Here is a 144,179-nt window from a genome sequence, read left to right as displayed (position 1 = left end):
ACTATCAAATCAGATTAAACAGTCCAATAAGCAGTGATGAAAAGAAAAAGAAAACCAAAAGAAAGGTATATTAAGATGGAGTAGATAGGATAGAATGTCACACAAGCACATGTTAGTTGATACCATTTAATAGTGACACGTTAATTTTGTTGCCTTAGATTTCGCCTAGCAGTCAGCATAGACAGTAAAGTTTCTAGTTGTAAAGTGTCTACAAATGATGGATGCCTTATTTATTTCTTTTCAATATGCACATAAATGATTATTTTTGTCACCCTTTTAAACCAAATACAGTAAATGTCAATTTTTTTCTTTTGGCTACAAAATGAATAAATGTCACTATATGATTCAATTATATTTCATCTTTGTGTGGCCTGGCCCCCCTCTCCCTACCTTGTTTCACCTAGAATATACCCACCTTATGATAGACAATGGATACCAAGCAAATATCTTACACTATTTTAAATCACAATGCTTTTATTTTAGAATAATGAGATGATTCTTCGGTTTAAGATATAATTTTAAGTAGTTGGAATTGAAGAAGTGTGTAAAACTCTCTTTTGAAGTGCGTAGAATTAGAAATTGGATCAATTGCAATCAACAAAATAATGCATTTGCGACATTAGTGACCGTTCAATCTCCTTAAAAAATATGATAATTTATTTACTTATGATTACAAAATATTTAAATATGAATCGTCCAAACTCAATATAATGGATACCAATGTATTGAATGTGTGAATTCAACTTATTCGACTGTTGAGGAACTCGATTCGTAGAATTATCTCTTGATGTATATAGAACTATTCCTTAGAGCCTGTAATAAAAAACAAACAAGCAGGTGAAAAAAAAAAGGAAAAAAATACAAACAAACAAACAAGTGAAAAAAACATGGCACTTAACTCAAATATTCTCTCCTCCTCAATTCCTCCTAAAAGTTCACTATGACTTTCTCATTTACCAATACCCCGTTATTCAACACATGAAATTTTATTTATATTTATGAACACTAAAGGGAAAAGATTTATTGTTACCTCTTCGACCTTAATTATAAATAAATGTCACTTTTTAGATATATTGAATAACTAATGTATCTAGTCTACTTTTTAGATCAGATACATTAGTTATTCAATGTATTGAAATTTGCTTATAATTAAGGTCAGAGGAAGCATTTTTTAAATCCTTTTTAGGAATCAAAATTTTCCTTGGATGTATCTTTTAAAATGATTTTCTATCTAGCATTATTGGTGTGGGTCTAAAGGTCTAAACTTTGTTGAAAATTGAAAACATATTTCTTTTTGACATGGGCCCTAACTCTTCCATGCACAGTTGCTAAAGCCTAAAAGAATATCACATTTCTTCTCACATAGCTAGTCAGTTACTTAAATTATAGTAATAAAACACCAAGATTCCCATTGAATTTGGTAGTAAGTTACTTTTGAGAGTAAAGTTATTTATACATTCAGGTCCAAGAATTCAGGTTCTTGCTGCAATTACAATAACGCAATCTTTATTCTCCATGAATTCAGGTTCAAGAATCGAATCTTGTTGCAATTGCAAATTCTGGTGGCGATGATTGCTACTTACAAGTTACAATGGGTGTGAACAACTTGCAGCAGAGGAACTTGATCGCCGTTCTTAACCATTTGACTGCTATCAAACACCAATAAAACTGATCACCGTCTATGTTCACGCACCGGACAATTTGTTTCATTTTTCAGTCATTCACAACTTAGAAAAATGGAGATTTTTGCAGTCTACTGCAACAACGGAAGACCGAATCTTTTCGGGATTAATGTTGATGTTACATTGGATGATCTTAAGCACCAGCCGAACCAACTCAATGGTCGTCTTAACTGCTACGACGCAAGAAGGGTGACCGATGAGTGAGTATCGTCGTCCGTCGTTCTATTGAGACAGAAGCGTCTTGTTCACCAACATGAAACTTTAAAATGATGACATGTAAGAACCATGTTCTCTATTTTCTTTCCGTACATTACAAAGAAATAGAGCTAGACGCGACGCTGGTGAGATTCGAAATTAAAACAATTTGTCAAGTGTTTCAACTTCAAAATTAATATAACAACGAAGATGAATTGAATCTTCCTCCGAGGAAAATTAAACGAGATGAAAATTACATCAAATTTAATTAAATTAACAATAAAGACCATAAAGAAGAGTAGGTTCCTCCTGCCAACGTTTATCAACTTAATGGAGAAGAACATGCACCGTCGTATGCATGTTTGCACTTAGAATGCCCAAATTTTACTTTCGATCATGCTGCCTGTCACTTAGCTACTACCACCTACTATTTTAGTAACATACGACAATCCCATTTGTGTATGAAAAGTCCCCATTTGGGTGACACACTCATTTTAGTTATATTGTTTCCAATTCGGTCACAAATTTTTTTCATCGATTTTCATATTATTTTCAACCATGGTGACTAAAGAACACCGATAGAAATAATATGAGTGACCGACGATGAACTATATAGCCGTATACGTACGAAATTACAAAAACTAACAAAAATACACAAACTAAAATGAAAGAAAAAAAAATCAAAAGAAAAAAGAGAAGAGAAGTGAATGTCATGTCATGATCTTACAAATGGCCAATCAAAATTGATTACTTGATATAACTTTAATTAGTGCCGAAGATTTGACCACAAACCTCATCCGCTACTTAAATCGTAGACGGTGGTTTCAAATTTTTCTAAATTTTTCATTTTTATAACATTTACTACTTAAATAACAAAATGATAATATTAAAAATTAGGAGAATACAGGAGAAATATACTCCCTCTAGCCACAATTATAAGCAAAATTATATTTTTTAGATTCATTGAGCAATTGATGTATCTGGACTATAATACAAACCAAATACATCTGATATTCGATGAATCTAAAAAGTGCACTTTTACGAGTAGACATCAAAAGAACCTCATGTTTGGTACTGCAATAACCAGAATCAGTTCCCATGTAACGGGGTTGGTTACACAGTTACACCTGTGCCGACGCATAGACCCCAACGCGCAGAAATAGAGAGAGGGAATTATACGCGCCTACCACACCACACGAAATCCACACTCCATTTCCAGCTTTCAATTTGATGTCGCGTGTTTATTTAGAAAGAAAATAGGGAAATTGTATGCATGTGATGTGATTCATATTGCCAAGGTCAATAAAACCAACGGCTCAAGCATAGGTAGGTTAGTATTTTTTATTTTTTATTTTTATTTTGGCTTAAATGCACTTTTGGTCCTCCTATTTTCAAAAAAATGAAGTTTTGGTCCCCCAATTTTAAAAATCAGTTTTTTAGTCCCCCTATTTTCATTTTTTTTTAGTTTTGATCCCCCATCCTATTTTGGGGTTAATTTTGTTGATGTGGCCTTGTAACTAATGATGTGGCAACATTCATGTGGACAAATTTAATATCCATGTCATTATTATATATTTTTAAATTCAATAAAACTTTATTTATAAAATATTTTAATTATTAGAATTATATATTCAACTGAAATAATAATTGTTAAATCTTATAAAATATGAAATTTGAAACCTTAATTATCAAACCTTCAATTACTAGAATTTTATTCACCGCCAGAGAGAATCCTTCCTTATGGATTTCATCAATCCTATGGTTTCCGTTCAAACTCAACAATTTCTGGATTTTTAAAAACGAAAAGAAATTAGAGATGATTTTGTGTTTCAATAGAAATTACTCATACTCTTTAAACTATTTATGACTTTGGTCGGTTTGAATGAAAACCCAGAAATTGTTTTAAGTTTGAAGTTGAATTCTAGATTGGTTTTATATAAAGTTGGATGATGATATGTGTACCGGGCCATGGACCAGGGTGTGATTTGTTAAGGCCCAATACGAAAAAGCCCAATGGGAGCATCTAAAGGAGAAGTGTGAAAACAACCATGAAAAACACATGATAATCGTGATCCACCATGACTTGGAAAGGAAGGAAGAAACTTGGAGAAGAAGGAAGAAGCTTGGAGAAGAAGGAAGAAGCTTGGAGAAGAAGGAAAGTAACCGCCCACTACCCATGAATTCCTCTCCAAGCAAGGCGGTTATCAAGCAACAAGAGGGAGATGTTTTGCCTATAAATAGGATCTTCTTCAAGAGAACAGGAGGACTTTTTGACTGATTCTACATAGACTCACTCTCATCATGAGAAACCACCATATTTTCATTCTTGTAAAGAGAATCAATTTCTTCTCTGACATACTTGTATCAGTTATCAATCTTGAATAATACAAACCCCTATGTTCTGATCGAATTCTGACTTATAAAACTCCCAGGGTTGTTGGGATTGAACTGAGTGTAATCACACCATTTAATCAATAATACAAACCCCCTTGTTTTTTACCAGAACATTTTGGCGCCCACCGTGGGGCTGCGGTAAAAACATTTGTCCCAGCCTACCACATCAAACTAGACAAAAATTAAACATCTCCACATCGTATATCGCAAAGAAAGAAGGCCAATCTGAGAAATCAATCACGTTGACAAACACTTCCAGTTAAGAGTTGTCTGATTCGCTCTTCGATTTACCAAAAGGTTTATCCATCTGCGTTCGGTATGGTCGCCGCTAGCCAAGCTTCAGGCGACAACAATGAAGTCGCCGTCGCCGCCGTCATATTCGTGAAGAACCGCCGTGTCGGCACCATGATTATGTGGGAACTGGTCTAGTGACTGGGTTCAGAAAATATATGACGATCGAAGCAAATCAGCATGGAAGAGTCACCATATTCGGTAGCATAACCCAGTCTGTGGACAAAGTACTATTTGACTAAACTTGAAGTAAGAGAAGGTCAAATACAACTTCGAAGATCAGATCCGTCACGTTTGAATTGAAATGGTGTCGCCATAGTTGATGTGAATCTAAACTCTCCAACTCGCCGAACTGGCGCCACAGCGACTTACCGTCCAACGTCGTCATCTCGCCGTAGAATCGTTTTTGTTGCTAGGCGACTCCCGATCCAGGTGTTAACGTTCTTTTCCTCTAACTTACCATTTAATCATATAGTTCTCGCTCTCTCTATTGTGATAATATATTATTTGTGCATATATACGTTATCGGTTTTATTAACATGGTTAATTTATAGTTCATGAATCACATTCTATCACCATCTATAATAATAATAATAATAATAATAATAATAATAATAATAATAATAATAATAATAATAATAATAATAATAATAATAATAATAATAATCTCATCAATGAGTAAAAGAAAAGAACACTGGTACTTATGTATTTCAAGGTTAATCACTAGAATGAGACTTGTTTTTCTTTTAGTGGGCCACTTTACAAGATCTAAATTCAAGAATCGCTGTTCTGTTTGGTTCAAAACTGTTTGTGCTTATTTGATATGTGATATCTTTAACCCTGCTATAAATTATTCTAACACACGACAAAATATTTTGTGTGATTGTATGAACTAACTTTCTTAAGACCTCATGTAAACATTTCAAACATGAAAGAACTTTTGCATGAAAGAACTTCAACTCTGATAAGTAAGTCAACACTTTAAATTAAAATGACCAAGACAAATATAACCAACAGAGAAAGTATAAAAATTTTCATATGTTTCTACATTTTTTCGGTTAAGAACTAAATCAGTATTCTTCTTACAAAGTATTTTGCTTTTTACTTATAACTAACATGAATATGCTTTCTCTACGTATCACATTTTTATTTGTTTCGTTTATCGATTAATTAAAATTAATCATACATGCAAAACTAATGGAGTATATGAGACTTATTATTAACCGACCTGTTTTTAGTGCAGATACTTGAAACACTTGCTATAATGTCACCTTCTTTGAAATTTATTCTTTTGAAATCTTGATTAGGAAATTTAGTTTATTCATCTATGATTTCTATTTTGATTCATTGATGTTAATCATAGTGCAGGACAACGAACAAATGTGGAAAATTAACATGAAAATTCAATAATTATCACTCGGCGAGATAGAAGCCGCCAACTAATATTTCAGGTTGAAGCATATTCCGCGATGACTACCGCAATGGAACTCAGTCTCGCCACGCCAAAACATAATTGTTTTTTCTTGCTAGGCGAGGAGCGCCGCGACAAACCGCCCATGGCGGTATCATTTTCGTTTGTTTTATTTTTCATATATTATTATCGTTGAACCTCTAATGTATCAAAGCTTGTTTGCAATAATCATGATTAAGCTGCGGGCTCTGAACAAAAAATTATTCAAGATCAACTCATATGAAAGCTCTGAAGAAATTAAATCAAGGTTGAAAGGCCCTGGCGTCACCCGTAGGGGACGTCAAAAACAGAAATTAAACAAGGTTGCAAGGCCTTGGCGTTACCTGTAAGTCTTACGAGTTGGGTACGTCAGAAAAAGAAAAATTAAACAAGGTTGCAAGGCCTTGGCGTTACCTGTAAGTCTTACGAGTTGGGTACGTCAGAAAAAGAAAAATTAAACAAGGTTGCAAGGCATTGGCGTTACCTGTAAGTCTTACGAGTTGGGTACGTCAGAAAAAGAAAAATTAAACAAGGTTGAAAGACCTTGGCGTTACCTGTAAGTCTTACGAGTTGGGTACGTCAGAAAAAGCAAGGTTGCAAGACCTTGGCGTTACCTGTAAGTCTTACGAGTTGGGTACGTCAGAAAAAGAAAAATTAAACAAGGTTGAAAGACCTTGGCGTTACCTGTAAGTCTTACGAGTTGGGTACGTCAGAAAAAGAAAAATTAAACAAGGTTGCAAGGCCTTGGCGTTACCTGTAAGTCTTACGAGCTGGGTACGTCAGAAAAAGAAAAATTAAACAAGGTTGCAAGGCCTTGGCGTTACCTGTAAGTCTTACGAGTTGGGTACGTCAGAAAAAGAAAAATTAAACAAGGTTGCAAGGCCTTGGCGTTACCTGTAAGTCTTACGAGTTGGGTACGTCAGAAAAAGCAAAATTAAACAAGGTTGAAAGGCCTTGGCGTTACCTGTAAGTCTTACGAGTTGGGTACGTCAGAAAAAGAAAAATTAAACAAGGTTGAAAGGCCTTGGCGTTACCTGTAAGTCTTACGAGTTGGGTGCGTCACAAAAAGAAAAATTATACGAGGTTGCAAGGCCTTGGCGTTACCTGTAAGTCTTACGAGTTGGGTGCGTCAGAAAAAGATACATCAAAGAAAGGCGAGATTATCAACACCGCCAGAAGAAGCTTGCACGCAGTCAAAGCAAGGCGATTCATTATAACGCCAAATCATTTGCAACCACCAAAAGGCATAAGGTATAAAGTTATTCATAAATGATATATAATTATATTTAAAGTGCTAAAGACATTGCAGGTGCAAAGTTAAAAATTTCGAAGGCGAGATTATTTTCAACACCAAACACAAAGTACAGTGGAAGGGCGACTCCGAGCAGCGCCAATTCTTTCTAAATCTCCAAAGAAACAATAGTTACAAAATAAGGCGTGAAAGCCTGACAGTACGAAAATCAACTACAACAAAGAAGTGGCGAGACAGATTACGCTAGACTACTTACAATCCTCGAATATAGAGTGTCAAAGAAAATAAGAAACTCATGTTGAGTAGAAGAAGCAGAAGTACAGACCAACAAAGTTACTAGCCTCAAAATTTCAATTTCAAGAAGACAAGGAGGGACGAATCGCGAAAGATGAAGAGGCGAGATTGGTGACAACGCTAGCTTGAAAATGCAAATACAATGAAAAAAGAGGAAGGGCGACTTGCCAACTTGCTCAAAGTCGCCAAGAAACAATGACAACAATATTCAAAAGTCATAGAAGGGCGTACAAATTATCTAAGAAATATCAACAACAAAAGGAAGGACAAGGCGGCAAGCAAACAAATAGTATGAGTCAGCAACAAATGGGCGACATAGAACAACATCGAGGCATAATAATTGCCAAGTGACTTCATTCAAAAGCACTTCGCCTTCTTGAAGCCTCGTGCTTGGGGGGCTGTGTACCGGGCCATGGACCAGGGTGTGATTTGTTAAGGCCCAATACGAAAAAGCCCAATGGGAGCATCTAAAGGAGAAGTGTGAAAACAACCATGAAAAACACATGATAATCGTGATCCACCATGACTTGGAGAAGAAGGAAGAAGCTTGGAGAAGAAGGAAGAAGCTTGGAGAAGAAGGAAAGTAACCGCCCACTACCCATGAATTCCTCTCCAAGCAAGGCGGTTATCAAGCAACAAGAGGGAGATGTTTTGCCTATAAATAGGATCTTCTTCAAGAGAACAGGAGGACTTTTTGACTGATTCTACATAGACTCACTCTCATCATGAGAAACCACCATATTTTCATTCTTGTAAAGAGAATCAATTTCTTCTCTGACATACTTGTATCAGTTATCAATCTTGAATAATACAAACCCCTATGTTCTGATCGAATTCTGACTTATAAAACTCCCAGGGTTGTTGGGATTGAACTGAGTGTAATCACACCATTTAATCAATAATACAAACCCCCTTGTTTTTTACCAGAACAATATGCATTAGTGGCAATGCCACATCAACAAAATTAGCCTTAAAATGGAATGGGGGATCAAAACTCAAAAAAAATTAAAATTGGGGGACTAAAAAGTTGGTTTTTAAAATAGGGGGACCAAAACTTCATTTTTTTGAAAATAGGGGGATCAAAAGTGCATTTAAGCCTTTTATTTTTTATATTTCATTTGGCTTAATTATATATTAATGATCCGTTTGGATTAGCTTATTTTTAGCTTTTGCAAACAGCTTATGCAATATAAATTAGGTTATATGCTATTTTATAAGTTCACACTAGTGAAAATAGTATTTTTATAAGTTATTTTATCATAAACTACCTTGAGAAATTTATAATAACACATAAAAATTACATAGGCTATTTGCATAATTAAGCTAAAAAATAAATTAATCCAAACATGGCCTAAGTGTTTTTTTAGAAGGAATCCTCCCCTATTAATTTTTTTTTCCAATTGAATCTTAACTGTCTATTTTTTTTAGATTTAATTGCACTTTTGAATTCGAATTTTTTGGTTATCTATTTTTATATTTGTTGTAATTTTGGTTATAATTTAAGTTTTTTGTCCTAATAGTTGCGACTTTTGAAGTCAAAAAAATGTGAATTTTAGTTTCAAATATGATATTTCATCTTTAAAAGATAGATTAAATTAAATAAACCCACTTGGGTTGGTGCATTGGTATTGACTTGGGACCCGGGAGTGTGCTCCTCTTGAGGTCTGAGGTTCGATTCTCTCTGGCGCCAATTTGGGTGGAGTAATTTAGCTTCTTAAAAAAAAAAGATAGATTAAATATGTTTTTTGTCACTATAGTTTCTCAGCATTTTCATTTTAGTTTTTGAAATTTTTTTCACACTTTTTAATCCTTAAAGTTTTTTCGTCAATGTTTTTAGTCCTTACTTTTCAATCAACTCGTGCATTTTTTTTTACAAGTGGTTCAATCAATAAAAAAATTGAAGACAAATATAAACACTGGATTTTCTCCATCCTTCCCCATTCTTTTTACTCTACTCTCCTACTCTCTTACTACTTCCGTCCTTAAATATAACGCTCATAATTTTTTATCCCTCTTTATTTCTAAGATTTCTATTTAAATTTTCAACCACATTAATTATTTCTTTACTAATATATCCTAATTATTTTATCTCTTTTTCTACAATTTACAATAGATATTATGATAATAACAAAAATAAATTTTATCGCTTAATAAATAAAGGATATATAAACTTTGTGTAAAAAAAAGGATATATAAACTTGCAAAAACAACTTTCACCATCAATAAATTTATTATCACTTCCGACTTTCTTAATTTCTATGAATAGTCAATAAAGTCCTGTATTAATAGAGGGGTGTGAGTGATATTTTAATAGTATACTTCACGGGAGATAAAATGGACGGTTCAGATTTGTTGGAAATAAAATTGAGAGCGTTTACTCATTGTGACATGCAATCATTCCCCATCATCTTTCTCATTTATGTCCACGCTCTAACTCAAAATATGCAGGAAAATGATTTTTAACATCAAATTTCCAATCATCATGGATTTGACATTGAAAAAATTTCAAAACGAAACACAACTGAAAATTTAATATGAGGACAATAACTGCCAATAGTTTCAAAGTTTCAAAACACTTGTACCAGTAATATTGTCATGTTTTTATCTTCAATTTCATCATCAAATGTATAAAATTCTGATTAAAAAAAGAGTGGATGTAATAAAAAAGAAATTGCGAAGCACTTAAATGGTGAAATTGTTTTAGGGCTCTTATATCTCTTGGCATGAGAAATTGAAACAAGATTGAAGGTGTTAAAATGTGGAGTTTATCTCCCAAAATCCATTTCTTTCGAATCACAAAACTCCCTATTTACTTACTGATTTTCTAATGAACAAAGTCTGGTTGTGTTTGTGTGTTTTTCTTTTGGGTTTTAATCTCGGTTGAAGTTTCATGAATGTAAAGAAATGCTTTGATCCTGTGTGGTAATATCTAATTGTATAATATACACTTGACTAATCTAACTGTTAAGTTAAGTGGTACACCGTACACCGGTGAGAGACTTGATAGAGCCCTCACTCTAAAAGCCAAGAAAAAAATAAAAAGTAAACTTTCATCTATAGAAAATTCGTCAAGAAAAAAAACCTATAGAAATAAAATCAATGGAAGGAGAGAAACGCTTTGAAATTTTGAAAAGGAATTGGTCTTCTAAAAGGTACTTGTTTCTTTAATTATATGATAAAAAAGCTCATTTGACTTGGGGGAGAAGAGAAAATCTAGTGGGACTTGAGAAGATTCTTGCGTAATATTCTTATTTGGCCTTATGCATGGTGCAAGGGCCACACTGAAGATTAGTTTATTAGTACTACTTTATACATACATAAAAAAGATTAGTCTATTTCAAAACCAAAACCATCTTAACAATTAATTGAATAATTACTTGATTATCTTTTTCCCTACGGACTATAAATAAATACCAACAATTAGTTGGTTTAATGGTGATTGATGCTGAATTTGGTAGGAAGAACCACTGTTCGATCCTCACAATTGCGCTTGAGAGGGAGCTGAAACCACTTAATGTCAGAACTGACCTCCAGATCAAATTAGACGGTCTAGTGAGCCGGATACTATTAGTGAGAAAAATAATAAATATTCGGCTTAAATACAATTTTGATCCTCTATTTTCAATTTTTTGAAATTTTGATCTCCTTATTTTAAAAACCAATATTTTGGGCCCCCTATTTCAATTTTTCTTGAGTTTTGGTCCGTCACTTTAAATAACACAATAGTTTCACTTATATTTTAACAATAATATATAACCATTTTTTAAATATTGTGTATCACATTTTATAGACTATTTTTTTGAAGTCAAACTTTTTTGCCTTTATTTTTATATGTATTGTAATTTTGGTCTTAATTTATGCACTTTGCCATAAAAATTGCGACTTTTTACAACATTAAAAGCGAGTTCTAATCTCAAAAAAGATTTTTTTTATTGAATTCATTATTGGGGGCAATAAATCATTTTTTTTGGTACAAAACTACTATTTTTAGTTGGAAAAACATATGCTGGGATCAAATATAGACCAAGTATAAAAACAGAGCCAAAAATTTGAATAAAAAAAGGGACCATTTTTCGGAGTTTAATAAAATAGAGACCAAAAGAGAAATTAAGCCAATAATATAATATCGTAGTAGTATAAAAAGATATTCAAAAATATTTAAGGGGACCGTGGGCTATGTTGGTCCCCCTTCTAGCTTCGTCCCTGTCAACAACTATAATGATAAACAAAGATACAAATTTAAATTCGGAGCTTAAGATTCGAAATGTAAAAGAAAACAAAAATAATCTCACTTCGGAACCTACATTCCCACATTAATCGAGTTCGTATCCTATGTTCCAAAATGTCTTAGGGGTAATTTTGCAGTTTGAGGAGCCAAAAAGCAATATAAGGGGCCTAAAAAGAAATTTTCATAGAAGGGATAAGGACATGGAGGAGGAGGCCCATAAGGATTTTGTTGCCATTGTAGCCAAAGATGAGGTTATTGCCATTGGGGTTCTGAGCACTGCGTCCACCACTGTGTACAGCACTACGTCCACTACTCCTGCCTCTGTCGGAACCCCGACCTCTATTACGAAGATTGTTTCTCCGCTGTGATATTATTTTAGATTGAGCCTAACTCAACTTCACAAAATCGACTTGTTGTTTACCGTGAAATTTGATAAACAAGCGCTTGTTTAAATTTAATTACTTGAAGGATCAACTAGTGAATCCTGGAAAATATTTTGTGCATTGTTTTCTAGAAAGTTATTAATGTTCATCATTTTTACTCAAGAATTTATGATGTTCAAAGCATTAAGGGTGCGTTTGATTCGTAAAACAGCAAAAATTGGACAGAACGGTACAGAATAGAACAAGATAATACAGGACAGGACAAAACTGTAACGGAGAGATATAGGGCGATAATATTTTTATATTCGAAAATAAAATGAGTATTTTCGTATATTTTATAGTTGTACTGTGGACAAAAAGTTGTCCTGTGGTTCAGTGAGGGACAAAAAGTCTTGTTTTTGTCCTGTCCCTTGCTACCTAATTTGTCCAGTCTCATAACCAGTTTCAAATCAAACAGGATACAATAAAAGTTGTCCAGTCCAGTCCCCTATTTTTTAGCAGATTAAACACACACTAAATGCATGAAACTTGTCAAACAAGTAAGGTAAAAGATTCTTTTAAAAGTAAATTTGTAGAAAACTTAAATTAGCAAAGTTTAAAGGCTTGTAAATAAAAATACATGAATTACAAGCTCCATAAAAAGAAACTAATTATGCCCAAAATCACTATACAAGAAGTATTCCAAATATGTGCGTTTGATTTGTTAAAGGAAAAGTACTGGACAGAACAGCACAAGACAGAACAACACAGCACATGACAGAACAACACAGAACAAACTTTTATATATTGAACATTTTTTTTGTCTCAACACTGTTTGGTGAATAAAATGATATTTTGGTATTTTAGAAGAATTGTACTTGGGACAAAAATTTGTGCTGTGGTTTAGTTAGGGACAAAAATTTCTGTTTTTGTCCTGTCCTTGCCTCCCAGTTTGTCCAGTCCCCAAAACAGTTTTACGATCAAACACAATACAACTTGGGTTGTCCTGTCTAGTGCTTTATGTTTTAGGAGATCAAACAGTGTTGTCAAGTTCTGTCGGTTACTATTTGAAAAGGGCACATGTCATCGTGATATTTTGCAAGTTACTAGCAATAGTTTTTTGTCGGTCGTTAGCATGATTTTTTGTGTGTAATAATTTTGTGGTTAGACTCGCACGTTAAATAATTTGAAGTTCGAATCCATTTTGGGGAGTAGAATCTAACAGACATGGAAACACCATTGATAATTAAAAGCTTTAATTCAGAAAGTGATTATTTGGCAGTGAAAAGCTTGAAAGATGTTAAATATGTTTTGTGGAATGAAACAGTGAAGATATGGAAGATAGCACTTCCAGTGGCACTTTCTTTACTGTTTCAAAATCTCAACAACTCTTCAACTTCAATTTATGCTGGTCATCTTGGAGATATTGAACTCTCTTCTTTCTCTGTTTATCAAAGTGTCATCAATTCTATTTATTTCTCTATGCTGGTTAGTAATTAGTACGTACCTTGCTTATGTCACTTTTATTTATCCAAATTGATTTGTCTTTTCTATTGATTTTTCATTAAATTAAATTGTTAGTAATTGTACTATGTTTTTGTTGGAGGAAGGGAAAGTGTTTCTAAGTTATGTTTGGAATAACAGTGAGTAGTGAGTGATAGGATCATGAAGTGAGTTTGACAAGATCAGAGTGACACTGTGATTGTTGAGCTCTAGAATATAGTTTTTGTCAAAATTATGGCGATTAGATCATTATAGGTACATTTGGAAAATTCTAGAATTATTTGTAGGACCATTTAAAGTCTCACGTTAGATGGAAGAGTTGGTGTTGAACAATGTATAAGTGAGAGGATCCATAAACACAGTGCCTTAAGATTTTGAGTGAAGATGTGGTCACCAATCTCACTTGTATGTTTGTTTTTAGCTCCATGTGTCGATTTAATCTCTTTGGTGAAAATATGGCGTTCAACCTCACTTGCTTGGTTACTCTTAGCTCAATGTGTCAATCCAACCCAGTGTGCCCAGTGCATCTCAGTTACCTCAAAGAGATTGGTTTTCACAGTTGTGAATGGAGATACTTTTTTTTTTTTGGGAATACAAAGGGGCTAAAGCCCGAATGGAGATACTTTTTGTTTACCAAAAAAATATAGGTCTACTTAGTTCAATAGAGATGAGAAGAGAATAAAGGGATTATCAACCTTATAGAGTCCTGTCATTCATTTTTATGGCACAATTACATCTTCCTGTCATCCATTATAAACTAAATTTCACATGTAACATTGCAGTATGGCATGTCAAATGCACTAGCAACACTATGTGGTCAAGCTTATGGCGCAGGACAATTTCGAAATGCTGGAATTTATCTTCAAAGATCATGGATAGTACTCTTAACAACTTGCATACTCCTCTTGCCAATTCAACTATATGCAACTCCAATCTTAAAATTTTTTGGCCAAGAAAAAGAAATAGCCGATCTAGCAGGCAAATATGCTATTCTCGTAATTCCCTACATGTTTTCCTATGCTATCAATTTACCCCTTATGAAATTTCTTCAAGCACAAAGCAAAGTTAATGTGATTATGTACATATCAGTTGTGACATTGTTAATACAAAATGGTCTACTTTATATATTCATCAATGTATTTGATTTTGGAATAATTGGTTTAGCCATGGCAAGTAATATCTCAGGATGGATATTTTCTGTTGCATTAGTAATTTATGCAATTGGTTGGTGTAAAGAAGGTTGGAATGGATTATCTTTGAAGGCATTTAAGGAATTATGGGAATTTACTAAACTAAGTCTTGGTTTATCTGTAATGATATGTTTAGAACAATGGTATTCTGCTTGCATTATGCTTCTTGCTGGTCACCTTGATAATCCTGTCATTGCTGTTGGTTCCTTTTCAATTTGGTAAGATTAAGATGATAAATAATTTTTTCATATTTATTTGTCTCTGATACATTTAAATTTTCTTGGTTTCTTGATTTTTTTTTCTATTTTTATTTTTCATATTTTTTACTTTTATGTTTTTAGCCTTAATATTCAGGGTTGGAACTTGATGCTGCTTCTTGGAGTAAGTTCAGCAGTAAGGTGAGTGACTATAAACTGAACACATTATGGTTGAAGTTGTAGTTTGTTGGCAATGTTTTAAAAATCGGATAAGAGATTGAATCGGTGAGACCTTGGGATTAAGGTTCAATTGTAGTTGAATCTGGTTCCACCAGATTGTGGTATAATTTGGATCAAATCGTTCGATGAATTGGCCGATTCCCAATTCAATCGGTTCTGTCTGATTTTTGAAACATTGTCAACAAAGGTTTCTATTAGGTTTTTTATATTAATTAAGCCTAACTCATTGATGGGTGTGTGAGCGTGATTTTGTAATGAAACAGTAATGAAATGAATAATGATATGGATGTAAGCTCTTAGTTGTATTAATGGAAGAAAACAATTACAAAAGAGTAATGAAAATAAGGAAATAACAAACTAGCAGAGAGAAAGTCTACTAAGTGATCCCACAAATTTCAATCGAAATTCTAGCTAAATTATTCGGTCTTCATAAAACTCTTTATATAGTGGAGTAAGTCCTCATGCTCTCCATGCACCCATGCCACCTCATCGATGTTTTCTCTCCCCACCCCCCGTGATTCTTTTATACCCCCTGAATTTCCAATTTTACCCTTGCAAAAAACTTTGGTTTATAGAAACCGAAGTTTTTTTTGCCTTGAAAACCGAAATTTACTCTGAATTTGTACTAGAAAAAATTCGGTTTCTGCGAACCGAAATTTTTTGCAAGGACAAAATCGGAATATTGGGGGTATAAAAGAATCACGGGGGGTGGGGAGAGAAAACATCCACCTCATCATCCTTTCATTTCCTTTCGCTCTTCCTTTCCACACCTTAGTCTTGGGCCCAAAGTCAAAGCCCACTTTCACATTCAAGTCTCTATCACTCATCTTTACAAAATCGACTTGTAATAAGGTGACGACTTCTTCTACTTATAACACTTATGTTCAGACCATATCTCAATCAATGTAGGACGAGCATGACTTGAGTGACCCAATAACAAATACTTGATAGCATGTGGGCTAATGAATATTGGATAGACTCTAATATCATATTAGACTTTTATAAAAATCGGACAGAATAACAAAAATAGGACCAAAGTAAGATCCTTTGAGATTGACTTTATGGGTACTTGAAATTTGGTGAAATATTAGGTCAATATATATAGACTATTGTTTATTCAAAATACCAACAAAGGTTTGTCCCTAATAATCTTAGTTCCTATTTAAGCACTCATTAAATATTGAAGCTTGTCCTTTTTCTGGTGAACTCTAAGACTCAACTAAACTTTTATTCTCCAAAATATAATTTTTCTTTTAAAATGATTATATATTTTTGGCCAAATACATTCAGGGATCATTTAAGTTTCGCGTTTGTCATATATAGATCTTTAAGATTTTAGGTGACAAATAAGTCTTCTAAATTAAAAACTTAAAAAATTTAAAGAACATATTTGTTACCTAAAAGACTTACTGACATATCTATAAACACAAAACTTAAATGACCTCAGATGCATTTGACCTATATTTTTCTATATCTTTTTTCATTGTTTACATTGATTATTTGTTGACTTTAATGCCTTGCAAGTGTTCGTGTCTCAAATACACTTGGCATGTCACATCCAAGAGCAGCCAAATACTCTTTCTTGGTGACAATGTTTCAGTCTCTTCTCCTTGGAATCATTTTCATGACTGTAATTTTCTTGAGTAAACAAGAATTTCCTATGATCTTTACAAAGAGTGAGGATATGATACATGCTGCTAGTGAATTGGCATACCTTCTTGGTATAACCATGATTCTCAATAGTGTTGCACAAACTATATCAGGTGATTAATTACTTGCTTTGGTGACTGGAATTAAAAAGTTTAATTTATTTACATTTTAATAACTTTTTTTTTTTAAAATTTTTTGAGGACATTTATATAGGTGTGGTCATTGGTTGTGGATGGCAAGTTATGGTTGGTTACATAAACTTGGCATGTTATTACATTGTTGGACTCCCTATTGGAATTTTCCTTGGTTTCAACCAGCATTTAGGGGTCAAGGTATAAAATTTTCTTGATCTAGAAAATGTTTCTTCCCTAAATTATTCAATAGTTTTATTTTTTTGCATTATGTCTTTCTCATCTTATAAAATCGGTTAATAATGTGAAGAGTGTGACTATGTAAAACCTCTTTTAGATCTTTTCTATTTTCAATGTGATACTTGAATTTTCACTAATATTTACAACTAAACGCTACATACTATTACTCTATTAGGCATGCGTGAATAATATATGGTGGTTGACCCTGAATCAATATACTCTCAATACTATAATATATAGGATAGGATTTTGCATTAAACCTGACTCATTTTTTCAAAACTAGATTGTAATTAAGGTGAAGATATCGCTTACTCTTTTTAAATGTTGAAATTGTTTCTTTTTCAATGTGAGATTTGGATTTTTTTCAAAACCTACAAAAGAAACATTTAGATGAAATAAGACATATCACTTTCAGGAGTCTCGAATGAATATTAAGAATGTTGAGTTAAAACTTTAAGAAATTAATAATTTTGGTGTACAATATATATTTATGAATCGTTGCCAAGTAGGCATAAAAAAAAGTGCTTATGTTTAGAATTTTTACATTAAAGTTTGTCAATCTACCTTTACTTTGCTTTGGAATAAATAGTACTATAGCTTTGATGTCCAACTTATATCATGTTATGATTTCCCTTGAAAATTTACATCTTTGTGGCATTAGGGTCTCTGGGGAGGCACAATGTGTGGCAGTGTTCTTCAGATTTTAGTCCTTGCAGTCATTATTTATAAGACCAATTGGACTAAGGAGGTAATCATGTTTTGATCTTTTCTTAATTAATAAACACCAAAGTCCAAGTTTTATTTTTGGTATTAACCCATAGTTCTCCAGAGAGTGGTGGCTTGATGATTCAGACTTCGGCCACGAGATAAGTAAAATCTGGTCTAAAATTATTGAATGATTTGCATATAAATTATCCCAGCAGTGATTTTTATTAATTTTATATATCCCAGCAGTGATTTATATATTTTACCTGTCAACTCTGTAAAATTATTATTCTCTTTCTTTATAAAATTATTATTTTCTTTCTTTCATTTATAATTTCTTCTCTTTACAACAATGATCGTTTTAAGTTTTTTTTTTTGTTGAAGTATTTGCTAGCATTTTTTAGTGTAATTTCTGGAATATATATATATATATATATATATATATATATATATATATATATATATATATATATATGATTGTTGCAGGTAGAGCAAACTGCTGATCGCATGCGAACTTGGAGCACTAACAAGTAACAACGACCTTAAAACGGACGTGATTTATTGGTTGTCAGTATAAAACTATTTTACACAAATGATGTATGTCCATTAAACTCTAATACTTAATACACAAATGATATGAAATTAAGGAAGATGTTTTAAATGTGTGAAATACAAATAAATAAAATTTTATGTATTATTTATAAGCTTAAAAGTCAGTTTATGAAAATACAATTTATACAATATCTACTAATGAAAACTTCTAAATTAACGTAAAAATTTATTTATTTATATAAATTATTTTTTATAACCTCAAAAATAAGCTAAATTTTTATGCTAATGCTTGCTGAACTTTATGATATCTACTACATAGGATTCTCATTGGCTAAAGACATGGAAATCAATGAGCTTGTTTGCTACTTACAGTGTATAACCTCATCACTAGTTTCAATATCAAGTATAATGTCCACACAGTGTTGATCCATGATAAATGAGTTGTTTTCTCACAACAATGTATCTCTTTGTCACAGCCGTAGAGAGAGAAATTAATGCACAGATTTCTTCGCAAAACTTGGAGCCTCCTCAGATGCTGATATGTTTATTCATGCTTCTCCTCCAAAAAATATTCTTGATCTTCTAATTAAGAATCGACGCGGCTGAAACTTTTTTTCTTAAGGAATAATACTCTTCTTTTTTCTTTTTTCTTTTCTTTTGCCTATTTTTCTTTCTTTTTTGTTTAACTTTGTAACAAAAAAAATTGTACCTATATACCACTATAAATCTAAGACCACCGCACACGTTACACATTCAAAACTAGACATTTTGAAGTGTCACTTAAGAAACTTTTTTATCACATTACATATTCAAGTTATATTTATTAATAATTAATGTGAGACATCTCAAGAAATAATTGACAACAATATTCATGGCTAACATTCATGATCAAACTTATATGTGCAATGCAACGTATAATAAAGAACAAAACTTTATTAGTCCCACTTTGCCTTTATGATTCAAAACAGTCTTACACAATATATTACTACATGTCACATTTGTGTTTGATTCAGAAGTTCATAACAAATTTGTGTTTCCATATCAAATTTGTGTGTTTGATATGGAAACACAATTGTTGATCAAAAGCTTTAATTCAGAAAGTTATTATTTGGCAGTGAAAAATTTGAAGGATATTAAATATGTTATGTGTGGTGAGACAGTGAAGATATAGCATTTCCAGTGGCTTTGTGTTCACTGTTTCAGTATCTCAATAACTCTTCATCTTCAATCTATCCTGGCGTCATCTTGGAGACATTGAGCTTTCTACTTTCTCTGTTTATCAAAGTGTCATCAATTCTATCTATTTCTCCTTGCTGGTTAGTTAATACCTTTACTCATCCCTCTCATTCATTCAAAGCTTTTTGCACTATGTACATGTTGGAAAGTTTGCTCCCCTTCTATTTCATTCATTGTGATCCCTCCAACCAAACACTAAGTAAAGAAAATTAACAAGAAAGAGTAAATGTAGGCAGATGGTACGAGCCTCTAATAGCTTAATCAGAGGTCTTGGGTTAAAACTCTTAAGGAGATCTTTATTGTGTGTTATTTCATACATGCTTTGAGTGATTAGTCTATGTGCGCATGTTGTGGGCAAAATAATACAAAAGAGAGGTGACTCGTATACTTAATATAAGTTTTAGATGAAAAAATGTGGCGTCTCCCTTTCTTGTGACTCTGACCTATTATTGCTCCCAACATTCCCCAGACTCCCCAACAAGTGGTATTAGAGCCCCGGTTCGGCTTGGTCGGAGGGTGAGAGTAGCACCCTAGTATTTGGATTTAAGTATATAGGATATGTGAGCAGTTACTCTCACATCGGATATGAATAGGTAAAATGTTCGATATATAAGAGAAGTAACTTATGTACCTAATGTCTTAAGATTTTATAAGTTGAGATGTGGTTTTTCCCTCTCTGGTACAAGAGCATTGGCCTGTTATTAATTTTGGTTATCAAAAGTTTTCCTGGTGGTGTAACATATTTAAGGCTAAATAGATTTTTATCCCACGCAAAGTAGGCGAATTTTGGTTTACCCCTGCAAAAAAAAAATAAATAATAATATTGGATTACCCCCATGTAATGTGAAGATTCTATGATTTACCCCCTCATGGAAAATGTTGACTTAAGATTCTGTCCTTTTGCCCCCTGTAATGTTGGTGAGTTTTGGTTTACCCCCCGACTGACCATGTCACGTCATCATTTTTGTGGAATCTTAGTCAACATTTTCCATCAGGGGGTAAACAAGGAAATCTTCACATTACAGGGGGTAATCCAAGAAAACAAATTTGCACAGGTAAACCAAAGCTCGCATACTTTGCACGAGGTAAAAAACCTATTTACCCTTTTATTTTTTAGTGTGTACATGTGCGTGCGTGCGCTCCAGTGTGCGTGCGTGCATGCATGTGTTAAAATAAATAAATTAAATAATTATTATAACTAAATTTTAAAATATCTTTACTAAATTTAAGTCTGTTTAAGTAATACAGTATATCTATAGATGAAGAATGAAGAAAACTAATTGAATTAATCTAATGAATTTGAAGCATTTGATTGATAAATTTAACATTGTATCTTTACTCTTCACCGTATTTTTTTTTTACTAATTATTAGTAACATATTACTTTTGTTGTGTGTGTGTGTGTTAAATTATATTACAATATATTTTGAATTTATCAATTTAATATATGAAAATTATGATTAAAAAAATCACTGCAAATATATATTGCAGATCGACATTTATTAGAATATATAGAAGAAGAGCACAAAAAGCTTTCAGTCGCTACCTCCACCTGCTCAATGACAGGAACGTTGCCTATTAAATTCTCCCTGCCTCCTCTCAAATCCTCCTGGACAACAGTTCTCTCAACGTCGGTTTTCCTACCAGTCCGTGAATAGTAGTTGTACAAGAGAACCTGAATAGTTCCCAGTGCGATTCCGATCACATTGAGGAGCTGAGAAAAAAAAATTAATCAATATATATGTATTATAATTAATATATAAAGCAATTAGTTTAATTTATTTTATACTTACATTGATGTTCATATCTCCTGGCAAAATGGCGTAGAAAAACCATACCGTCACGCTCACTATAAGACAAATTGTAAGTGCATGTGGCATGGATCTTACACTCTTAGTTCGAATGACTTGGACCTAGACACATGTTATTAATGAATCATGCAACGAATTAACAATTAAAAAAAAAATAGTAATAGTAAAGTATAAAGGTAATTAACTTACCATAACGTTGAGAGGTGCTGCAAAAACGACAATGGACACAGAAGTACAAATCCATCCGAGTACCAAGACACGATATGTTCATTGCCATAAGCAATATGAGGGTTAATCACTGTAATTAAAAACAAATTAAAAACATCTTAATAATTTGTAACAAACTTAGAATACAAATAATTTTTAGATAAACTTAGAATACAAATAATTGAAGAGTCTAGCTTTGATTGCATATTATTTTCCTTTTTTCTAAGCTATAGTTGGTGTTATATGTCATCTTTCATTGCATTTAAAACTATCACCCCTATATTTTATTTCTAATATGTAACTCACAATTTGTTGGGACATTAATTAATGAATAGAATGCGTCAAAAAACAAAATTAATTAGAAATACATTTAACATCCACCGGGAGGATTCTGAAGGGTGTTCGAGAAGAGCGACGACATAGGGCATCAAAATTTGAGGGACACCAATTTTATTTTTTTACTTAATGTGTGTATGTGCGTGCGTGCACTCCCGTGTGCGTGCGTGCGTGTGTTAAAATAAATAAATTAAATAATTATTATAACTAAATTTTAAAAATTCCTTACTAAATTTAAGTATGTTTAAGTAATACATCTATAGATGAAGAACGAAAAAAACTAATTGAAGAAATCTAATAAATCTGAAGCATTTTATTGATAAATTTAACATTGTATCTTTACTCTTCACCGGTTATTTTTATTTTTTTTACTAATTATTAGTAACATATTACTTTCATTGTGTAAGGAATTTTATTTCTTTCGAAGTATTTTTGGCTCAATATAAGTAATTTTAATAATTATAATATATATGTTAAATTATATTACAATATATTTTGAATTTATCAATTTAATAAGAGTTTAATTGTTGTGCACCGTCAGTATAAAGATTTCTTACACATACATCCAATGATGCTTTGCGGCATCATTTAATGAATATGACACGTCATGTGTTTTTAAATATCATACATGATGTGTCGGTATATTATTGGACGCACGTGTAAAAAAATTTTACACTGACGGTGCATATAAATTAAATTCATTTAATATATGAACATTATAATAATAAAATTTGCTGCAAATATATATATTGCAGACCGACATTTATAAGAATATATGGAAGAAGGAGCACAAAAAGCTTACAGTCGCTACTGTACTTGGTAGCATTATTTTCATGTACGCTTTGGTTATATTACGGTTTTCTATTGACTGAAGGCGTTTAAATTAGTTCGATAAACGCCGTTGGATACGTCATTAAGATCTCTTATATCATTTTATACATTGCCTACGCTAGAGATGCTCAGGTAATTTCAAATTTATATATATATATATATATATATATATATAATTTAGGGTTTATTGTTTGGTCAAAACACTAAACAAAACTTAGAATAAAAAGAAAAATCCAACATGTGATTCATTCCTCATGTATAACATATATGTAATGAAAGCTAGACTCTTCATTTACACCACATTTTTTTTTAATTAATCATCCAACACTTATAAGTTATAAACCACCTCCCAATTAACGCACAAAAATGAAAAAAGTAACGGTCTAATTATCATTATCGAATAGAACCACTTTAGTTGCTTAGGCATGTGTAATAGACAAGAACTGCTCTGTTAAGCCAGTATAATTAACACAGTTAATTAACTCCAAGTGTCATCGGAAACTTCAAACTTCCCTACAAATGCAGGCAAATTAAATTTAACCCATATGTGTCTTGAAACTTCCCTATAAAGCCCTGCTGCTAACTTTATAAGTGTTGAACTGTTCATCGATAATTCCCGATGCTTTAATACCCCCACTTGGGTAACAGACTCGCGTAACCAAGTCCGGTATCTCAATATTCTCATCCCTCAAATATAAACACTCACACACTTTTCATGTTACTCGATGTGGTACTTATTTATTTCACTCTAATATCTTTTCTTAATTTATTAATCCAAATTAACGACAGATCATTTGATTGAATGAAAGGAACAAACAACGAGTTTGATATCATTGTTCTCAGTCCTATCCTGGTTATTTATTAATCCTTTCATTGTTCTGGAGAGTGAGAAGTCAGTGAGAGCGAAGAATACGGTGGCGCCAGAGTGAGAAGTTCTTAACTCTCGCGCCAATGTATTCTTCACTCTCGATGATGTTTCTTCAATTCTTCTTCCTCACCATTATCATCACCTTCCTCTAACAAGCTCTTTGTAGGAGGTCTATCATGTTTAGTTGATGAAAAATCTCTCAAAGATGCTTTCTCTTCCTTTGGAGATGTAACTGAAGGTCTTTTTTTCATTTCAGTCTTCTATGTGTTCGACGCTATGTCTCACTGAATTCTTATTCAGAAATTTTAACTGGGTCCTAGGAGAGACCCGTTCTCCCTAGGATTCCGTCTGGTTCGGGCGAGTGAAGCACGTGGATCCATGGGGCCTAAGCCGGCGCTAGCTGTTGGATGTTCACCTTGAGTCCATCTTTAAGGGTGCGGCCCAATTCTCAAGGTACTCGGCGGTCCCCTGGGCACTGGAAAATTCCCTCAGTACAATGTGATAAAATGGTCTACGATGGAGTTCCAGAGATCGATTTTTGCTGTTAACAAATTCTCTCGTCTTCAAACAAATTAACCAGTGTCATTGGTTTATAAAAAGCTATATAACTAACTAAATTTCAAATGTAAAATTGCAGTTTGGTAGGTCAAATGCACTAGCAACACTATGTGGCCAAGCTTATGGTTCAGGACAATTTCAAAATGCTGGTATTTATCTTCAAAGATCATGGATTATACTCTTCACCACTTGCATAATCCTTTTGCCTATTCATATATATGCAACTCCAATCTTAAAATTTCTTGGCCAAGAACAAGAAATAGCTGATCTAACTGGCAAATTTTCTATTATAATAATTCGCTACATGTTTTCCTATGCTATCAATTTACCCCTCAAGAAATTTCTTCAAGCACAAAGCAAAGTTAATGTTATTATGTACATATCAATGGTGGCATTGCTAATACAAAATGATCTACTTTACATCTTCATCAATGTATTTGATTTTGGTATAACTGGTTTAGCCATGACAAGTAATATCTCAGGATGGATATTTTCTGTTGCATTAGTGATTTATGCTATTGGTTGGTGCAAAGAAGGATGGAATGGATTATCTTGGAAGGCATTTAAGGAATTATGGGAATCTGGAGCACTAACAACAACCTTAAAACGGATGTGATTTAAAATGTTTGGAATTCGAATCATATATGAATTGTATATATGTTTGTTTATCCACATGTCAAATTATGTGTCCGCGATATTTTTCTTTATACATATTAGGTGATCGGAAGTACGGGTGAGCAAAACTTATTGATTACCTTAAATGTTACATCTCTTTACTTTTTTTGTAAAGTATTTACTAGAGTAGGAATTCATCATTTAAAAGAAAATATGCGGCGAATTACCATCAAATATTTTTTTTAAGAAGCTAAATTAGTTTGCCCAAATTGATATTAGAGAGAATCGAACCTGTGTCTTTAAGAAAGAACACACTCTCAGGTCCCAAGTCAATACCACCAAACCAACCCAAATGAATTATTACGGTCAAATGTTGTCAGCTCAAATCATACAATTGTGAATGTCAAGATAGTACGAAGTAGATAGAGTACAATGAGTAAACCTCACAATGGTTAGTTTTGCAACGACTCATAATAAATAGATCATTCACTAAATTTAGATAATTCCACATCATCTGTCCCTAAGTGAGATGAAGTGCTATCAACCACCACACCTAGGAGTGTGTTTGGATGAGAGATTCTAAAAATTCAATCGATTTTAAATACTAGGCAATTCAATTGATTCAATTGAATTCCCATGATTTTCAAATTCCAGTGTTTGGATAAAATGTTCAAATTCCATCAATTGTAAAATTCTTTGTTTGGGTAATGTAATTGGTTTTTTTTCATTTAATTTTAATTATTTTAATAAAATCGACCCTAAACCCCAAAAATTGGCCGAAAAACCGAAAAAATCGGCCGAAAAACCTAAAATCGCCCAAAACCATAAAACCGACAAAAAAAGCCTAAAATCGATTATCAACCATTAAATCGGCCGAAAAACCAAAAAAATCGGCAGAAAAACAAAAAATCGGTCAAAAACCATAAATCGGCTATAATCGACTAGAAACCATAAAATCGGCCGAAAACCAAAAATCGGCCAAAAATCATAAAATTGGCCGATTTTAGGGTTTAAAGTCAAATTTTGCGATTTTGGCCGATTTTTTGGGTTTATAGTCATTTTTTGGAATTTTGGCCGATTTTTGGTTTTTCTGCCGATTTTTAGGGTTTTCGGCCAATTTTAGGGTTTATAGTCGATTTTTTGGCTTTTGGCCGATTTTAGGTTTTTTCTGCCGATTTTTTGGATTTTCAGCCGATTTAGCGTTTATCGTTGATTTTAGGTTTTTTAGCTAATTTTAGGTTTTACGATCAATTATTATTTTTTAAAAATTTATAGAGAAGAAGGAATTTCAAATTCTTTGGTTTTAGGTGTCCTTTTGAAATTCTCTAAATTTAACTTGAACAAAATACTTCATAAATTTTTTTCATTTTAAAAATTCTTCAAATTATCATCCAAACAATGGAATTCACCTCAAATCATTTGAATTCCTTCAAAACATTACTTTACCTTAAAAAATTCCTCCATCCAAACACACTCTAGTCTAGAGCTTCAAAATGCACCAAAGATATGTACAATTGTAACCCACCTAATAACTGCAACAATTTAATTAGCAAGAACTTAAAATTATCATAAAAATTTATTTATTTATATAAACTATTTTTTATAACCTAAAAAATAAGTTAATTCATTTTTTTATCATTATATTGGCATAAAGTTTTCATCGCTATTAGCGTTGACTAATCTTCGTCTCAGAATCTGTGGGGCACACAAGGTGGGTTCTCCCCTTCCAACCGAATTTTCTCACTACGCATAAGTCAGAAATCAAACTTCTAACTACATGCTGAAGGAGATCAATATCTAACTTGATAAAATAAGTTAATTGAATTAGTAGATATCTCTATCCAATCAATCTAAGAATTCTCCGCACACGTTACACGTTCAAAACTAGACACTTTGAAGTGTCACTTAAATAAATTTTTTTTTTATCACATCACATATTCAAGTTATATTTATTAATTAATAAATTTATGTGGGACATCTCAAGAAATAAGACAATATATATGGCTAACATTCATGATCAAACTTATTACTATATATTTGCAATGCAACGTATATTAAAGAACAAGACTTTATTAGTCCCACTTTGCTTTTATGATTTTATCGGTGTGACAGCTATTATTAGCATAAGAACAAAACAAAGTCTTACACAATATACTACATGTCACATTTGTGTTTGATTTAGAAGTTCATAACAAATTTTTGTGTTTGATATGGAAACACCATTGTTGATCAAAAGCTTTAATTCAGAAAGTGATTACTTGGCAGTGAAAAATTTGAAGGATATTAAATATGTTTTGTGGAGTGAGACAGTGAAGATATGGAAGATAGCATTTCCAGTGGCTTTGTGTTCACTGTTTCAGTATCTAAATAACTCTTCATCTTCAATCTATGCTGGTCATCTTGGAGACATTGAGCTTTCTACTTTCTCTGTTTATCAAAGTGTCATCAATTCTATCTATTTCTCCTTGCTGGTTAGTTAACAACTTAACACCTTTACTCATCCCTAACATTCATCCAAAGCTTTTTGTACTATGTTTATGTTGGAAGAGGGAAGACTATAATTTTCATGATTCAAAATGTCAGGACATTTAGAGACCTCCAAATGCATTTGTCCTTATTAGGCCAAACACATTTAGAAATTCTTTAAGTTTCTCGTTTGTAACAGATTGATCTGTTAAGTGTTTTAGGCAACAAATATGTCCTTTAAGATTTTTAAGTAATAAATAGGTTTTTAAATTTCAAATTTATTGCACCGTTACCTTTCCAACCCCATTACAAAAGCGTTGACATAACCATTAACTTAGTGAGTTGGCACTGAATGCTGCTTCTTGTTATTTGGAAGCCACGAAGCCAAAATACAGTGTTCACTCCTACATCACTAAGTTACTTGAGCGTTTTTGTAACGGAGAATAACTTGAAAGGTAACAATGTAATAAATTATAAATTTAAAGGACCTATTTGTTGCCTACAAAACTTAAATCTGTTGCAAACAAAAATCTTAAATGACCTCTAAATATATTTGGCCTTATTATTACTAACCTATCTTCCTTGCCATTAATATTGAAACTGAGTTAAAATTGTCTCATGAGAAATTTTGATCCCCTTCTATTTCCTTCATTGTGATCCCTCCAACCAAACACTATGTAATGAAAATTAACAAGAAAGAGTAAATGTGTAGGCAGATGGTACGAGTCTCTTATCTTAATCAGAGGTCTTGGGTTCGAAACCAACTTAGAGATTGCAGCGGTATTTAAACTCTTAAGGGAGATCTTTACTGCGTGTTATGTTATACTCTACTTTGAGTGATTAATCTATGTGTGCACAGTGTGGGCAAAATATTGGATATGAAATATAGATGACTCATATACTTAATGTCTTAAAGTTTTAGATGGAAATGTGGTGTCTCCCTCTCTTATGCCTCTGGAGCAAATGTTGTTGCTCTCGACACTCTTCCAGAAACCCCAACAAGTGGTATCAGAGCCCCAATTCGGCTTGGTGGGAGTGAGAGTTGCATCCTAGTGTTTGAATTAAGTATAGAATACAGGAGATTCACACTTGTGGGTGAGATTGTTGGCTTCAAGTGAGCAGTTAGTCTCATCACATCGGGTATCAATAGGTAAAACGTTCGATATATAAGAGAAGTGACTTATTTACCTAATGTCTTAAGATTTTAAGTTGAGATGCGGTGTCCCCTTCTCGAGTGGTAAAAGAGCATTGGTTTGTTGTTAATTTTGGTTATCAAAAGTTTTCCTGGTGGTGTAATATATGTAATGTTTTAAGATGTTAGATAGAAATGTAGTGTCTTCCACCCTTGTAGTCTAGGAGTATTGATCCGTTGTTGCTCCAAGTGCTCCCCAGACTCCCCAACAATCAATAATATGTGATGAATTTGTCTATGAAGGAAGTCCAGAGTTCGATTTTTGTAGTTAACAAATTCTCTTGTCTTCAAACAAATTAACCAGTGTCATCGGTTTATAAAAAAGGTATATAACTAACTAAATTTCAAATGTAAAATTGCAGTTTGGTATGTCAAATGCACTAGCAACATTATGTGGCCAAGCCTATGGTGCAGGACAATTTCAAAATGCTGGTATTTATCTTCAAAGATCATGGATTATACTCTTCACCACTTGCATACTCCTTTTACCTATTCATATATATGCAACTCCAATCTTAAAATTTCTTGGCCAAGAAAAAGAAATAGCTGATCTAGCTGGCAAATTTTCTATACTAATAATTCCCTACATGTTTTCCTATGCTATCAATTTACCCATCAAGAAATTTCTTCAAGCACAAAGCAAAGTTAATGTTATTATGTACATATCAATGGTGGCATTGCTTATACAAAATGGTTTACTTTACATCTTCATCAATGTATTTCATTGGGGAATGACTGGCTTAGCCATGGCAAGTAATATCTCAGGATGGTTATATTCTATTGCATTAGTAATTTATGCCATTGGTTGGTGCAAAGAAGGATGGAATGGGTTATCTATGAAGGCATTTAAGGAATTATGGGAATTTACTAAACTAAGTCTTGGTTCATCTGTAATGATCTGTTTGGAACAATGGTATTCTGTTTGCATTATGCTTCTAGCTGGTCACCTTGATAATCCTGTCATTGCTCTTGGTTCCTATTCAATTTGGTAAGATCATGATGAATAAGTTTTTGGTTTATAAAAAATTTGGTATGGATACCTACAAATATACCAAATTTTCATTTTGAGTGCAGCACCAAATTAGTCCATGACTATGTAGGGCATTCTCAAATAACTTTATAAATATTTTTAAAAAGTATCTGATTTTGTTAAATTGTCAACTGCTAATTTAGTCTCTATCAGACTCTGAGATGGACTAATATACGTAAAAGTTGGCAGAATCATAAACTTTTTAAAATATTCATAAATTCAGGGATCTATTTGAGAGTGCCCTAGAAAGCCTGGGACAAATTTAGTGGTGTACTCTTTTCTTTTTAGCTCAAATGGTAAAAGGTTGCATGAACATTTAATATGTTGGGGCGCAGATTTGAATATGCAATTCTTTACTTCTCACCACTTTATGTGTGAGCTTTGCCGCTAGATACCTTTTTAAAATTATTTGAGTGCAGCACCAAATTAGTCCATGACTATGTAGGGCACTCTCAAATAACTTTTTAAATATATAATTTAAAAAGGTATCTGACTTTGTTAAACTGACAACTTGGTCTCTATATTTAACCACTTACTATCAAGTAATTAGTCTCTATATTTGTAACACCCCAACTAAATTGTCTAGAATATTTAGTCGAGATATTAATAATTGAATTTGAGTACATTAAAATTACAGAATAAATTGATTGAATTACAAGATATCACAAGAATAACGTGATAATTCGGTACAAATACAGCGGAAGAGAATTAAATTCTAACTTAACAGATTAACATAAAAACAAAGAAGAAGACGAAAGTCTTCTAATCCGATAATCCAAGCTCGGCCTCGATCATCAGTTCCTGCCTGGTCCTTGCTCCGGTTAACTTGTCTACCTAAAAAAAATTGAAAGGCGTGGGATGAGACTACTAAGCCTCAGTGACCAAGCAACCTGACATTGGTACTAATGACCAAGCATCTAGATAAATACTGATAAATAATTCATAATCCTGGTATCTAATCCTGAACCTGATTGTTTTCCTACCCAAAGAAAAGAAGACCTACCCGGGGCAATTCTAACTATCCTGAATATCATGATTCAATTCCTATGTCTACAAATTTTAATACATGTACGAAAGTTATGAAACCATGGAATCTAATTACTTTGAAAATATATAATTTGTATCAGTATGCATCAGTTCAAGAAGGCATGCACCGGTGTCTTTAAATCAAGATTTTAGCAGAAATAGGTACTGGTGCATACTACTCATGTATCAATGCATAACTATGTTCCTCGTGCATGAATTAGTTCGTGTAGGGCATGTATCGATTCATAGGGTCCCAGTTTTATAAAAACTGCATCCTGGAGCTTTATGCACAAATTCGCAGAATGTATGTACCTACTCATAAGGTTCCAGACGCGCATTTGTTCGAGCCAGGGAGGCCTATGCACCGATTCATACTCTTATGAACTGATTCATACACGAATTTCCTGCATAATTTGTAAAACAGAAACTTCCCAAAACAGGTTGTAAATAATGTATTTGCATTAGATTCCATGAACTTCTAACATTTCAGACATGTACGGAGTTAAATCAAATAGTCAATTAATCCAATTAACGATTAATTCCTAAAATCCTAATTTAAACCTATGTTGTCATGCAAAGATGGTAATTTGGGGAAACTAGTCTATCAAGTGAAAGTTTACTTAAAGGAACCCACCTGAACATGACGTTTGAAACGTGTTAACAACATCTTCGAAGCTTGCCGAATAACGGAATTTGCAGCCACAATGCTTCAAACCTGTGGCCCAAAATTCTACATCAGACCCTAAACTTCAGATGCGTCTCCTGAACTAAATACTGCTCCAAAATTCATGAAATTGGCTTCAAAACGACCGGAATTTCGTTAGCTAACCATAGAAACAAACCCCATACAAAACAGATGTACAAAGAGTGAGGGCCAGTCCTAAAATATGGGTTTGTTTGAAAACTGCTCCGCCCTTTTTAAAATATTCATAAAGTCATAAATCTATTTAAGAACGCCCTAGAAAGCCAAGGACTAATATGAGTAGTAAAAGTTGACAGAATTATCGACCTTTTCATACATACTTACACTTTTATTTAGCAATGCTACTTTTAAACTGTTCTGGAAGTTTTTGGTTTTCTTCATATATTTTAACTTTATAATTTATATGCATGTTTAGCCTTAATATTCAGGGTTGGAACATCATGCTTCTTCTTGGAACAAGTACAGCACTATGGTGAGTGACTATTAACTAAATCCATTACTCTATGAGGGAACTTGAAATTTGGTGAAATATTATCTCAATATATACATTTTAATTTGTTTATGAAGTGTCAGCTTATTAGAATTTGGTCTTATAATTTTAATAGACACTTTAAATTTCTTCAAAAACAGTTGTAAAATAATTATTATTGTTATTTTATTTCTTAATAATTCATCATTCCCAAATTTAAAAGTAAAAAATAAAAAAACCAGCATATGTACATATTACTTTTATTCAAAAAAAAAAAAATATTAGAAAATAATATATTTTACCATATATATATGTTTTCAATGCTGATTATTAATTGATATCTGATGCATTGCAAGTGTTCGAATCTCTAATACACTTGGCATGTCACATCCAAGAGCAGCCAAATACTCTTTCTTGGTGACAATATCTCAGACTCTTCTCCTTGGAATTATTTTCATGACTGTTATTTTCTTGAGTAAACAAGATTTTCCTATGATCTTTACCAAGAGTGAGGATATGATTCATGCTGCAAGTGAATTAGCATATCTTCTTGGTATAACCATGGTTCTCAATAGTGTTTCACAAACTATATCAGGTGATTTACACTTTAATCTCATTCTCATCATGAGTGCTACATTATTGAACCATTATTTCAATTTTAATTATAACTTCTAATTGTGAGGACATTCATATAGGTTTGGTAGTTGGATGTGGATGGCAAGTTATGGTTGGTTACATAAACTTGGCATGTTTTTACATTGTTGGACTCCCTATTGGACTTTTCCTTGGTTTCAACCAGCATTTAGGAGTTAAGGTATAAATATTATTATTGCTCTAGAAAATATATATTTCCTAAACTATTTTTATTCTGAGTTTGAATTCATCCTTATAAAATCGGGTTATTAGATAAGACGTGCCACATTTTAAAAACATTATTTTTATAATAGACTTTAGTTTTTTTCTTTTTAATATTTACATTTCCCCATACTTAGCACTATTTGTCACAGTTCATAAATAATATGGTGGCTGCCTCAAATAGATAGGTTTATTATTTTGGTTAGATAGCCTGGTGGCTATAAATTCCACCCTTGAGGTGGATAGGTGGAGTGTTTGGAGTTCGAATCCTCAATCTTGCGATGTCTCTACCGACTGAGCTAAGCTCATGGAGACAAGTTTTAATAGGTTACTGATTTGGCTGCTTAATTATAATTAGAATAGTTACATTTAAATTTGTCATTCTATCTTATCAATTTTCCTATCTTGAAAAATTACATCTTTGTGGCATTAGGGTCTCTGGGGAGGCACAATGTGTGGCAGTGTTCTTCAGATTTTAGTCCTTGTAGTCATTATTTATAAGACAAACTGGACCAAAGAGGTAATTATGTTTATTTTATTTTTTAATAAAAATCCAAGTCCAAGTTTTTGTAGTGAATGCTTTGTATATTTGCTAATTATCCTAGGAGTTTATTGATTTTTATTAATTCTATCCTACAAACCTGTTAATATTTCAACCCTTTGTAAAATTGTTGATGTTATATAAACTTTAGATCCACGTATTAAAGTTGTATAATAAAATTGACAAATTAATCACTTTAGTTTTTATTTTAATCAATAAATCAAATCACTTTAGTTGTGCAATGCTTAAGTATTTTTTAAGAAAAAATCAATGTTAAAGTATTTGTTAGAATTTTGTGTGTAATTTATGGAAAATGATTGCAGGTAGAACAAACAGCTGATCGCATGCGAAGAATATGGAGCTCTAACAACGTTAAAAAGGATGTGATTTAAAATGAAGTTCAGAATTCACTTTCAAGTTTCAAGACATGAAAATGAAGCATTCAAATACAACTCCTTTCTTTAAATTTCACAAATTTGAGCTGAAATTTATGAGTTTGTATTACTTAGACACACAAAATATGACATCGGGGTTGTGAAAGCATTCGAATACAACTCCCTTCTTTGAATTTCACAAATTTGAGCTGTCCATCAATTCCTTTCAAGCTTTATCCCACCCTTAGACTCGTTACGCTTAACGCCCACTTACTTAAAGACTCATTGGCTCCGCGCGTCCACCTAAAGTCGGTTGGAACATGGTTTGAGAACCTTCTCTCATAGATTCTTTTCACCAAGTCATAGCCAGCAATCAGCTCTTATCCCTTTCTGTGGTGTCAAAGGGCGTGAAATTTATGAGTTATGTTACTTAGACACAAAGAATACGACACCGGCATTCTACAAAATACTCGCTCAATCTATTTTGTTTTTCATGTAGGTGGGAGAAACTAATATTTAAAACATTCAAACGGTATACAAACCGTGAGCAATGCTAGAGACAAATCCTCTAAAAGACTCCTTCTAAAACACCCCTATCAACTGAAGCAAATATAACTTTAGTCTAATCACTTGCATTGGCAGCAAATATAAAAACCACTAGTTTATCGTTTAGAAGCAACGCATTCTAGGACAAAAACTTCTAAGTTATTGGCATGCCATATATTGGTAAATAGTGCATGCCTTCGCAAAAACAAGCTATTCAGCATCATTTTTCTTCGTAAGCATTCTGTATCCACCAACAACAAAAGCATGGTCCGTCTCAAATGGTTCAATAGTACCTTGCTCAAATGGCTTAAATTGATCTGCCCTCAACTTTTTCACTTCACTGTGGAACACTGCATCTGCAGGTATTGTCGAATCTAAGCAATTTGCCTATCATAAAACAAAATAAATCGAGTCAGCTTGATTTTAGATGAAAATCACACACAACTGTGTGAGGCCTAGAATTCGAATCCAATTGAAGGTGTCCAACCCAGTGTTCGATGGCAAATGGCGGAGAGCCTTAAATCCTGCTATCAATATCGGCCGAAATTCGCAATGGGAGAGAGCCAAAACCCGCCTCAATATCCACAACGGCAAATATTTGATAACACAGGTTCAGCCGTTCAGCCTAGCAATATCGACATTGCCAATAAGCTAAGCCTTATAGAAAATTCTAGTGTATTTATTTGAATATGATCTTTTTTATTGTATTTGAAATACATACGTAGAAGGAAAAAAATAGAAAAACAATTTTGTTTTCAATATTAATGTTTCCAATAGAAAACTATTGTAAACAAGAAACATGTTGAAAAGCGATATAGTTATGATAAAAGTCATCAAATTTGTGATAACTTTGGCAAAACTAAACAGCCACTAAGGAATTCTTCAGCTAATAAATTATTGTGATAAAAGTGATTTCAAATTTGGTTTCTGAACAAACCTTGATGGATATAACAAAATGCCCTCCAGCTTTAAGATAATAAGAAGCATTTAGCCCTAAAATTCTTGCCTGCAATACTCTTCTAATTAGTACAAACAAAACTGATACATCGAGGTTCAACCCACTACTATTTTGGTAGCAGTGTATTTTTCAAAACTTTTCTTCGGTATAAATAAAAAATAACAACACAATGTAGAAATATAGAAAAAGAAAAACAAACAAATTTTTTTATGTGCATCAGTATCTCGGGTCTACATCATTCATGAAGTCTTGAAGGGGAATCCGAGCAACTCATCATATGCACTGATATTGTAACATCCTCCTTTATGATAAATTAGCGAAAACTTAAACCAAACCTGATCAGGCTGAGCAACATCAGAAAATATGACATCTACAATGCCAACTAACTCTTTATACTTTTCTGGATGTCTAGCATCTTCAATAATGGGAATAACATTAGTAAGTTTCTTCGCCATATTTACCAAATCAAGTCCACTTTCGTGGGAGAATTCTACTGCATACACAACTCCAGTCTACATAAACAAACAGAATATTCCAATTAACCTAAGACGTTGCAAGATATGTTAAAACTTAAAACTACAAGATTCCATATAACTACAACTATACTCATATATAAGAAGTTCTAAATAAATTAAAACCATAAACTGCTAAAGAGAGGAGAAATAAAATTACGTGCACATTAACTCTCTTCTCATTGTAAACAGCTTCACCAGGAACAAGATTCTTAGTAACGAGAGCATCTCCTTTACTATCCCTAACAAGGAAAATACCTTCATGTCTATGAGGCTCAAGAACAACCTTGCTTCCTCCTTTCATTCCACCTTTGACACTACCATGACAACGATTCATTGGTCTTCCACGGGGTCCTCTTCCTCCTACACCTCTAACCTTACCACGAGGTTTAAAATCTCCTCCTCTTCCACAACCAAAGCCTCGACCTCCACCATTGCCTCGACCGCCTCTGTCACCTCCTCGTCCTCTGAACCCTCCACCAGTCCAGAACCACCGCGACCTGCACAAATCCAACAAGAAAAACCAGCTAGTGCACTACTATACACATTATTCAAACACTACACACTTCATTAAAAAACAGTAAAAATCATTCATTTGAGCCTATTACTATAAAAACATAGTCAATTAATTAATCCAAAACGAGGCATACATGCAGGGACAAAAATCATATTTAAGCCCTTGATTTTAAGGAGTGAAATACAACAAAAACATCATCAAAGAGTCCAAAATCCAAAATTTCTTTTGAATTAACTAATAATTTAACAAACTCAATTGATATATTGGAAAATAAACAAAAGGGTACTCTTGTATTCAAAATAAATAAACAAATAATTAAGAAGTGTGTATGATCAGAGAAAGGTTAGTAGAGTTTTGTGATACCTCGAGGAGGAGACATGTTGAAGAGATTCCAAAGAGATGGGAACTAACGGCGACAAAAAGGGTTTATAAAAGAAAAGTGAATTGACTAACAGTGACAAAAAGGGTTTATGCTGCAGAAAAAGGTATTTTATAGGTCAAAATAGGTTTTTTTTTTTGATAAAAGTCCATAAAAAAGTCCATTAATCAAAGAATTTAATTTTTTTGACCGTGGGTTTATTATTATTATTATTATTAATTTTTTTGACAGTGGATTTTCTGATGATGTATATTCTTTCAAAAGTACTCTTATTAATTGTTCTAATTTTTTGAACATTGTAAAGTTTCAATACAAATTAAAAAGTTATTTTAAAAATTTCAATAAAAATATTACATTAAATTAAAGAAAAATGCTAAACAGTGCCCCCGGGGCACTAGTTAAGGATGCAAAAATAGTAATTTGGCATTGGAATTTGTGCAGTCAACTTCTCGAAAGTTTAAAAAGTGTTATTTTCTTTTCAAAACTTTCTAATTTTGGTTTCCTTAACTAGTGCCCCTGGGGCACCGGTTAGCATGACCCTAAATTAAACCAAAAAAACTACTCCTAAATAAATATTGTGCAAAAGAGAATTTTGGAGGCGGGAGCGGGAGTATCTATCTACAGAGCCTAACTTTTCATCCCATTCTTGGAGAAAGTGAAAATCAAAATTAGATATAATCCAAAACTGAGTTGAAGCATAAACGTAAATCGCCTCCCATCCTTCACTCATCTCCTCCTTATCCGAAACTGAGTTGCACTATAAACCTGACTCGCTGCCAATCATTCATTCATTCATTTCCTTCTAATCCAAAACTGAGTTGATTTTGTTACAAAAAACCACAGTCTCGGCATCTCAACCGTTAGAATGTCATTTTCACTGTTAAGTAACCGTGCTGCTTCTGCTATCACTCTTTCTCCTTCCAACAATTTCAATCGTCGCCGATTTTACTCTCATGCTCATTCCAATTCCCAATTTCATCAAAATCACAATCTTGTTGATGCTGATTCTTCATTCAATAGAATTCTCGATGTCAACCCTATCCCATCATCCGTCTTCGAACTCGGTAAGATGTTAACTTCCCTTGTTAGAAACAAGCAGTTTCACACTGCTATTTCACTCTCTCATCAAATGGAGCTCAATGGAATTCAACCTAACTTTGTTACTTTGAACATCTTGCTCAATTGTTTCTGCCACCTTAGTCAACTCAATTTTGCATTTTCTGTATTAGCAAAAATTCTCAAGCTAGGTTATCAGCCTAATACGGTAACAATGACTACACTTATGAAAGGCATGTGTCTTAGTGGTCAGGTTAATAAAGCTTTGGATTTTCATGACGACGTTATATCAAAGGGATTTCAGCTTAATCAAGTTAGTTATGGAATCTTGATTGATGGCTTATGTAAAAAAGGAGAAACAACAGCTGCCCTCCGGTTGCTTAGAAAGATTGAAGCGTTAATAGTTAAACCGGACGTGGTAATGTACAACATAGTCATTCATAGACTTTCCAAGGATGAACTTGTGAGTGATGCCCTTCATTTATATTCTGAAATGATTGTCAAGAATATTTATCCTGATGTTGTCACTTACACTAATTTAATATACGGCCTTTGCATTGTGCGTCAATTCAAAGAAGCTATTGGTTTGTTAAATAAAATGTTGTTGAAAAACATCAGCCCAAATGTTCTTACTTTTAATATACTGATTGGTGGTTTATCTAAGGAAGGAGAGTTGAGAAAAGCTAAAAATGTCTTAGCTGTTATGATAAAACAAGGTGTGAAACCAGATGTTGTTACTTATACTTCTTTAATAGATGGGTATTTTTTGGTTAAAGAAGTGAACGAGGCCACATATGTATTCAACACTATTGCTCAAACGGAAGTGAAACCTAATATTTGTACCTACAATGTCATGATTAATGGATTATGCAAGAATAAAATGTTGGATGAAGCCATGAATCTCTTCAAAGAAATGTATTTAAAAAACATCTCTCCTGATACTATAACATACAGTTCGCTTATTGATGGGCTTTGCAAATCGGGGAGAATCTCTAATGTTTGGTATTTTCTTGATGAGATGCATGATAGAGGCCATCCTGCTAATGCGATCACTTACACTTCTATATTGGATGCATTGTGCAAAAACCATCAGTTTGACAAGGCAATTGAATTATTGGCGAAGATCAAAGACCAAGGAATTCAGCTAAATATGTATACATACACTATACTTGTCGATGCACTATGCAAAAATGGAAGACTTATGGATGCACTAGAGGTTTATCAAGATCTTTTGATTAAAGGCTACCATTTAGATGTGACAATGTATACTGTTATGATTGATGGGCTTTGTAAAGAGGGCTTTCTTGATGAAGCATTGTTCTTAATGTCAAAAATGGAAGATAACGGTTGCACCCCTAATGGCATAACTTACACAACTCTTATTCATGCTCTGTCAAAAAATGGCAAGAATGAGAAGGCGGTGAAACTTCATCGTGAAATGATTGTTAGAGGTCTTTCATATGAATAAAACTAGGTGAGATGCTTTCAAGCTACAATTTGTTATTTTGAATTAAAAAATGACCATCTAACTTTTATTTCTTTTCATATTTATAAAAGATGGTCGGTGCAATTGGCTCACTATTACATTTGTTTTAATTTTAATTAAAAGTTATACTTTGGTTGTTTCATTATGATATTTGTAACAACAATTGTGTTTGTAACTATCCTTTTCTTCCAAATTTTCTGTGAATCCGCATCATATTTTTCAAGGAGTTTTTTTCATTCATTGTCATTGTCAGAATTCAATTTATATTTAATAGAATGGATGAAATGAATGATGTTGTAACACTGTTATAATGCAGAATATGGAAGGGTAATTACAATGTATTAATAAAGTAGTAGAGCAGGCACACATGAAGCAATTTGTAGATAAAGCAGACCCTCTACTGTCGAGCAACTATGGTAGAGCTGTTGGATCTGGGTGCAAGGAAGTGTAGTTGGATCTACCATCTCTACAAATCCTACAGAGGATCAGAATAAACAATGGTTTGTGTTTAATAGGCTGCACCTTTAGCTAGTTGCGAGGTATTCGGTTCATTTTTTGTCTTCCAACATTAAGATTAGATACTGTGTTGTGAATTCGTCAATAAAATCACACCAATGAAAACTTGATGTGTGGAGCAATAGAACGGAAACCATAATTAAGCGGAATAAGTAATAATAATAACAACACCGATAAAGAAGATAAAGGAGAAGAAAGAACACAATGTTTGTTTACCCAGCTCAGTCCAACAATGACCTACTCTGGGGAAGATAGCAGTCCCTCCGTTCCACTATATCAAATAAGTAACTTTACAAAAAATTCTCAATTGGGTTACAAGAATTAATCCTAATTCTATCCAAAACCTGAATCTCTTCCCGTGGCCAAGAGACTCAATTTGATAAGTGTTTCCCAAGGTGAATTGAATAACCCTTTGCCCAACCCTAGAGTTATACCAAGAGACAACCCTCTTGTTTCTCCCTAAAACCCTAGCCTTGGTGTTGCGGCAAATCCTTATTCAGTAACTCCTCACATGGTGTTCTCTTATTTTTCTATGAATAAAGCACTCCCTATTTATAGAAAAATATATGCCAAAAAACTAGTAACAAATCTGTTTTAAAATAAAACAAATCCAAGTCAGAGTGCCCTCCAAGAAAATATATTTTCACAAAAAATCTGCATAACTGCATCACGCGTCTGCGCCTCGCGCAGCCCTCCCTGCGCCTCGTGCAGAGGCAGAACCTGACTTTTGAAGACAGAAAACAAATCTGCGGATTTCAACAGATACATTTAAACTCCAACTGATGGAGCAAGATTGCATACACCTGTTTTTCATTTTCCCGGACGGAAAGGGTTGCGGGACATAAATCAAGTCATTTTTCTGGTCGAAAAAGGTTGCTGAAGCAAGCTTCCATACACTCAACCCATTTCAAAACTTGAGGTTGTAACCGAGAGGAAAATTGTTGAAAGATGAAGCTAGAAAGCTGGTTTATTAAGACGTATGACCATACATTTCAATGAATTGTTGAAATTCATTGTCTTCTCCTTTGTGCCTTGCTAAAAATTTGTTATAGATTTGTGCTTAGTAGATTTCAGGGTATCCTAATTATTAAATTATGTGAATTCTGTGTGTTCAACCAGATCACACATTCTATGTATTTATAATGTAGATACAATAAATACAAGAAAGCCCAATTAGTTGGGGAGACTAGGACTATTAATAACTAAGGAAGCTCAGTTAGTTGGGGAGACTAGGACTATTAATAACTAATCTAGGAAGATGTAAAGTTCATAGAATATCTACATATTTTCTTTATTCTAACACTCCTCCTCAAGCTGAGCATACATGTCGTATGCACCAAGCTTGTTACAAATAGATTCAACCCGGGGTCCTCTAAGGGACTTAGTAAATATGTCAGCTAATTGATCATTTGAACCAACAAAATCAGTTACAATTTCTCCTGAAAGAACTTTATCTCGTACAAAGTGACAATCGATCTCTATATGTTTAGTTCTTTCATGAAAAACCGGGTTGGAGGCAATATGTAGTGCAGCTTGGTTGTCACAAATTAATTTCATTGTTTTGACATCTCCTAGTTTGAGTTGTTGGAGTAATTGTCTTAGCCACGTAAGTTCACAAGCTGCTGCAGCCATAGCACGATATTCTGCTTCTGCACTCGACCTTGCAACTATGTTTTGTTTCTTGCTCCGCCATGAGATCAAATTTCCTCCAATGAGGACACAATACCCTGAAGTAGATCTTCTGTCTGCTGGTGAACCTGCCCAATCAACATCAGAATAACCCACAACTTGGGTGTTGCCCTTGTTTTCATAAAGTAATCCCTTACCCGGTGCACTCTTTATATACTTGAGAATGCGAATCACAGCGTTCCAATGGTCATCACATGGAGCATTTAGAAACTGGCTAACCACACTGACAGCAAAAGTAATGTCCGGTCTTGTCACTGTGAGGTAATTAAGTTTCCCAACTAAACGTCGATATCTACCAGGGTCTTTCAATGGCTCCCCCTGACCTGGTAGTAGCTTAACATTGGGATCCATGGGAGTGTCGCTAGGACGACAATCAAGCAATCCAGTTTCCTCAAGTATATCAAGAGCATATTTTCACTGAGTAATAGCCACACCAGTTTTGGACTGAGCAACTTCAATCCCCAAAAAATATTTCAACGGTCCCAAGTCTTTAGTCTGAAAGTGTAAAGACAAATGTTGTTTCAACCGTTGGATTTCAGCCTCATCATTACCAGTGATGATGATATCATCGACATAAACAAGCAGGTAGAGGCAAGTAGTTGGGGAAGAATGCAAGAAGAAGACGGAGAAATCAGCTTCACATCTAGTCATGCCATACTCTTGGAGTACAGTACTAAACCTTCCAAACCAAGCTCGGGGAGATTGTTTCAAGCCATAAAGTGCTCGACGAAGCCGACAAACAAGGTGAGAAGCACCACTAACAGTGAATCCCGGTGGTTGTGCCATGTACACCTCCTCTTGTAATTCACCATGTAGGAAGGCATTTTTTATGTCCAATTGATGGAGTGGCCATTGATGCATAGCAGCTATGGCAAGAAAAAGGCGGACAGATGCAATCTTGGCAACGGGAGAGAAAGTATCTCCATAGTCAAGGCCGAAGATTTGTGTGTATCCTTTGGCTACGAGGCGAGCTTTTAAGCGGTCAATCTTTCCATTTGGCCCAACTTTAACTGTATAGACCCATCGACAACCCACTGTAGTTTTCCCACTGGGTAAGGGAACCAAATCCCAAGTACCATTGGAGTGCAAAGCAGCCATCTCATCAACCATAGCTTGTCGCCATCCAGGGTCAGACATAGCTTCACCTGTAGTTTTTGGAATAGACACAGAATCCAAAGAAACCACAAAAGCAGAATAGGATGGAGATAATCGATGATAATCTAAATGACAAGCATAAATAGGATTAGGATTCCAAGATGATCTGTTACCTTTACGAAGAGCAATGGGTAGTTCCTGTGTCGGATGCGGAGTATGAGAGTCCGACGGAGTAGAGGATGAGTCTTGAGAAGCGGGTGGTGCACGTGGCCTGCGTTGATAGACGCGAAGGGGAGGTGTAAGGATAGGGGCAGGTGTGGGGATAGAGACAGGGGTGGGTGCAATGGGAAGAGTAAGGATCTCTGGACTAGAATCATTGGGCTCCTTAGGAGTAGAAGGAAAGAAAGGACGAGTCTCAAAGAAACTAACATCAACAGAGACAATGTACCTCCGAAGATCTGGAGAATAAGATCGATAACCTTTGTAACACCCAAACCCATTATTTCAATATTTCTACCTTTAGTAAAATCTTTTTCAAAATACGCAACGGAAAGTAATGTTCGATATTATAAAAGTTGTGGTTCGAGTATTACATTCTTCAATCAAAATAATACTAATTTAGTTAATTAGTAAAAATACTTGTTTATACAAATGTTAAATCAACTAATGTATTTATTAGCTATACAAAACAACCTAGATAAGGAGACTCTATCTACATATAAAACCCCTTTTCCCGTGTCACAATCAGAGCAGAGCTTCACCGACGACTCGACATCGAATACCACAAAACCTGTAAATCTGGACCCCCAACGGTCCAGCACATAACACATAAAAGAGAGTTAGATAACATACTCAAAATATACAAGTGTAAGTAAATGGTACTTAAACACTTCTTCATAAAAACATGCATAATCATACATTATACATATACATCACCATCATTCATGCATATTCATATATCATGCATATACTTCATTTATCACCTAATCAATCATCCACAAAATACACCAAACATATAGTTTCACGTCGTCTCGGACAATACCAAAACATCAACAAATACATTGTTCAGATTATGGTCATGACGGACCCTGCGTTGTTCATTTTATAGTCATGACGGACTCTGCTACTCACATACGGATTAACAATCAACATTTACCAAGTATGTGTCAAACATCATTTATAATAAAATGCACACATAATCCCTAATGCAATCTAATGCTTCACATTCATGTTATGTCCTCTAGACACCTCTAATGCATGTGGTACCATCGTCTTTATCAGAGTATTTCACCTCCGATATCCGTCTTTATCAAACAAATATAGTTCGATATCCTTCTTTATTGGACAAGCCAATATCCCTAAATATTCATGATGCATGCACTCAAAACTCATGAATATATTCATCAACAATTTTGGCATATAGCCCGTCAACAATAACGTGGAACACTATCCAACGTCCGTCTTTATTAAGATAATCAATACCTTAATATCCGTCTTTATTAGAATAACATAATTCTAATATCCTTCTTTATTAAGTTGATTAACACCTTAATATTCTTCATTTATACTTCATACATGATTAACAATCGTTATAAGCATCAACAAGCATCAACAATCATCAACAATCATGTAAGAATAAGACACTGATTGAAAATACATGCAAAGGAAGATAGCAGATGAAAAATTGGTGAAATCTGCAGTATTTTCGCCTGAGGCGCAAAAGTTTACGTTTGAGGCGGAAGTTTTCGCCTGAGGCGCAAAAGTTTACGTTTGAGGCGCAGAAACATCTGAAAGGTTGGCTGCTCACTGCTCTTCCGTTTCAGGCGGAAATTATTGCGCCTGAGGCGGAAAAACATGCGTTTTCTACACAAAAACGCCCAAAACTCCCATTTTTCATGTTATAAATCCCAAAAGAGTTTGTATTCAAGCATAACAAACATGGATAGACACAAAAGGACAATCCATTTCTCAGATCTACATCATAAACATCGAAAAAGTAAGGATTGACACTTTTTCATCAAAACTCTCAAGAACACAAAGTTCTTGAGTTTAATCTGTTATAAAACTCGTTTTAACCATTATTTCCGTTCATTAACCATGTTACAAGCATGTTAAACATATCAAGAACCTTAGGAACGATTTCCATCAAGAAAATCCATTCCAAGCTAAAACGAAAATGGGGTGGAGGAAGTTCGGGTGAGGAGAAATCGACATTCTCCCCTTCCTCGAGTCACCCACGAATATGAAATCTACTCTCTTACCTGGATTCGAAGAAAACACGACGAAGCTCTCGAATCCCTAGCTCTCCCTTTGCCCTAGCTCCTCAAGCTCTCTCTCTTCTCCTCTCAAGAACACAAGAACCATGAGAAATGAAATGTTTCTCCCTTCCTTCATGGCCATATGGCGCCCCCTCACACACACAAGGCCCATTGGGCCTCAAGCCCAATTGGCTTGGCCCAATAACACGTTAACTCTCTCTCTACTCGCTTAATAACTAAAGTACTCGATAAATAATTCTAGTTATTAACTTAATTAAAATTCCACGTTAAATAAAATATTTTAACACATAAAAATAATAATATGAAAATTGGGTCGTTACAACCTTTCTGAAGACGAGAATAGCCGAGGAAAAGACACTTGGGATTTTGCAGCAAGTTTATCTTTTCCAGGAGTAAGGTCGTGAACAAAGCATGTACACCCGAAGACGCGGAGTGGCAGAGAGTAAAGGTGTTGTTGGGGGAACAAGATGGAGTGTGGCACCTGGTTTTTGAGGACAGAGGAGGGCATGCGGTTGATTAAGTAGCAGGCTGTGAGTATTGCATCTCCCTAAAAACGAGGAGGAACATTATTATGAAGGAGCATGGTACGAGCCGTTTCAACTAAGTGTCGGTTCTTTCTCTCAGCGACACCATTTTGTTGAGGTGTATGAGCACATGATGTCTGATGGAGGATACCATGTGAAGCCAAAAAGGATTGAAAAGACGTAGACAAATATTCACGAGCATTATCACTTTGCAAGATTTTAATGTGGGTACCAAATTGTGTAGTTATTTCGGAGCAAAATGTTTTAAATATTGAGAAGACATCGGAACGATTTTTCATTAAAAATATCCAAGTGCATCTGGAAAAGTCATCAATAAAGGTAACAAAATATTGATAGCCTAAACATATCAGTAGTAGTGGTTCTTTCTAGGACCTAGGATGTTACAGTAAACATATTATCCTTCCAACTGTGCTATAATAACCAGTTGGCCTTGTTTCAGTGTGACCCACCACTGTCCACCACCACATACCGCCGCGCAATTCTCCGGCGTCGACCACTGCAGGCCCCTCTCTGTCATATTACGAGGTGTTTTTTTTTTTTTTTTTTCCATCTTTTTGGAATTCTTTCTGCCAATTTTCTTCTCTCACATCACATATATCATCATGTCTGCATCTGGACCTACTGCTGCTTCCTCTTCTAGTCTCAGTTTCACTACCCCTCCTCTGATTCCTTGCGAAAAATTGGTAGGTGCTGCCAATTATGCAGGTTGGGCTGCTGCCGTTGAACTTTGGTTTGAAGGACAAGGTCGTCAGGACCATTTGCTCAAACAGTACAAGAATGTCCCTACCAAGGATCAAGCAAGTTGGAAACAGGTTGATGCCTCCCTCTGTAGTGTCCTTTGGTACTCAATTGAGGCAAAACTTCAAGCCCAGTTTCGTTCATTTAAGACATGCTACGATGTTTGGGCAAAGGCAAAGAAGACATATTCCAACGATGTCAATCGTTTATATAAAGTTGTCTCTAATCTTATTTCCATGAAGAAAGATGACATGGATATGCAAAGCTATGTGGGGAAACTTGATAGTCTGATTGCTGATTTTGATGCACTTATGCCTTTTACTGATAATGTCGACAAACATGCTGAACAACGTGGAAAATTCTTTATGGTGTTAGCACTTGCTGGTCTTCCACCAGAACTTGACTCAGTTCGCAATCAAATTTTATCTAGTGCTACTGTCCCGTCATACGACACCGTTTGCGAGCAGCTACTGCGTCTCTCAGCTCCTACTCCAGCCGCTATTCCGGTGTCCACTTCTCTCAATGTGCCTGTTGACTCTACTGCACTTGTCTCAAATTACTATCAACGAGGTGGCAGAGGCGGAGGACGTGGAAATAATCGACATCGATCCCGCTGTACCTTTTGCAACCGTATTGGCCACATTGAAGCAGAGTGCCGAACAAAAGCTAATCAATTGCAGCCCAAAGTTGTGAATGTTGCTCAAATTGAAGCCTCTAACACCGGTGGTCAAGTCTCCCTTTCTACCGCAGAGTATAATGAGTATCTCAAACTGAAGGCACAAATGCACACTACTGCACCGGTTGCCTCTGTTTCTCAGAATGGTAATCCCATTGCTTTTGTTTCACAATCTTCTTCACTTGGACCTTGGATCCTTGACTCAGGCGCCTCTGATCATATGTCCGGTAACAAATTGCTTTTCTCGCATTTGACTTATATAGACACACTTCCTAGTATTACTTTGGCTAATGGATCACAAACTAAATGTAAAGGCATTGGCCAAACTAATCCCATACCCACACTTTCTTTGGGCTCTGATACCATATTAAATTATGTGAATTCTGTGTGTTCAACCAGATCACACACTCTATGTATTTATAATGTAGATACAATAAATACAAGGAAGCCCAATTAGTTGGGGAGACTAGGACTATTAATAACTAAGGAAGCTCAGTTAGTTGGGGAGACTAGGACTATTAATAACTAATCTAGGAAGATGTAAAGTTCATAGAATATCTACATATTTTCTTTATTCTAACACTAATAGTAGAGATAAAACATGCTTCTTGTATCTGAGGTAGCGATGTAATACTGAGAATTCCAATGTATCCATTTCTCAAACTAAATGATTTTTAAGATATCTGGTAGTGCTATTCTACAATGGTTTTTAACTAATTTATTTCCTGTGCTAAATTCTATGGTCGTGTTCTGACTTCACTACTTCAGAACTTTTCTATTATTCTAGTTTGATTTATTTATTATGTTGTAATGACCTAGAAAATGGCATACTGACATTTGTGGCCACTCTGTAGTTAACTGCGGATGCTATAGTGGAAATGTGTAGAGACCCTTAGACGCTGTGCAAAACCTCTTTATGACTTATGATTAGCGGATGATACAGTGAAAGAAGCACTTCATAGTTGAACATGTCTCCTTACCTCCCTAGTAAGTTTTGATTCAAACACAGTGAACACCTGTATACTAGTTTTGTAGACTTGCACAATGAACAAAGGTTTCTTTGTCTTGTTCCTTAAAGAGGTTTATTTTATCTATATGTTTTATTACCATAGTGCATTTTAAATTTTAATGAAGATTGTTATTGTCTCTCCAACCTTACTTTGTGATGTCTATATGTTTTATTACCATATTGCTATAGTGGCAACTGTGAAAACTGAATATATTATTATATTTCAAGTTATGAATAATTTACAATCACTAATGTGTTTATATAGGCTATTCTAACCTAATGGGCTCATGGGCCAAATACAAATTACTAATAGAAGATTACTTCTAATAATAGAATATTTACTATTTATTTACAACACTCCCCCTCAAGCTGGTGAATGAATATTTATCATTCCCAACTTGGAAACAATTCTTTCAAAGTTATTGTCGTTCAGCCCCTTAGTTAGAAGATCTGCAAGGTTGCCTTTGGAAGAGACATATGGAGTGCAAATTAGACCACTATCTAATTTTTCTTTGATGAAGTGTCGGTCAACTTCAATATGTTTGGTCCTATCATGTTGCACTGGATTATGAGCTATGCTAATAGCAGATTTATTATCACAATAGAGTTTCATTGGTTCATCACTCTTTATCCTCAAGTCTTCCAAGATGCTTTTCAGCCATAGTAATTCACATATACCTTGTGCCATTGCCCTGAACTCTGCTTCAGCACTAGATCTGGATACCACACTTTGTTTTTTACTCTTCCAAGTCACAAGATTTCCACCTAAAAAAGTGCAATATCCTGTAGTTGATCTCCTATCCACAATTGACCCTACATAGTCAGCATCAGTATATGCTTCAAGTCCCACACTTCCATTTCGTTCGAACAAAATTCCTCTACCTGGAGTTCCTTTCAAATATTGAACAATTCGGAGTGCAGCTTGTAGATGAATCTCCTTTGGTTGGTGCATGAATTGGCTGACCAAGCTTACAGCAAAAGCAACATCAGGTCTAGTATGTGATAAATATATTAGTTTGCCGACCAATCTTTGATACCTTTCCTTATTAACCGCAACATCTTCTTCTGCATTCCCCAACTTTATATTTGGATCAATTGGTGTACATGCAGGCTTGCATGCTGTCTTGCCAGTCTCTTGCAAAAGGTCGGTAATGTATTTTTGTTGGGATATGAAAATTCCTTTCTTAGAGTGAGCCACTTCTATTCCCAAAAAATACTTCAATTTTCCCAAGGTTTTAATCTCAAATTCCTTGGCTAAGTGTTGACTTAACATTTGCTGCTCCTCTTCATTATCGCCTGTTACGATAATGTCGTCCACATACACCAATAACACTGTGACTCCCCCTGACTTAGAGTGTTTAACAAATAAAGTATGGTCTCCTTGACTTTGTTTGAAGCCCAAACCAACCATAACTTTGGTGAATCTTCCAAACCAAGCTCGTGGTGATTGCTTTAGTCCATATAAAGCCTTTTTTAACTTACACACGGTGTTGGCAGCAATATCTTCACGATATCCAGGGGGTACATCCATGTAGATCTCTTCTTCAAGTTCTCCATGAAGGAAAGCATTTTTTACATCAAATTGCTGCAAGTTCCAATTGTAATTAGCTGCTAAAGATAATATCACCCTAACAGTGTTCATTTTTGCAACTGGAGCAAATGTCTCAGAGTAATCTATTCCATAAGTCTGAGTGAACCCTTTGGCTACCAATCTTGCCTTGTACCTCTCAATAGATCCATCAGCCTTGTATTTTACAGTGTATACCCATTTGCACCCTACAGGTTTCTTTCCATTTGGTAGAGAGACCAATTCCCAAGTATTGTTCTTATCAAGTGCCTCCATTTCCAAATCCATGGCTTGTTTCCATTTCCTGTCAGACAATGCCTCAGACAAGGAAGTAGGTATTGTGGTAGTGTTTAGACTTGTGAGGAAGGCTTTATGGGTAGTTGATAATTGTTCAAAGCATAAGTAATTGGATAGAGGGTAAAGTGGCTTGTTGGTGCAGGTTCTAGTATTTTTCCTATGGGCAATTGGGAGATGTAAATCTTTAGAGTCTACTGGTGTTATTTCTCTGGATTTTGGGTTTTTATGTTTTATCAGAATGGATTCTGGTTCCCTTTGTATGGTTGAGCTAGATTCTGGTTCCTGAGTATGAGAAAATTCTGAAATTGAATCACTAGAGTTTGAAGGGTCAAGGAAAGTTACCTCATGTAATGTTGGATCGGACTCATGGATATGAGTAGATTCAGGAATGGTCTTTTTTCTTGTGTATACTAAATTCTTCCCATATCTCACATCAACACCAACATTTTCATCTTTCTCAGAATCAATTTCAGTCTCAACATTGTCAACTTTAGTTTCAATATTTTCAAGATCAATTTCAGTCTCAACATTGTCACCTCTAGTTTCAGCCTCAACTTCTGGCCCGAAATTAAGGTCAGGGAGTATAAGAGACTCATCTTCCTTACTTGTGCTCTCCCCCTGAAGATGAGTTTGAATGAAGTAACTTTCATGTTCATGGAAGGTGACATCTCGGGAGACAAAGAATTTATGAGACGGTGGATGATAACATTTGTAACCCTTTTGGGTGGAAGAATACCCTATAAAGACACACTTTAAGGCTCTAGGATCAAGTTTCCCTCTACCATCACTATGGATATGGACGAACGACTTACACCCAAATATTCTAGGAATGAGATTACAAGAGGTGGACACATCAGGATAAAATGAGGATAGAACCTCCATAGGAGTTTTAGAGGCAAGGACACTAGAAGGTAAACGATTTATGAGATACGATGCGGTTAAAACCGCCTCTCCCCAATACTTCTTGGGAACCTTATTTTGGAATAATATAGCACGTGTTTGATCTAACAAATGCCTGTTTTTTCTCTCAGCAATCCCATTTTGTTGGGGTGTTTTGACACAAGAGGACTCATGAATAATACCCTCTTTTTGACAAAAGGAATTAAGTCCTTGATTGAAGTAATCTTTGGCATTATCAGACCTGACCCTCTTAATACTCACTCCAAACTGGTTTTTTACCAATGAGAAAAAATGTAGAAACACAGAGGTAACCTCGGACTTTTGTCTTAGTAAGTAGACCCATGTAACCCGAGTGCAATCATCGATGAAGGTTACAAACCATCGAGCACCCGATATATTTGGAACATTAGAAGGACCCCACACATCAGTATGAATTAAATAAAATGGAGAAGTACTCACTTTGTTACTGACCGGGAAAGAGGCACGTTTGTGTTTAGCAAATTCACACACCTCACAACAAAGACTCTCAACATCTAAATTTTTAAAAAAGGAAGGAAATATTTGTTTCATGACTCTAAATGAAGGATGACCAAGGCGACGGTGGTATAGAAAGACTTTCTCCCTGTTGGTCTTAATTGATTCCGAAAAAAGTGAGTTGTTGTTGTTGAGTGGATTTGGGGGGAGATTTTGGTTATCCAAGTAATAAAGACCATTCAATTCTTTCGCATTTCCAATTGTCCTCCCCGAATGCTTATCTTGAAAAACACAAGCATTGTCATAAAAAATAGCATTACATGATAGGTTTTTGGTGAGTTTTTGTATGGAAATTAGGCTAGTAGACAATTTGGGAATGTGAAGGACATTTCGTAGGATTATAGATGGACTTATTTGGATATCTCCTTGACCTGCTACAGTTAAAAGGGTACCATCTGCTGTGGATATTTTCTTGTTACTGAGACAAGGTGAATAAGTGGAAAATTGTGTGGGTAAGGGTGTCATGTGGTCAGTGGCTCCAGAATCCAGTATCCAATATTGGTTATAGGGTTTATTCGAAGCATTAAATCCAACAGAAAATTGAGACTTACCAAGAGAAAGTGGAAACAGAAACATACCTGAATATGCCAGAGAAGTTGTAACCGTTGTTGGTGTCTCCAATTCACTAAGAAAAGATTTCAACCTCTTTATTTCATCTTGGTTGAGTGAAACAAATCCTTTTTTTGACATATTGACCGATGTCATGTGATTGTCTTAATAAGGAGAACAAAATAGCAAAAAATCCAAGTTTTTTTTTTTTGAATGAACAGTGACGCACAGTACTGCTATGAACAGTACGCACGTGAACAGTGTCGTGGATGAACAGTACCACGTGAACAGTGATTTCGCAACTGTTTGCTGAAACTGCAATAAAGGCAGTAGTAACAAATCCTAATCCTGCAATGAAGGCAGTTAGGGTTTATGACCGCAATGAAGGCGGCTAGGGTTTATGCGGAAGCAAGGCCCTCAAAGAACGAGAGCTCTGATGCCATGTGAAAACTGAATATATTATTATATTTCAAGTTATGAATAATTTACAATCACTAATGTGTTTATATAGGCTATTCTAACCTAATGGGCTCATGAGCCAAATACAAATTACTAATAGAAGATTACTCCTAATAATAGAATATTTACTATTTATTTACAACAGCAACCATATGAGGTACTGCTGAATACTCGCACATTGTAGTAATTAATGATCAAATTGTGATGTGTACTCACCAGGTAATGCTCCCTTCCTTTAATTTATTCTTGTGATGTGTAATCACCAGAGTCTTCCCATTTTTCCAAAATATAGTAATTTGCCTTGGCACCCATATCATCAACAATTTCAATCACAAAGTAACATCTTAATGCATAATTGATTCTCCTGTCGTGGCCTATATTTCCCTGCTCTATACATTTCTGATTTCATGGTTCCAATTTTGACACATTCCCCCAACAGTTGGCACAACTTACTTTTTTGGAGTTTCTTAATTTGTCCTTCAACAATCTCTCAATGTCCTATATCTCACAATGAGCAGTTTGCTACATTTCATGATAATTCATTTAAGGTTAACCAAGGTCTGTGTGGGGATCAGTTGTTGAATAAGTGTATAGATTACAGAGGGCCTTCTTCTTCTCCACCTTCTGCCTCTGATGGTGACCATGAATCAGAATCATTGTTTGAACTTTACTGGAATTAGAATCTAGCAATCTGAATTAATTAATATCATCTCCAGATTTTAATTCATTCCAATTCTGATACACCTGAAAATGGCCATTGTTCTCCCTTTAGTTGGTGCTGTGATTCAACAACTGGCACCTTACAAACTGTTGGCTTAACTAATATGCCAAAAAGAGTTCATCATATTAGTTTTTTTAATGTTGATGCACAATTCAAATACAGTTTGATTCCGTTCAAAAGAGTTGAATCCTTGCGGTCTGTTCTTCAATTTTATCCGCCTAAATCAAATTTATGTGTGTTTCCATCACCTCTCCGAGTATTAAGTACGAACTGTTCTCAACTTTCAGCCTTGAAGAATTTTATCCATTTGAGGTACTTAGAACTTTACAAACGTGACATTGAAACTCTGCCTGAGTCTATTTGTAGCTTAAGAAAATTACAACACTAAAACTTGTTCATTGTGCCAAGCTAATTAGTCTTCCGAAACAATTGATACAACTACAAGATCTCAGACATCTCGTGATTCAACTGTATTGGTCATTAACATCAATGCCTTCTAATATCAGGGGGCTAACTCATTTGACAACATTGAGCATTTTCATTGTGGGTTCTGTGGAAAATTTGAATCAATATTATTATTATAGTTTAATAGAATTTATTGAGTTTCTTAGGATTCCTATTGTTACAAGTTTTAACTATAGGAATTATGAGTATTAGTGGGGTATGTTACAAATTTAAGGTAGTTTAATTCTGATTTATGTTTATGTTTTTTGTGTTATGTTTTTCATGTATTTAAAGGATGATAGTATCAATAATGTTGGAATATATTTAGTTTCCTAATTTGTTATTTCTAGAAGATTCTAAACATATCATTATTTCGTTTTATTTCTCCTAAATCAAGGAGATAGCCAGTTGTACTTTTATTATAAATACCAGCCTTGAGTCGAGGAATAAAATCATTACAGCATTCACACATATTTTTTTAACATGGGATCACGAGACCTAGGTTAGGGTTAGAGTTCTACTGTAAAAAATATATGTTCGACCCGTTCTTTTACCCGACCCATTCTCATACCCGTTTAGTCTCTCATGGCCGACTACAACAAGTGGCCTTCCCTCGGCCAGGCCTATACCGGATCCTCGGTCAATAACGATGGCCAACCACCAAGTGCTGGCCGCGGAAACGGAGGAGGTGGCCGCGTAGACGGAACTGGCCGCGGAGACGGTGGTGGCCGTGGTGGTGGGATACCAGACATCGGAAAGATACCAGACTTTATCGCTAACAGTAGCGGTAATGGCGGAAACAACGGAAACAGGAACAAAACTGTTTATGGTGACATCGATTTCAACACAGGCTTCAAAGACAAAGAGGGTACCTCCCTCAACGTCGATATTCCTAAGATGAACGAGAATAACTATAATCAATGGGCCCAAACTGTTCGCTTGGTATTGGATGGCAAAGGAAAACTTGGATTTTTGACAGGAGCATTCGCTGAACCGGCACAAGGAGACCCACTTCACCAACAATGGAAGTCTGAAAACTCCATGATTATTGTTTGGTTAGTAAGCACTATGGAAACTGGCATAGGCAAGCCTTACATGTTTTTGCCTTCCGCAAAGGATGTGTGGGAAGCTGTTAAGGAAACATACTCTGATATCCAAAATGCCTCTCAAATCTTTGGTTTAAAGTCACAATTATGGCATGCTAAGCAAGGTGACCGAAATGTAACTACTTATTACATTGAGTTGTTGACCTCGTGGCAAGAGTTGGATCTTTGTTATGATGACAATTGGAAATGCGCAGAAGATAGTGTTTTATTTCTAAAGAGGCAAGAGAATGATCGTGTGATCATGTTTCTCGCTGGGCTGAATAAAGATCTTGATGAGGTAAGAGGTCGAGTTTTGGGAAAGGTTCCATTGCTAACTCTTCGTGAGATTTTTGCAGAAATAAAAACAGAGGAGGCACGACAAGGCAAGACACCTCGAAGCTCTGAATCTGAAGGCTCGACTTTGGCAACTAGAAACCCCTACGAAGGAAAAAAAATCAGACGAAGTTCCTCGGTGTGATTACTGCAACCGCGAATGGCATACGCGTGAAGATTGTTGGAAGCTCAAAGGCAAACCTCCTAACTGGACTCCTAATTGGAAGAAGAAGAAAGGTGGTCGTGCATTCCAAGCCAGTAATTATGATCAAGGACGACAATCTACTTCAACTCAGGGTCCATTCACTACGGAACAACTAGAGAAACTGTTCAAACTCCTCGAGTCTGAAACTCCTTCTTCCTCTGTAGCAACAAAAGGTAACTCTGTTTTCTTCGTGTCAGTCCCAATCATACTTGGATAGTAGATTCAGGTGCCTCTGATCACATGATAGGTGAATCCACTTTGTTCTCTTCATATAGTGCATGTGCAGGTAATCAAAAATTAAAAGTCGCATATGGCTCCTTTTCAACCATTGTCGGCAAAGGGTCAATTGTGTTGTCTCCAATGTTAACTCTTAAAAATGTCCTTCATGTTCCAAACTTGTCTTGTAGTCTAACGTCCGTTAGTAACTAAGTAACTTAGCCCAAGATATAAATTGTCAAACTAATTTTTTCCGATCTCATTGTGTCTTTCAGGATTTGAACTCGGGAAAGATGATTGGCAGCGCTGAGGAGAGTGGAGGACTCTACTACTTTGACATTGGATCTACATCACAACTACCTTCTGAAACAATAAGTTCCTGCTTTGAGTCTTTTTCTGTTTTGAATAATCATGATGACAATATTATGTTATGGCATTTACGATTAGGTCATCCTAGTTTTCCCTATTTAAAACACTTGTTTCCAAAGTTATTTCGTAATAAGGATATTTCTTTGTTTAAATGTGAAGCATGTGAATTTGCGAAACATCATCGTTCCCATTTTGCAATACAGCCTTACAAACCATCAAAACTTTTTTCTATTATTCACAGTGATGTTTGGGGCCCTAACCGTACAAGTACACTATCTCTTAAGAAATGGTTTATCACCTTTATCGATGACCATTCAAGGGTATGTTGGGTGTACTTTTTAAAGGGGAAATCTAATGTTTGTCAGGCTGTAAAAGATTTTTGTACAATGGTGCAAAACCAATATCAAACTAATATTCAAATCTTTGGAAGTGATAATGGCAAATAATATTTTAACACTAATTTGAGTGATTTATTTCTTGAAAATGGAATTATACATCAAAGTTCATGTCCTAATACTCCCCAACAAAATGGAGTTGCAGAAAGAAAAAAATAGACATTTATTGGAGGTAGCTAGAGCTTTACTTTTCTCAAGTAAAGTACCAAACTATTTGTGGGGTGAAGCGGTTTTAACCGCTGCCTATTTAATTAACAGAATGCCTTCAAAAGTTCTCAATTTTCAATCTCCAATTGATACTTTTAAAGAATGTTTTCCTAATACTTGTGTTTCAAATGATTTGACATTAAAAAAATTTGGTTGCACAACCTTTGTACATGAACATAAGAATGTTGGAAAACTTGAACCACGTGCTACAAAATGTGTTTTTGTTGGATACTCCCCAACCCAGAAGGGATATAAATGTTTTGATCCAAAAAACAAGAAAATGTATGTCATTATGGACGTTACACTTTTTTGAAAACAAAAAATTAACATGTTGTCTGACGTAGGCACGGAAAACGTGTCTGGTCAATGGCGTATTCCTCTTTTCCACCATCACCTGCACATGGCGGGTCTGCCATTCCGCCTTTCCTGCATGCATGGCGTTAGCCTTGATTCCGCCATCAGCCTGTACCTGCACGCGACAGATTTTGTCCCTAAAGAGCGGTATTACCGAAATTATTTTGAAAACAGGGTTATTACGAAAATAAAAAAAAAAAAAAACTAGGGGTACAGGGAGATGAGTCCCCACATAGCTTTAGTCCATGCTAACACTAAATTTGTTTAATTAGCATTAAACTCTTAAATTTTTGAATGATTTTTTAATAAACATCTTTAAAGTATCATATAAAATTTATTTATTAAAATTAGATTTTTTAACATGAGAAGAATTAAATGCGAATGTTTTAAAAGGTAAAAGTAAAAATAAAAGTAACAAAAATTATGACATAAAAATCAAATTTTAAGCTTGTTTTTTCATGAACATTTTTTAATTATATTTTTAACATACATGCAAAAAAAAAATCATTTAAAATTACACACTCCTTTGGTGTAAATCGGCTATCATCTGCGCGCAATTGCAAAGACAAATCTCTCGAGTCTTGTGGGACCCAAATGGGTGGCAAACTCTTCCTAAAAGTTTTAACACCGCTACATGCCCAAGCTAGAGATCGAACCCAGGACATTGGTTAAGATAGAAGAGACCCGCGTCATCTCATCTAAGTGTTTTTGGGTAAAATTACACACTCCTTTAATAGTAAGAACAAAAATTGAGTGCAGATAATTTTTCAAGGACTAAAAAATTAATAAAACTTAAATAAGGAATAAATTTAGAAAGTTATCACTCCCTCCGGTCCTATATATAACGAACACTTTGGAATTTTTTTGGTCAATTTTATAAGAAATACTCTTTAAATTTATTCTTTATAAAATGCAACATATTTCAATGTTATGCATTAATTGTACAGACATATTCCCAAAGTTAGTTTTGGAATAACTCATAACATTTTAGAATTTTTAATTAAATAAATAAGTCTCATTGATATGTATGTTTTTCTCAATGTGTTTCTTATATATAGGATCAGAGTGAATATTTTGTAAGATCAAAATATATTTTGAAAAAAATAAATAAAAATAATAAGTAAATGCGAATTCTCTCATCTCCTAAGTTCTAACCCTAGCCGTCACCTTTTTTCTTCTTCTTAATTTATCAAAGAGGGGTGATTTCAGGTCAAATCTTGACCTAAAATCACCCCTCCAAATTGTTTTTTCTTTCTCGTTGTTAAATAAGTGTGATTTTTCACATATTTGTTTGATTTTGTGTTATTTGTTATCCCGTCCTTGTGCGGTGTATTCTGTTGTGCCGTCTTTGTGCGGTGTATTTTGTTTTCCCGTCTTTGTGCGGTGTTCATTTGTTTCAGGTTGAAGGATTAGATCCGATCAAGTACAAATCTATCCAATGTCGACTTTTGTGTCATCAACGCTGCAGATCTGGGGGCATGGACATTCCAGACACTTCAATATAGTCATATATGTAGGCTTATGTAATTTGCCGTTTTATGCTATTAACATGGATGCTGTGAGTTTGTTTGCAGATTCATCCTTTTTGTTTTTAGCAAATTTGAATTTGTATTACATCGATTTACTCTATCGGTTTGAATGAATGAATATCCTTTATTGTTAGTCAAAAAAAAAAAAGTAAATGCGAAGTAGTCAAACAGTGAAAAATTTGGAGAGAGGGCTATGGCAGATTGATTAGATGCGGATGGTTTTACGTGAGCTCATGTTATAATGTCATGGTCCATGATGGACCATTTGAAATAGCAGTCCATGGAAGCACTCGCCATAACCATAATTGAATCACTACCACCGTCGCAACGCAACATCTCATTCTTCACTCTCAACCGTTAAAATGTCATTTTCAGTGTTAAGTAACGGTGCTGTTTCTGCTATCACTCTCTTTCCTTCCAACAATTTCTGTTTTCCAATTCACAATTTCAATCGTCGACGGTTTTACTCTCAAGCTCATTCCAATTCCCAATTACGTCACAATCTTGTCAACCCTACACCATCATCCGTCTTCGAACTCGGTAAGATGTTAACTTCCCTTGTTAGAAACAAGCAGTTTCACACTGCTATTTCCCTCTCTAATCAAATGGAACTCAATGGAATTCAACCTAACATTGTTACTTTGAACATCTTACTCAATTGTTTCTGCCGCATTGGTCAACTCAATTTTGCATTTTCTGTATTGGCAAAAATTCTCAAGCTAGGTTATCAGCCTGATACAATAACAATGACTACACTTATGAAAGGCATGTGTCTTAGTGGTCAGGTTAATAAAGCATTGGATTTTCATGACGATGTTATATCAAAGGGATTTCAGCTTAATCAAGTTAGTTATGGAATCTTGATTGATGGCTTATGTAAAAAAGGAGAAACAACAGCTGCCCTGCAGTTGCTTAGAAAGATTGAAGAGTTAATGGTTAAACCAAACGTGGTAATGTACAGTATAGTCATTAATAGTCTTTGCAAGGATAAACTTGTGAGTGATGCTTTTCATTTATATTCTGAAATGATTGTCAACAATATTTATCCTAATGTTGTCACTTGCACTAATTTAATATACGGCCTTTGCATTGTGTGTCAATTCAAAGAAGCTGTTGGTTTGTTAAATCAAATGTTGTTGAAAAACATCAGCCCAGATGTTGTTACTTTTAATATATTGATTGATGGTTTATCTAAGGAAGGAGAGGTGAGAAAAGCTAAAAATGTCTTGGCTATTATGATAAAACAAGGTGTGAAACCAGATGTTGTTACTTATAATTCTTTAATGGACGGGTATTTTTTGGTTAAAGAAGTGAACAAGGCCACATATGTATTCAATACATTTGCTCAAAGGGGAGTGATTCCTGATGTTGTTAGCTACAATGTCATGATTAATGGTTTATGCAAGAATAAAATGGTGGATGAAGCCGTGGATCTCTTCAAAGAAATGCATTTAAAAAACATAGCTCCTAATACTAGAACATACAATTCACTTATTGATGGGCTTTGCAAATCGGGGAGAATCCCTGATGCTTGGGATCTTGTTGATGAGATGCATGATAGAGGCTATCCTGCTAATGTGATCACCTACAATTCTATATTGGATGCATTGTGCAAAAACCATCAGTTTGACAAGGCAATTGAATTATTGGCGAAGATCAAAGACCAACAAATTCAGCTAAATATGCATACATACACTATACTTGTCGATGGACTATGCAAAAATGGAAGACTTAAGGATGCACTAGTGGTTTATCATGATCTTTTGATTAAAGGCTACCATTTAGATGTGACGATGTATACTGTTATGATTAACGGGCTTTGTAAAGAGGGCTTGATTGATGAAGCATTGTCCTTAATGTCAAAAATGGAAGATAATGGTTGCACCCCTGACGGCATAACTTACACAACTCTTATTGATGCTTTGTCCAAAAATGAAAAGAATGAGAAGGCGATGAAACTTTATCGTGAAATGATTGCTAGAGGTCTTTTATAAGAGTCGAACTAGGTGAGATGCTTGCAAGCTACAATTTGTTATTTTGAATTAGAAAACAACCATCTAATTTTTATTTCTTTTTCGTATTTATAAAAGATGGTTGGTGCAATTGACTCGCTATTACATTTGTTTCAATTTTAATTAAAAGTTATACTTTGGTGATTTCTTTATGATATTTGTTAACACAATTGTGTTAGATTTTTTTCATTCTTTAATAACTATACTTTTCTTCCCAATTTTTTTATGAATCTGCATCATATTTTTCAAGGATTTTTTTTATTCCTTGTCATTTGTTAGTGTTCAATTTATATTTTTCAAGGATTTATATTTATGAATCTTCATCATAAAGGGTATGCCAAAGCTTGCATTGTCATCCCTTCCATCTGTTGAGATTGTTTATGCTTGTTGGGAAACTGTTAATATAAGAACTATTTTCCATCTTTCCTGACGGAAATTGCCGCATATGATGTATAATCTCAAGATACTTTCCATCAAACATTTTGTTGAACTCAAGGTACTACCAAATGAACTCAACACTCTCAGTTCCATACAAGAACTACACATTTCATGTTGTTATAAGCCAGAGTCTGTCCCCGAGTGTGTACTGCAAGGTTTGAGTTCTCTTCGAGTTTTGAGCTTTCAATGTTGCAGTAGCTTAAAATCCTTGCTCCAACATCCAACAAACCTGACTTGTCTTGAGAGACTTGAAATTCTACCTAATCTAAAATTATCCTACCTAATCTCGTATTATTAACGGATCAAACACGCCCTAAAGAGTTATCCGCAACAATTTTTCTTGTTTGATAAATACTCAACAATTTTGATTGAAAATAGAATAGTTACATATTAACCACTTGAACTCAATGTATTAGTTATGTGTTGATTAAATGTTGCAACATTAACCTAAATGAAACCCATCCCCCCATTGATTTCCTTCTTATCCAAAACTGAGTTGCAGCGTAAACCTGAGTCGCTCCCAATTATTCATTCATTTCCTTGTAATCCAAAACTAAGTTGCAGCAGAAACCTGAGTCACTCGCAGCATCTCATTCTTCACTCAAAAATGTTAGAATGTCATTTTCAGTGTTAAGTTACGGCGTTGGCGGTGCTATCGTTCTTTCCACTCACAACAATTTCAATCGTCGCTGATTTTACTCTCAGCTCATTCCCAATTACATCACAATCACAATATTGTTGTTGATGAAGCTGTTTCTTCGTTCAATCGAATGCTCTGTATCAACCCTACCCCACCCGTATTCGAATTCGGTAAGATCTTAGGTTCCCTTGTTAAAAACAAACATTTTCACACTGCTATTTCCCTCTCTCATCAAATGGAATTTAAAGGAATTCAACCTGACTTTGTTACTCCTGATGTTGTCACTTGCACTAATTTACTGTATGGCCTTTGTAATGTGGGTCAATTCAAAGAAGCTGTTGGTTTGTTAAATGAAATGTTGTTGAAAAACATCAGCCCGGATGTTCTTACTTTTACTATACTGATTGATGGTTTATCTAAGGAAGGAGAGGTCAGAAAAGCTACAAATGTCTTGGCTGTTATGATAAAACAAGGTGTGAAACCGGATGTTGTTACTTATAATTCTTTAATGGAGGGGTATTTCTTGGTTAATGAAGTGAACATGGCCAAATATGTGTTCAACACTCTTGCTCAAAGGGGAGTGGTTCCTAGTGTTTGTAGCTACATTGTCATGATAAATGGATTATGCAAGAATAAAATGGTGGATGAAGCCATGAATCTCTTCAAAGAAATGTATTTAAAAAACAAGTTTCCTGATACTGTAACATACAATTCACTTATTGACGGACTTTGCAAATCGGGGAGAATCTCTAATGTTTGGTACCTTCTTGATGAGATGCATGATAGACGCCAACCTGCTGATGTGATCACCTACACTTCTATATTGGATTGATTGTGCAAAAACCATCAGTTTGACAAGGCGATTGAATTATTTGCGAAGATCAATGACCAAGGAATTCAGCTAGATATGTATACATACACTGTACTTGTTGATGGACTATGCAGAAATGGAAAACTTAAGGATGCACAAGTGGTTTATCAGGATCTTATACACCAGTTTTTCATTATTCCGGTCTGAAAGGGTAGCGTAACATAAATCAAGTCATTTTCCCGGTCAAAAAGGGTTGCTGGAGCAAGCTTGCATTCACTCAACCCATTTCAAGGTTGCATTCACTCTTATTCGTGCTTTGTTGAAAAACGACAAGAATGAGAAGGCGGTGAGTGAAACTTCATCGTAAAATGATTGCTAGAGCTCTTTTATAAGAGCGAAACTAGGTGAGATGCTTTCAAGTTACAATTTATTATTTTGAATTTGAAAACTACCATCTAATCTTTATTTCTTTTCCTAGTTATAAAGAAAAAGGTTAGTGCAATTGACCCACTATTACATTTGTTTTAATCTTAATTAAAAGTTATACTTTGGTAGTTTCAAAATGATATTTATAACAGCAATTGTGTTTGACTTTTTTTGTTCCTTAGTAACGACAATTGTGTTTCACTGGCATTGTTAAATTTCAATCTATATTTAATAAATTCAATGAAATGAAAGATGTTGTAACACTGTTATATTGCAGAATATGGAAGGGTAATTACAATGTAAATAAAAGAGTATAGCTGACACACATGAAGCAATTTGTAGATAATGGAGACCCTCTACAGTTCATTCATCTACTGTCGAGCAGCTATGGTAGAGTTGATCTACCATCTCTGCATATGCTGCAGAGGACCAGGTCCAAATATTAGACCCCATAAACAATGGTTTGTGTTTAGTAGGCTGCACCTTTAGCTAGTTGCGAGGTATTTCGTTCATTTTTGGTCTTGCAACTTTAGGATTAGATGCATTTAAACTCCAACTGCCAGAGCAAGATTGGCATACACCAGTTTTTCATTTTCCCGGCCGGAAAGGGTAGCGGAACATAAATCAAGTCATTTTCCTGGTCAAAAAGGGTTGCTGGAGCAAGCTTGCATTCACTCAACCCATTTCAAGACTTGAGTTTATAATTGAGAGAAAAATTGACCAAAGGTGATGCTAGAAAGCCGGTTTATTAAGATGTACGAATTCCACAGGATTTTCAGATGAATTGTTGCAATTCATTGTCTTCCTCTTTGTACCTTGCTAATAATTTGTTATACATTTATGACTTCACTACTTCAGAACTTTTCTATTATTCTAGTTTGATTTTTTAATACTTTATAGTGTGTCAAACTTCATCTAGCATTGTTGTGAGCTTTGATATTTACAATTATTGTATCTGTCATCATAGTATTTGATTTGATGTATGAATTTAAGGATTTTTTGAATCTACTCTTAGTCTTGGTACATCTCTTGGCAGGAATTTTTACCTAATACTAGGTAGGTTTCATGACTTATTTATTATGTTGACATTTGTGGCTGCTATAGTGGCGATGCGTAGAGGCCTTAGATGCTGTGCGAAACCTGGTTATGTTGTGTTTTTGAGTAGCTGATGCAGTGAAGGAATGACTTCATTGTTGAGACAATATCTCTTCTTACCTAATGCATTAGATTTGTAGACTTGAACACCTGTATATGTTTTATTTCCATAATGCATTTTAAATTTTAAGGAAGATTATTATTGTTTCTCCAGCCTTACTCTGTGATGTCTATCTCCTTCCTTGAGCCTTCTTTTCTTCGTTGATTTTCCTTCATTTGAGATATTTATAAAAATTAAAAACATATTTAACTCTTATTTCTTAATGCATGTGCAAAACTCTAAAAAACCAAAGTTTTAGAACGGGGGACTACTAACTAAGACTAATAGAGTAAATTATCATTTATTAATTAATTTATTGACTTAATTTACGTGTACATTTGAACATAGAATTTCTCCATATACAATTTTTTTTTTTTCATTGATTCTCCATATACAATTTTTGAAGTAACAAGGTTTGTCACAAGGAAGGGGGGTTTGAATTGTGACCCTTTAAAATTTTCTACTGCAAAATAAAGTTAGACAATAACAGCCTACAAAAGCTTGATGGTTAGATCAACTGGAGAACGTTCTCCTTAAAATGTAAGTGCAAATAATCAAGTGATTAGTGTGTATAGTGTTTGCATAAAATAAAAGAGTAAGGGAGAAGAGAATCACACAAAGAATTTATCCTGGTTCACCCCTTAATAGTATGGGCTACTCCAGTCCCCACTTGCGTGAGATTATCCACTATAATCTAGACCAAGATTACAGAAACTTTCTTTTGATCTAAGCCCAGATCAAAGAACCCTTTATGACCTAAATCCAGATCACAAAGTATCCAGCTATATTCAGCTGATCTACCTTTACAAGGTAACCTCAATCAATTATACCCAATTGACTTGAGAGAATCCTAAAGATTTAACAATGATTCTTTTGGATCTAAGCTTATACACCTAACCGGATGTGAAGCTTACAAATTGATACACTCAAAGTACTCTACAAAATATGATCCTAGATTTCTAGAGAGCTTTAGAGTATGAGTGAAAAGAAGAGCTTGATTGCTTGAGATAGAATGTATTTAGATTGCTTTGTGTGCTTCAAGTTCTTGCTCTTCCCATTAAACCAACGTGCTATTTATAGATGGAGATGCTCCCTTGATGCTTGGACATCACACATATTCGTTGTGAGTGGAGAAATAGCCGTTGAGAGACAAACAAACCAGCCCATGTGATTCTGTCCTTCAGATGCTTCAGGAGATCGTTCTTCTCATGGTCTCTGACAGTCACTTGTACTTGTTGGTCAGAAATATTCTTTGGCCAACTGTAAATGGGTTGTCTCTGAGTGTATATCCGTTGCAAATGTATTTCCCATGTGGGAAAATAAGATTTGAATTCATTTGGATAAGATTGCCACCTAAGTGCAGAAACTGGGAGATCATTCTCCAGGACGTTGGAGACCATTCTCTGAGATGGTGTGGATAAGGTCCAACGAAAATATAGCTGTTGCAAGTTGTTGCAAGTTGTCAACCAGCTGTAAACTCTTCATCAAAGGCATAGAGTAGCCACTGTTCACTTGTCCTTCAAAGGACACATGAATAGTAAGATGAGTACTTTTTTATGGGGGAATGTAGCCACCCTTGTCATAAGCTTTGTACTTGATTCAGATGTGAGGCTTCTATGCAAGCTGTATGTACTTGTTGCTGAGTTCTTATTGGTCTAGATTATCTTCTTTAATGATGTTCTATGAGAACATAAAGCCTTGTTGCAAGATGTGAAGTTATTATTCCTTAAAGAAGCTTATTTGAGTAAGCTCAAGAACCAAAATTAATTCCTTGCCTTAAATGACTTATTTGTACTGTTATGATCCTTTAATAAGTCCAACTTAAAAGTTCTTTCTTGTCTTGTACCAGTTGACTTGAATAAGTGCTTATGCTTTAGAACGCATAAGTCTGGAGACCAATCTGAGATCATTCTTCTACTGCAGATTTGTCTAAAACTTGTTTGATTCTTTTCTTATGAGTGAAACAAGGTTAATTTAATCCATTGCATCTGTTCTTAAATTAAATCACTCAAGAGCACTTGTTAGATCACAAAATGATCAGAATCAAATTAAAATTTAATTAAGGGTTGTTATCTTTAAAACATCAAAATAGGATTTTGTCTCAACAATCTCCCCCTTTTTGATGATGACAAAACCTTTAATTAATTTTTGATTGTGATTCTGATTAAACCATATTCAGTAATAATACTTGTGATTTAATCATATAAAGCTCCCCCTCAATTTTAGCATTCTTTATCAATTTATAAAATATGCAAATGCAAATTGAGTAAAAATATGTAAAGACATAAATTTGAATCAAACATAACATTCATTAATCAAACTCATAATCAGAGAATATGACATTGTTCAGGTACATGATTAATGATTCAAAAAGGTTATTCAAAATATAATCTAAGTTCTTAGAATTCAAACAACATACAATTAGAAGTTGAAACCAAAACAACTTCCAATTATATCTACAAATTCTAAGACTGAAGTACATAAGGCAAACAACAACATAATCAAAAGAGTTTTTAAAACATTTCAAAATATCACAATCTCCCCCTAATTACTACAGAATTCATTCTCCCCCTTTTGTCAACAGCAAAAAGGCTTGGGAGGTATGAAGGAGTGCTACTGAGGATCTGCAGGAGAGGAAGGATCAGAGTTAGAGTCTTTGCCAAGTTCTGGAAAATCTGGAACTTGTGGAGGAGGATTTGATGGAGGTGGATTGATACGCATTGCTGGGCAAAATTCTTCAATGAGCCAGGTCCTAAAGAGCTGGTGCTCATGGATAGTGTAGTTCATCAGAGTGTTGTTGATCTTGATGGCTTGAAAGAGCTTAGCCATATCTTTCTCAACTTTTGACTTTTTGAAGGGTCTTGAGTCAAAAGGAGGTATATTTGCAGAGTTTTGGAATGCAGCAGAATCAGTTGATGGGTAGCTAGTGCAGAAAGAGTTCATGGAAGCAAAGTTTTGAGGGAAGGATGGCAGAGATGGACCAGCATCAGTATAGATAGGCTGATGGATTTTTGAAAAATCTGAAGGAGTTGAAATGAAATTTTTCAGAAAATCTGTGGTGTCAAAGGAGGTTTGTGGAGAGGTTAATAAAGGTGAGAAGATGGATGTATTGACAGGATTATTAATGGTGGAAAAGTCATTATCCAAGACAGAGGTGTGAGGATTTTGAGGGTTGCCAAAATCATTTCTTAGGTTATCAAACTCTAGGGATACAAAAGGATTGAACTGAGCAGAAGTGGTTTTTTCACTTACAGTTTCTTTGGTTTGTTCTGTTGGAGCTGAGACTGGGAGAATGATCTCTGGATGGTCTCCCTGCTGTGTTGTCACAGCTTCAGCTAGAAGGTTCAGATTGCTATCCTTTTCAAAATCTTCTCTTTTTCTTTTCTGGCTTGGATCAGGAATGGTGTGGTCTTCAATATCTCCTATGAACTTCATTCTTCCAATATTCTTTAGGGAGAATGTGGTAGATGAATTCTTTCCTTCTTCTCCTTCAAAGCTTACTTTGAATTTGTTAAAGACTCTTGTTAGAAACATTCCATAAGGAAGAGTGACTTTTCTGGATTCATTTTCAATGACAGAAACCATATGTTTGAGCATGACAAAGGGTAGGTTGAGAGGAATTTTGTTGAACATATGATACATTATCAACATATCATTGTCAGTGACTTTATCCTTGCTGCCTTTTCTGGGAAAGATGGCATGAAGACACATGTTGTGGAACATTTTGAACACAAGTTTAAGTTTGGAAGAGGATGGATTTTTGAGAGAGGTTCCGGGTTCATAGATTTCAGACATGAATGTTTCCTTGTTCACTCCTGCCATGGAGAACCAGCTTTCTCCATACAGTTTGTGACCAGATGAGGGTACATCTAAGAGTTCACTGAGGAGTTGTTCAGTGACCTTGAATTTGATTCCTTTGAGTTCAGAAGCAATGTAGGTTTGTTCAGAGGAAATAACAGCATTGAAGTAAAAAGCTGAGATAAGGTTAGGATAATGAGTTTCTCTAATGTTGAACAAGTTTGTCCATCCAAGAGGGTTGGTATATTGGGTTAGGTCATGATCTGTGTTGATAAGATCATCAAAGTTATACACTCTACCAGGAAGAACAGGTTTTTTCTTTGAAAAAAATTTCAAAACTTTGTTGACAATCCTCATGAATAAGAGGAGCAGGTTTTTTGAGTTTTCTAATCATGATATCTTCTTCAGAAGATTCAGATTTTGAAGGTTTGGTGTGGTGTTTGGACGATGAAGGTCTTTTTGAGTAGGTTTTAATTTCAGGAACAGATTTGGCTTTTGGAGAGCCTGAGTGTGTATTTTCTGAATCATCATCAGAGAGAGAGTACACAGTTTTATCTATTGCTGGTCTTCTCCCAGCACCTGAGGCTAATCTACTTGATTTTCTGACTTTTGAAGCATCAAGTGATTTTGATTTTTTGGTTTTGGTTGAAGTTGAAGTTTTCTTAGTGATAGGGTTAGTTTTGATTTTTGGAGTGGTGGTTTTGATTTCAGCAGAGGTTTGAGAACATTGAATGGGTTCAATGACGGTTTTACAAGTAATTGGAATGGTTCCAATTAAAACTTCAGAGATTTGAATGGTTGTTGGTGGTGGTGATTGTGTTTCAATAGAGGGTTGGTTTGTTTGAGGCGTATTTGAGGGATTTGATTGAACTTCAATCTCATTTTCACGAGTTGAAAGGGATTTAGAAGAGGTAGAGGAGGATGATTTGGTACCTGACTTTTGAGAAGAGGATGAACAACTTTCCATTTTGTTCTTGTTTGCAGGTTTCTTCAAACGAGCCATGGAAGCAAAATTTGATTTTGGAAGATGAACAGTGGAGAAGAGATAAGGGTTTGATGAATAGTGGAGAATAGATAAGGATTTTACGGAAGTGATGATGAAAGAGTGTAGATTTTGTTTTGATTAAATAAACCACTAATGAGAGAGTGTCTAGAGAATAGGAAAGGATTTGATAGATAGGTTAGGTGTAGCTTAGTACAATTATGAATAGTTGCAAATTGTACTTAGGAAAACTAAAAGGAGAGAGAGAGATAGTTAAGGCGTGAGAAAGAGAGAGACAAATGTCATGGGAAGAGTAAAGGACTTAAAAATTATAATTAATTTGAGAAATAAACATTTAAGAGTTTTCAGCCAAAACTTAGATCATTTTTTTTAAGACCTGATTTTTTGTTCAGGGAAAGAATGTTCTCCTGACGTTCTCCAAGAGGAGAAACTTTGTCTCAACAATATTCAGCTGGGATTTTTTATAATTCTTAAATTTTCTTTAATAAAATTAAAACGATCTTCAGTTAGAGGTTTTGTAAAAATATCAGCTAATTGAGATTCAGTATCAACAAATATTAATTCAACATCTTTTTTGCAAACATGGTCACGTATGAAATGATGTTTAATTTCAATATGTTTAGATCTAGAATGCTGAATGGGATTCTTTGATAAATTAATGGCACTAGTATTATCACAAAGAATTTTAATATTTGTGTACCTTAGGGAAAAGTCCTCAAGTTGGTTTTTGATCCATATCACTTGTGAACAACAATTTGCAGCTGATACATATTCTGCTTCAGTTGTTGAGAGTGCTATGGTGTTTTGCTTCCTACAGCACCAACTTACAAGAGCTTCACCAAGAAATTGACAAGCACCACTTGTGCTTTTTCTTTCAAGCTTGTCACCAGCATAGTCAGCATCACAATAGGCTTTTAGGTCAAAATGAGATCCCTTTTTGTACCATAGACCAACATCTGGTGTTCCCACCAAATATCTAAAAATCCTTTTGACTGCTGTAAGGTGAGATTCCCTTGGAGATGTTTGAAATCTTGCACAAAGACCAACTGAGAATACAATGTCTGGTCTACTTGCAGTTAAATATAGAAGTGATCCAATCATTCCTCTATATTCTTTTTCAGACACAGTTTTACCACTTTCATCTTTGTCTAAATTTGTTGATGGATGCATTGGAGTAGTCATGATCTTTGCTTCATTCATGTTGTACTTCTTGAGAAGATCTTTGATATATTTTTCTTGACTAATAAAGATTCCATCATCTTGTTGCTTGATTTGCAAGCCAAGAAAGAAACTGAGTTCTCCCATCATGCTCATTTCAAATTCACTTTGCATAAGGTTTGAAAAATCCTCGCACATTTTTTCGTTAGTAGCACCAAATATAATATCATCAACATATACTTGCACAATTAATAAATCATTTTCATTTGTTTTTCTAAAAAGTGTTGTATCAATTTTTCCTCTAGAAAAACCATTTTCAATTAAAAATGAGCTTAATCTATCATACCATGCTCTTGGGGCTTGTTTAAGTCCATATAAAGCTTTGGTAAGTTTAAAAACATGATTAGGTTTGTGTTCATCTTTAAAACCAGGAGGTTGATGGACATAAACCTCTTCATTTAAAAATCCATTTAAAAATGCACTTTTCACATCCATTTGAAAAAGTTTAAGACACTTATGAGATGCATATGCAAGTAATATTCTAATTGCTTCTAACCTTGCTACTGGTGCAAAAGTCTCATCATAATCTATACCTTCTTGTTGATTATAACCTTGAGCAACAAGTCTTGCTTTGTTGCGAATTACCTTACCATTTTCATCCATTTTATTTCTGAAGACCCATCTAGTTCCAATGATAGAATGATCTGCAGGAGCTGGTACTAGTTTCCATACTTCATTCTTTTCAAATTGTGAAAGTTCTTCTTTCATAGCAATTTTCCATGATTCATCAATGATAGCTTCATCTATGGATTTTGGCTCAATTTGAGAGATCATAGCTAGATTGTTCTCATTAAGTTGAAATGATCTTCTGGTTCTTACTCCTTCTGCAGTATCGCCTATTATTTGTTCTTGAGGATGATTGTTTACAATCTTCCACGTTTTAGGAGGTTCTTGAGGTGGTGATTCCTGTTCTGCAACCTGTTCTTTTGATGAACTTTGCTCATCTTCATCATCTATTTCTCTTACACATGATATATCATCATATTCATCAAATTTTACATGCATGCTTTCTTCCAAAGATTTTGATGTTAGATTATAAACTCTATATGCTTTAGATGTTAAAGAGTATCCTAAAAAGATTCCTTTATCAGACTTAGAGTCAAATTTTCCTAGATTGTCTTTAATATTTAAGATGTAACAATAACACCCAAAAATGTGAAAATAAGAAACATTTGGTTTTTTATCTTTCCAAAGTTCATAAGGGGTTTTGTTCAAAACTTTTCTAATAGACATTCTATTCAAGATATAGCAAGCAGTGTTGACAGCTTCAGCCCAAAAGTATTTTTCAACATTGGATTCGTCTATCATAGTTCTTGCCATTTCTTGTAAGGTTCTATTTTTTCTTTCAACAACTCCGTTTTGTTGAGGAGTTCTTGGGCAAGAAAAGTTGTGAGAAATACCATTTTCATCAAAGAATGATTCAAAGTGGGAGTTTTCAAATTCTCCACCATGATCACTTCTTATGGAGATGATATTTGAACCTCTTTCATTTTGAACCTTTTTACAAAAGATTTTAAAAGATTCAAAAGATTCATCTTTACTTTTTAAAAATAAAACCCATGTGTATCTAGAGTAGTCATCAACAATAACAAAACCATAGTTTTTGCCACCTAGACTAGTAGTTTTGACAGGTCCAAACAAATCTATGTGAAGTAATTCAAGAGGTCTTTTAGTTGAAATAAAATCTTTAGGTTTAAAACTACTTTTGGTTTGTTTTCCCTTTGTACAACTTTCACATAGTTTATCTTTGTCAAAACTTATCTTTGGTAATCCTCTTACTAGATCAAGTTGAGAAAGTTTTGCAATTGTTCTCATATTTACATGTCCTGCTCTTTTGTGCCAAATCCATTTATCCTTTTCAAGAGATACAAAACATGACTCAACAGGCAGTTCATCTAGATATATGACATATACATTCTTTTTTCTTGATCCATTAAAAAGAGTTTTTCCAGAAGATATTTGTTTAATTTCGCATGTATGAGTTTTAAAAATAACTTCAAGACCATTATCACATAGTTGACTAATACTTATTAAGTTATGTTCTAGACCCTCTACATAATGAACATTTTCTAATTTAGCAGAATTAATTTTACCTATTATACCTTTACCTTTGATACTAGCTTTTTCATTATTTCCAAAGGTAACGGTTCCTCCTTCCTTTTCTTCAAGGGAAAGGAAGCTGTGTCTGTCTCCAGTCATGTGCCTCGAGCAGCCACTGTCCAAGTACCATGGCTTTTTCTTGACTGCTAGCATACATTCCTGTATTTGAGTTTAGTAAGACTTTTGGTACCCATTTGGATTTGGGTCCTTGTTGGTTAGTGTTTTTAAAATGTATTCTCTTATGAGATGGTTTTGTGTATGCATTCCTTTGAGACCAGTTTTGGAGATTATCTGGAGAATGATCTCTCACAGAATTTTTTGATCGTTTCTTAAAACAGAAGTATCTTATATGTCCATGTTTATGACAGAAGGAACAAAACAGTTTTTTTACTTTTTGATCTTTTTTAGGTAAGAAAACTTTATCATAAATTGTTTGATGAGTTTTGAAGCCTATTCCATTTTTATCAATTACTCTTTGTTGAACACCTAGGATGTTTTCAAAGGTTTCAGTTGCTTTTACATATTTGGCTATGTCTTTTTCTAAAAGTGAAATATTCTGTTTTAGTCCTAAGTTTTCTTGTTGAACAATAATTTCTTCTTTACTTAACTTAGCTACTTTATCTAGATCATTTTGAACTCTTTTTAAAGTGTCTTTTAAGGTTTTATTTTTAGTTTCATACTCATCTTTTTCTTTGATGACTTTAGTAAGTTCAAATTTATACTCATCTCTTTCTTTAATAATTTCAGTGAGTTCATTTTTAAGTTGATCATACTTTTGAGCAGTAATTTGTGAATCATACAAGAGATTATCAAATAGTTGTTCAGTTTTCATGCATGATGAACAAGGTTCAAGATTTACCTCATCAAAGTTGGTTCTGGTCATTAGGCAGACATTTGCTTCTTCTTCTTCTGGTAATTCTTCTAGATCGTCCCATGTAGCCATCATGGATTTGTTGTAGGGAGGTTTTCTTTGCTTCAGCTTTGGACATTCATTTTTGTAATGTCCAGTTTGATTGCATCCGTAACACTTTACTTGGCTTAAATCAGTTTCATTTCTTCTTGGTGGAAATGAATTTTTGATTTGATTTCTTCTCATCATCAGCCTTTGGATTCTTCTTGAGAGAAAAGCCATTTCTTCCTCATCATCTTGTTGAAGGGGATTCTCTTCATCACATGTTATTTCTCTTTTAAGGTTCTCTTTTACTTGTGATTCTAGAGCAATCATTTTGTTATTTGCTGGTTTCTTTTCTTGAAGTATTGCTTCATGAGCTTTTAAAGATCCAATGAAATCTTCTAGATCCATTGTTTTGAGATCTTTTGCTACAGTTATTGCAGTTACTATGTGTCTCCATTCTTCTGGTAGACATCTTAGTAGCTTTCTTATTCTCTCATGTGTGGTATACTTTTTGCCAAGAGAATTTAGCTCATTTATGATGACTGTAAACCTTCCATACATTTGATCTATAGTTTCACTATTACTCATTTCAAACAGTTCAAACTTTCTTACTCCTATGTCAATCCTTGTTTCTTTTATGTGGCTGGTTCCTTCATGGTGTGTTTGAAGAGTGGTCCACATTTCTTTGGCGTTCTTGCATTCCATGATCCTGTCATATTCTTCCCTGCACAAAGCACTTTTAATAAATAATTGAGCTTTAGTGTTTAGTAGTACCCTGTCAGATTCTTGAGTTGTCCATTCAAGTTGTGGTTTTGGTGTGAATGAATCTTTGACCAGTGGAGCATAGTCTCCAACTTCAACTACAGCCCACATGTTGATGTCTTGTGACCTAAGAAATAGTTCCATCTTGTCTTTCCAGTAGTAGTAGTCATTTCCTTCAAAAAGAGGTGGTCTATTTGATGATCCTCCTTCTGAGATGAATTTTGCAGGTTTAGACATTACTTCCTTCCTGAATCTTTTCCTCAAGCACTTGTTAGATGCTTAGATTTTAGAGGCAGTGCTCTGATGCCAATTGAAGTAACAAGGTTTGTCACAAGGAAGGGGGGTTTGAATTGTGACCCTTTAAAATTTTCTACTGCAAAATAAAGTTAGACAATAACAGCCTACAAAAGCTTGATGGTTAGATCAACTGGAGAACGTTCTCCTTAAAATGTAAGTGCAAATAATCAAGTGATTAGTGTGTATAGTGTTTGCATAAAATAAAAGAGTAAGGGAGAAGAGAATCACACAAAGAATTTATCCTGGTTCACCCCTTAATAGTATGGGCTACTCCAGTCCCCACTTGCGTGAGATTATCCACTATAATCTAGACCAAGATTACAGAAACTTCCCTTTGATCTAAGCCCAGATCAAAGAACCCTTTATGACCTAAATCCAGATCACAAAGTATCCAGCTATATTCAGCTGATCTACCTTTACAAGGTAACCTCAATCAATTATACCCAATTGACTTGAGAGAATCCTAAAGATTTAACAATGATTCTTTTGGATCTAAGCTTATACACCTAACCGGATGTGAAGCTTACAAATTGATACACTCAAAGTACTCTACAAAATATGATCCTAGATTTCTAGAGAGCTTTAGAGTATGAGTGAAAAGAAGAGCTTGATTGCTTGAGATAGAATGTATTTAGATTGCTTTGTGTGCTTCAAGTTCTTGCTCTTCCCATTAAACCAACGTGCTATTTATAGATGGAGATGCTCCCTTGATGCTTGGACATCACACATATTCGTTGTGAGTGGAGAAATAGCCGTTGAGAGACAAACAAACCAGCCCATGTGATTCTGTCCTTCAGATGCTTCAGGAGATCGTTCTTCTCATGGTCTCTGACAGTCACTTGTACTTGTTGGTCAGAAATATTCTTTGGCCAACTGTAAATGGGTTGTCTCTGAGTGTATATCCGTTGCAAATGTATTTCCCATGTGGGAAAATAAGATTTGAATTCATTTGGATAAGATTGCCACCTAAGTGCAGAAACTGGGAGATCATTCTCCAGGACGTTGGAGACCATTCTCTGAGATGGTGTGGATAAGGTCCAACGAAAATATAGCTGTTGCAAGTTGTTGCAAGTTGTCAACCAGCTGTAAACTCTTCATCAAAGGCATAGAGTAGCCACTGTTCACTTGTCCTTCAAAGGACACATGAATAGTAAGATGAGTACTTTTTTATGGGGGAATGTAGCCACCCTTGTCATAAGCTTTGTACTTGATTCAGATGTGAGGCTTCTATGCAAGCTGTATGTACTTGTTGCTGAGTTCTTATTGGTCTAGATTATCTTCTTTAATGATGTTCTATGAGAACATAAAGCCTTGTTGCAAGATGTGAAGTTATTATTCCTTAAAGAAGCTTATTTGAGTAAGCTCAAGAACCAAAATTAATTCCTTGCCTTAAATGACTTATTTGTACTGTTATGATCCTTTAATAAGTCCAACTTAAAAGTTCTTTCTTGTCTTGTACCAGTTGACTTGAATAAGTGCTTATGCTTTAGAACGCATAAGTCTGGAGACCAATCTGAGATCATTCTTCTACTGCAGATTTGTCTAAAACTTGTTTGATTCTTTTCTTATGAGTGAAACAAGGTTAATTTAATCCATTGCATCTGTTCTTAAATTAAATCACTCAAGAGCACTTGTTAGATCACAAAATGATCAGAATCAAATTAAAATTTAATTAAGGGTTGTTATCTTTAAAACATCAAAATAGGATTTTGTCTCAACAATTTTGTATAGTTAAATTTCGTTGGTTAAAGTTGTGCTAAATAGCACTACTCTCCTACACTCATTTTCATATAATATATAGATTTCAATTTTCAATCTTAACAATTGTCAAAAAAGAATTTTCAAACTTAGCATTTTGTTTCTTTTTTTTTTCAGAGACAATTGGTCTGAAATAATATATTGATTACCTATTTTGAATAATTACATGATTAAAAAATGTCCACATATTCTAATTTAACTGACAAAAAATATCCAAATTATTAAAGAGAATGTTATGACTAAGGTTTAAACTTCGATTCCCTCACTAAAGTAGTCATTATGTGTATCACTTTATAATAATTTTATCGAATAAACATTCAATTTAGTTCGAGAACCATCAATCTCTCTTTAATGGTCCTCCTTACACTATAAAAATATATTAAATGATCCTTAAACTGTTAATAATCCATCATTTTGGTCCTTAAACTATGATTTTCTCACATGTTTTTAAAAGAATTGAGGGGTTAAATTGATGTATTAACAATAATTTAGGGATTGTTTAGTATATTTTGATAGTTTGAAAACTAAATTAAAGATATATCATTAATTTAAGGATCAAATTGAAGGTTTATTCTAATTTTACCATTTTATCTATCTAGAAAAAATTTCACCAAAAATATGTTTGACCAAAGGTAAAGTTGCAAAAGATATTTGAAATTTAGTAGTATAATTTGCCCCAGGTATGATAGTTATTTTGGATACCAAAAATGTTAAATTTTTTAATAGCAAGAATCTGTCTCATATATTTGATAATCATTTTGAAATTTTTATCAGTTAGGAATTGTCTCGTATATGATATTTAATTTGAAATTTATATAAGTCAGAACTTATCCCGTATAAGATAGTTTTTTTTTTTTTAAAACAAATTGTAATTGGTTAGAACTTTCTCACATTTGATAATTATTTTAAAAATTTTATCAATTACAATTGCCCCATATATCATAGTTAGTTTGAAATTTACATTAGTTAGAACTTAACCCGTATAAAATAGTTTTTTTGATTTATTTTTTTTTTTAATTTTTATTAGTAATAACTTGTGTCACATATGATAAGTACTTTGAATATTTTATCAGTAATAATTTATCCCGTATAAGATAGTTAAATTTATATATCAGTTAAAACTTATCCCGTGTCAATTAGTTTTTTTTGAAATTTTTATTAGTTATAATTTGTCTCACAAATGATATTTATTTTAAATTTTTTATCGGTGATAATTTATCCCGTATACGATAGTTAAAATTTATATATTAATTAAAATTTAGGGTAGGAAGAGAGAGAGAAATGTAAGATTTAAAGGAAGAACGTGAGTTTGAGAAAGAAAGTAGAAATTTGAATAAAAGATATTTGAAATTTGATTTGAGACATTTGGAACCCAAAAAAGTTTGAAAGTGACTTATTCACATGGCTTAGACGATTTAGTTCCACAAACCGAATTTTCACTCAAAAAGTGCAAAATGTGGCAGACTTAGTTACAATGTAAAAACTAGTTTGATAAAACACTTTTTCACTCACAAACTAAAAAAATGGCTCATATGACTTGATTCCATCAGAAATGATATGTACTTTTAGTTCCGTTATTAAATTTTGGGACATCAATTACTCTTATTTATGATACATGGCGTGGCAACAATTTAACCGAGAGTAGTTTATAGTTATGCCAACTAATATTCTTATATAGATTAAATTAGATAAAAGAAGTCACAGCAGCTTCCGTTGCACCAATTACAGTAAGCAGTGGAATCAATTCAAAAGAGAGCCTTCTCCGCCACTTCTGCAAAATCAACCGGAGTAGTCGCTGCCATCGTCAGCCACGATGATGCCGTCGTGTCTGTTAATTACTTCCGTTTCACCATTACTTTTTTCAGTTATTTTATTTTTTTATTATTTTCTTTTTTCAGTTTATATTTGTGCCGTTTGATTTAATCAAGTGGCTGAAAATAGAGCAGTAAAGAGCACTAGAGAGATTTTGACTGCAGAGGATTATCAATCTTATCCAAAACTGAGTGGCAGTTGCAGCATCATAAAAGTGAATCACTAATACCACAGTCGCAACAATTTTCATTCTTCAATCTCAACCATTAAAATGTCATTTTCAGTGTTAAGTCACGGTGCTGCTGCTGCTATCACTCTTTCTCCTTCCAACAATTTCAATTGTCGCCGATTTTACTCTCAAGCTCATTCCAATTCCCAAATACATCAAAATCTTGTTGTTAATGTTGATTCTTCATTCAATCGAATGCTCAATATCAACCCTACCCCACCCATCGTCAAATTCAATAAGATGTTAACTTCCCTTGTTAAAAACAAACAGTTTGACACTGCTATTTCCCTCTCTCAAAGGAATTCAACCTAACTTTGTTACTTTGAACATCTTGCTCAATTGTTTCTGCCACATTAGTCAACTTAATTTTGCATTTTCTGTATTAGCAAAAATTCTCAAGCTAGGTTATCAGCCTGATACCATAACAATGACTACACTTATGAAAGGCATGTGTCTTAGTGGTCAGGTTATTAAAGCTTTGGATTTTCATGACGATGTTATATCAAAGGGATTTCAGCTTAATCAAGTTAGTTATGGAATCTTGATTGATGGCTTATGTAAAAAAGGAGAAACAACAGCTGCCCTGCAGTTGCTTAGAAGGATTGAAGAGTTAATGGTTAAACCAAACGTGGTAATGTACAGTATAGTCATTAATAGTCTTTGCAAGGATAAACTTGTGAGTGATGCTTTGCATTTATATTCTGAAATGATTGTCAAGAATATTTATCCTGATGTTGTCACTTACACTAATTTAATATATGGCCTTTGCATTGTGTGTCAATTCAAAGAAGCTGTTGGTTTGTTAAATGAAATGTTGTTGAAAAACATCAGCCCGGATGTTGTTACTTTTAATATATTGATTGATGGTTTATCTAAGGAAGGAGAGTTGAGAAAAGCTAAAAATGTCTTGGCTATTATGATAAAACAAGGTGTGAAACCAGATGTTGTTACTTATAATTCTTTAATGGAGGGGTATTTTTTGGTTAAAGAAGTGAACAAGGCCACATATGTATTCAATACATTTGCTCAAACGGAAGTGAAACCAGATGTTGTTAGCTACAATGTCATGATTAATGGTTTATACAAGAATAAAATGGTGGATGAAGCCATGGATCTCTTCAAAGAAATGCATTTAAAAAACATAGCTCCTAATACTAGAACATACAATTCACTTATTGATGGGCTTTGCAAATCGGGGAGAATCCCTGATGCTTGGGATCTTGTTGATGAGATGCATGATAGAGGCCTACATGCTAATGTCATCACTTACAATTCTATATTGGATGCTTTGTGCAAAAGCCATCAGATTGACAAAACAATTGAATTATTTGTGAAGATCAATGAACAAGGAATTCAGCTAGATATGTATACTTACACTATACTTGTCGATGCACTATGCAAAAATGGAAGACTGAAGGATGCACTAGAGATTTATCAGGATATTTTGATTAAAGGCTACCATTTTAATGTGACGATGTATAATGTTATGATTGATGGGCTTTGTAAAGAGGGCTTGCTTGATGAAGCATTGTCCTTAATGTCAAAAATGGAAGATAACGGTTGCACCCCTAACGGCATAACTTACACAACTCTTATTCATGCTTTGTCAAAAAATGGCAAGAATGAGAAGGCGGTGAAACTTCTTCGTGAAATGATTGCTAGAGGTCTTTTGTAAGAGTAAAACGACCATCTAATTTTTATTTCCTTTCATATTTGTAAAAGATGGTTGGTGGAATTGGTTCACTATTACATTTGTTTTAATTTTAATTAAAAGTTATACTTTGGTAGTTTCATTATGATATTTGTAACAGCAATTGTGTTTGTCTTTTTAATTCCTTAATAGCTATCCTTTTCTTCCCAATTTTGTGTGAATCTGCATCATATTTTTTCAAGGATATTTTCCATTCACTGTGATTGTTTGAGTTCAATTTATATTTAATAGAATAGATGAAACGAAAGACGTTGCATCTTTAGAGTACATGATCCGAGGAGGCATGTTGTAAGTATTACTGATAGGTCTAGCAGGCTGCAATGCACCTTTATCTAGTTGCGAGGTATTCAGTTCATTTTTTATCTTGCAACATTAGGATTTGCATTTAAACTTCAACTGCCAGAGCAAGCTTGCATACACCAGTTTTTCATTTTCCTGATCGAAAAGGGTAGCCGGACATAAATGAAGTTATTTATAATAAGTTTCTGTTTTTTCTTTTTCAAAGGTCTTAATGTCTTGTGTCTTTTAGATTATAAGCATCTTTTTTTTTTTTTTTTTTTTTTTTCTGTTTCAAAGGTTTTAATGTCTTATGTCTTTTAGATCTACATGATGATTTGTTGTAATAAATGTCTAGGCTTGTTTCACTTCCTCTCCTTTGTACTTCTGAATATAATATTTAATTTAATCTTATACATTGGAAACGAAAGAGATAGAATTTACGTTGGTAGCATGTGTAAAAGCAAACCAGTTCTGCGCACTTCATATGCTGGAATAGTTACATGCATACAACTGAGGAGTTTGATCTTCACTTGCCTAGACAGTTCATCATGGGGAAACTTCGTTGAATGCACCAAAAGAAACATCTGAAAGATAACTAAGTTAACTAGGTTCTGTATGTCTTGTTATGCTTGTGATTTCCGACAACATTGGAACTTACTTTCATGGTTTGTCAAATTGACCAAAGATGATGCTAGAAAACTGGTTTGTTATGATGTATGACCATACATTTCAATGAATTGTTGCTAATGTTTTGTTATACATTTGTGCTTAGTAGATTTTAGAGTATCCTCCTAATAGTTGAGATCAAACAAGCTTTATGTATCTGAGGTAGTGATGTAATACTGAGAAATTCCAATCTATCCATTTCTCAAACTAAATGATTTCTAAGATATCTGGTAATTCTGTTCTACAATGGTTATTAAATAATTTATTTTCTGAGCTAAATACTTAGTAAATTCTATGGTCGTGTTCTGACTTCACTACTTCAGCACCTTTCTATCATTCTAGTTTGATTTTCTACTTGTAGCTAAATTCTTAGTAAATTCTAGCATTGTTGTGAGCTTTGATATATACAATTATGGTTTCTGTCATCATAGTGTTTGATTTGATGTGTGAATTTAAGGATTTTTTGAATCTACTCTTGGTCTTAATGTGTCTCTTGGAAGGACTTTTTACCTAATAGAATTGACTATTAGTTTATTATCGTTTCATGATTTACTTATTATGTCGTCATAATCTAGAAAATGTCATACTAACATATGTGCTCACTCTGTGAAATGATGGCTGCTATTTGATATAACAGAGAAACTTCTTTGTGAAATGATGGCTAGGGGTCTATCATAAGAGTAAAACAAGGTGAGATCCTTTCTAGTTACAAATTAAGTTATTTGAATTTTCATGACTACCACACTATGTTTATTTCCTTTTCATGACTACCACACTATTGTTATTGAAAGAATAGTAGTGATTAATTTATCTTCTATTTTTTCTAGTCTGGACGTATTGCAGCAGCTACAGTCTGTTAATATCAGCCCTGTTATCATTTTGTAAGTCTGTTGATAGAACCTGTACATGTGCTCATCCTGTATTGTTTTACTTTTCCAACCCTTTTCTTAGACATTTTAATTGCAGCTCTAGGATTCGTTGTCTGCAATGTTTAATTATATATCATGATTGAATGTACAAATAAACTAGAAGTACTCAAGAAGTACATATAAAGAACAATTTAACCTTTATGTTTACTTATATAAATGACTATTTACTTATTATTGGAGGGGTCGGAGTTCGAACCATGTATTCCCCACTTCTAAGAATATGGTTGTTTTTTTAAAATAAAACTTAGGCTAAATTATACTTTTGGTCCCTTAGGTTAATTTTAAGTTTCAGGTCTCTTAAGTTTTTTTAATTTCATTTTGGTAAATGTAATAAGTTAGTCCCTTAAGTTTTTTCGTTTAATTTTGGTCCGTTAAGTTATGAATTTTGAACACTTTGGTCGCTTATATTATAAATGTTAAGATATTTTGGTCTCTAATTGAAGGACTAAATTGTATAAGTTTTGTAAATTAAAGGATCAAAGAGTGCAGCATTCATAACTCAAGGGACCAAAATGAAATGAAAAAAACCTAAAGAACCAAATTGTTAAATTTTGATAAGTTAGTCCCTTCATCAGATGTTGGACAAGATCAAACTCTTTACTTATCGGTGGTTGAAGACGACGAGTGTTACTTTAGTCTTAAACTACCATAGTTGGTGGTCTAGTCCTTTGTTATGTTTGGGCCTTGTATGATTGATTTTCTTCTGTGATTATTTGTAAACTTTGGTAGTGTCTACCTTGTCACACCTTGTGCTGAGGAGGCTGTTTGTTAATATCATTTTAGCTTCTTCAAAAAAACAAAGTTTTTTTCGTTTAATTTTGCTCTCTTAAGTTATGAATTTTGAACACTTTGGTCCCTTAAATTACAAATATTAAGATATTTTGATCTCTAATTGAAGGACTAAATTGTATAAGTTTTGTAAATTAAAGGATCAAATTCCACGGCATTCATAACTTAGGGACCAAAATGAAACAAAAAAAACTTAAAGAACCAAATTGTAAATGTTTGTAACTTAAGAGACTAAAATGAAACAAAAAAAAAAAACTTAAGGGACCAAAAATATAATTTAGCCTAAAACTTAATTACATGCCTAATCACTTACCTTCTTGCCTTGATTGTGCTTCCCCTTACTCCTTCACACTCATATCATTCTGTTCTTTCTTTGTCTGTTATTTTCTTAATTGTTGTTTGCTTTTCTTCAGTTCTTCATATGGCATTTCATTTACCAAAAGCTGATAACTCTCTTTGCCTTTTTGACAGTGTATTTTAAAGATGTGTGTAAGATATAGCTTAATTTCAAAAGAGCTGGTTGTAAATTTCTGGAGTTGAGTTGATTCTGGATTTTTCTCTTTATTACGTGGCCAATTTTGTTTTCTCGTTTCAATAGAACTAGTGAGGATTGTACTAAGCTGAACATTTGATCGCAGAGTTGGTGTCCAATTATTTCAAGTGTTGCATGGAAGACTCCAATGATTCCACTACCAAGGTATGATCCAATTATGCTTCGCACAAAACAAGAAAGCACTTGCAAAATGTTTCGTTCTTACGACAAACAGCTCCTCGCAAAACAAGCACTTGTAGCACTTAGAATTGGTTGCTTACATGTGCTCTGCTGCATTTTTTATTTCTATTGCTCTATCTTATCTCTTTGTTGAAATTGTTTCTATGGCTTTCCTTTCATATCCCAACAGGTTTATCTGTAAAATTCTTCGAGTTTGTGAAAAATGTGTTACATTTGTTTTTGGACCCGCACAAAATCTTTTAACTAAATCCCAACTTAAAAGCTCAATCTTTCGTCCCATAAATGTAACTAAAATGGTAGCTACCAGAGATATTATCGGAGTGGCCGGGGTTCGAACCCCGAATTCCACACTTCTCCACATTTAAATGTGTGAGAGTCTAGCCACTAGGCTACTTTGACAAAAAAAAAAAAAGATCTTAATCTTTCATTAGTTAATTTTAATCACATATTCATATTGGATAAAAATAATGGATGAAAGCTTGTCAAAGCAAAATGACATTTAAACAAACTGTATATATGCCTTTTCTTTTTCACATATTCACTATGGTTTTAACCACTTACAGAATGATTACTAACATTCAGTCATTCAGATCAAGTAAGAGTGTTGCAGCAAAGAAAAGTTGGATTGAGGAGAGAATCATGTGGAGAGAATCAACACATGATTTCTTATCTAACATATGTAGATTTCATTGCTATCTATCATTATTGAGACCGAATTATGTGAATATGAGAAAACCATCACATGCTCATTTTGGCAAGTTAATTTGGCTGTGGGGATTAGGATCAGTGTTATTTTTTGTAATAGTTCAATTTGAAGGAAATAACTATTGTAAAAAAAAAAAAAAACTACTGTATTGCTGTCAAAATGGGTCGGGCTATCGGGCCGGCCCATTAGCCCTATATATTTACACGTGCCGGGCTTCAAAAATAGTGAGCCGAGCCTTATCGACCAGGTTTTTTCATGGGCCGACATGGGCCGGCCCACAGGCTTTTGGGCCAGCTCCTGAAAGAATTTAAAAAAAATGTAAAAAAAAAAAAAACTGAAATTTTGATTTTAAAACAAAAAGATATTTTGGCCCCTTAAGTTTGTTATTATTAGGATAATTATCTCTTTAAGATATTCGGGCCTTATTCTAAGTATGTTATTTATTTCTCTTTAACCGAAAAAATTAGGAATTTGTTGTTAATGTTAGTATTTTTTTTTCACCCTCATTGAAATTTAAACCTTTTTTTTTATAAGCAAAATAATATTATTAAAGGGAGTACAAGAAGCACTCTAATCCATGTACAAAGTGTGAGGTCCGGACCCAGCATCATAACAAGATACACTAACCACCTTCTATGAAGGGTTGAAGAGTTTCGCCAAAATCATGTGCTCGAAATTTGAAATTTAAACCTTAAACTCATTACCTCCTTTAACCCTTACCTCCATTTTGGCCTCTTCAAAAAAAAAAAAAAACCCTTACCTCAAACAATAAACAAAATTTATTTAAAATATAAATTAATATGAAAATATGACATAAAATTTTATTGAATTTTATTTAGAGATATTCATCCTCCCATTAATGGATAAAGTGTAAAATCAAAATCTAATCCAAAAGACCAAAATTGAGTTGCTTTTGTTACAACAACCGCAGCAGCAGCAGCAGCAGCATCTCATTCAACTCCCAACAGCCGTTAGAATGTCATTTTCAGTGTTGAATTGTTACGGTGCTATCTCTCTTTCTACTCCCAACAATTTCTGTTTTCCAATTCCCAATTTCAATCGTAGTCGATTTAACTCTCAAGCTCATTCCAATTCCCAATTTCATCAAAATCACAATCTTGTTGTTGATGTTGATGATACTAATGCTATTTCTTCATTCAATCGAATGCTATATATCAATCCTACCCCATCCATATTCCAATTTAACAAGATATTAACTTCCCTTGCTAAGATCAACAATTACACTACTGTTATTTCATTTTCTCAACAAATGGAACTCAAAGGAATTCAAACTGACATCGTTACTTTGAACATCTTGCTCAATTGTTTCTGCCACCTTAGTCAACTTAATTTTGCATTTTCTGTATTAGCAAAAATTCTCAAGCTAGGTTATCAGCCTGATACGATAACAATGAACACACTTATGAAAGGCATGTGTCTTAGTGGTCAGGTTATTAAAGCTTTGGATTTTCATGACGATGTTATATCAAAGGGATTTCAGCTTGATCAAATTAGTTATGGAATCTTGATTGATGGCTTATGTAAAAAAGGAGAAACAACAGCTGCCCTGCAGTTGCTTAGAAGGATTGAAGAGTTAATGGTTGAACCAAGCGTGGTAATGTACAACACAGTCATTAATAGTCTTTGCGAGGATAAACTTGTGAGTGATGCCTTTCATTTATATTCTGAAATGATTGTCAAGAATATTTATCCTACTGTTGTCACTTACAATACTTTAATATATGGCCTTTGCATTGTGTGTCAATTCAAAGAAGCTGTTGGTTTGTTAAATGAAATGTTGTTGAAAAACATCAGCCCGGATGTTGTTACTTTTACTATATTGATTGATGGTTTATCAAAGGAAGGAGAGGTGAGAAAAGCTAAAAATGTCTTAGCTGTTATGATAAAAGAAGGTGTGAAACCAGATGTTTTTACTTACAATTCTTTATTGGGTACTTTGTGCAAAAATCACAATCTTGTTGTTGATGATGATGCTGGTTTTTCATTCAATGGAATTCTCGATGTCAACCCTACCCCATCATCCGTCTTCGAATTCAATAAGATGTTAACTTCCCTTGTTAAAACCAAGCAGTTTCACACTGCTATTTCCCTCTCTCATCAAATGGAACTCAATGGAATTCAACCTAACTTTGTTACTTTGAACATCTTGCTCAATTGTTTCTGCCACCTTAGTCAACTCAATTTTGCATTTTCTGTATTAGCAAAAATTCTCAAGCTAGGTTATCAGCTTGATACGATAACAATAAATACACTTATGAAAGGCATGTGTCTTAGTGGTCAGGTTATTAAAGCTTTGGATTTTCATGACAATGTTATATCAAAGGGATTTCAGCTTGATCAAATTAGTTATGGAATCTTGATTGATGGGTTATGTAAAAAAGGAGAAACAACAGCTGCCCTCCGGTTGCTTAGAAAGATTGAAGCGTTAATGGTTAAACCAAACGTGGTAATGTACAGTATAGTCATTAATAGTCTTTGCAAGGTTAAACTTGTGAGTGATGCTTTTCATTTATATTCTGAAATGATTGTCAAGAATATTTATCCTAATGTTGTCACTTACAATACTTTAATATATGGCCTTTGTATTGTCGGTCAATTCATAGAAGCTGTTAGTTTGTTAAATGAAATGTTGTTGAAAAACATCAGCCCGGGTGTTCATACTTTTAATCAATTGATTGATGGTTTATCTAAGGCAGGAGAGGTGAGAAAAGCAATAGATGTCTTAGCTGTTATGATAAAACAAGGTGTGAAACCAGATGTTGTTACTTATACTTCTTTAATAGATGGGTATTTCTTGGTTAAAGAAGTAAACAAGGCCAAATATGTATTCAACACTATTGCTCAACGGGGAGTGATTCCTGATGTTTGTAGCTATAATGTCATGCTTAATGGATTATGCAAGAATAAAATGGTGGATGAAGCAACAAATCTCTTCAAAGAAATGCATTTAAAAAACATCAGCCCAGATGTTTATACTTTTAATACACTTATTGATGGTTTATCTAAGGAAGGAGAGTTGAGAAAAGCTAAAAATGTGTTAGCTGTTATGATAAAACAGGGTGTGAAACCAGATGTTGTTACTTACAATTCTTTATTGGGTACTTTGTGGAAAAACCATCAGTTTGACAAGGCAATTGAATTATTAGCAAAGATCAAAGACCCGGAATTCAGCTAGATATGTATACATACACTATACTTGTCGATGGACTATGCAAAAATGTAAGACTTAAGGATGCACAAGTGGTTTATCAGGATCTTATACACCAGTTTTTCATTTTCCCGGTCAGAAAGGGTAGCGGAACATAAATCAAGTCATTTTCCTGGTCAAAAAGGGTTCCTGGAGCAAGCTTGCATTCACTCAACCCATTTCAAGACTTGAGTTTTTAATTGAGAGAAAAATTGACCAAAGGGGATGCTAGAAAGCTGGTTTACTAAGATGTATGAATTCCGCAGGATTTTCAGATGAATTGTTGCAATTCATTGTCTTCCTATTTGTACCTTCCTAATAATTTGTTATACATTTCTGACTTCACTACTTCAGAACTTTTCTATTATTCTAGTTTGATTTTTTAATACTTTATAATGTGTCAAATTTCATCTCCTAGCATTGTTGTGAGTTTTGACTTTTGATATTTACAATTATTGTTTCTGTCATCATAGTATTTGATTTGATGTATGAATTTAAGGATTTTTTAATCTACTCTTGGTTTTGTGCATCTCTTGGCAGGAATTTTTACATAATACTAGGTAGGTTTCATGACTTATTTATTATGTTGACATTTGTGGCTGTGTGTAGAGGCCCTAGACGCTGTGTGAAACCTCTTTATGTTGTGTTTTTGAGTAGCGGATGCAGTGGATGATACAGTGAAGGAAGGACATCATTGTTGGGACAATATGTCTCCTTACCTACCTAGTAAGTTTGGATTCAAACAAAGTGAACACCTGTATACTAGATATGTAGACTTGCACAATGAACAAAGGTTTCTTTGTCTTGTTCTTTAACAGGTTTATTTTATCTATAGGCTATATATTTTATTTCCATGATGCATTTTAAATTTTAATGAAGATTATTATTGTTTCTCCAGCCTTACTCTGTGATGTCTATCTCCTTCCTCGAGCCTTCTTTTCTTTGCTGATTTTCCTCATTTCACATAGGAAGTAACTATAAAAGAAAGTAACTTTTTGAATTTATCTGAGGAACAAACATCAATGGCTTTCTATAAAAGAAAGTAACTTTTTGAATTTATCTGAGGATATTATGTCTGTTTTGACTTTTGAGACTAAGCTACTTTCATTTGAAATTTTCACCGAGGCCATGTTTTACATTTTGCGCTGTTATTGCTAAGGATTTTGAAATGGTGAAGGAACAACTAATCCATCTTTGGTTGGCTAATTCACAAGGCATTGATACTAATGTGGAGGGAGTACTTGAAGTCCCTGAGCCTCCCATAGGTCTCAAGGGTTTTGGGATGAAGGGTTATTTGGGAATACATCTTACCCATTGGATGAGAAATACTTCTATTTTGGAAGGCTTGGTTGATGTTATACTCTACAAAATAATAGTTGAGCCAAGCTAATATGACCAAGCTAACTTCCCTTTGTCAAATGGCAATTCAAGGCGATGGTGGAAACAGCAGAATGTTACAGGGCATACAAGTTATTCCTTCCCTGCAAAAGTTGACTCTACATTACTTTAATGAGCTGCCAGAGTCGTTGGGAGCCATGACTTCTCTTCAAATAGTAGAAGCGATGCCAGAAAAGAACTGGGGAAGATTGGCAAACGATAGCTTACGTTCCTAAATTGAAGTTAATTGCAAAAGAAAAATTAATACACTTTAGTAATTTACTGAATCCCTTGCTTTATTCATCTTGTTCTTTTTAACTATATATAATTCTATGTAGCACCGACACTTCAAATTGAAAATTTGTCTTTGTGTCTGACGCCTTCACAACACCGATATATTTAGTGACATTGAAACGTTTTATTTTCTCAAATTATTATTGGTGTCTACGTGTCTCTGTCAGCATCCTGTCCTATATCTATGTTTGAGTTAGTGCTACATAGATTGTGTTTTTCTCACCAAATGTATGTTGATTTTTGACATATGGGAACTCTAAACGCAGGGAATGATTTTGCTGAATGGAAGATGGAAGTGGATTTGTGGCACCCTCATGATGAGGGCTATTATGAGGATTCATTTAGATATTTTGACAGGATAGTCAATGCTTTCTGAATGAACTTAACGGCATATAGATAACACTTCTATATGCGAAAAATGGTGAACACCTAAGAAACATATCTTTCTCCTTTCTTTATATTGTTTGACAGTATTCTCTTCTGTAACAGGCTTCATATCTTACTTAAGGAAGGCAATTTTTGTTTTTTGTAATAGATACAGAATGGAGAGAGGGTGTTGCTTGATTTGCCACATTATATCATATTCTTCACAAACACTACATTCCTGTTATGAATCTCATGATAGACTAGTTCTAAACATGCATATCATGTAGAAGTGCATTATATAGCTTAAGGATGAACTGAAATCATAGAAAGATGTCAATTATTGATAATCTGTACTTTCTTATTTTCATTTTCTCCATTTTCTAAGATCAACACACTACTTGCATGAAAAGGATATTAATTTTATTTTGTTTAGTCTTTTGAAATATTTAATGGTATGTAAATATCCTGTTTTTAAACTATTTTGAACATGTACCTTGTTTAATACATGACATTCACAATACTTATTGCAGACAAGTTATCATAAAATTCTTTATTGGTTGTGTGTTTGAGATCCTTAATTACTCAACTAATCTTTTCAACAATTCAATGTAGGATTAGCTTGTCCTTTTTTAATACCATGTTTTTTATTTCCTTAACATTTGCAATGCTAAAGGATACCGCATTCTAAATTTTATATAAATTTGGAACAAAATTAAGAATAAATATTATATAAGTTTATGGCATATGTCATCAAATTAATAACTTACTGCTATTTGCTGAAAACTGCAGAAGAAATTCTAGACTCATGGACATCTTTCTCAAGCTTCGTCATCTGAATGTTCCTCTCAACATCTCTGATATAAATCCCCTTCTTTGTAATTAGCAACATCCTTTATGATTGGGATGAATCCTTGCTTTTCAGTTTTAATTTCAACTAAATTTTAAACTGTGCCTGTGTCCTGTTTTATGTGTGTAATATTTCAATTCTGCAGCAGTGTAAATGTTTTTATTCAATCTCTTTTTGAGACCAATTTCTTCAGAGATTCATCAATAAAATCGTTGTTATTCAGTGTATTTATCAATTGGTAGCAGTTTTTATCATTCTATTATTAATCTAGTATATATAAATGAGCAATATTTTTCTAATGCAAATATAAACTTTATAACTATCTGTCTGCCATCAAAATTTGACAGTGTAACATTATTGATGGAGAGTAACTGAGTAGCTGATAGTGTCTGACTTTGAATGTGTGTCGGCTGCCTTCGATGAGGTACATCGATGATTGGTCTGTCTCTCACAAGTTCTTGCACACACACAAGTCCAATTTGCAAATATGACTTGTCGGAAAACATCGAGTACTTTCATTGAGAATGTGCAGAGGGAGCGGGACGCTAAAGAAGCTAATTTGATAGGTAAAAAGTAGTTAAATCAATTATACCTGTCGTCGGATATTTACGCTAATTCACAAGGCATTGATACTAATGTGGAGTGAGTACTCGAAGCCCTTGAGCCTCAGTCAAGACTCAAGTGTTTCAGGATGAAGGGCTATGCAGGAATACATTTTCTCCAATGGATTAGAAATACTTCTATTTTGGAATGCTTAGTTGATGTTATACTCTACAACCGAAAAATCTATCGGCGGCTTCCCCCACTTGGTAAATACCTTGTTTAACCACTCTATGTATTTAGAATGAGTGATGTAATGTAGATTGGTGATGACTTATATAAAAGAATGTGGAGTAGTAACATAAGTATGGGAGGGAGTATAATTCCAAACACCACAAAGCAAAAATTCTTTCCCCATGCAGAATGTGGAAAGTACTCGCACTTCTACAAAGCTTGCTGCTAGTGCAATGGTGGAGGGATTGTTTTCCTCCTCCCAGAGATTAATCAAGAGCACTTCAGGTATGCTTTTCCGGCGATAATTACAATATACCGTAATTATTATCTTTTCAAGCCATAAAACAATCAAAATTATCTATCTATATATATATAAATCTTAGATAGTTGTCCAGTTGTCTATCTAAACCCTAATCCACAAACCAATGAAAACCTTTCATTTAGTCACATCATCCACTTACATGCATTTAATGTGTGATACTAATTATAATAATAATAATAATAATAATAATAATAATAATAATAATAATTATTTTGGGTTATTATTATTTTAATTTTTTTTGTTCATTTTATTATTTTGTGTATTTTATTCAAAATAGTTAATGTTTTCCTAATAATCTTTTGTCCAATTTTTATGTATATAAAAAGTTGGTCGATTGTCAAAGCTACTTACTGATGTTAATAAAAAAAATAGATAAGATAAAATTTAATAAATGTTTTTGCAAATTATTTTATAGTATAAAATAGCGCATAAAACCCGTGCATCGCACGGGTAAGAGTCTAGTTATATATAACCCTAAATACAACTATTATTGTTTTGGTTATCCACTAATTGAAATTCAGCCAACCTTATTCAACTTGAAATGTTAAATTATTAGTATTACAATTATACTATATATTATCATTATCATAGTTGGTGTTAACCCTCCTATTTGTAGGTAGGTAAGGGGTTCTGACAATTTAGAGTTCGGGCGTGAGATAAAGTCTTACAAAATATTATTCTATAACTAGGAATTGAATTGGGGAATCACACCTTTGAAATTTAACAAAATTGTTTTAATTTTAGGTGCTCTCAAATGAGTAATGAAATGAGATTATGAATATTTCAAAAAAGTCAACAACTCTGTTGAATTTGCAATTTTTGTCATGTATTTAACCACTTACTTTCAATTAAGTCTTATATTTTAACAACTAGTATCCGGACCCGTGCCAAGCACGGGTAAAATGAGACTAAAAAATTAATATTTTAATATTAAAATTTTCATCATTCTAAAATAAAAAAGATGAAAAATGAAAAACTATAACATAAAAAAAGTAGGATCCCGTATTTGTCAAAAATAAAATAAATTAAGATCCCGTATTAATATATAAATATAGTCAATTAAAATAGTTTTAAAATCATTTACAATTCAATTAAAATTGTACCTCTGATTTTTTATTTTACCGAAAATTAAACGTACAATTTTAATATATTTCCCGCGTGAATCACAAAAAAAAAAGAAAAAGAGTAGGTCCCGTATAAATTACAAAAAAATAAATCATGTCTCTTAATATATACGTAAAAATATAGACTCGTGTGTAAACTTTTTTTAAAAAAAAGCCCCCCAAACAAACAAAACAAAGTTAAAATAATCTCATAATACCCATAGTAAAATAAATATGAAACAAAAATACCCTAAAAAAATTATTTGAATATATCTTATATTAGTTAATTTAATTTCCACATCAAAATCCTCCAAATAAAATAAATATAGAACATCGTATAAATTATTGGAAAAAAATATGTCTTTGTGTTAATATATGAATAAAAATAACGTATTTATTGTAATATATTTTTTTTTGGTATTAAGTAGTATTAACACTCTTGTTCTCATGGAAAAATTCGCTGATAATTCACAGTTCGACTATCAGGTAAGTATAGCCCCAAAGTAATACATGTGCAAAAATATATGCGCATGTAAATTATAAATACAAAAATCTCACGTAAATTATAAAATAAAAATAGATTTCCGTCTTAATATATGAATATAAATATATAATCTTCATATAAATCAACAAAAAAAAAAGTTATATATAAATAACAAAAAAAATGAACACAGACCCGATAAAAAATACAAAAAATAGATCAATGTATGAATATATGAGTAAAAATATAAAATCTCGTATAAATATCTTAAAATAAAGCCCCCGAGCAAACAGAAAAAGTTAAAGTAATTTCATAATATCTAAAGTAAAATAACTATGAAAAAAATAGGAAAATGCTAACTTGTTCCCTTGAAATTAATGTAACACATATAATGATTTAAATAAAAAAATATTTTATTAAAATTCATGCGGTTAAATTTTCATAAATAAAATGCAGAAAAATTTATTATATAAAAAAAATCCACAAAATTGAAGAGAATATTTTGATATTTGGATTCTTTAACATGTACTCTAAGAATTAACATGACCCAAAAAATTAGTCACAAATTGCGGACATAATTTATTATTATTTAATCGTACACATTAATAGTCTACACTAATTTAATTGCGCGACATAATTTTTCTAATTTTGAGTTTTTAAGAGAGTTGGGGTTGTTGTTGTTTAACTCCAGGAACACGATGTACTGTGATGGGATCCTCTTCTTCTACTTTTATATTATATGACTTTATTGGACAGTGCGAGTGTTCCGATTTTATCATATCTTATGCCTTGATTAATAAAACCACCTTATGTAATAAAAAATTATCATAAATAATGCATTCGACACAAACATTGAAATTAAAAAAAAAGAAAAAGTTATATATGTCTACATCATAAATCAAATTACATTACATTGCAACAACTGAACATAAATCTCCAAAACGTAAAAGTAGCAAATTGAAAAGACAAACAAAACTAAAAAATGTAAAGAATTATTCTTCAATGTCTTAAACACATGCCTTAGATGAGTCCGTCATCATTCTACCAAACAGATCTACATATAAAATAGATTTAAAAATTAAAATGAGTAATATGAATTTACGATAGAGAAATCGTTTACCACCCCAACCTTTTACTAATCCCTTAATTTTTGAAATTGCCTTAATTTATGAGGTTCATTCTATATTTAACATTTCCAAAAATATATTGCATTACCATATTTTTCAACTATTTTAAATATACTACGGTCAATAATTATATACTACTACGGTCAATTTTTTTTAATGTATTCAGAAAAATAAATTAGTGTTGCTATAATTATTTATAAAAAATATTTCATTTAAAAAAAAATATTTTGATTTAATGTACCTATAGTTTTTTAAAAAATAAAATTATTAAAAAGCTTTTATTTACAATATAAAAATTAAAAACCTTTTCCTTACAATATAAAAAAATCATTTAGATAAATACTTCTTTTAATTAGTTTTTTTTATTTTATGTCAAAGATTAATACAAAATTATTTAGAGGATTTTATTTTATTCTTTGAATTCGAATTTACTATAATTATAGAGATTGATATTTCTATTTTTATTAAACAAAACGTGTGGCTAATTTACGCCCAAATAAATATATTTCAATTTCAAATTCATTTTTTTTATTTGCTGAAAAAAATGAGCTAGTAAACATTTATTAGAATTAGAATTCTTTGAATTGTTGCCTTATATGATTTTAATTCATTCTATTTTATTGATGAGTGAATCAATTAATTAATATCAATCAATTAATTGATATTATGAATATAGAATTGAAAAATGTATTTGCATTAAAAATATGCTAAAAACGTATTTGCTTTAATTGGTTTAATAATCTTATTAATAGAAAATATGCTAAAAATATATTTTATGTCAAAGATTAATACAAAATTATTTAGAGGATTTTATTTTATTCTTTGAATTCGAATTTACTATAATTATAGAGATTGATATTTCCATTTTTATTAAACAAAACGTGTGGCTAATTTACGCCCAAATAAATATATTTCAATTTCAAATTCATTTTTTTTATTTGCTGAAAAAAATGAGCTAGTAAACATTTATTAGAATTAGAATTCTTTGAATTGTTGCCTTATATGATTTTAATTCATTCTATTTTATTGATGAGTGAATCAATTAATTAATATCAATCAATTAATTGATATTATGAATATAGAAATGAAAAATGTATTTGCATTAAAAATATGCTAAAAACGTATTTGCTTTAATTGGTTTAATAATCTTATTAATAGAAAATATGCTAAAAATATATTTGCAACATAATGATATATATGGTAGTGCCAAAATAGCCTGTAGTACAATTTTTTTTGTTGCATTATAATTTATAAATAAGTATAGTTTTTTTTTTTTTTTTTGTATGTCAATTTTCATGACTTGTTATTTGGTCTATTTATAAAATTAGAAAATACAGCATGTTTTAAAATAATAAAATAAGGTTCTTTATTTTTTATTTTTTTTAAAAAAAGTTCCTTATGATTTGAAATGGAAGTGGAGATGTTTAAATGACTCGGATCTCGAAATTATAAAACAACACTAAAATTGTGTTTTGTTAGTAGTTTTATGGACTAAATTGATTAATACAATTGAATTAATTGATTGTAAATCACGTGTTTCAGTCTATTAAATGTCGCGTAGATGATGGTGGTCAGTAATAATTAGCTTGTTATATGTGATAATATTTTGGTACCGAAAAATAAACTTGTTTTTTTAGCAAAAAAAACTTGTTATATAAGCAAATTTTTGTAAAAAAAATAAATGCAAATTTCTATCATACTCCCTCCATCCCATAATATAAGCAAAAAAAAAAATTCACACTTATTAAGAAAAGTGGAATATGATGATTTGAAGTATGATTTTTTGTGTTTTTCTTGAAATAAGTTTCATGAGAAGATGTAAAAAGAATTTTTATTGGTTATTTATTATTGAGGAAAGAAGAGAGAGTAAATTAAATGCAATTTGCATTTAATTTTATGAGAATAAATAAAAGTAAATCTTGAAAATGATAAAAGTTAGTTTTTTTTGCTTATAATTTTGGACATAAAAAAGTGATTTTTTTTCTTATAATATGGGACGGAGTGAGTAGTTGAATGTAAAGAGAAAACTTTCAATCAAATATTAAAGAGGAAACCTCTTTTTAAGGCACCAAAGAAGAAAAAAACGCCAGAAATTGACCGATGTACACAAAAGTAATTTTTATTAATTAATATTTGACAACAAATGTGGTTTAGTTTTTTTTTTTTTTTTTGATAGGCAAAATCAAAATAAGATGCAGGAAGATGTACTTCAACCCATTACAACAAATGATTAACAATGAAGACAACTAATATGATTATTACACTATCAAGCAAAAGAATAAACACTATTAGCATCCAAATTAAGAAGTTAATTTGAGGCCCCACAAAATGTTCTCAATATTCTTGCCTTCTCCCATGAAAACAACTTTGTTTCTCGTGTTCCATATCTTTCTTTATGATCACATTCCTGAAAAATAGAAGAAGAGAGAATGATCAACAAAATAATAGAATAAAGAAGAAAAAGTTGAAGAAAATTATAAAGACAACAAATATGATTGATAAAAGAGAGAATAAATTAAAAATTCAAGTAAATAAATAACAATGAAAATAACTAAGAGAAATAACCAAAAGAAAAGATTTGAAAAATTGTGAGTTGTAGTATTCACACAAAGATCATATATATATATATATATATATATATATATATATATATATATATATATATATATATATATATATATATATATATATATATATATATATAGAAAAAAATGGAGATATGAATAATTTTGTCTTTAATATGAAATTAAAATCATTAATATCAAATATGACCAATTAGTCAAAATAATAAATTACATGATTCATCAACAATCAAAAACATTCATATATTATCACATCTTTTTCAAAAAAGAAAATTCCATGATTCTTTTTTTTTTTTTGGTCAAGCCATGATTCATTTTAAAAAAATATAAAATATTATTTTCACGTTTTTTCATTTTGTTTAAATCATTTCATCCACAAAAATAAATAAATAAATAAAAATTGGTTTTTAAAATTATTTGAAGTTAGTCAAAAAATAAAATATTTGAAGTTGAAATAGTAATAAATGAAATATTTTTATTATTATTTTTAAATCGAATATTTTAATTAATTAGAATTATTTCATTATGAATTATTTCCTTTTTAAGTAGGCAATTTAATATAAGGTATATTTCATTCCTTTTTGAAATAAGGCATATTAGAATATTACTGTTTTAAAAAAAAGAATATAAGGCATATTCCATTTTATTATAAAAAATTGAATGTTTATGGAAAAAATTGGACGGGAGAATGTTTATGGAAAAAAATTGGACAGCTATATTGAATGTTTATGGAAAAAATTGGACAGCTATTATTTTTCAAAGTAATTATGGTCATTTTTCAAAGTAATTGGACAGCTATTGAATGTATATCAACATTAAATGTGAGGAATGAGGTTGAATGAGGAGAGGAGAGAGAAAGACAAATAAGTTTGGCTTATTACATATTATAGATTTACTATCAATTTGGTCCCTATGTGTTACTACTGGTACATTCGAATTTTCGAAAGCTCCCTTTACGTATACTCCCGTCGTCTCAAAATAATTGTCATTTAAGGAATAAAATCTTGTCTCAAAATAATTTTCATTCTCACTTTTCAATGTAATACTTTTCAATTGTACTCATAATAATTACTATATGCATTATTCCCAAATCCCAAGAAAACAAACCTATGGGTACTGTTAACATGTGCATACAGGGCACATGTTAAGGTTTCTATAATTAGAAATTTGTATTTAATATTATAAACGAATTTAATACTTAAAAGATATAATACACATGTTTCAAAAAAATATTTCTATATTTGTATTCTTAACATGTGCCATAGGTGCACATGTTAACATTTGCCTAATTTATTAGGGTAATTTAGTAAAAATATTATTTCTTTTAAAAGGACAATCTTTTTGAGACGGAGGCAATAATTAATTTAGTCTATCCACTTATCAAATGAACGGACATGATGTTTCATAAGAAAAGATTCTCAATTTTCTTGTTCAAAAAAATAAATAAAAATTCTCAATTTTGTATTTTTCCTCATTGTCATGTACCTTCACAACTTGTTTTTTTTTTCTCACTGTCATGTACAGTTCACAACTTGTTTTTTTCTTCAATGTCATGTACAATAATAATGTTATATTATAATACTAATTGTGTGTATTGTTTAGCTAGATGAGCCAACTTTGAAAGGTTACACAACAACTTTATCCATTCATTTAATTGATAATCTTTGAAAACAAAACAATTTAGCATATTCATCTTTCAAACTTTGATTCATTTCTATTCTCATACCTGCAAATGGCTGATGTTTTACTTGGAATTGTGATTGAAAATCTCGGATCTTTTCTTCGGGAGGAGCTTGCAACCTTTTTGGGTGTTGATGAATTGACCAAAAAGCTATTTCGAAATCTTACCGCAATTCGAGCTGTCCTGGAAGATGCTGAAGAGAAGCAAATTAAAAGTAAATCTGTGAAAGTTTGGCTGCAAAATCTGGCTGATGCTGCTCATGTTCTTGATGATATATTGGATGAATGTTCAATAGCATCCAAAGCACATGGAGACAAGAAGTGGATCACACGTTTCCATCCTAAGAAGATTTTGGCTCGTCGCAACATTGGAAAGAGGATGAAAGTGGTTGCTGAAAAGATTGATGTTATTGCTGCAGAAAGACAGAAGTATGAATTACGAGTGGGAGTCACGGAGGAGAATCAACGAGGAGATGATGAATGGCGGCAAACTACTTCTGTTGTTGCTGAACCAAAAGTATACGGAAGAGATGGTGATAGAGAGCAAGTTGTTAAGTTTCTTCTAAGTCATGCAGTTGATAGTGAAGAACTCTCTGTCTATTCCATTGTTGGTATTGGCGGACATGGAAAAACAACACTTGCTCAAGTGGTTTTTGACGATGAAAGGTTAAAAACCCATTTTGACTTGAATATTTGGGTTTGTGTTTCTGATGATTTTAGCATGATGGCAATTTTGAAGTCCATCATAGAATCCACCAATGGAAAAAATTCAGACCTCTCGTCTTTAGAATCAACGCAAAGAGCAGTTCGAGAAATTTTGCAAAACAAAAGGTATTTACTTGTTCTTGATGATGTGTGGAGTGAAGATCCAGAGAAATGGGATAAGTTAAAGTATTTGTTGCAAGGTGGAAATGGAAAGAAAGGGTCATCCGTTCTGGTGACTACACGACTTGACATTGTTGCGTCCATTATGGGAACTTATCCTGCTCATCACTTGGGAGGTTTATCCGATGATGACGTCTGGTCTTTGTTTAAACAACAAGCTTTTGGAATTAATAGAGAAGAGCGTGCAGAGCTTGTAGCAATAGGCAAGGAGATTGTGAGAAAGTGTGCGGGTTCGCCTCTTGCTGTCAAAGTACTGGGAAGTCTTTTGCGCTTCAAAAGTGAGGAACATCAATGGCTTTCTATAAAGGAAAGTAACTTTTTGAAATTATCTGAGGATAATCGTAATAATCGTATCATGTCTGTTTTGAGACTAAGCTACTTTCATTTGAAATTATCACTGAGGCCATGTTTTACTTTTTGTGCTGTTTTTCCTAAGGATTTTGAAATGCTGAAGGAACAACTAATCCATCTTTGGTTGGCTAATGGATTTATCTCTTCCAGAGGAAATTTAGACGTGGAGCATGTTGGTCAGGAAGTGTGGAATGAGTTATATGCGTTGTCATTCTTTCAAGAAGTCAGAACTGATGAAAAGGGTAATGTTACTTTCAAAATGCATGATTTATTTCATGATTTAGCTCAGTCTATAATGGGAGAAGAATGTGTTGCTTCTGATGCTGAAAGCTTGACTAATTTGTCTGGCAGAGTTCATCATATAAGTTGTTCCTTTACTGAGTTGTTTGAAAAACCATTCAACTACAACACTATCCCTTTCAAGAAAGTTGAGTCTTTACGAACTTTTCTTGAGTTAGATATTGTTCCCTTTGGACAGTTAGGTTCGCTGCCATCAATCACTCCTCTTCGAGCATTACGTACTAGTTCTTTGCAACTTTCAGCACTAAAGAGTTTAACACATCTGAGGTACTTGGAACTTTTTGAAAGTCCCATCAAATCCTTGCCTGGGTCTGTTTGTAAGTTGCACAATTTGCAAATACTAAAACTTGATATTTGTCCGAATTTATCTAGTCTTCCCAACCAATTGACAAAATTACAAGATCTCAGGCATCTCGTGATTAAATATTGCACTTCATTAGTATCAATGCCTTCCAATATTAGTAAGTTAACTTGTCTAAAAACATTGAGCACTTTCATTGTGGGTTCGAAGATGGGGTTTGGTTTAGCAGAGTTACGTGGCTTACAACTAGGAGGCAAGTTACACATCAAAGGCCTTGAGAATGTATCAAGTGAATGGGATGCTAAAGAAGCTAATTTGATTGGTAAAAAGGAGTTAAATCGGTTATACCTATCATGGGATATTTACGCTAAGTCACAAGGCCATACTAATGTAGAGCGAGTACTCGAAGTCCTTGAGCCTCCCATAGGTCTCAAGGGTTTTGGGATGAAGGGTTATTTGGGAATACATCTTCCCAATTGGATGAGAAATACTTCTATTTTGGAAGGGTTGGTTGATGTTATACTCTACAACTGTAAAAACTGTCAGCGACTTCCTCCACTTGGTAAATTACCTTATTTAACCACTCTTTATGTATCTGGAATGAAAGATGTAAAATACATTGATGATGACTCATATGAATCTAAATCTGAGAGGGCTTTCGTTTCATTGAAGATATTGACTCTGCGTGGTTTACCAAACTTAGAGAAGATGTTGAAAGATGAAGGCGTAGAGATGCTACCACAACTTTCCTACTTAAGAATTTCATGTGTTCCCAAGTTGGCATTGCCATCCCTTCCATCTCTTGAAATCATTGATGCTGGTGGATTAAACTACGAATTTTTTTATAACTTTTCTGAGTACCGTGGTGATGAATTTGGGGATTTATTCCCAAAGGAAACTGTGTGTAATATGCATAATCTTAAGTCACTTTTTATCATACACTTCACAGGACTCGAAGTATTACCTGATGATCTACGCTCTCTTTGTGCCCTGGAGGAGCTTTACATTTCAGGGTGTGATGGACTTGAGTCATTTTCGATGCATGCATTGCAAGGTTTGAAGTCTCTTCGAACTTTGACCATTGTTTCATGTCCTAACTTAATATCCTTGTCAGAAAGTATGGGAGACTTGGCTTGTCTTGAGAGATTGAAAATCCAAGGTTGTCCACGACTTGTTTTACCAAGTAATATGAACAAGCTAACTTCCCTTCGTCAAATGGAAATTCTGGGTGACGGTGGAAACAGCAGAATGCTACAGGGCATAGAAGTTATTCCCTCCCTGCAAAATTTGACTCTAGCAAACTTTAATGAGCTGCCAGAATCGTTGGGAGCCATGAATTCTCTTCAATCAGTACATATCTTTGGGTGTCCTAACGTAAGGTCGCTACCAAATAGCTTTCAGAACCTCATAAACTTGCAATCATTGCTTATTGTTGAAAGTCCTATTTTGGAGATGCGGTGCAAGGAAAGAACTGGGGAAGATTGGCAAAAGATAGCTCACGTTCCTTCATTGAAGTTAACTGCAAAAGAAACATTACGGCAATTTAGTAATTTACTGAATCCCTTGCTTTTTTCATCTTGTTCCTTTTAACTATATATAATTCTATGTAGCACCGGCACTTCAAATTTAAAGCTTGTCTGGTATCTGACACCTGCACGACACCAACATATTTAGTGACATTGAAAAGTTCTATTTTCTCAAATTATTGTCGGTGTCTACGTGTTTGTGTCAGTATCGTGTCCGATATCTATGTCTGAGTTAGTGCTACATAGGTTGTGCTTTTGTCTCCAAATGTATGCTTATTTTTAACATATTGGAACTCTAAATGCAGGGACTGGTTTTCCAGAATGGAAGATGGAAGTGCATTTGTTGCACCGTCTTGATGAGGACATATATATAGGAGGTTCAATCATGGATTTTGACAGGATAGTTGATGCTTTCTGAATGAACTTAATGGCATATAGATAACACTCCTATATGGCAAAAATGGTGAGCACTAAGAATCATATCTTTCTCCTTTCTTTATATTCTTTGACAGTATCTTACTTAAGGAAGGTATGTGGTTGCGTCAAAAAAAAAAGAGGAAGGTATGTGGTTAGTTTTCTTATTGCATTTAGGCTTCAGCATGCTTCGACTTTCTAGATTTTTTTTTTCCTTAGATTCAAAGTGGGGAGAGATTGAGGGTCCTGCTTGATTTGCCACATTATCTCATATATTCTTCACAAAGATGTCAATTATTGATAATTTGTACTTTCTTATTTTCATTTTCTCCATTTTCTAAGATCAACACACCGTCATGAAAAGGATATTAATTTTATTTTGTTTAGTCTGTTGAAATATTTCATGTTATTTAAGTATCCTGTTTTAAAACTATTTTGAATATGTACCTTGTTTCAGAAGGATCAGCTTGTCCTTTGTGAATACCATGTTTGTTATTTCCTTAACATGTGCTATGCTAAAGGATACTTGCATTCTAGAATTTTAAAGAAATTAGAAAATAAAATTTGTTTAGAAGTTAAAACTAAAGAAAATTAAGAACAAAAATTATATAAATTTATGGCATATGACAACAAATTAATAACTTATTGCTATTTACTGTAATCTGCAGAATTCTAGACTCATGGTCATTGACATCTTTCTCAAGCTTCATCATCTGAATCTTCTTCACAGCAACACAGCATCTCTGGAAGGAATGAGTAATTAAAATTTTCATGTAATTGGCTATTTCTTTGTAATTACCAACATCCTTTATGCTTAGGACGAATCCTTACTTTTCAGTTTTAACTTCAACTAAATTTTAAACTGTGTCTGTGTCCCCTTTTTCGGATTGTAATATTTCAATTCTGCAGCAGTGTAAATGTTTGTATTCAATCTCTGTTTGAGACCAATGTCTTTAGAGATTCGTCAATAAAATCGTTGTTATTCAGTGAATTTATCAATTGGTAGCAGTTTTTATCATTCTATTATTAATCTATTATATATAAATGAGGAATATTTTTGTAATTTAAATATAAACTTCATAACTATCTATCTGCCATCAAAATTTGACATTGTAACATCATTGATGGAGAGCAACTGTGTAGCTGGCCTGACAGTGTCTGACTTTGAAATTTTGAATGCATGCCGGCTGCCTTGAACGAGGAATATTGTGATTTATTCCCAAAGGGAATTGTGTGTAATATGCATAAGTGACTTTTTATCATAGACTTCATAGAACTCGTGGTATTACATGATGATCTACACTCTCTTAGTGCCCTGGAGGAGCTTTACATTTCAGGGTGTGGTGCACTAGAGTCTTTTTCGATGCATGCATTGCAAGGTTTGATGTCTCTTCGAACTTTGATCATTGTTTCATGTCCTAACTTAATATCCTTGTCAGAAGGAATGGGATACTTGGCTTGTCTTGAGAGACTTGTAATCCGAGGTTGTCCACGACTTGTTTTACCATGTAATATGAACAAGCTAACTTCCCTTCGTCAAATGACAATTATGTGCTTCATTGGAAACAGCAGAATTACAGGGCTTATGAGTTATTCTCTCCCTACAAAATTTGACTCTAGGGTCTCTAGCACACTTTGATGACCTTCCAGAATCGTTGGGAGCCATGACATCTCTTCAAAGAATAGAAGTCTTTTCGTGTACTAACGCAAGGTCGCTACCAAATAGCTTTCAAAACCTCATAAACTTGCATACATTGCTTATTTTTGCATATCCTACGTTGGAGAAACGATGCAAGAAAGGAACTGGGGAAGATTGGAAAAAGATAGCTCACCTTCCTTATTTTAAGTTAACTGCAGAAAAAAGATACTTTACAAGTAATTTATTGAATCCCTTGCTTTTTGCTTCTTGTTCTTTTTAACTATATATAGTTTTATGCAGTACTGTCACTTTACATTTAAAGCTTGTCCGGTGTCTGACACTTGACACCGGCATATTTAGTTACATTGAATCACTTCTATTTTCTCAAATTATTATCAGTGCCTACTTGTCTGTGTAAGAATCGTATCCGGTATGCACGTCTGAGTCAGTGTCTCATAGATTGTGTTTTCCTCACCAAATGTATGATGATTTTTAACATATTGGAAATCTGAATGCAGGGCGCGTTTTTCAGGCTGGAAGAAGGAAGTCCATTTGTTTCATAGATTGTTTTCAGATTATGAATTTAACATGATGGTCGATGCATTCTGAATGAACTTGATGGCATATAAATAATACCCCTAATGCCAATAATGGTGAGCACTAAGAAACAATCTTTCTCTTTATAAAATATGAAACTTGTTAACTCCAAGGTTTTGGTTTAGTGGTAAAAAGACAGGCCTTACCTGGTGCTCGGAGGTAAATGTAATTACCTTTGTAAGTGCTCTAAGAGCCCTAAGGTCTTCCCTGCCTTGGACTGGAGCACCATCCCCTCACCCTAAATTTTACATTGATAAAAAAAATTTGAAATTTGCCATTCAAATAATAAACATCCTTTATGATCTGTAGGTTGCATTAAAGATGGCATTTGAGCTATATCCTTTGACAGTGTTCTCTGCTCTAACAGGCTTCATTTCTTACTTAAGAAAATTATGTGGTTAGTTTTCTTATTGCTTTCATGCTTCAGCATGCTTCGCCTTTTTAGACTTAATTTTTCTTTTTTGTGGTATGATTGAGTTGAGGACTTGAGGGTGTTGCTTGATTTGCCACATTATCATTATTGTTATGATAGATTAGTTCTAAACATGCATATATATATATATATATATATATATATATATATATATATATATATATATATATATATATATATATATATATATATATATATATATATATATATATATATATATATATATATATATCATGTAGAAGTGCATTATATAGTTTGAGGATGAAATGAAATCATAGAGAGATGTCAATTATTGGTAATGTCTACTTTCTTATTTTCATTTTCTCCATTTTCTAATACCAAAACACTTGCATGAAATGGATATTTATTTAGTTGTTATGGTCATCTACTTTTATGATTAAAAATTCATATTTTCATTTTCTCCTTTTTTTTTTAATGTTTAATATTATACCATCTAAATATAGTAAACAGATGTATAGTTTATTGAACTTCATAAAGTAATTTGAAGCTTTCTGATACTATGTAGCAAAATTGAGGAATATAAGTGAGATGGAAGAAAAGGAAAATAAGGAAATAATACTGCATTCTAAAATTACAAGGAAATTTTGTACAAATTAGAAGAGAAAATTTGTTTAGAAGTTATAAGTTATAACTAAACAAAATTAAGAACAAAATTTTTATAAATTTATGGAATATGACTACAAATTAAAAACTTTTAACTATTTACTGAAATCTGCAGAAGAAATTCTAGACCCATCATGGACATCTTTCTCAAGCTTGAATCGAGGTTGAGGTCCTAATCGAGGTCGTCCATTAAGATAAGTCAAACTGAATCAGACTATTCCCTCATCATTTACCAGTCAAGCTTGGGAAGAAGAAATTTGTGCTGCTAGTGTGGTAAAACTTATTGTTTCCACCAGGAATCAAACTCAAATTCTTCGTAAAAAAAAATTAAGGTAAGTAAAACCTTGTCAAAATTTGTTGATACAAATTTGCGTGATTACCACATTTTGAGAAAAGGGAGCTATTATCCATTTCGACAAAGTGGAACTATTATTCATTTTACAATTGTTCCCGAGAAAATTTAAACTCTGCGACACCTTAAAATTTAGAAGGTTATATTCTTACAAATAAATTAACTAGCACCTCAATTGAGATTTCCAATTGCAAGTTAATATTTTAAAATTAGATTTCCTCAAATAATCAAATTAATCACATATATTATTTTCTTATGAGTGTGTGGCATGGCATAGGTGTTTTTTGGAGATACCAATCTAGTTTGGAGGTCTAAGTTTTTTCTTGATGTTTAACACACTCTTAGTTCATCAAAATAAAATTCTTATATAAGATGTATTCGACAATTTCAAAAAACTACTTTAAATTTGAAAATATAAAATTTTATTTAACCACAACAATTCTAGAAATTTGTTCATTTTGAAAAATTTGAAGATATGATAACAATTTTGGTAAAAAAAAAAAAGATATGATACAAATAAAAATAGTTATACAAACTTTTATGAAGTTAGTAGTAGTATATGCGCATGACTTGAGTTTCGAACTCCGAACAATCCACTTATTCATTTTTAAGGTGGATTTTCTAGAAACTAAACTACCTGATAAAAAAATAATAACAGTGTATGTCAAGTTTTTTATTTTCTTCTTAATAAATGTTTAGCTTGCATAAAAAAATATCTCCAAAACAAATTGAAAATCATAATTTTTTTACCTAGGGTGCATGTGTGAGCGTAACATGCATATGGAAACAACGATATTTTGTGAAATTTTGGTTCAAATTCAGGTCATCGCATTTTCCTTCTAGTTATGTTGGCGCCCACTAGGCCAATAGCAAAAAAAAAAGGTAATTTTGCACTAATAATTTGTATCCTTTAATCTAATAATTTCCAACAAAATATATCATTTTTTTTAGTAAAAAATATGGATTCATTCATTCAAATTGAAAGTACATCGATCATTACAAATTCAAGATTGCTAAAAACTGAAAAATGTGAATCTACAAGCAGCACATAAGGTTAATAACATACAACGACATCATGAAGTGAAAAAAAAATTAATCGGAATCTTCATACTCCCGGATCTGCAACATTGACGTTCAAGTCTTCATCAGATCTGTAATGAATTGAGGTAGATATGTCAATTTGAATCAACAAAATACCGTACTAAAATGAACCACCAACAAACGCCGCCAAAGACGACGCCAAACACAACGTTGCACAAGACGACGCCAACACACAATGCCGCACAAGACGACGACAAACTTAAAAAACAAAAACCAAGAAACAAATCTGTGTGGATAATCACTTATTTGAATTAAAAGGAAAGAAAAAATAATTCAGATGGGTGATTTTGGATCAAAAATTGATCCTAAAACCACCTCTCCTTTATGGATGAACAAAAGAGAAAACTAGGATTAAGGGGGCGGGGGTGGCAGCTCTGAGAAGTAAAAGAAAATTATATGGTGACACTTAGAGGTGGGAATAGGTTAGGTCGAGTTAGGCTTTGTCAAGCTTGAGTCTGACCTGTCAAAAATTTGAAGGCCCGACCTAACAGGCTAAAAGATTTTTTTAATGGCCTGCGGCCTAGCCTACTTAGCTAAATAGGCTTATAAAAAAAACCTTGATCTGCTCTATTTAAAGAAATAGTCTGGCCTGAACCTACGTAGGCTAGGCCTTAAGGCCTGATAGGCAAATTATTCTGTGTTTGACACGGTATACACACTAGTTTATCTTTATATATTAAAGTCCATATAAATTTGTCTTTTGACGAATCGTTCGAAAGAACTCGATTTTATTTTTGAAAAAAAAAAAAGTAGAGTTTGCACAAAAAGTTCTTTTCAAAATTTCTTTTCATATTTTTTTTATATATAATCACTTTATAGTCAAAATCGAATTAATGTTGAATTTGATTTCTAGGAATGGAAAATCTCATAAAAGATTAAGAGAGATAGATGTTAGGTGAAACTGTTAATTACAGTATGAATCTACCTAGAAAAATAAGCCAAGGGAAGTTTCTTTTGTTTTTTATTTTAGTTTAATTGAAAAATAGGGAATTTGCTAAATATATTTATGTTCACACAATACTTTTATACGTTTTCTTTCTGAAAATAAAATAAAATATTTTTTCCTAAAAAAAGAGAAATAATGTATAACAATTAGATCCCTTAATCAAGAAGTAAACTTCATGAATCAGCTTTTACCAAAAATAATAACAAAAATCATTAATTAACTCTTGAACCTCTCTTATAAAACCCAACTCTATTACAACAAACACCACAATTCAACCTTTGCATAGATCATTGGTTTGCTCTTCTTGTCATTTCTCCCCTCATTTTTCTTCAATGGCGTCTTCCTTTGAGGTTGAAGTGAAACTCCACTCTGCCAAAAACCTCAAGAACGTGAATTGGCGGAACGGTCCAAACCGCCCATATGCTGTTGTTTGGGTGGATCCAACACAAAAACGTTCAACCAACGTTGACGAGTCTGGAGACACTCAACCCAAATGGGATGAAAAACTCTTAATCCCCTTACCACCATCAGCAAGCATCAACAATTCTGTCCTATTTATTGATGTTCTTCACTCTGAGCCGAACGACAAGCCACTCATTATTGGGTCAACTCGGCTTCCACTTGATAAAGTGGAAACCGAAGATGGATCAAGGGGAAGTCGTACCTTGGAGTTGAGGCGTCCTTCTGGACGCCCGCAAGGTACAATTGACATTAAAGTCAGCGTAAAAAATACTGGCTATTGTGCGCCTTATGGGGTTCCTCCACCTTATGGGGCTCCATATGGTGCTCCACCTTCACCATATGGAAATTCATATGGTACAGGTGTGAGTGTAACATATGGGAATCCATACAATGTTGCACCACCTCCTCTGGGTTACCCTGTAGTTGCACCAACATATGGGTACAATCAAAGCACTCAGCATGGCCTAGGAAGTGGGCCGTCTGTGAATGTGACTGTTGGAGGGACAGCGGCGCCGGAGAAGAACAATCAGAGTTATGGATACGGTCAAGGTGGTCAGCAAAGTGGGCCAACTGTGAATGTGACTGTGGGAGGGGTGGCACCGGAGAAGAACAACGCCCCACAGAGCTTTGGATACGGCCAAAGCGGGCCGCAAGGCAGTGGTTATGGGCAGAGTGGATCAACTGTGAATGTGATCGTTGGAAAAGAAGTGCAACAAGAGAAAAAAAGTAGCAAGTTTGGATTGGGAACAGGTTTGGTTATGGGTGCTGTTGTGGGTGGAATTGGTGCACTTGCATTAGAGAAGGGTATTGATGCGATAGAGGACAAGATTGCAGATCGTGTGGTTGAGAAACAAGAGATTGATGACTACTATGAAGAGTATTATAATGAGTACTAAGGGATTATTTTCCATAAGATTTCAATGTGATTGCAATTATGCAAATAAATCAAATTGCTTAGAATAAAATGTAATAATGAAAGTGAAAATTTAATATATCTGATTCTGTTATGAATAATATAGTGGATCTTCATTAGTCTTTGGCTCATATTCATTGACCCGTATATTGTCCTATAAATATCATTATGTTATAATGTAAATGACACTTGTGAATAAAATAATACAAGAGTTCTCTCTTCGCTTTCTCTCCTTCATCTCCTCTTTTCTATTCGTCCTCATATTTAGATTAGTTTCATAACACGTTATAACACGAAACTCTACCAAATAATCATGACAAAGTTATGTACATGTACATAAAACTTCTTTTCATTTTGTTACGTCCATACGCATACTGATTTTGTTACAATATGATACCAAAATACACACTCAAACAATACAAAACAAAGTTAGTGATACATGATGGAATTTTTTTATTTTCTTTAAAAGAATGCTATTAAAAAAAAACATGTAATTTTAATTATAAATTTATTTTATTTTATCTCTATATATTCCGGAAGAATATATATTCATGCATCCCTAAATGATCGCAAAATATATTATTATTATATAGTTCCTGAAAAACTGAGGAACTAATAAATTTAATTTATGAATTCTCGAAGAATAATTCAACAAACTTAGTTCTGAAGAACTTAAAAATATCAATTTTATTATTAATTCTAGAAGAATTCAATAATTATGTATCCCTGAAGGATTGCAAAGAGTTGTTATGTTCGACTACCTCCATCTCTAATTATAAGATTCTGTTTGACAAATATGTATTATTCATTTACCTTGTTTTGACCGTAATTTTTTAATAAGGTTGGTCTAGTGGTGTTGATTTGAGTCCTTGGAGTATGCTGCTCTCAAGGTCTCAGGATTGATTCCCCCTAGTGCCAATTTCGGTGGGCTAAGTCCATACAGAACAACAAACTCTCTGGCTTTAAATGGGCCCCCGCAAGTGGGCGGTGAGATTAGTCCCCTTCGATTAGTCGGTCCTAGGACCGGATACCAAGTTTTCAAAAAAAAAAATATTAACATATAAGATTTTGTTCAATTTGTTTTGATAATAATTTTAAAAATATTAAATTTTTATAATTTTTACTAATAGACAATTAAACATAGTAGGGATCAAAATTGTGCATTAGCGTACATGCAGTGGTCAAACAAAGTCTTATAATTAGAGACGGAGGTAATAGTAATAGTTTGTGAAGAACTAAAATCAATTCGGTTTTTTTTCTCATCCCTGAAGGATTGACTAATCGTTTTAATTGCAATTTATTATCATTATTATTATTGCGTAAATAATTATGAATTTATGACCATATAATTCTATTAGTTATGACCATATACTTCTATTAATTTGACTAATCAATTCAATTCAATTGAACCAATCACATACTATAATTTTACGTTGACACGTTTTTATTAATGACTCATTACTAATATTATGCTTTTACGTTGACATGTCTAAATTGTTAGGACTGGTTAAGCTTGTATATAGGTTTGTTGTAACCGAGCCAAGCCAGGCCTGTTTGTCTGCAGGAAGCGCGCGCCTTGGCCTGCCTTGCCTGCAGGCTTGCCTAGCCAACTGGCTTGCTTGTGTTACAAGCTGTTGTATCTTGCCTATAAAAGGCACCATTATGAATGAATAAATTAGCTGATTAGTGATTACTCCCTAATAACCAATAATTAGTATCAGGTTCTCCACGTCCTGGGACCTGGAGAGAGAAATTGCAATTTCCAAACCGAAAAATCAGTTGTAACCGTTTTCTGTTAGATTTCTTTCGTTTCTTCCACTGAAGCTTCTTCTCCGTTCATCAATGGCGGAGGAAACCAAGTACAACCACACCAGAGTACCCAAATTTGATGGCTACTATGAGCATTGGACAATGCTGATGAAGAATCTCATACGATCGAAGGAACTTTGGACCTTGATTGAACCAAGTATCACGGTGGCGCCACCTAATGCCACGGCTGCGCAACTACAAGCAATTGAAACACTCAAATTGAAAGATTTGAAGGTAAAGAACTACCACTACAAAAAAATAGGCAAGCATTGACCACACAAAAAAAACATTAGCGTCGGTTAAAACCGTCGCTAATTGCCTAATGCAGCGGTTGGGCGTCCGCCGCAACAAGAGGCGTCGCTAGGTCATACAGCGGCGTTTATCATGAACCGTTGGAATAACCGCCGCAAGGACGTTGGCGTCGGTTTAATTGATTTTCGCGGCTGTTACCAACCATCGCTATTTGTAATTATTTGTTCAAGTTTTTTAAGCTCTTAGTGTCGGTTGTAACCGCCGCTATTTGAATTTTTTTAAATAAAAAAAATGCTTTTTTTTTTGGTTTCCCACAAAAAAAATTAAATGTTTTTTTTTTCCACAATTTTTATAAATGCTGTATTTAACACTCTTGATTCCCATTAATATCAATATAACAAAATCTAAAACACACAACATCCCCACACATTATTTTACTAAACATATCAAGTAATTGATTCTCACAATTCATCTAGAAAATGATACTCACAAGTTTACATCAAAGAATCTCCAAACCCTTTCATGTAATAGTTTTATGTTTAATGTGTTAACTCAACGCAATTTTGATGTAAACTTGTGAGTATCATTTTCTAGATGAATTGTGAGAATCAATTACTTGATATGTTTAGTAATTAAAATAATGTGTGGGGATGTTGTGTGTTTTAGATTTTGTTATATTGATATTAATGAGAATCAAGAGTGTTAAATACAACATTTAAAAAAATCGTGGAAAAAAAAGGCATTTAATTTTTTTTGTGGGAAACCAAAAAAAAAAAAGCATTTTTCTTTATTTAAAAAAATTCAAATAGCGGCGGTTACAACAGACGCTAAGAGCTTAAAAAACTTGAACAAATAATTACAAATAGCGACGATTGGTAACAGCCGCGAAAATTAATTAAACCGACGCCAACGTCCTTGCGACGGTTATTCCAACGGTTCATGATAAACGCCGCTGTATGACCTAGCGACGCCTCTTGTTGCGGCGGACGCCCAACCGCTGCATTAGGCAATTAGCGACGGTTTTAACCGACGCTAATATTTTTTTGTGTGGTCGCCGCTTGCCTATTTTTTTGTAGTGCTTGCCTAGCCAACTGGCTTGCTTGTGTTACAAGCTGTTGTATCTTTCCTATAAAAGGCACCATTATGAATGAATAAACTAGCTGATTACTCCCTAATAACCAACATAAATAAATCAATTTAATTAATTATTAATAATTCTTTTCTATATTCATTAATATTTCTCTTGTTTGTACCTAATCATTCACTATATTTTGATGTAAATCATATTTAATTTTGATGAATTCTACAATAATTTAATATTAAAGCATCTTTCAAGGACTACTTAAATATTGATATTTGTTTTTGTTTATAAAGATCAATTGTGATATAGTCCTCTGGCGTGGACTTTGACTGATAGTGTCAGGGGGTAATTTGATTGACTTTTTAAAATTTTAGGGGTATATTTGACAGTTTACTCAAAGAAAATTCTAAGATTGAAGTATCCTTGGAGGATTACTCAAAAAAAAAAATGATACTCGTTTTGAAGATCATTTGTGAGACATTTTTTGAAGAACTTATTTTGTTTTAAAGCATCCTCGAAGGATTGTTCAAATAATGATTTTTTTATAAAAATCAATAGTGATATAGTTCCTGAAAAACTAAAGAAGAAAAGAAAAAAAACTTTAATATTGAAGCATCTTTGAAGGATTGCTTGAAGAATGAAATTTTCTATTGCTATTTTCATGATATTGGACATATATAGTTCTTGGAGAACTTGAAAGTTAATATCGCGCCTCCTTGAAGGAATGCAAAAGATTTTTCAAAGAATGAATTCTTCTTGATTATTATGAAAATCATGTAAGATAGTTATGAAGAACAAAAAATTCATAGCATCCTTCAAGAATTGCTTAAATAAAACAAATTTTCTTGATTATTGTTTATAAAGTTGATTGTAGATAAACCAACAATGAATTGGTCCAAGTGGTAAGGATCTTGGTCCCCTTAAGCATGTGGTCAGAGGTTCGATTCCTGGCTCATGTGTATGGAGAGAATTCGGTTGGGTGGGAAGAACTCACCTTGTGTGCTCCACAGGTTCCCAACGGAGATTAATCATCGCTAACGACAGTGAAAACTTCTTACCAATATTATGGTAACAAAAAAAAAAGTTCATTGTAGATATAGTTTTATGTTTCTTGAAGTAGCAAAATTGAGAACTATGGCTTTATACTTATCGGTTATATTTATGACTTTACTCCACGTTACTGCTTATTAGTTACGACGGTATGGTTATTTTGTGGCCTATTTTGAACATTTGCATTAATTGAAATCATTATCAATTATTATTTTTTTAGGCAAAAGGAACTCATATAATTTCTTCAATAACAATAGAGGGAATACAATTAGGAGGATAATAATAATGAACAATGGGGCTAGATTGAGATAAAGACGCTCTAGCAAGATTGTGAGCAACTCTATTAGCTTGCCTCCGAATAAACGCTATGTTGTAGCTAATATTTGAAGAAAGAATAGACCTACAAGTGGCTAATAGAGTTCCTAACTCATTCTCATACATGCGATCATTAATCAAAGCATTCACAACATGTTGACAGTCACTTTCAAATTTTACTCTTTTAAAACCATTCGTCATGGCAAATGTAATAGCATACTTCAAGGCAGTGGCTTCACATTCGGCTGCTGTAACGTCGACAGGGAACACCATAGTATGAGCTCGAACTAGTGAACCTGACCTATCTCGAAAGCATATACCAATACCACACTTTCCTTCTGACGCGAGTAAAGCTCCATCAACATTGCATTTCAACCATGTAACACCTGGTTTTTTCCAAGTAGTCTCATAATCAGGCATGAAAGATGCAGCAAGCGTGGTTTGGACCAAATAGCATGTAGTGACTGAATTGGCTTGTTTATTCAACCAAATAGCATGTAGACAATCAATAAAAAGGTGGAGTTCGTCTTCAATTGTCTCATTATATAAAGCACACACAGTTTCACATGCCACTTCTCCATTATGGAGATTAAATCTAGTAGGAATGCAACCACGGAACAATCTCCAACAAAAATGCTTCAACTTAATTAGGGGGTATTTGCATGTCCCATAATTTATGCCAATTACCAGTCACGCTAAGGGAGCTATAATGCGACACAATGTTCAAACATAGGCGGTAAGCAGTTTGGACAGAATACATACCATTAGAAGAGGCCTTCCGAGGTGTGTTATATAAACACAAAAAAGTTGGACAAAAATACAACACATTTTTTCTCCACTACTCACAGCATGAATATCAAGGCGTGCAACAAATATTAAAAAAAGCAAAAAGTGTAGTTTTGTTGTATTTTTGTTAAAAATTTGTGTTTAAATAACATTTTTCCCTTCCAAATTATAGTATCTTGAGAAGCTTTAGAATAACTGGTATTTTACAAATATATGTTATATCTTGCGCGTTGTATAGCATGTTGAGTTGTGCATGATTCCAAGTGTTTGAGATAAGGTCAAATAATTGAGATACTTGTGGATAAACATGATGTTCACAGGGAGCTGTTGTAGGTCGCATATTAATGTGTGTACGGATTCATATGGATCAGTCCAAACATTGATTTTATTTCCGTCACCAATTTTCGGTTAGATATTTTCATATAATAATTTATTTTAAAGTTAATTATTATATAATTAATTTATCTTTAAATTAGTCATCACACGTTTTTTATTTATTCCTATGTATTGTTGGTCCACTTTCAATTAACCTAGTTATCATTCCTAATTAAAAGATTTTCGTTTATGCATTTCAAGCTTGATGATAACATTGTAACGTTACTTTTAAGCCTAATAAATAGGAATTATGCATATATATATATATATATATATATATATATATATATGGGGAGGGATTAAATTACACCGGTGTAACATTTGAGTAATGTTACACCGGTGTAACATTTGAGTAATGTTACACCGCTCAATAACGTTTTAACGAATAAATTTTTTACAAAATTCACCGTTGGATTGAAAGCTTATATCGTATAGATCATATATGTTTAATTTTACAAAAATCTAAAATCGTTCGATATGTTTTTGAGATAGATCAAGATTAACGGTATTCAATAAAAACACATAAACCATTAATCTTCATCGGTCTCAATAACATATCAAACGATTTTAGATTTTTGTAAAATTCAACACGGATGATCTATACGATATAAGCTTTCAATCCAACGGTGAATTTTGTAAAATTTGTATTCGTTAAAGCGTTATTGAGCGGTGTAACATTACTCAAATGTTACACCGGTGTAATTTGATCCCTCCCATATATATATATATATATAAAGAAGTCTGATCTCTGTAGACACAGAGGATGAAGAAAAGAGATAACAAACTCATAGAATAATCGAATAATATAATAATAATTTCCATGAGCATCCAAAAGTAGTTCCATGAGATCTTGTTAATTCACGTGCGGTACTAGTAACATGTGACTGATTTATCCTGAAATTTTTCAATATCTCCACTCCAAATGAAATTTTTCACGCACTTTTCAATATGATTGATCAAAAGCTAATCGATTTTTTTTTGTTACAAAAACTAATAGAAATTTATTGAGTTTTAAATTATGAGCCCAGAAAAGCCATAATATGATGTACTTTAACTAAGAATTCAGATGATTCATAACACAAATTATTGTAAACCAGAAGTTTACAAATCATATTAAATTTATAATTGGCAAGATCGGTTAAGTCATCCCGAATTTATTATGATGTGGAAAAACAACTATAGATATGTATTGAATGACATGAAGTTCCTTCATTCTAATAATTTTTATGTGTTACTAGTTCCCAAAAGAAATTGATAATTTGAGAATTTGGACCATTTTGACATTTTGTTACTTGAATTGATACATCAACTAAATTGGTCATTTGCATGTTTACTCAAACCAGACGTTTGTGAGATTGTTTTCTCAAATAGTGTTGCTAAGATCTCATTTTCTAAATTCTTAGAAAATATTTGATAAGTATCGTATGTCACTTGAAATTGATATCGAATAGAATATGAACATACAAAAAAAATAGACTTGAAGATCCATTCTTTAGACGCCTAAAGTTAATTACATGACCGATACTGATGAGATCATGACTTCTAATTTTATATTTTGGGAACATTCAAATATTTATGTGAGATAATGATTCGCTTCAAGCCAACAAGTTATTATAAGTTCTACACTAATTTACAATTTGAACATTGATTTATAAACATGATTTCCATATAAGCAATTTTGGATGTGTTGTGTATGTATAATTGCTCCAATATAATGCATTTAAACGGTTCTTAAAGGATATTGGGAAAATGTATTTGATATATATTATAAAGTATCTTGAGCCAAAAATTTGAGTTATTTTCAGCCCTGTAGGCTGGTTCTCAAGTCATGAATTAGTTTTTTCAATATTAGGGGAGAGAGAATAAGCAGCTGAAATTATGAACCAGAAGTTCAATTGAATCACTTGAAATAAATTATTATTATTATTATCTCGTCTTGATCCTCTTACAAATTATTATGAACCAGAAGTTCTAAAGATAATTCATTTGCATAGTCTATGAAATTAATCAACAACTACTAATGCTCCAATCAAAATGGATGTCCTTGTTGGACAAGCAAATGAAGTTTAACCACCCTGAAGTTTGGTAGGCCAATCGGTTCCAAAGATGAAAATCCTCAAATAAGAAAGTGAGCTAAAAAGAAAGATGACCCAAGTGAGAATATGAATAATTGATTTTTCGAGTTCCAGAAGAACTTATCAGGTACCTGAAAGATATGAAAATAAAGAGACATCAATAAATTATGTCATGAATAAAATACAATGAGACTGAGATGAAGTCAACGTTGACCATATTTTTGCACATAATAAAGCGTTATATATGTGATAAATTACAATGAGGATCATAGATCAAAGTCTATTAAAGATTATAGACAATGAAATTATTGACTAAATAGGTAGACACAATAGATTCTATTAAACTAGCTTTACAAAGCAAGAGGTTGTTGGACCAGCAGTCCATACACCTGAAGATAAAAATAATTAGCACAAATTAGTTTTCGCGCGAAAAAAAATAATGATAAACGTCTACCATTAATTTTCAAGAGGCATATTCACCTGAAGTGAATTCAGAACTTCTTTATAATTGGTTAAGTTTAGTAGCACATATGTATTACAATGTGTTTGCATGACTCACTTGATAATGATGATTATATAAAAATTTCAGAAGGATTTAATTTTCGTGATACGCATATATCAAACTATTGGAGAGATGACTTAATAAACATGAATAAGTCTTCTTATATACTCGAGCAATATATATATATATATATATATATATATATATATATATATATATATATATATATATATATATATATATATATATATATATATATATATATATATATATATATGGGGGCTGCTAACTTAGACCCAGTTGGGTCTAAGTTAGCAAGGTGCACCTTTTCAGTTGGACCAAAATACCCATTCTTTTTAATTAATTAACCAAATTACCATCAATGGACGCGGATCCAGTGTCGCGCGCGTACCGCAGTACCATGGTTACAGGCCGTTGATTTCCATCAGACAGCCAAGATCTGATCTCATCAAGACTGTCTGATCCATCAGACAGGCCAGATCATCCGAATCCATCCGATTCCAGCGTGTGCACCACACTGGATTACAGCCTGGAGAGAGAAGAATCTACTTTTTAAAAGCAGGACACGTGTCGCTGTCTGATTGGCTGGGCGTGATTTTTTTCCATTTAATACTTTGAACTCAATTATTTCGTTGTAAATTAATTTTTTATTTATTTTTTTTATACCAAAATTCATAATTTTTTTTCTCTACAAATAGAGACTTGGTTCGTTTGATTTGGACACAGAAAAAAAAACCTAATTTTTCACTACCTTAATCTCATTTTTCACTACCTTACATCAACTCACTGAAACCATTCTACCAGCAAAATGGTTTCAGATTACAACTCTCTGAAACCATTGTACCAGATAAATGGTTTCAGAAGCAAACACAATTAATAAATTACTCACTGAAACCATTCTACCAGTAAAATGGTTTCAGAATACAACTATGTGCAACCATTCTACAAGCTAAATGGTTTCAGAAGCAAATAACTAATAATCAACTTACTGAAACCATTCTACCAGCAAAATGGTTTCAGATTACAACTCTCTGAAACCATTGTACCAGATAAATGGTTTCAGAAGCAAACACAATTAATAAATTACTCATTGAAACCATTCTACCAGTAAAATGGTTTCAGAATACAACTATGTGCAACCATTCTACCAGTAAAATGGTTTCAGAAGCAAACATTAGTTTTTAATTGCCGTTTTATCTCATTTAATTAACTAAAAATAGTTTCAGGTCTCCAAAAATTTCATAAAATATACCAAAAGTTCCAGAATATTATCTACTATTTTCCTGGTATAATGGTTTCAGTGAGTTGGTTGAGTGGTGCGTGTTAAATTACAACACACAAGTAACGTATTTAGTAGACAAAAAATGAGATTAAGGTAGTGAAAAATTGCGTTTTTTTTTCGGTGTCCAAATCAAACGAACCAAGTCTCTACTTGTAGAAAAAAAAAATTATGAATTTTGGTATAAAAATAAAAAAATAAAAAATTAATTTACAACGAAATAATTGAGTTCAAAGTATTAAAGGAACAAAAATCACGCCCAGCCAACCATTGTGTGACACGTGTCCTACTTTTAAAAAGCAAATTTTTCTCTCTCCAGGTTGTAATCCAGTGTGGCGCAGGCGCTGGAATCTGATGGATCAGGATGATCTGGGCTGTCTGATTGATCAGACAGTCTTGATGAGATCAGATCTTGGCTGTCTGATGGAAATCAACGGTCTGTAACCATGGTCCTTCGGTACGCGCGCGACACTGGATCTGCGTCTACTAATGGGTATTTTGGTTAATTAATTAAAAAGAATGGGTATTTTGGTCCAATTGAAAAGGTGCACCTTGCTAACTTAGACCTAACTAGGGTCTAAGTTAGAAAACCCCTATATATATATATATATATATATATATATATATATATATATATATATATATATATATATATATATATATATATATGCATGTTGTATAATATTCTTGTTGAATATTTTCAAGTGAGAAATATGAAAATGACAATTTGTTGATTTTAAGAAAATATTTGGCGATGAATTTATTATATTTAAGATTTATGTCGATGATAAAAATATCATCAAGAGACTCTTGACGAACTTGAAATATTCTCATTTCTTACAAAATAAGTATTTGAAGAATATTTTGTGAATCATGAAGCTTATATACAAAAGGTTCTAAAATGATTCTATATGAAAGATATGTTAAGTTACATACCCTAGTTTTTGTAAGATCGCTGATGTAAACAAATGTCATTTTAGAGTTCGAGTAAATGATGAATTAATTGGTCCTGGAGTACCATATTTTGGTTCTAATGGGGACAAATACATTGTTAACTGACGAGTGTCGAACTCACCAAAATTAATATAACCGAATTAAAACACTACTTATAGTATTAGTGACAACCTGAATCATTTCCCGATTGACCAACTTTGAAATCCAACCAAATTTAGGAACAAAATTAAAAGGTTTTCTTTTTTTTTTTTTTGGGGGGGGGGGGGGGGGATGTTTAGTTTGAAGAAGAAATAAACATACACAAAAGCAAATATATTTGAAAACAATGATTTAAAAACGATCAATCCATGATGTTCAACATGATTGAGTTTAATTTAATCCTTAACTGCTAGTAAATATGCATATGATAATCTCATTCTTGGTCTTGAATTATGATGATAAGCTCGATCATAATCCACAATTTTAATACTAAGCTTCTAGGATGAAGATTAATCAACGAAAATGAATTAAGCAAACATTTAACCAAGAATAAACTTTAAACCCAAAATTAACCAAGCTAGACATAACATCAAACACCCTCAATGCAATATTTAGTTCTTGTTTCCTCTCCTACAATTGAGTTAATGAAATCAATAACACAACCATTCAAGAATCTAATTTCACTTAAGCAGATAAAATCATATTCAAGAAGAGAAAACTAAGAAGAATAAAATTCTTATTAACAAACAAAACAGAACAAGGTTTCATAAATCAAACCTCAATAATATCTACATTCAAGGATTGATTAAAAAAATTAGTCTTCCATTGAGCTTATAGAACTCATGCAATACAAAACTACAAAAGAAAAGTAAGTAAAAGAAAACCTAAAGATGAAGTAAGAAAATGAGAAAGCTCCCAAAATTCTTCTTCCTTTGTTGTTGACCCTTGCATCCCTATTTATACCATTCTTGAGTGTTTCACCGCCTTGTGGTTGTTTTACAGCTCAGTTTCTTACCTCTTAAGGTTTTGCCAATTTGTAGAACATGACAGCCTTATAAAAGAGAGGAAATTATATGTATTGTCTTCTTCATTACATTACAATTGTGTTGTTTATATACAACCTGAGCACTAATGATACTACTAATGATATATAAAGAAATTGCTAGAAATAAGAGATTGCTATTGATTTCTAATAGACAACTCATGCTGACAGTAAGCTAATAATTATATACAATGATGTGCCATAATCACAATTATTCTCCTAATTAAACCATAGTTGACTTATCCTTAATATACCCCCTCAAGATAAAGTTACCATTTGTAACTTTCATCTTGGAAGTAAGTTCAACGAATTTGGCAGTGGCAAGAGGTTTGGTGAGAATATCAGCAAGTTGATCTTTTGTGGAGACATGAGACACTTGCAATTTATTTGCTTGAACTTGCTCACGTACAAAATGGTAGTCCATAGATATATGTTTCATGCGGGAATGAAGAACCGGGTTTGCACAAAGATAAGTAGCTCCAATGTTGTCACATAGTAGCCGTGGAGGGATAGTCATTGAAACATGGAGTTCACTGAGAAGGTTGACAAGCCACATGATTTCTGAAGTGGTTGTAGCAACTGCTCTATATTCAGCTTCCGTCGACGATCTTGCTACTGTTCTTTGCTTCTTGGATAGCCATGAGATGGGGTTTGGACCGAGAAAAATAATATATGCTGATGTCGAAGTACGGTCATCAACATTTCCACCCCAATCTGCATCAGAATAAGCTACTAAGTTGCAGGTAGATGAAGGCCGCAAAAGAATACCATGATTGATGGTTGATTTGAGGTAGCGAAGTATTCTTTTAAGATGCTGTAGATGTTGTGCAGTGGGTTTGTGCATGAATTGAGCAAGTTTGTTGATGGAGAAAGTAGAGGCCTTCTTTATGGTGACCTTTGATTAGAGGGGCCCTTGTCTTCAGATCCTTCACCAAAAAATGATCAGAAAAAAATTCCACAGAAATTTGATTAGTTTGACACAGGGATGAAACTGAAAGCAGATTTTTTGAAATTTTTGGAACATGTAAAACATGAGATAATTTAAGTGGTTGAGAAGAAGTTTTAAGAGAAGTATTACCAGTGTGCATGATTGGAAGTCCAGAGCCATCTCCAACTAAAAGTTCATCTGAACCATGATATTGATTGTTGAAATGAAGATTATCCAAGGCATTGGTGATATGGTGTGTTGCACCAGAATCCATGATCCAGTCTTGTGGAGGCTGACGGGAAGTGGCTCGAGCATGATGTGCCATAGGATTATTTCGGCGTCTCGGGTATCCACGCAGTTTGTAGCAGATCTTAGCAGTGTGTCCCGGCTTGTCACAGTACTGGCAGACATCATGATGGGATGAAGTGGGTGAGGTTGGTCGAAGTGTTTTGTGGTTTGAAGGACCACGATTTTTGTTGTGTGGTTTTCCTTTGAATGCTGCATTTGCTGTTGCAATGGGTGGAAGTGGAGTGTTTTCATTCATGATTTCATCTCTTTTGAGATAATTTTCAAAGTCAGAGAGAAGATCATGAAGATCTTCAAAACTGATAGGGTTTTCGCGAGTGCGAAGAGCAGCGGTTATCTCTCGATATTCAGGACCGAGCCCATTCAGTGTGTGAATGACAAGATCTACATCATCCAGAGATGTGTTGATGAGTGCCAACTCATCTGCAACAGCCTTGATACCTTGAAGGTATACAGGAATCGTACTGGTTCCTTTGTTAAAGCGGGAAAGTCGCTCCTTGAGGTGCATGATTCGAGCATGTGTTTTGCTAGCAAACATTTTCTTGAGTGTTTCCCAGGCTTGCTGTGAAGTTTTCACAGTGCCAAGAGCAGTAATAATACTGGGATCAACAGAAGTGATGATAGCATGCAAGATTAATTGATCTTGCCTTCTCCAATAACTGAAGTTTGAATCAGTTGCAGCAGGACATGGTTTTGTGCCATCTATGAATCCACTGAGATCATATCCAATGAATAGAGCATTCATTTGAACATGCCATGCAGGGTAGTTGGTGTTTGTGAGTTTGAGGGAGTGTTGGGTGTTTAGGACAATCACAGTGTTGGTACCTACCACGAATGTGTTGCCATTGTTGGTGTTTGAAGGTGCAGTGGAAGACATGGTGGAAGGAAGAAAGAAAAAAAAAGGCTATGGATCTTAAAAATTGTCGTGAGACTAATGGCTCTTGTTACCATAAAAAAGAGAGGAAATTATATGTATTGTCTTCTTATCATTACATTACAATTGTGTTGTTTATATACAACCTGAGCACTAATAATACTACTAATGATACATAAAGAAATTGCTAGAAATAAGAGATTGCTATTGATTTCTAATAGACAACTCATGCTGACAGTAAGCTAATAATTATATACAATGATGTGCCATAATCACAATTATTCTCCTAATTAAACCATAGTTAACTTATCCTTAATAAGCCTTGCCTCTTGTTTCCGTGAATCCAACTCATTTCCTTATAGGTACTGATCTAACCTGTTGATCAGAAAGGTTGATGGCCGGTCCGTTGAGCGAGCGTCCACACCGAAGGGGGGGTTTGTACCTGCAGGTGCTCCGATGCCTAAGTCAGCAAAGTGAACAGAGAGATACAAAAGAAGAGAGAGAAAGTGTCTTGAATAATGATTCAGAATACCTGGCTCTCCTGTCTAGGAGAGCTTATATAGTGCCCCCAGCGCTGGGCCAAAGGTTGGTCTATTGGGCCGGGATAACCGGCCCAATAGACTCAACTGCCAAGATAGTCCCTGTATCGTAGGGGAAGGCCGTTATTTGCCTCTATCTTGGTTGGAGCCGTTCCGCTATTCGCGGGTAAGGGATAAACTCCGTGACAGCTGTGGCTGGATAAAGGAGCACGTGTTAAACGCGCTGCTTAGCTGTTAAGCTAAGGCTGAATGAGTCATCGTGCATGGATAGACGAGCACGTGATTAGCGTGGAGCTAATCCGTTATGTCGAGCAGGACACGTCATTGGCTGACGTGTCGGGGAGATCTCCCCTTGTTGGGCCATGCCCCAAATGTCGGGCATAAGTGATTGGGCCAGCTCTTGGCCCAGTCCAGAACAGGAGCCCCCCAAGTCGTTGCTCCTAGCTATAGGAGTAATGACTTAAGGTCCATGCCCGTGTGTCGAGGAGTTGTTCTCCTCGCCAATCCTAGGAGGATTTCATAATTCGTGGATTATGACTGTTGCTCGTTTGCGTGAGGAGCACATTTGCATGTTGCTGGTAAATTCCTCTATGGCACGACGAGGAGGATTTTACAAGGAGGAAGCTTCCTTTTGCTTGTAACGCGTGCCACGATGTTCGTGGAGGAAATTACGGGGAGAGGATTTTTCCCTTGGAAATTATTGGTTTTTTAGTTCCTCGACAAATTGTCGAGGATATATTATGTTAATTGCATGTTTGTTAATGCTGCGCGTTTTAGCGGGCACGTTTTGTGGCGTTTGTTTCAATTGCCCGTAATTCGCGCTTGCCCGCGGCGTCGGGGAAATAATTACGTTGGTGATAACGATGAGCCCCTCGAGAGACGCGTGGTCTGTTCGATGGGATGTGAAAAGACAGGCGCTTTTTCTGCCCTACACACGTGTCCAAGCCATTAAAGAGTGCAATGATGACATGGGGAAGTGTGACTGTTGCTTCATTTTTCGAGGAGATGTGTAAGCCGTTGGATCCATCGTGTCCTTTCGTTTTTGGTTAGATGGGATCTGAGCCATCTGATGGTCTATGATCATAACCGTTGGATTTAACCAACGGTGGCGATGTGCTGAGGCGCGTTGGTTGGTGATGTATGGCGCATGGGCTTACTAGGCTTATAAATAGGGGGAAGAAGAATCATTTGGAATTTTTACTCTCCGCAACTTTCCTTCTTCGTTTGCTACTGCTATTCCACAGATCCAAGGCTATCAAGTTCAAGGTTTTTGCACCCTCCTTCGTTTGAAGCTCCAATTCTATTTTAAACACAGGTACTTGATCTTTTCTTTTTGTTTCTGTGCTGTTTGTGTTGTTCTGAGGGTGTTTTTCCTCTTTGTTTTGGCTTGCATTTTGGGTTTTCTTTAGTACCCCTTTTGATTATGCTTGGGTTAGAGTAGATTTTGGTGCTTACTTTCTATACCCATTTTGATTGTGTTGAATTCCATCTGTTAGTAGTTTAAATCTCTGTTTTTTAGTGAGATTTTGGTGTTTGGTAGCGGTATTTTCACTGTTGAATGTCGTTTATTGTTATTCTGGGTTTTACCCGTATTTTTTCCGTTTTCTGGAAAAAACAAAGAATTCTATGAACTTTGATGAACTTCTGGGAAATAGCGACAAACATATGATGGAGATGATGAATCTCCTGGGTTCTCTGAAGAACATTCATAGATTTCTGGAAATCTATGCGTGTTGTGTCGGGGAGGAGAATGCTGTTTCCTCTCCCCGTTTATTGTAGCAAAAGCTAGTTGAACTTTATGTCGGGGACCGTCTCCCCGTCATTTTCGTTTAGAAAAATGAGTTTGTAAAAACTCTGTGTCGGGGACCTTCTCCCCGTTTTCGCTTTCGCGAATGTTTTAACTGTCGGGGACCTTCTCCCCGTTATTTCGCTGGGAAATTTGTGGAAAAATGAGTTTGTAAAAACTCTATGTCGGGGAGCTTCTCCCCGTTTTTAACTTGGGATTTTATCCAAATTAGAGTTTGGTTTCAAGTGTCGAGCCATGTCTTGTGTCGGGGACTTTCTCCCCGTTTGTAGGCTTTGTTAAGTGGTTTTCCCCGGTTTCTCTGTTTTGTTTGCAATTTTGATAAGGGCTTTTGGTCGGGGACAGCGTCCTCGTCCTAATTTACGCCCTTTCACTTGATTTGCGGTGAAAGGGTGGATTTGATTACCGTCGAATTCACTTTATTTTCGCTGCTTTTCAGGTACTCAAAATGTCCGACGTGGAGGAAGTAACGGGGAGCCAAGCTACGTCGAAACACAAGTTGGTCGACACTATTACTGACCCAGAGCTGGCTTGGGTTGCGCCCGAGCCCCGGGGGATTGCTTCGACGATTACCGCGCAGGATCCGCGGCTTTTTACCATCGTCGAGGAAGCTGGTTCGGAGAACTGGGAGGTTCGCACGCCTGCTGAGGGGGAGCGGGTTTGCTCGTCGTACACGGGATGCAGCTTCACCATGTACGAGATGGCGTTCAAGGAGTTGGGATTTCGGCTGCCCTTCAACGATCTCGAAGCCGGAATTTTTGGCCGGCTAAGAGTGGCTCCTTCCCAGCTTCACCCGAATTCATTGGCATTCATCCGGGCATACCAGATCCTATGTCGGTATCTGGAGGTAGAGGCTACCGTTGCCTTATTTTTCTATATCTTTCAAATCCAACGTCAGAGAGTCGGGGATCGGCAGGGTTGGATTTCCTTGAAGCATCAGTCGAGCAAGATATTTAGGATGTTTGTTGAGTCTGCTCGGGGATTCAAGGAGAGATATTATGTGGTGAGGGCAGTGACAGAGTTTGCCCAAGATTCCCTGCACATGGAGAGGCCTGTGTTCCTCGAGGATGGGACTCCTCAGTTGGACGAGGAGGGGGGGCAGGTAACGGAGTGGGTTCTCCGGTTTCCATTATCGTGGTCGTCGGAGCATTTTGACTTGCGGACCGACGAGTATCTAACTGCTGCCGAGGATCTTACCCCGGCCGAAATGGCGGGCTTTCAAAAGCTCCAAACATATGTGGATGGCTTTAAGCCTTGCAAGGTCATGACCAGCTTAGGGGAGGTTGCTTTGGACAAGCATGGTAAACCGAGGATCGAGCCTCGTTTTGTTAATACCAAGCTATTGTTGTCGTGCAAGACTGTTTCAGCCGAGGACACTCTGCTGGGTATCCGTTTTCTGCATGCCCGTCTTTTACTTGAAATAAATTTCAGTATTTTTATGTTTGATTTTCTCCCCGTGATTCTGACTACGTTTTTAACTTTGCAGGTAGGATGGCAGATCTTGCTTCCGAGCTGATGAGGATAGCTGCTGAGCAAAAGGGGGAGAAGTCAAAGAAAAAGGCGAGGAAATCCAAGCCTAATGTTTTGGTTGCCGAGCAGGCTGCGTCGGGGAGCTTCACCCAATCTTCACCGGTGGGGAGCTCAGCTGGGACCGGGTCTGGCCGGGTGAAGAGACAGAGGGAAGAGCAGATGACGCCTATCGTCGACCTGTCGGAGGGGGACGGTGGCTTTGTTCTCCCCGCATGTTTGAGCGACCAAAAATACTTCGACAAGAATCCCCTCCAGGTGCCCGCTTCAGAGAAGGCTTTTATACTGGGCGCTTCTGCATCTGCCCGACAGAAGCAGCTTAATGAGGATGTTGCTGCTGTCATCCTTCTGGCGGAGACAGCCTTGGTGCTAAATGAAGGGGGACCAACTCAAGAGGCGGAGAGGTTGGCTGCTCGGAATGCCAAGCTGGAAGGGCGGATTGTGCAGATGGAAGGGGAGTTGATTGATCTCCGTGGCAAGCAGGAGAACTATGGGAATTTGCTGGAGGATGTTAGGTTGACCCGGGATGAGCTGAAAAAGACAAAGAAAAAGCTCGAGGATGTGGAGACCCGGGGTGCCGAGGAGAAGAGACAGATGGAAGAGGTGATAGCTGACCTACAGTCCAAGCTAGCTCCTGCTGCCGATGAGGGTGCTGAGATTTCCAAGATGGTAAGTCGGGCTGACCTAGTCAAGGAGATCAAGAGGCAGCGTGGTCTGATGCTGGCGAGCATGATCCATGGATGGAAGAATGCGATCGCCCAACTTAAGGTTGTGAATGCCGAGCGTGGCTTGACCACTGAAGGTATTCACAAACTCAAACGGGTTGAGAACGGGCAGATCATCATTCCCGAAGAGTACAGGGAAATGGAGCTCGAGGAGGAGAAGTTGGATGAGGAGGCGGTTGATGCAGAGGACGAGGAGGATGAGGAAGCCGAAGAGGAGGCTGTCGGGGAGGAGATGGCACCAGAGGGCAACCCAGAGGGTCATGATGAAAGCTCCTGATCTTCCCCGGTTTTTTTTTTTTTTTATTTTTATTTGGGCCTGCGCGCCAATGACTTGTATTTTATTTCCTTTTATGCCAATTTATTTTTGGGGGGGCCTGCGTGCCCGGCTATGTAATATTTGACAAATGGGTTTTTATGCCCGGTAATTTATAACATTGATGCTCGTTCTTTAATCCTGCTCGTCTATTTTATTCTCCTCGTGTGTATGTTTAAATTATTTTTGCTTTTATTTTGCTAAGTTATGCCTGCGTGGAATGTGCATGTCTTTATGCTTGCTCGTTTTTAACTTAACAAATTTTTGGTTTTGATATTCGTATGTTTGCTCGACATTGTTGTATGCCTGCTCGACAAAACCTTTTTTATATTTGCAAGTTTTTTGTTGCGAGCGCGTTTCGTCGAGGAGGTCGTCCTCGGATTTAACTTAGAAAGTTTAGGGAACTAACTAAGCGCCTAGAGTTGTTTTCTGAGGCTAATACGGAGGCCGACACGTTGTTGTGCCCGTCCCCGCGGCTTGAACTTCCCATCGCGAGCTGGACGTTAAGCCTTGGCACGAAGGCGAGGAGCTTGTCTCAAAGGTCATCCTCGTCGGGGAGACGCTCTGCCCTTCCTGAGCCAGAGTATCTCCTTTTCAATTGTTTGGATGGAGCACGTGTGCCCGCGTGCTCTCCGTTGTCCTGATGTCGGGCTCATTGTTTGAGGATCCGAACAGCCTCTTTTGAGAGTATGTTTTTTAATTTGGCAATAACTTAGCTGTAATATTGTTTTAGTTTTTGGGCGTTCCAAGGTCGAGGAAGTTTCTTTCCTCGAAGGTCCTCGAGATAGTACGCGCCATTTTCTGTTTTGTCGATGACGCGATATGGTCCTTCCCAGTTGGCCGCCAATTTACCGTCCTGGGAGTCCTTAGCATTTCGTCTTAAGACGAGGCTGCCTACTTCAAAGTCTCTTTTGATGACTTTAGTATCGTGTCGGGCAGCTATTTTTTGTTTAAGGGTGGCTTCTCGAAGAGATGCCCCCGTGCGAATCTCCTCGACGAGATCTAGCTCTTCGCGAAGAGCTTCGTCGTTCATTTCTTCTTCGAGCGGTTGCTCGGTTCGGCGAGATGGCTCGCCCACCTCCACGGGGATGACTGCTTCTGTTCCATATACCATTCTAAATGGAGTCTCCCCGGTTGTGGAGTGTGGTGTTGTGCGATAGGCCCAAAGGACGCTTTCGAGCTCCTCGACCCATTTCTTTTTATTTTGGTCCAATCTTCGTCTTAGGCCGCGCAGGATTACTCTGTTGGCGGCCTCGGCTTGCCCGTTAGTTTGGGGATGTTCCACGGAAGTGAAATGTTGCTTGGTCCCCAGGGCAGCGAGGAAGTCTTGGAATCCTTTGTCCGTGAATTGTGTCCCGTTGTCCGTGACGACGGCTTGTGGTATCCCAAACCGGCAGAGTACGTCGCGTTTGAAGAAACGGAGTATCCTGAACGACGTTATGTCGGAGAGAGGTTCAGCCTCTACCCATTTGGTGAAGTAGTCCACGGCGACTATTAGAAATTTATTTTGGTGAAGTCCCTTTGTGAAGGGGCCAAGTATGTCCATGCCCCACCAAGCGAAGGGCCATGGCGACGACATAGATTTGAGCTCGTGGGGAGGAGCTAGGTGCATGTCACCATGTCGTTGACATTTGTCGCATTTCTTCACATGGTCCTTTGCGTCTTGCTGCATGGTGGGCCAGTAGTATCCTGCTCGAAGAGCTTTCCTGGCCAGCGATCTTCCTCCCAGATGCTGGGCGTTGATTCCCTCGTGTACCTCGCGCAAGATATAGTCGACCGTTTCCTCGTCGACACATTTAAGGAGTGGGATTGAGAATCCTCTTCTATATAACTTTCCGTCGAGGACGACATATGCGCATGCTCGACGTCTAATTATTGCTGCCTCTTTCTGATCGTCAGGGAGGGTTCCATTCGCGAGGAAGTTGTATACGGGGGTCATCCAGCAATTTTGGTCGCCAATGACATTTATGTCGAGGACGTTGCTCGCCTTCTCGATGCTTGGTCGGGGGAGTACTTCCTGAATGACGGATTTGTTTCCGCCTTTCTTTTTTGTGCTCGCCAGTTTGGACAGGATATCTGCCCGTTTGTTGTGCTCGCGTGGAACGTGTTGCACCTCCACGGATTCGAACTTAGTGATTTTTTCCTTCACTAATGCTAGATATTCAGAGAGATTATCATTTTTGGCTTGATATTCTCCCAATACTTGTGATGCAACAAGTTGTGAATCTGTGAAATTTTTTATTTCTTTTGCCTCCATGTCCTCGGCCAACCGTAGCCCTGCTAGGAAGGCTTCGTATTCTGCTTGGTTATTTGATGTCGGGAAGGATAGTGCTAGGGATACTTCGATGATGATCCCATTTTCGTTTTCCAGGATAATTCCTGCTCCTGCTCCCGTGGAGCCTGACGCTCCGTCGACGAATATTGTCCATTTGTCTGCCTCGCTTGTCGTGGAGGCTGGACTCGTCATTTCGGCCACAAAGTCTGCTAGGACTTGTGATTTTAGCGCTTTCCTGCTTTCGTAACGAATGTCGAATTCGGAAAGCTCGAGGGACCATTTGAGCATCCTGCCCGCCATGTCTGGTCGACCAAGCAATGATTTGATGGGTTGGTCGGTTCGTACTATGATTGTGTGTGCTAGGAAGTAGTGACGTAGTCTTCTTGCTGCGTTGATCAAGGCAAGGGCCACCTTCTCGATTTGTGTATATCTGAGTTCGGGCCCCTGGAGAGCCTTGCTTGTAAAGTACACTGGTTTCTGTCCTTGCGTTGTTTCACGGACAAGGGCTGCGCTGACGGCCTCGGATGCGACGGAGAGGTAGATGTATAACACTTCCTCGACGTCCGGGCGCGAGAGGACTGGGGGTTCGGACAGGGCCTTCTTAAGATGTTGGAGGGCCTGCTCGCACTCGTCCGTCCATTCGAACACAGCTTCTTTCCTTAGTAATTTGAAAAGCGGTAATGCGTGTTGAGCAGATTTTGCTACGAAGCGAGACAATGAGGTCAGCATTCCGTTCAGGGTTTGTATGGATTTTTTATTGTTCGGAGTTGGGAGCTCCGTAAAGGCACGACATTTGTCGGGGTTGGCTTCGATTCCTCGTTCTGTTAGGTAGAATCCGAGGAACTTTCCTGCTCGTACCCCGAAGGTGCACTTTTCTGGGTTGAATCGCATGTTGTGTTTTCTGGCCTGCTCGAAGACCTTACGTAAGTGGGCGGTATGGTCGATTTCCTCATGGGATTTTACGATCATGTCGTCCATGTAGACTTCGAGCATGTCGCCTATTTCTGCCCGGAATACTTTGTTCATCATCCGCTGGTATGTAGCACCAGCGTTTTTTAGACCGAAGGGCATTACGTTGTAGTAATAGTTGCCCGACTCGGTCATGAAAGCTGTTTTTCCCCTGTCGGCCACAGCCATTGGGATTTGGTTGTATCCTGAATATGCATCCATAAAAGACAATAATTTAAAGCCAGAAGAATTATCGACTAATTTATCAATGCAAGGTAAAGGATAGGAATCTTTAGGGCAAGCCCTATTGAGATCGGTATAGTCAACACACATGCGCCATTTTCCATTAGATTTTTTAACTAGTACAACGTTTGACAACCAGGTAGTGTATCTGGCTTCAGAAATAAAATTTGCCTCTAGGAGGTCTTTTACAGCTTTTTCAGCAGCCTCCGCTTTTTCGGGAGACTGCCTACGCCTACGTTGCACTACGGCACTAGCAAGTGGGTCGACAGTGAGTTGATGACAAGCGATGTTTGGATCCAGCCCGGGCATGTCGGCAGCGTGCCATGCGAACAAGTCAGCATTTTCTCTAAGGCAGGCTTTCAGCTGCTTCCTTGCCAACTCGGGGAGCCCCGTGCCAATCTTGACTCCTTTTTCAGGATCCTCGCCAAGCTGGACTATTTCGAAGTCTCCATCTGGAATGGGGCGATAATGTTCTTTGCTCGCCTCGTCGTCCTCTTTCTCCTCCTTCTTTAGCTTTTTCTCCTCCTTGTGCTCTTTCTTGGAGGTGCGGCTGTCGAGGTCAACAGAGCTCACATTTGGGGCGGGCAGACTTGATGATGCTTCCGGGGAAGGCTTTGGTGGTGCTTCCGAGGAAGGCTTTTGCTTCTTTGGGTCAGGAGCCTTGCCAATGAAATTGTTGCCTTTGGACGCTGCGTCAAAGCATCTTCTTGCAGCTTCAATGTCCCCGTGTAGAGTAGCAACCTGCCCCTTATGAGTATAGTACTTCATCTTCAGGTGGGCAGTAGAAGGGACAGCAACCAGGTCTGCTATGGCCGTCCTGCCGATGATGCACTGGTAGAGGCAAGGGCAGTCCACGACCAAGAATTTCACCCTGATCGACTTGGCAGTCTCTTCGGAGCCAAAGGTGACGATCAGGTCGACATAACCCCAAGGCCTAGTAGTTGCTCCATTGAATCCTGTGAGGTCTGAGCCCATGTATGGGGTGAGGTGTGTCTCGTCTAGCTGTAGGGTCCTGAACAAACTGGCGTACATAATGTCGCAGGAGCTCCCCGGATCGATGAGGACCCGACGAACATCCATGTTGGCCATGTCTTCCCGGACGAGGAGGGGAATTTGGGAATTGGCTGTCCCGCCGGGCAGCTCTTCTCGATAGAAGGCTAAAGGCATTGATCGCCCCTTCGCCTTGTCCAGCGTTGCGTTCATGTTCGAGGATGTGTTGATGAGATCCTCGAATTTTCTTTTGATTGATCCGACGGTGTGCTTGTCCATCTGACCGCCGGATATGACGAACGAGTCTGTGAAATACTCCCACGTGCTAAGCGTAGGACCGGTATAGGTGTCCCCAAAACCGCTGGGGATAGCAAAGTCTTCTGGCCGGGATACGCTCATAGCTATCTGCTTGGCGTTTTTCTGCCCGGCTGGCTGTGGAGGTACCTCCTCGACCGCGCGAGTCTCCGCGGTTTCTGGTCGAGGATCGTTATTTCTTTTTACGAACTGTCTTAGTTGTCCGCTTCTGATCATGATTTCAATAGCATCCTTCAGTTGGATGCAGTCGTCGGTCCTGTGACTGTAACTCTTATGGTATCTGCAATACCTATTTTTGTCTTGGCCGGGCTTCAGGGGGGTTGGCTTTGGTTGCTTCACATTTGCTCTGTCAAACTCAGAGATGTGAATTTCAGCGAATATCTCTCCCCGTGATTTGACGAGGGGGGTGTAGGTGGCGAATGTGCTTGGAGGGCCGCGAGGCTCTCGTCTTTCGCTCCTCCTTCTGTCTCTGCCCCTCTCACCACCCCGATCGCCGCCTCTATCATGGCCCCTGTCGCCGCCCCTATCATCGCTCCTATGGGAGGACTCCCAGGCAGGGTGGCTGCTTCCAGGTCGGGCAAGGCGGGCGACATCAGCTGCATGGACCTCTTCGTACTCGATGTACTTTTGAGCCTTTAGGAGGAGGTCGTCCCAGGTGGGTGGTTTCTCTATGCCCACAGCTTTAGCAAAATCGCTGCCCGGGCGAAGGCCCCTCTGCAGCAAGTATTTTTCATGTCGTCGGTCGTTTCGACCTGCACAGCCTCTTTGTTGAATCTCTCGACGAAGTTGCGGAGAGTTTCGTCTTCAGCTTGGTATATGGCCTCCAAGGCATGCACAGTCTTTGGGTGCTTGCGGGAAGTAGTGAAGTGTCTGCAAAACTGTTCAGTAAGATCCCTCCATGAATGGATGGATTGAGGGGGCAGGCTTTGGTACCATGCCATTGCTCCCTTCCTCAGTGTGGTTGGGAACAGTCTGCACCTAATGGCACCGCTAATGTTCCTGAAATCCAGGTTCGCGTTGACATTGGCTATGTGATCGTCGGGGTCGGTCAAGCCATCGTACGCGGGGAGCGTAGGAGGTCTCTCGAAGCCCTTTGGAACGCGCTTCTTCAGAATGTCGGCGGACAAGGGGCATCGGGGATCACCCTCGTCGCTCCCGTTGGGAGAATGGTCCTCGGAAGACTGGGGAGAATAATCGCCGGGCATGGGCGTGGGACTGCGAGATTTGCGAGGACGATAGCTGCCCGACGCGCCATGCTTGGCCATGTTCGCCAATCCTTGAGGTGAATGGCGGCGCGGAGCTTCGTGTTTCCCTTTCTTGCTCGGGGAGAGTCTGCCCTCGCGATGTGGAGGAGTGCGATCCTTCTTCCGAGGAGTAACTTCGACCCTCTCTAGGTCGGGGCGTCGATGTTTGACGGCCGCTGGACGGGGAGGGGAAGGATTAGCCTGGTGTCTCCGCGGGGGAGAGTTGGTCTTTCTGCGGCGCCGGTCTCTTTCCAGCGCGGCGATTCTTTCGCTTTGCTCGTCTAGTCGACGGCCTTGGGCCTGCATGGCTTCCGTCGTTTGCTTCAGAGCAGCGATCAAGGCCGTGATCTCAGAATTGGCCAAGATGGCGGGCTGTCCAGCGTTGTTTGCCGGAGTTTCTTGTTTCAATTGCGGGCGTTTGCCCATCCGACGATCGGTTAGGATCTCGACGTCTTCTTCATCGGAAGAGAGTGAGGCTTCCCGTCCGTCGCGGGAGTCGGTTTCTGGAGCGCGTGTTACGGTGGTATCGTCACGCACCGGTGATAGGATGGTGTTATGCTGCGGCGGCGGAGAGGGTGGAACGTTGAGCACGTTCTCGTCGCCGGTATCGGTGTTTAGTTGCTGTGATGAACTAGCCATGGTGAAAGTTGTTGAGAAAATCGGTTTTGATCTTTAGAGTCTTGATTGAAGAAGACAAAAGAAGGGGAAGAACTCAGTCCCCACAAACGGCGCCACTGATCTAACCTGTTGATCAGAAAGGTTGATGGCCGGTCCGTTGAGCGAGCGTCCACACCGAAGGGGGGGTTTGTACCTGCAGGTGCTCCGATGCCTAAGTCAGCAAAGTGAACAGAGAGATACAAAAGAAGAGAGAGAAAGTGTCTTGAATAATGATTCAGAATACCTGGCTCTCCTGTCTAGGAGAGCTTATATAGTGCCCCCAGCGCTGGGCCAAAGGTTGGTCTATTGGGCCGGGATAACCGGCCCAATAGACTCAACTGCCAAGATAGTCCCTGTATCGTAGGGGAAGGCCGTTATTTGCCTCTATCTTGGTTGGAGCCGTTCCGCTATTCGCGGGTAAGGGATAGACTCCGTGACAGCTGTGGCTGGATAAAGGAGCACGTGTTAAACGCGCTGCTTAGCTGTTAAGCTAAGGCTGAATGAGTCATCGTGCATGGATAGACGAGCACGTGATTAGCGTGGAGCTAATCCGTTATGTCGAGCAGGACACGTCATTGGCTGACGTGTCGGGGAGATCTCCCCTTGTTGGGCCATGCCCCAAATGTCGGGCATAAGTGATTGGGCCAGCTCTTGGCCCAGTCCAGAACAGGTACAAAGACTTGAAAATTGCTTTTTAGGCCCCCTATATTACTCTTAGGCCCCCCGTCTGGACCATTTAGCCCTTGAAACCCATTTGGAAATTGTAATCCGAATTTGTTTACGTTCGTATCCTAACTACCGAAGCAAAATGACAGATCCAACGAGCTATGCTTGCACATAAGTAAGGTATGTTCGTATTCTAACTTAAGAAGCAACGCGGTTTCGTTTCGCACCTACCGAACATGGTAGTCTTGGTGCGCAAAAACAAGGTTATATAGGGTTTATAACATAAACTATAATTTCATAACCACTGGACAAGTTTACTATTTTGCTTCTTCTCCTTGGTTTTCTGTTTGTTTTTGCTGCTGATCGGTTGCCTAATTGTTAGGCTTGTTTCTAGTTTTCTAATTGTTGTGCTTATTGTATCTATCTTTGTACTCCTTTAAAACATGCCTTATATATATTTTAAGTGAGTAATATCAATAAATGCTTTTGCTGCTCAAAAAAAAAATTGGCATGGCATGAGACATGCCAAAGTTAACAAATTACAAGGTAAGGTTACCCAACCAAATTACACACCACTAGTAACACTGGATACATAATTGATAAGCACTCATTAAACTAGATAAAACAATCAAGCCAAGAATAACAGAACAGCTACAATAAATCCAATTCACTTCATTAAATGCATGATGCCTATAAGTCAATCCTCCTTTTCATTCTGGTTGTTGCTACAAGTCCTCAGCAGAGACTGATACAAGCGTTTCAGTGAGACAAAGGGGCTTGAATGAAAATGATTGATTGAGATTCTTGTTCGTCATTTTCGATTGCCACAAACCTAAAAAATTGTCCTTCACATCCCTAAAAAATCGGTTTTCTTCATACTGATGAAGTGTTTGGCCTTTTACTGGTATAACACAGGACTTCGGTGGGAAGAATACGAATCCTAGCGATTTTAGTTCATAGAATACGAATCACAGTGTTTCCAGTTTCGACGATTCGAAGCGTAACGTTTTCTGTTCGTAGCATACGGAGATTAGCGTTATATTGGTGTTTTGCAATTTTCTCTCTGATGTTGTAGGCATAAGACACGACTCCGCTCTTTAAAAAAAAACGAATGATATTGGGTTTGTATCCTAGAATAGGAAAATGATGAAGTTTCGTATTATAGAAACCAAATAAAACTTTTTTTGAGATTTTTTGGAGGGTTTAAAAGCAACATGGGGCCTAAAAAGCAAATTTCCAAAGACTTTTCATTATTACTGCTATCAGCTATATCTCTTAATTAACTTGGGCTACAAATTTTGTATAATTTAGATTAGATGTTTTCTCTCTCCACCTCCCATGAATCTTTTATATACCCCCCAATATTCTAATTTTGCCCTTGCAGAAAAATTCGGTTCGCAAAAACCGAATTTTTACTAGTGCAAATTCAGAGTAAATTTTGGTTTTTAGAAACCGAAATTTGTTTTCAAGGCAAAAAAAAACTTCGGTTTCTACGAACCGAAGTTTTTTCAAGGGCAAAATTGGAAATTCAAGGGAGATAAAAGATTCACGGGGGTGGGAAGAGAAAACATCTTTAGATTATTGACGAGAGAGTTATGGCCCAATTAGTGAAGAAAGGTATTTGGCTACTTGATAGCAGGATCAGAATCTTTGAAGCCCACTTTCGTCTGGATTTAAGTCAAATTTGACGAAGCTTGTGAAACCCAAAATTGTAGTAATTTGTCTTAAATTTCCAGGGGCGCAAAGATCATCAAAATCCGATATTCGTAGCTCCAGATATGCGCTGTCGAAGTCAGAAAGGTCAAAATGATTAAAAATCCAAAAACTAATAATGTTTAGCAATTAAACCCAAATTGAACTCATAATTATAAAACACATCTAAGACCTATTAATTATACAAAATTGCTGATTATTAAACCAAATGTTAATTAAAGTATAAAATTAACACTCATCATTAACCTATTATTTGTTGTCAATATATCATCAAGTATATATTTTGTTATTTTAGATATGCAGCTAATTTGTTTAATCCTCGTAAAGGTATAGATCACAAACAAACTATATGTTCACATGAAGAAGTACAATTACTCATGGAGATCTATGAAACAAACAACAATAACAATCTCATGAAAGAAAATGATGAGTAACGTTCAGCACTACACAAGATAAATCAAGAATGTGATTTGGTTGAAATATGTGATTTATTAGATACAAGGTTTTTTGCAACAATTCATTATGAAGATAATATGTCACACAAACTACAAATTTGAAGAAGAGTATGATAAAGAAGATAAGACAAGTCTTTCTACAAAGTCAACTTCATGTAAAACTTTTGAGCAACTACTACAGAAGATAATTTGATTTTCTTCGTCTCATATATAATTGTCTTTATGAGGGGAAAACATAAATATGTTCTACACTCTTTTTTCCTTCACCATGGTTTTGTCCCATTGGATTTTCCTGATAAGGTTTTTAATGAGACAGTTTAAACATAAAAGGATGTTGTACTCTTTTTCCTTCACTATGATTTTTCCTACTGGGTTTTTACAAGTAAGGTTTTAATGAGGCATATCCTTCATGGACATCCAAGGGGGAGTGTTATGAATAATATAGTGGATGTCCATTAGTCTTGACCCATATTCATTGGCCCATATATTGCCCTGTATATATCACTATGTTACAATGTAAATGACACTTGTGAATAGAATAAGATAATTTCTCCACAGACCCTTCGTGTTTCTTTTTTACCCCTTGAATTTTCAATTTTGTCCTTGCAAAAAAATTTGGTTTCTAAAAATCAAAATTTTTTTGCCTTGAATTTCTTTTTGGTTTCTAGAAACCAAAATTTTCTCTGAATTTGCACTAGAAAAAATTCGGTTTCTGCGAACCTAATTTTTGCAAAATTGAAATATTGGGGGATTTAAAAAGAATCACAGGGGGTTGAAAGAGAAATTATCATAGAATAATACAAGAGTTCTCTTTTCTCTTTCTCTCCTTCATCACCTCTTCTCTATTCTTCCTCATGTTTAGATTACTTTCATAACAAATTCAATTTTATTTAAAAGCTCCATTTTATTGTCTTAATTAGAAAATGAATTAATTATTCTTTAATGAAAATTAGAAATGTAATAATTATATTGAAAAGTTAAAGTTATTTTAAAATTCAATTAATTTTCTTTATCAAAAATAAAAATTAAATAAACTTTGTAATTTAACAAAATAAAATAAAGTTTTATCTTAAAACAACCTTTTTATTTTCTTAATTAGAAATTGAATTAAATATTCATTTTATATTTTTTACTTAAGCAAATGTGGAGCAGATGGTAAACCAACTCCAACATCCAAGCCACTAGATTTGGTCTAGTGGTGAGTGATTTGGATAGTATTCGTGAGGTGTTATATTCGATCTTATTAACAACAATGTAAACAAAAAAAAAAAAAACAACTCCAACACCCTAGATTTATTATATTGAGATATAGTTAGTTGTTCCAGTTATTAGTTAGTTTAGTTAGTTTGGATATAAATAAGTTTTGCTATAACCATTTGTATTTGTATCTAACTTCAATACCCCCTTTGTCTCAAAATAAGGTAAAATTGATCAAAAAAAGTTGATGTAAATTGATTAAAAATTTGGATTATATACATCAAGTTTATTTAACAAATTTTCTCTTATACTCCCTCCGTCTCGATTTATAAGAGAAAAAAAAAACACACTTATTAAGAAATGCATTTAATATTCTAAAATCTATCAAAAACATAATTTTATTTCCAAAAGTACCCCTATTAACTTACTCCATATAAAAGCAAAATCATTTAATAGCCTACTTCTAATTTCTAAGTACCCCTAATTTCTAAGTGCATCTCGGTACTCCATTTAAAAGTAACTCTGCAACTACATTATATCATATTCATTCCATTTGAGAATTGCAAAACGTGACCCACACAAAATTAAACTCCAACATCGGTACTGTATACCAGTAGCACTGCAATCCTAATAATTAATTGTTTTGGAAAATATAACAAGGAGTATTTTTGGAACTTTAAAATTAAATTGGTCAAATTTAAGTATTTTTCCTTACAATTTGGGACAAAAAAAAAAGTCTTTTTTCCCATATAAATCGGGACGGAGGGAGTATTTTAGGAAGATGGAGTACATATTTTTCTAATTTTCTCTCTACTTTTCCATGATGTCATGTTTGATATTTATATTCATACTTCCTCAAGTGATTCGTTCCCTAGAAAACATCTTATGTGAAACGCGTTTTCTGCGTGTGGCAACGGGACCATATATATACTTGGTGGAATGCCTAATCCAAACTTTTTTACTATTTGTTTATTATCTTTAACTAATAATCGCACAGGGCATGTCCCATGCCGTCATTCTTTATGAAAAGGAATAAAATAAAATTTAGGTTTAATTAGGAAAATGGTTCTTTAAAGATCTTTTTTATTTTATATTGGTCCCTTAAAAAAAAAAGGTCTGAATAGATCCCTTAAAGAGAAAAAAAAAAAAAGGTCGGAATAGGTCCCTTAAATATATATATCCTTTAATCAGTTTGGTTCTATTCAGACTTTTTTTTAGGGACCAAACTGATTAACGGAGATATCTTTAAGGGGCCTATTCAGACATTTTTTCTTTAAAGGACCAATCTGAAACCAAAAATATCTTTAAGGGACCATTTTACTAATTAAACCTAAAATTTATTTATAAAATTTACACATATGATTCAAATAAAAAATTTGATTAGTTTTTGTTTTTTTGTTTTTCACCACCAGATGAATCTGGCTCGAGGGTCAGTTCTGACATCAAGTGGTTCCAGCTCCCTCCCGATCGCAGTTGCGGGGGATCAAACCGCGGTCCTCCCTACCAAGTTCAGCGTCAATCACCATTGAACCAACTAACGATTGATTAATTGATTAGTTTTTAAATAAAGAAATTATATAAATATATTATCGAGAAAAGTTTTCATAATTTTGTTGTTGGTTTGTTTGAAGTTTCACGTTGCTTAGGTTTTCGGGATATGAAATGTATAAATACGCAAAAATAATATCATCCTTTGAACTAACTTTTGAAAATAAGATCTAAACATATTTAACAATATTCATATAATGGTTATTGGACAAAAAAATATATTATGAAAAAAGAATATAAATAAATAAATACAAGAAAGTTAAGGAGGCTGCCAGAAACATCTCATTCAACTCTTTATTTAATTTTATTTTTTTGACAGAGAACTCTTTATTTTATTATTATAAGAGAAATGTACACTTTATTATCTTTCTATACAAATAGAAAGAAGACTATAATAAGTTGACTCAATTTTTAATTTTTATGTATGCAAAAAATTTAGTTGAAAGGTGAGAATAATTTTGTGCGCTACATATTTTTTGAGATTAATAATTGAGAAAGTGTTAATTATTTTTTTACTCCCAGAGTTAGAAACTTTGTAAATGTAATTTGTGTTGAAATATGACAGGTTGATCTTCCCATTTGACATTGGTCAGAAACTTTGTGTCTAGTTTTCTCTCCATAATTTTCTTTCATGTTTAAATGAGAGAAAACTGGACACGAAGTTCCTCTATCGATACACGTTGAAATGCTCTAAAAAGCTAAGTGTTATGCAAATTTAGGGGCTCAACGAGGTTATTATTGTCCGTGGAAATTTATTGACAATATCTTTATCTCATTCTTGATGTGGATTCTCATATTGAAAATAATATTAGAGATTTTTTTTTTAATCTCTACCATTCAATATATTAAGGTATTGTACGGTGACATTTGTTTTCTTAAAAAGTTATTATATTTTACACATCGAATAAAGCAAGCTTCTACTACTTGCATCGTTTATTCTCTCCACCCAAGATGATATTTTCCCCAGTTACAACTGAACCCAATCAAGCCAAATCAGTGTTCAAGTTGACTGAACCACCCCACACCAAATTCAAATTGTCTATAGACACTGTACTCACCGGTCAACAATACCATTTTAGTCTATGGGAAATACCACGAGGCTAAAATTCTTTTTTAGTTTTAAAAAAATAAAAAACTAAAAACTTGTTTGATAAACTATTTCTAAATTATAAGTTTTGAAAATTGTTTTCAATTTTTCAGTTTTGAGGACTAAATAACTGAAACACGTAAAGTGTAGTGTTTTGATTTTCTATTTGTGTTTTTCAATTTTAAAAACCAACCCAAAGACTAAGCCTAAATGATAAGCCCAAATCTGTTTTTTTTCTTTAATGATAGAATTTTTTTAAATAATAAATGCAGATTGTTGTGGTGCCCGGTCAATGGCCGGCCTTCGGCACCGGCGCAATCAAATTTTCCAACGGACCAACAGTATTAGATGGCAATGCTTCGTCGGTCTGTGGAGGAGCTCCGGCGGTCGACCAACACCTTCCATCACTTTTTTTAATTAATATAATATTGTTTTTTATAATAAAATTATGTACTTTATTTTAAACAAAAAAATAGTTTTAAAAATTACTCATTTTTTAAATAATAAAAAAGGTTTTAAAATAATCCAAAGAACAATTTATTTATTTATTTTTTTTTTTAACCCAAAGAACAATTTATTTATATACAAAAATAATAAAAGGTATTACCTTTATGTAAAGAAATTAATTTTTATTATTAAGATATTTTAAAATAATTATATTCAAATTAGAAGAGAATAATTTTGGAAATTTGAAATATATATAGGGCCCGTTTGAATTAGCTTATTTTTTTAGCTTATGCAAATGACTTATGCATTTTTTATGCATTATTATAAGTTTTTCAACGTAGTTTATGATAAAATAGCTTATAAAAATACAATTTTCACTAGTGTGAACTTATAAAATAACATAAAACCTAATTTATATTAATAAGGCGAGGAACATCTAAACATCAAGGGACAAAACAGACTTTGCCCCATCCTTTGCCTATATTTTCTTATTATATATATATATATATATATATATATATATATATATATATATATATATATATATATATATATATATAGACCCAGTTGGGTCTAAGTTAGCAAGGTGCACCTTTTCAGTTGGACAAAAATACCCATTTTTTTAATTTTTGAAAGAATAGAGCAACAGGGGCATTTCTGTAATTTACCCAACAGTACACGCGCCCCCACCTTCTTTTCCCACCCCCAGGACACGTGGCAGCTCCTGATTGCACAAAAATCACGCGCGTGCATCACACGCGCCGACAGGCGCGCGTGGGTGGAAGGATGGGCGGAGAGAGAAAACTTTTTGAAAAGGTAAGGCCACGTGTCACACAATGGTTGGCTGCGTTAATTTTTTTTCATTTAATACTTTAAACTCGATTATTTCGTCGTAAATTAATTTTTTATTTTTTATTTTTTATACCAAAATTCATAATTTTTTTTTTCTCTACAAATAGAGACTTGGTTCGTTTGATTTGGACACAGAAAAAAAAAACCCAATTTTTCACTACCTTAATCTCATTTTACACTACCTTACATCAACTCACTGAAACCATTCTACCAGGAAAATGGTTTCAGAGTACAAATCTCTGAAACCATTCTACAAGCTAAATGGTTTCAGAAGCAAATAACTAATAATCAACTTACTGAAACCATTCTACCAGCAAAATGGTTTCAGATTACAACTATCTGAAACCATTGTACCAGATAAATGGTTTCAGAAGCAAACACAATTAATAAATTACTCATTGAAACCATTCTACCAGTAAAATGGTTTCAGAATACAACTATGTGCAACCATTCTACCAGTAAAATGGTTTCAGAAGCAAACATTAGTTTTTAATTACCGTTTTATCTCATTTAATTAACTAAAAATAGTTTCAGGTCTCCAAAAATTTCATAAAATATACCAAAAGTTCCAGAATATTATCTACTATTTTCCTGGTATAATGGTTTCAGTGAGTTGGTTGAGTGGTGCGTGTTAAATTACAACACACAAGTAACGTATTTAGTAGACAAAAAATGAGATTAAGGTAGTGAAAAATTGCGTTTTTTTTTCGGTGTCCAAATCAAACGAACCAAGTCTCTATTTGTAGACAAAAAAAAATTATGAATTTTGGTATAAAAAAAAATAAAAAATTAATTTACAACGAAATAATTGAGTTCAAAGTATTAAATGAACAAAAATCACGTCCAGCCAACCATTTTGTGACACGTGTCCTACTTTTAAAAAGCAAATGTTTCTCTCTCCAGGTTGTAATCCAGTGTGTCGCAGGCGCTGAAATCTGATGGATCAGGATGATCTGGGATGATTGATTGATCAGACAGTCTTGATGAGATCAGATCTTGGCTGTCTGATGGAAATCAACGGTCTGTAACCATGGTCCTTCGGTACACGCGCGACACTGGATCCGCGTCTATTAATGGTTTAAGAAGGTGGGGCGCGTGTATATGGTTGGTAAAATTACAGAAATGCCCCTGTTGCTCTATTCTTTCAAAAATTAAAAGAATGGGTATTTTGGTCCAATTGAAAAGGTGCACCTTGCTAACTTAGACCTAACTAGGGTCTAAGTTAGAAAACCCCATATATATATATATATATATATATCCATTTCTTATTTTATTCCATTATCAAAAATTTTAAATGTTTCCGGGTGTATAAAAGAGATTTGGACCAACTTAGGGCATGTTTGGAAGACTTTTGGTTTTTAGTTTTTAAAATTTGTTTTAAAAAGTATTTTTAAGAAGAGAATAAAAATAAAATTTGTTTGGCAGTCTAGTTTCTCAAAACTGTTTTATAGATGAGAAAATAAGAAAAGTCATTTGGTAATGTAAATTTTGAAAACTATTTTTAGAGATGAGGAAATGGGTGAATTTATTTACTAGTCTAATTTTAATGTCATTTTTGCATTTATATTTTCTAAATTATTTAATAATAAATAAAATGGAAATAATAGCAAATGGAGAGGATCATAACTCCTATAATATAGATTAGATATATACTTCAATAAATTGTTGCTTATAATTATGGTTTAAGTAGTATATTTTACGAGTTTTTATTCACCGAACCAATTCATACGTGACCAGGGACGAATTCAGAAATGTATGAGATGAGGACTAAAACAATTATATTGATAATTATTGTGATTTTGTCGTCTTGGTAGAACGTTTGTTTGTTTTAATTTCTCATCTTAAAACGGTATATTTTGTTTTTCCCGTTTTAGTATTGAGTATTATTATCTTATCTTGGTGAAGTTGTTCATTTATTTTAGGTTGAAGGATTATGTTCTATCTACCGCAGATCCAATCAATGATTCCAGTGTCATCAATGTCACAAATCCGAATATTATGAGTTTGTTCCCTAAATCATCTATTTTAGTTTTAGTGATTTTAAATTTCGTATTGCATCATATACTCTATTAATTTATACAAATCACCAAATAATCTAATATTGTTTATTTAGTAAAAGATAAATAAATTTTTTACGCACTTTAATATTTAAAAACTTTTGTAATGACAAAAATAAAAATAATAGAAAATGGAGATGATTTTGGTTCATGTAATATATAAATGGCAACTTTGTGATTAAACAGAAAACTTAGGACTAAAAAAACAAATCTCCATTCTCATTCTTCACCTATAAAACCATTTTTAGACACCAAAGTTCATCAAATTCACAAACTCAAAACACAAACATATAAAAACAAATGGCATCACGCTATGAAGCTGAAGTGAACCTTTCATCAGCCCATGGACTCAAAAACGTGAACTGGCGTAACGGCTCAAACAAACCATACGCCGTCGTATGGATAGATCCAAAGAACAAATTCTCAACCAAAGTAGATGAAAACGGCGACACAGAAGCTAATTGGGATCAAACTCTCATCATCCCTTTACCACCACAACCAATTGAAGATCTTAGTCTTTACATCGACATCGTTCACGCCGGCTCAGAGCCAGATACCAAGCCACTCATTGGCTCGGCTAAACTCAAATTAGTCGAAATTCTCGACGATGTTGGGATCGGCGAGCGCACTAGCCGATCCCTCAAGCTCAAAAGACCGTCAGGAAGACCACAAGGTAAAGTTGATGTTAAGGTAACAATTAGAGAGCCCGGCTACCGTGCGCCAGCGCCAGGTGCTTATTATGCTCCACCTTATGGTGTTCCTCCACCTCAGGCGTCATCGAGGGATTATAATTATAATTATAATTCCTCTGCGCCTGTGTATGGAGACCCCTACGGTGCACCGCAGCAGAATTATGGTTATTCTGCTGCGCCACCTGGAGGGTATCCTTATAATGCAGG

The 144,179-nt window shown here is 34.7% G+C and overlaps 9 protein-coding genes, 1 long non-coding RNA gene, 1 other non-coding gene and 2 pseudogenes across 18 annotated transcripts in view; 11 read left to right on the top strand and 2 right to left on the bottom strand.

Annotated features, from left to right (window-relative positions):
- The first annotated feature begins 13,283 nt into the window (after positions 1 to 13,283).
- LOC123906145 (protein DETOXIFICATION 34-like) lies at positions 13,284 to 19,313 on the top strand. 2 transcript variants are annotated; one of them, XR_006808783.1, is made up of 8 exons: positions 13,284 to 13,636; positions 14,434 to 15,059; positions 15,183 to 15,239; positions 16,803 to 17,041; positions 17,142 to 17,260; positions 17,961 to 18,047; positions 18,491 to 18,601; positions 19,033 to 19,313. XR_006808783.1 is itself a non-coding variant. In XM_045955995.1 (7 exons), the coding sequence occupies exons 1-7, from the start codon at positions 13,376 to 13,378 to the stop codon at positions 18,536 to 18,538; spliced, it is 1,437 nt and encodes a 478-aa protein (XP_045811951.1). In that variant the 5' UTR covers positions 13,284 to 13,375; the 3' UTR covers positions 18,539 to 18,711. The 2 variants fall into 2 exon arrangements, 1 of the variants encoding a protein (XP_045811951.1); XM_045955995.1 differs by lacking the exon at positions 19,033 to 19,313 and having other exon boundaries at positions 18,491 to 18,711.
- Positions 19,314 to 27,227: 7,914 nt separating this feature from the next.
- On the top strand, positions 27,228 to 33,691 carry LOC123904767 (protein DETOXIFICATION 35-like). The gene is made up of 7 exons (XM_045954390.1): positions 27,228 to 27,488; positions 29,038 to 29,663; positions 31,850 to 31,906; positions 32,260 to 32,498; positions 32,599 to 32,717; positions 33,192 to 33,278; positions 33,623 to 33,691. Exons 1-7 carry the CDS (start codon positions 27,228 to 27,230, stop codon positions 33,689 to 33,691), a joined length of 1,458 nt encoding a protein of 485 aa, XP_045810346.1.
- Positions 33,692 to 33,830: 139 nt separating this feature from the next.
- On the bottom strand, positions 33,831 to 37,315 carry LOC123904766 (putative rRNA 2'-O-methyltransferase fibrillarin 3). Its single transcript, XM_045954389.1, has 6 exons — positions 37,208 to 37,315; positions 36,570 to 36,679; positions 35,850 to 36,189; positions 35,513 to 35,689; positions 35,157 to 35,225; positions 33,831 to 34,844 (listed from the first exon to the last, which is right to left on the bottom strand). Exons 1-6 carry the CDS (start codon positions 37,313 to 37,315, stop codon positions 34,737 to 34,739), a joined length of 912 nt encoding a protein of 303 aa, XP_045810345.1. The 3' UTR covers positions 33,831 to 34,736.
- Positions 35,390 to 35,460, bottom strand: LOC123912035. Its single transcript, XR_006810892.1, has one exon. It is a non-coding gene; the product is annotated as a small nucleolar RNA snoR60 (small nucleolar RNA).
- LOC123906139 (putative pentatricopeptide repeat-containing protein At1g12700, mitochondrial) lies at positions 37,160 to 56,513 on the top strand. 4 transcript variants are annotated; one of them, XR_006808777.1, is made up of 4 exons: positions 37,177 to 39,115; positions 39,444 to 39,666; positions 47,520 to 47,652; positions 55,260 to 56,513. XR_006808777.1 is itself a non-coding variant. In XM_045955990.1 (2 exons), the coding sequence occupies exon 1, from the start codon at positions 37,451 to 37,453 to the stop codon at positions 39,107 to 39,109; it is 1,659 nt and encodes a 552-aa protein (XP_045811946.1). In that variant the 5' UTR covers positions 37,177 to 37,450; the 3' UTR covers positions 39,110 to 39,115; positions 47,520 to 47,818. The 4 variants fall into 4 exon arrangements, 1 of the variants encoding a protein (XP_045811946.1); XR_006808776.1 differs by lacking the exon at positions 55,260 to 56,513 and having other exon boundaries at positions 37,160 to 39,115; positions 47,520 to 47,818; XR_006808778.1 differs by lacking the exon at positions 55,260 to 56,513 and having other exon boundaries at positions 39,444 to 39,627; positions 47,520 to 47,818.
- A 1,596-nt stretch (positions 56,514 to 58,109) lies between these two features.
- Positions 58,110 to 63,090, top strand: LOC123906142 (pentatricopeptide repeat-containing protein At3g22470, mitochondrial-like). The gene is made up of 2 exons (XM_045955992.1): positions 58,110 to 59,844; positions 62,443 to 63,090. Exon 1 carries the CDS (start codon positions 58,201 to 58,203, stop codon positions 59,830 to 59,832), a length of 1,632 nt encoding a protein of 543 aa, XP_045811948.1. The 5' UTR covers positions 58,110 to 58,200; the 3' UTR covers positions 59,833 to 59,844; positions 62,443 to 63,090.
- Positions 59,839 to 62,295, top strand: LOC123906143 (pentatricopeptide repeat-containing protein At3g22470, mitochondrial-like). Its single transcript, XM_045955993.1, has one exon. It carries the CDS (start codon positions 61,059 to 61,061, stop codon positions 61,758 to 61,760), a length of 702 nt encoding a protein of 233 aa, XP_045811949.1. The 5' UTR covers positions 59,839 to 61,058; the 3' UTR covers positions 61,761 to 62,295.
- Positions 63,091 to 76,930: 13,840 nt separating the features above from the next.
- Positions 76,931 to 79,078, top strand: LOC123906140 (annotated as a pseudogene).
- A 487-nt stretch (positions 79,079 to 79,565) lies between these two features.
- LOC123906144 lies at positions 79,566 to 83,499 on the top strand. Of its 4 annotated transcripts, none has more exons than XR_006808782.1 (5): positions 79,566 to 79,936; positions 80,526 to 80,578; positions 80,716 to 80,769; positions 82,078 to 82,141; positions 82,245 to 82,888. It is a non-coding gene; the product is annotated as an uncharacterized LOC123906144 (long non-coding RNA). The 4 variants fall into 4 exon arrangements; XR_006808780.1 differs by lacking the exon at positions 79,566 to 79,936 and adding an exon at positions 82,930 to 83,499 and having other exon boundaries at positions 80,266 to 80,578; positions 82,245 to 82,303; XR_006808781.1 differs by lacking the exon at positions 79,566 to 79,936 and adding an exon at positions 82,903 to 83,499 and having other exon boundaries at positions 80,266 to 80,578; positions 82,245 to 82,303.
- Positions 83,500 to 83,941: 442 nt separating this feature from the next.
- LOC123906138 lies at positions 83,942 to 86,089 on the top strand (annotated as a pseudogene).
- A 10,903-nt stretch (positions 86,090 to 96,992) lies between these two features.
- Positions 96,993 to 101,974, top strand: LOC123906137 (putative disease resistance protein RGA3). The gene is made up of 3 exons (XM_045955989.1): positions 96,993 to 100,589; positions 100,875 to 101,032; positions 101,652 to 101,974. The coding sequence occupies exons 1-2, from the start codon at positions 97,259 to 97,261 to the stop codon at positions 100,985 to 100,987; spliced, it is 3,444 nt and encodes a 1,147-aa protein (XP_045811945.1). The 5' UTR covers positions 96,993 to 97,258; the 3' UTR covers positions 100,988 to 101,032; positions 101,652 to 101,974.
- A 4,989-nt stretch (positions 101,975 to 106,963) lies between these two features.
- On the top strand, positions 106,964 to 108,107 carry LOC123906136 (protein SRC2-like). Its single transcript, XM_045955988.1, has one exon. It carries the CDS (start codon positions 107,008 to 107,010, stop codon positions 108,031 to 108,033), a length of 1,026 nt encoding a protein of 341 aa, XP_045811944.1. The 5' UTR covers positions 106,964 to 107,007; the 3' UTR covers positions 108,034 to 108,107.
- Positions 108,108 to 143,478: 35,371 nt separating this feature from the next.
- The window catches only part of LOC123906135, a 1,187-nt gene continuing 486 nt past the window's right edge, over positions 143,479 to 144,179 (top strand). Inside the window, exon 1 of the mRNA XM_045955987.1 lies at positions 143,479 to 144,179. This exon is cut by the window's right edge and continues 486 nt beyond it. Coding sequence (XP_045811943.1) covers positions 143,581 to 144,179 — 599 coding nt within the window. The 5' untranslated portion in view covers positions 143,479 to 143,580.

Source organism: Trifolium pratense, linkage group LG2 (assembly GCF_020283565.1).
Source record: "Trifolium pratense cultivar HEN17-A07 linkage group LG2, ARS_RC_1.1, whole genome shotgun sequence".
Lineage (NCBI taxonomy): Eukaryota > Viridiplantae > Streptophyta > Magnoliopsida > Fabales > Fabaceae > Trifolium > Trifolium pratense.
Note: the sequence above shows the minus strand (reverse complement) of the source record. Positions and strands in the feature narration are given on the sequence as shown.

Coding starts and splice junctions, on each gene's coding strand:
- LOC123904766 (XM_045954389.1), bottom strand. CDS start 37,315: ATGAGTGAAGGATGGGAGGCGATTTACGTTTATGCTTCAACTCAGTTT. Junction 36,680..37,207: donor GGGATGAAAAGTTAGGCTCT/GTAGATAGATAC, acceptor CTTTTTCTGCAG/CATAAACCCTTTTTGTCACT. Junction 36,190..36,569: donor CAACATGTCTCCTCCTCGAG/GTATCACAAAAC, acceptor GGATTTGTGCAG/GTCGCGGTGGTTCTGGACTG.
- LOC123904767 (XM_045954390.1), top strand. CDS start 27,228: ATGGAAACACCATTGTTGATCAAAAGCTTTAATTCAGAAAGTGATTAC. Junction 29,664..31,849: donor CTTGGTTCCTATTCAATTTG/GTAAGATCATGA, acceptor ATGCATGTTTAG/CCTTAATATTCAGGGTTGGA. Junction 32,499..32,598: donor TGTTTCACAAACTATATCAG/GTGATTTACACT, acceptor ACATTCATATAG/GTTTGGTAGTTGGATGTGGA.
- LOC123906136 (XM_045955988.1), top strand. CDS start 107,008: ATGGCGTCTTCCTTTGAGGTTGAAGTGAAACTCCACTCTGCCAAAAAC.
- LOC123906137 (XM_045955989.1), top strand. CDS start 97,259: ATGGCTGATGTTTTACTTGGAATTGTGATTGAAAATCTCGGATCTTTT. Junction 100,590..100,874: donor AGAAACATTACGGCAATTTA/GTAATTTACTGA, acceptor CTCTAAATGCAG/GGACTGGTTTTCCAGAATGG.
- LOC123906139 (XM_045955990.1), top strand. CDS start 37,451: ATGTCATTTTCACTGTTAAGTAACCGTGCTGCTTCTGCTATCACTCTT.
- LOC123906142 (XM_045955992.1), top strand. CDS start 58,201: ATGTCATTTTCAGTGTTAAGTAACGGTGCTGTTTCTGCTATCACTCTC.
- LOC123906143 (XM_045955993.1), top strand. CDS start 61,059: ATGCTCTGTATCAACCCTACCCCACCCGTATTCGAATTCGGTAAGATC.
- LOC123906145 (XM_045955995.1), top strand. CDS start 13,376: ATGGAAACACCATTGATAATTAAAAGCTTTAATTCAGAAAGTGATTAT. Junction 17,042..17,141: donor TGTTGCACAAACTATATCAG/GTGATTAATTAC, acceptor ACATTTATATAG/GTGTGGTCATTGGTTGTGGA. Junction 18,048..18,490: donor AGACCAATTGGACTAAGGAG/GTAATCATGTTT, acceptor TGATTGTTGCAG/GTAGAGCAAACTGCTGATCG.